Genomic DNA, 144,179 nt, shown 5'->3' with positions numbered 1-144,179 from the left:
AATACATTGCACTCAGTCTGAAGGCTTCCATCACTTCAGTGAAAAATGGTAGAGATCCTTTAATGGTAGAGATAGAGAAAAAATAGTGACTAGCAAGAGTGTAAATGTATTTTGTATATACAAAGTATACTACATACTACAGAAGTAGATGCTCAGACTAATTAATATTGTTGGCCAATAAATTATCTTTTGAATCACTTGGGCAGTATGAAACGTATGCTTTTTGTCTGTTTTCAGTGTATTTTATCACAATTTATAACAGCCTCATCAAAGTGATGTTAAATGCATGCATGTTTTCCATCACATAACTGTGAATTTTAAAGATGTTTGTTATTTACACATAATTAGTAATATTACATAATTTTAATTTTATAGTGCTTACTAATGACTGAATTATTCTGTTGACAATATTTTACTTTTTTATTTATATTTTGGTAACTGTCCTAGGCAAGTTCCCTTTTTATTAATTTGAATTTCATTAGCATATGCACTCTAAAATGATTGCCAGATAAAACTATGCAGGTTTTTTTGGTAAATCTTAGCCCATGGATAAATATTGATAAATCAATGTATTTCTTTTTTTGGGATACTTACCAGGAGAAAAAGAAACCAAAGCAAACAAAGAAACACTGAAACCTGCATAGAAGTGGCTAGATGATTAAAGAATTTTGAAGATATTTTTGAAATTTTCGAAGGATAAATAACCTAGAATTTACAGTACCTATATTCTAATAGTTTTGTGCTATAACGTTCACTTCCTTACTGTAAGCATCTATATTATATGCTACAATAAACTTTCCTTGGATAAGATGATGTGTCACATGTAAGTTGCCACTAAAGTAAAATTGCAGATCACTCTTAAGGGAAGGAACAACCACACTGATGTTTCTGAAATTTAGAAGGATGCAGAAATTAATTTATAAATGCAGAATAACCATGTGGAAAACATAACAGTATGGACAACAATTTAGAGTGTGATTGCTCTTCACCATGAACTAGGACTTTGCTAACATTGAGGAAAGATGAGGTGTAAAATAAGATTTTTAAAATATATTATGGATTCCAAAATAAAACAGTTGACAGTGAGTATTATCTGAAAGTAAAGCCACAGTCAGTAGCATGACACAGATCAGAATAAGATGGATTATAGAGTGGCTGGTTGATATGGATATGACATAATTCTGCAAAGACTAGAGCTGTTAGCTTGTAGCAGTCTAAAAGAAAAATTATCTTTAAATAATATTAATCTTTCAATCTTTTTTTTTTTTTTTCATCATAAGGAAGAAGTTTGCCAAAATAAACATGAAACAAATTCCAGACAGAGTTTAAGGTATTTTAAGTTAGCAATGTTTTCAAAACCAAAACCACTTGAAAACTGTTAAAAAGGTGGCCTGCTTTTATAACAGGCTTTCCTCTCATATTTGATTTCATATTAGTGGAATCTCTATTAATGTTTGTCACTAGGTTTCAAAGATATTTCTGAAATATTTTCTTCTTTATGAACACAGTGTTTACACAGCTATGTGGTTACCTAACTTGTTATGGTTACCAAACTAAGACCTTACTTCAACATTCAGCATACAAAGATATTTTCTAAATTTACTGCTGGTACAGGCAGTTGAGTTTCCACATAATTAAAATTTAATGTTTATTGATCTGACGGTGTAATCTTTTTTTGTAATGCAAACACACAAAATGCTTATTTGAATAGCTGATTTACATGCACAGGATAGCTGTGTGCAGAAATATTCTCTGTAATATAGGGAGCATATCTGAACTTCATCACACATTGGAGTCTTTTCTTGTACAGAGGTAATGCAATGTGCCTAGCAAAACGTCTCTCTATTTGTAAGTTGGTTGTCTAGGGTTTAGAAGTGGTTGGAAGGGATGAAGTTAGCATCCAAACTGCTAATATAAACCTGAAGTCCTGTCTCTGATATCTGGTATTTGACTCATACCAGCACATGTAATACTTCTGTACATTCATGGAAGCCTTTCCTCTGGTTAGAAAATTAACTGAGCACAATTCACTCTTTGCAAAATGTGGTACAAAATACATATGAAGGTGCATATTGTGCCTACATTTTTTATGTTATTTGCTTGTTTGTTTAGAGATTTTACCTCAGAAATGGGAAACCTGGACTTATTGCTGATTTCATGTTACTGGAATTGAAGACCGTATCATAGTCTGAACAGGAAAGCTGTCCGTTTTGCTATACATGGATTACTGCATAAGAAATGGAAAAACTGATAGAGTCACATGGAGATTAATCATGAAGAAACATTACTCTAGAGCATGCAAGTCTGTGAAAAAAAACCCCAACAGGTTTCTAGTCACTACTCCCAAAACCTGCAGTCTTGTCTTTACCTATGATGTATTAGTCACTGGATTAAATAACAACTTAGAGAAGAGGAAAGAGCGATGAAGCCTGCTGCTTGCTAAGCATCATGGTTTATGTGTTTCAATGAAAATGATGCCTGTTTTTTTCTGATTTCAATTTTTGTTTCACAGCTAACAAACAAGACAACTCCTACAGGCCAATCTAGAATTCAATAGACTAGGTGCAGTATTGACACATATGGTTTTATGAGTCTAAATAAACAGGACACATTATAAAAAGCAAGCACTTTTTAGACTAGATAGCTACTGAAATGAGAACTTTTGCATCATTTCTTTGGACCTACACACCTAAATGTATTAATTTCCAAATCAGGGATCTAAAATACTAATTTTGTTATCAGGCAAGTTCAGTTCACCTTTGTGTCTAATAGCTCTGCTGTAGCCATAAGGCCTGATTTGTAATACATTATGCATAGTTTCTTGGGATTCATAGACGTTCTATGGTTTTCTCGCAATGATAATAACAACAGTGAAACTTTCAAAGCCTCCTCCAAGAACTGAGCACAACTTAAAGAGCCTGGAATTGTATTCAACCACACAAATGCCTTCAGCAAACAAGACAATTGTATCTGTGGCTCTATTTTTCCTATATAATAAGGCACTTTAATACATGTGTTGTGAAATAAAATCATTTCACATTGTTCAAAATGAAACTGATGAAAGTGTTTACCTTTCTGCTCCAGGGGAAAGTTAACATTTTAATTCTTCGGTGTTATAAGTGAGAGAAAGCATGCATATTTTAAAGATGCATAAGTTCCCTGTAGCCAGATTGTTTTGTTAGTCTGATCCTATAGATATCCTAAATATATTTCTCACTGATCTCACTGGGAGAGCCACACGCAGAGCAAAGGCAGAACAGATCCTTATTATTTACCAGGTCCTTCACTTGTCTTAAGATGTTTTATCAAGATGTGGCTACTATGCTATATCTAGCTGTGTATAGCTAAATGTTATTTATTTGCATATCTTTCTAGAGTTAGAGAAGTTTCTTTTGGTTCCTTCCTAAATTCATAACCAAATGCTGTTTGCCAATGCGTGAATTTAGTACAATCTGCATTACCACAAGGGATTTTTTTTCTGATAGAATAGAAGTGATATCTCAAACCTTCCTCTTAACTCATTCATCTTTTCTCTGTTTCTGTTTCTCAATTTCACTATTTATTTTGCCTATTTCTTCATTGTTTTTCTTTTGCATTATGTGGAGATACTGTTTTTTGTTGTCTTGATACATTGCAAGGTCCATTTTAGCTATATAATGCTTTCCTATTTCTGAATTGCATGTGTGATTTATTAGAATTTTTATCTACAAGGCACATTTATTTCCATTCATTTTTAAATATAAGTATATAAATGTGTTCACATACTTATGTACCTGTATATGTAAAACCTTAGGACAACTTTCGTGGTAGTTGTTGAAATATCTCTAGTTATTCAACAATCTTTTCTTGAAACTAACACAGTAGGTTCTAGAAAAGTTTTATACCCAAGTTTCTCAGCTCTTTCAGATTTCCTTGAGCATTTATATAACTTAGAATATGTTGCCATTAACAGCAAAAGACTTACCAGGGGGCTTTACTTTTCCCTTGCTGTTAGTACCTTGGAATGGCAATTGTGAGATTCCCAGACGTCATCCAGGTTTCCTGACATCCTAGCATCCCACACAAATGAATAAATATGCCATGCATTCACCTGCATTTCTGTTTGGAATTCCCACACAGTAATATGGGATTCATGTTCAACTGTGATGGCTATACAAGTTAAATATGCATTGTATATATATTAATGCAGATGTATTCAATTAGCTTTTTTATAAACTAAGTTTGCAATTTTAAAAATTCTTGCTTTGCAGAATTATATATTTTTTTCACTCTACAGCCTTCCAGAATGCATCATGTCTCTTCTCATCATAAGGAAATTTTTTTTTTTTTAAACCTGCTAGCCTAAGAGTAGGCACCATCAAACCATATTTAGGTATTCAAGGCAATGGCCTGATTTTCTGAGATGGTAATACTAATAGCCACTGTAAATGCATCTTGGACAGTAATGACGGGATTTTTATGTATTCTTTTATTGTTGTGACATAGAATTATTTCTATATTAAATTTAGTTCTATGATTTTAAGATCAGACCCACCATTCTGAAAAGAGTAAATGCTTTTCCTGTTATGTGTGGAAGCAGAGACAGTAATTTTAGAAAGGAAAATGTCTGTTTGAAAGCTGCCTTCTTCCTTCTTTTTCAACCTCCTCTTTCCTTCTTTCACCATTTGCAAACTATTAAATTTTTCATTGTGCAGCTTGCGCATCTTCTGTCTGATCACTTGGCCTTTTCTGGTGTCAGTTCAGCAGTTTCAAAAGCAGGGTCAGCTAAACAGCTTGTACATGTACCAGTTCTGTTTCACAACAGAACAAAGCCACTCAAAACTCATTTTTGCAGGTAACTTAGCAGAAGTGTTGACAGATCTTCAGGCACCTCTTGAGGCCAAAAAGTACCAATACCAGTGTTATTCTTTTCATGATGTAGAAATATGGTGGATCACAGTTGTTTTAAATGATCCCAGAGAAGTATTGTTTCAGTGCAGCAACCTATGGCTGTTTATCATGCTCACAGCACATGGGTCTAGTCAATGCTTAAAAAAGATGAAAGAGTACTGTTATGCTGTTGTTGTTTTTTGTATATATTTTCCTTAGTAATGTTGACTTGGTTGTTGAAAACATTCCAAAAAAACACAGCTAGCTGTCAGACAGACAGACTGCATGCTTATATACATACACCCACAGAAATACCTACCTTGGATAGGTTGCATAATATTCTCTGCTCCAAGACTTCTTCCAACACTTCTTTTTTTTTCCTGCATCTGTGACAACATTTCAAAAAAATTTTATGTAATAGTCATCACAAATAGCAGACAGCCCCTCAGGTCAACTTCTGCTGCTTCTACAGGGCTCCATACCAGGAGTATCATCAAGCTGAATGAACCCTATATTCATTAAAGTATATAATTGTCATAAAAATATAAAACCAGTGACATATGTGACAAACATTGATCTGAATCACAGAATCACAGAATCTGTTTAGTCAGTCTTGTTAATTTACAAAATGGACAGATATCAAGAGAGGCATACAGATCTTTAAAGCCAGAACAACTTTGTGAATATCTAACATGACTTATTGCACATCAACAAAGAACTTCACTCTTTCATTTACGTATTGCATCCCTAATGAGGTGATTCTATTAGACCAGAAAGTTTAGTACAGCATCAGGAATTCATAACATGAAGAACTTTATAGTTCCACACAGTGTGATATATTTTATTCCTATATGATACAGCCATAGTGGATGGCTGAAGAAAAGCTCTACAGTACTTAAGACAACATTTTATTACTTTTCCTTAATTAACAAAATTTAAAGTATCACTAAAATTTTGAAACGTAAAATCTTTACTTTTTAAATCAGTCACAAATGGTAAACACTTCAATGGGCCTGAATCATGCCAAATCCACTGTGGGCCTGTATATCCCTGCTGACTGTACAGGGAACTCTAAATTTACAGGAGACATTTGCAGATAAGATGAAGTCTTCCCTGCAATACCTCAACTAAAGAAAATCAATAAAGAACTTTAGAAATTCATCACTATCTATCTGTTATGAAGGTAATTCTGCATTATCGAGGCTTCTTTATCAGCTAATATAAATGAAAAACTAGTCACCTGAAATTACATTCAGCAGCGATTTAAGCTAACCTTGTGACTATGTACTGAAACAGATTTGGAGTAATCCCATGGTTCATTTTGGGGTCACAGATGTCAGGACAGTAGTTTCCAGCTGAGAATCCAGGAGTGCAGCACAGTCTGGGATCCACCTGGCTGGAGAGCAGCTCTGTGGAAAGGGACCTGGGGGTCCTGGTGGGCAGGAAGCTAAACATGAGCGAACAGTGTGCTGCTGCGGCCAAGAAGGCCAACAGGGTGCTGGGTTGCATCAAAAAGGGCATCACCAGCAGAGAGAAAGAAGTCATCATCCCACTCTACTCAGCGCTTGTCAGGCCACACCTGGAGTCCTGTGTACAGTTCTGGTCCCCGCTCTACAAAAGGGATGTGGACAGGCTGGAAGGGGTCCAGAGAAGGGCCACCAAGATGATCAGAGGACTGGGAAGCCTGCCATACGAGGATAGGCTGGGAGAGCTGGGTTTGTTCAGCCTTGAGAAAAGGAGGCTCAGAGGGGACCTCATCACTGTGTACCAGTACTTAAGGGGTAGCTACAGAGAAGATGGAGACTCCCTTTTTACACAGAGTTCCATGGAGAGGACAAGGGGGAATGGAGAGAGGTTGCTCTTGGGGAGATTCCGATTGGACACCAGAGTGAAATTTTTCACAGTGAGGACAGTCACCCATTGGAATAATCTCCCCAGGGAAGTGGTTGACTCGACCACGTTGGACGCTTTCAAGAGTCGTCTGGACAGGGTGCTGGGCCACCTTGTCTAGACTGTGCTCTTCCCAGAAAGGTTGGACTAGATGATCCCTGAGGTCCCTTCCAACCTGTGATTCTGGGATTCTGTGAAGTGTAGTGGCATCTTCTGAAGCTGTTCCAGCTAAATTGCTACAGTTATATTATTATTCACTCCATCAGATGCCTCCTGCTGCATTTATTATGAAGATTGGCAGCCAAAAAAAATCACACAAAATAGCTAAGTACTTTCTGACTCTATCCTTTTTTCAAGGTACATGCAGCTTTTTCAGATTGTGTTGTCCCAGGAAATTTTTACCCATAAACTGGAGAACTCTCTGGTCTAGTTTTGTATTTTCTCAGAAGTTCCCTAGGACATTATTTAAAAAGCTGTTGCTTTTTAGAGAAGCCCCAGATAAATGGAAATTAACTTTCCTTGCCTATGCTAAGTAAAGATAGCAGAGGAACAAAAAGTCATGCATGGCTGACACTGAAGTGGAGCACAGATCTATTTTATACATAATACATTGATGACATTTTTCAGAAGCTGTTCATTCTGTTACTCCTGTAGTGCTGCTGAGGTCCATGGGTCTTTGTATCTTCCTGCATATGTTCCAGTCAAATTAACAAGTATTACCCAGGTGCAGTTTCACCTTATGCAGTCAGGTGCTACATGATTATGTCATTTTTTCATGGTTTTCAGAGATTGCTGTAAAATGCTTGTGTAGATTTTCTTTTCTTTTCCTAGCCTTGAATGGCTTTTATATCCTACCATACAATTGTGACAAAAAATCCCTACTGATGATGAGAGATTCAGATGGGTAAATTAGAGTTCCTCCTTGCCATTTTCACATTAAATGACCTCTAATTGTACTTGTGGAACTGAAGAGGCTACTGTATATACACGTATGTGTATAGGTATGTAGGTAGATAGATAGACTCCCTGTTCACGCGTGTGTGTGCATATAAACAACAACAACAAAAAAAAAAACAAACAGAGAAAAAGAGTAGTTTAAAGTTTAGCAATGGAAAAAGGGTTTTGGAAGTTTTAAGACTTCAGAAGTTTTAGATCAGAGAAAACTTGTGCTTTGGTAGTTTAATTTTCAACACTTACAATGAAAATGCTGGTCTTGAAAACATGCATCTTCATACACTTTTATGTGCAACTATTTTCTGTCTGGCTTCTGTAGAGTTTGGGATTTAGAGCTGACATCTCAGCAAGGCTCCATAGCAGCCTGGGTAGTTGTTTAAAGAGTGAGCCTCACAATAAGGAAGAACAGAATTTGTTTGTTTATTTTAATAATATACAAGATAGGAAGAAAAGTAATAGCCATGAAGAGTGAAGCTTTCTATAAATATAAATATATATTCCCTCTTATATAGTATATGAATACTAGTAAAAGGTAACCTCTAAGTGGTCACCACATTTCTACAGCTAAATTTGCATTTGACCTAATTTGTATCAGCACAATAATTGTTTTGGGTTTCGGTTTTGGTTTGGTTTGTTTTTTTAACTTTAAAGAATATTTCTTTATGAAAGCTCATAAAACATTGGCTTATAAGCAATTTATGAAAGTGGAAATGTTATGAACATAATAGCAAAACTGTGGTGAATTGCTGCAAGTGACACAGCAACAGACTTCTACCCATACCTGCCAGGTGGAAAATGGATGCACCAGAACTCAAATAGCCAGGTGCCAGAAGTACAGTGTTTCTAGTGATAACACTGACATTGGCATACAACAGTGAATTATATCTGGTGTTTTTAATGATGTGCAAAACAGGTGCAAAATACTTTTTACATGTGTAATGCTGTCTACAAGGTAGCCACCAGACACAGTAACAGATAATACCCTTTCTGACACTTTCCTTCCTCAGAAATCAGTTAGTGTCCCAAAGCTGTAAATAATGGAAAGTCTGATAAAAAGAGACAAGACTTGGAGGCAAGAGTTCCTGAGAATATGCGTTATTCCCTGCTTGTATGTTGTGGATGACAAATTACTGCAAATGTGTGAGGAGGTTCAGGGAAGGTTCAGGAATTATTTTCTCTTTCCAGCAATTTCTTTGTAGATGCTGGCTGAGTTGACTGGTTGTGGAGGGAATTAATACATTCTGCTAAGGGACAACATGTGAGTGACTTAATTGGTTGCAATTTAACATCTGAAAGTTAGACATCTAAAATCTGAGCCAGGCATTTTAGGATCCCTTTATAGTTAATGGAGAAAAATAGGCTCCTCCAGGGATATTCATCTGTTCTCTCTTATGATGAGATTAATGACTCTCTAGAGGTGCCTGTTCCTTTCCATTAGCTATAAAGGGAACAACCACAGTGATAGTACTCCCTAGGATATGGTGGGGATATTTTACTTTAACCAGGCATTCTCCTTGGAGAGCAAAACTTGCTATCATTTTTTCTCAAGGCTTGGTATACTCAAGCTCATGTTCCAATTTGTTGAGACAACACCCACTAAATCAGCTTGTGTGAGTGGAACTGAGAACTGAGAAACTGATAAGTTTAATTGTTTCAAAGCATCTCTGCAGAGTAACAACAACAGTTGTATTCCAGAACTCGTCATAACCAGAACACACAGAAAATAGTTTTGTTTTGAATTAAAGTTCAACCTCTACAAATATAGAGGAGGGAAGTTCAAGAAATGGAAATTAGGACACCATGTATGCTTAAGGCATAACAGGTTAGCTGCTTATTGTACTGAGACTTCACACAGTTCAAATGGGCAGGTTTTTTGTTGGGCCCGGTATCTGTGCCCAGTAATGGAGCATTAATATACTTACATGATTTGGCATTAGCAAATGTAAACATACCCTACACATACTTTTAATTACTCTGTACTCCAGGTTTGTTTGAGAGGTTGCATGTCTGTGCTATTCTGACACTTTGTGCCAGCACACCTAACATGCCTTCCTTTTCAGAGGGCTCCTGCAGAACTGTGCAATAGCTCAGGCAGAGTGATGTGCCGATGCACCTACCTGGCTTCAGGGTTCCTTAGGCTGATTCACAGGCCAGGGAAACCTGTAGCTGCCTATAGCCAGTTGTAACTACATCCCTCAGCTACTGCTGAGTTAGTCAGCTGCTGCTCCTAAATATGAAACTGAATTCCTGAATACAGCTCACTGTAGCCTGAGAACACAGTACATAGCCATTCTTTAGACCTTATAGTTTAGTTTCAAATTTTCCCCAGCAACCTCAGTTTGTGCCTTGATAACACTGCAGAGGATCTTCCTTCTTGGCAAGACTGAGAAACCCAAACCTGTCCAAAAGCACTCAGCATCTGGTGCAACCTCCACCTTCTTCTAAAATAGAGACTGTCCCTCCTCTTAATAGAGTAAGTAGCCTGATGCATAGAATTAAGAACTCAGGAAGAGAAAACCAAAATGAAACAAACCAAACCCATATATTTCCTTCACCAGTCTGAGGAATTCAAACTTTTACAACTTACCTGCAGGGTTTTCTGGACACAACCCTACTAACTCATGAGTCTGAGGGGTAAATGGGCTGTGATGCACACACCAAGGACAAAAAATGGCTTATAATGCAGTCTGTAACCTACTTCCTGATGTCCTTCTTTCTGAGGACACCCAAATCTCATCAAGGAGTGGACTGTGCTGGGGGAATTGTTTTGATAGCTCACAGCCAGCTCCCCAGGGCTCTTTATGCTCAGGGCTCCCTCCTTGTCACACAGTACAAGTCCAGGGCTAAAGTGGAGACACGTTTTGTCACTCGACTGGCAACTTCCAGCTTTGTGATGGGAATGAGTGTGGCTCCCTTGGCCTCCAAGGCTCTTCTAGCTGAAATAGTAGAAATATCTAAGAAATATCTAGAGTAGTCAATGTAAAATTCTCCTCATACATTGAATAAAAAGCTTTATGCATGATATAGGTATGATTGCAAGGTGTTGCATCAAAATACAGATGCTTCTGCAGGTACCTTGTATTTGCCTTAGTTTTTAATAGTTTTCATATAGATGGATTTTTATAGCTTCTCATAAATATTCCTCCTATTACAACATGAAACGTACACCTTTGCAAAGGACATGTAGGATATTGCAAAAGGAAATGAGTATTTCACAATTTTAGATCTGTCCCTCCACGACAGGATAATAATATATATTCCAAAATCCTGATGAATAGTGCAAGTTTCTTAAACACAGTGGTGTAATTAGGGTAGGTCCTTTGCCTAAAAAATATTTGAATATGTGCTTTGATTGCTATGTATTAAGTTTTATTAAAGTGCAGGTCATTGAAGTCCTGCTGATCTGTGCCTGGAGGAAGGATGATTTGACAGGATCCATTAAGGTGAAATAAAATATGCATTCTAATCTAATATACAGCATAGAAATGATTAAACATTCTCTGCAAGATCAATGGTAAAATTAACTAAATTAAGAATTTCTTATTCTTACCAGTGATTTTTTTTTTTTTTTCCAAAAGCAGACCACTAGATGTGCTCGAATGATAAACTGGGGCCTTGTTGTCTGGATTTAACAATGCTGGAAAATCCTTTAAAATATTTTGCTTTACCAAGGTTTTGAAATATAATTTCAATTGAATCAATTGTCTTTGCATTACAGAAAGACAAAATTTTACTGATGAAAGGGCCAAAAGTGACCTGCAGTGAAGAGATACACTGATCCAGACAATCCTTTTATCGTGCTGCCGCTATTGGCAGCAGCATATTGAGAGTGTGCTTTTATTTTGAGTTTATTTGAATTAGCAAGGGTCTGGATTGCTCCAATTCATTTAGAAGAAGCTTAGTTCCATTCTTCTGGTTTATCACTCATGCAGCAGGGTCTGTAGATGTCTAATCTAGTAATTATCACACTATCTTCCTTGGCCTCTATTAAGAAAACCAGAGCCAGCTTTCAAAAGGGGATGAAGCAAGAAACGTTCTTTTTAATCTGCCTGATCTGAATTTTCCACTCTGTAGGGCAAAGGGGAGGGGCGGGAAGGGGGATGGGAGAGAGAGAGGAGAGGCAGGAAAAACAGAAAAAAAGGGAGAAAATCTTGGTTCATTTCTTTATGGAGTGATTATTCGAGAGTCTTTTAACCTACTTTACTGTATTAAACAGTTTATTTTATAGCATATAATAGCTTTTTAAGAGTAATTCAGTATTCCTACTATTGTGGCAGTGAATAGTCACAAAACATTTTGCAGCTTTCTGGCACCTGCGTGAAGCTGTGACTTATGAATATGCTAATGAGACTGCAACCAGAACTGGCTCGGGTTCAACACTTGCACACAATTAGCACTCAGGCTACCAGCACTGCTGGGAGGCCGGCTACAGAAAGTAATATTTAGATTGATCAATTCAACATAATTCACTTTCTTCAAAACAGGAATTTTAAAAATAACGGCTTAAAGTTATCCTGTGCAAACATAGGGAAACTTTTAATTTTAAGACCTTTTTGCTAAAATTCTGGAAGGTAACTATTCAGTTTAAATACTTGGCATTGCAAAAGTTGATCCTTGAAGCACGTTACGTATTTTAATGGCAGAAAAATGAAGCACGCACTAATAATGACTGCTCCATTTATTAATGCCTAGACTGCATCTTCTCTATAATATCCATGTGCCTGTTAACCTTGAATGCTGGAAAACAGCGCCTTGAAGTGCATAGAGAAATGTCTTTTATATAACATCTGGAATTTATGTCTTTAATATTAGGAGAACCAACGCTGTCTACAGTTCTGATATACGAACTTGGCATCAAGATTATGAGCAACTGTTCCCACTTACTCCACATTTCTAGAGTTAAAACATTAAAAACATGGCCTTAGACTTAGAAATATGAATATCAATTTCAAAAGTCTAAGTTGCCATGATTTACTGTGCCAATATATATTTAGATAACAAAATGAAGGATTGTCAGAGAAGAACACCACTAGATTCTACTTATGTTATTAAATGAAAGGTGAAAATATTCAGTGCCTATTATTTTTAATAACTCACTGATATTAGATACAGACATTTGAAATTAACTCAGCTTACACATCTGGGCAGACCTTGAGATGCAGGGTATTTATAAATTAATTAATATATATTTTTAAACTTGTGGGCTAGCTTCAGATAAAAAACCATACCTATTTTTAAGAGTGTCACAAATAATTACTTGTATTATTTGATTTTGATAATGTTACTTTGATAATGCCAGTTTAAAAATGAATGTGGCTTTAACTGGACAATGAAAACTGATATAAAAATATCCTCTAGGTGTTATTTGCTTCTGGCAGGCAACCCAAATAGAAAACACACAGACACAAAGATTTTCTAACAATTCTTATAGTTTTGAGTTCTGCATGTCTTTTGCTGCCAAGCAAACATTTTACCAGAACTGTATGATATGCCACACTCAAAGGGCACCCATATGAGCTTTCTGTTTCACTGAAAATTTATCAGAAAACAGAATTGTTGTACAGAACAGTGTATTATTAGACATGGTGAGAGGCCATGTTAGTGCTTCCACTCTGATATTTTTCTCCAAATTACACACACAGCAATTTTCAGGCTTACATTTCTTACACTCAAATCCCTTATGATGCATGTTCTTTCCAAAACTTGATTTGCTCTCCTCAGTTCTATGTATCATATTCCATGGCAGATGGTTTATTTCAGTGTCTACCAACAGAAAAAAAAGAAAGTAACTTCTAACAAATCTTTTGAGACAAATATTACTCTGGATTTGCACATGGTCATTACAAACAAAATATTTCTACTAGAGAAACACAGTTTTACACCTTTCCCAAAACAATAAGCATTTGTTCACCAGTCTCATCTCCCAGTTTTAAACCTGAAAATATCAGTATGTCTAGAAGGACAGCACATTTGGCTTATTTCTTTCAGAAGCTAGAATGCATTGAGCCCTACCATAAAACACTCTCCAAAACCCCTTTCAAGCTGCTGGGTTCCCAGCTCAAATGGGTTTGCACAACATAGCTCCTACTTTGTGGCAATGGAAGTAAATCTTAGTACTTTGGAATAGGAAAAGCATTTTCATTCCTGGTCAGTCTGCCTTGAGAATGTGTTGTTTCAGTAGTCATTATTTTACCATGAAGTGTATGTATAATCCTGACATCTGCAGGTATTCAAATCATAAGGCTGTGAAATGCTGTGCCCTTGCTAACTGCTTTTTAAGCATGACATGTAGCTTTAATAGTTTCCACTTACACATAATAACACATGAAATATAAGTTCTGGACAATATAGTGAAAAGCTAATAGTCACAAGGAATGATATCCTACTCTTTTGCAAAACTTTAAATAATTTTTCCCAAAGGAAAAAAAAACAAACAAAAATTCCTCATGTTTTCCATCAGTGTGATGACTGGTAAGCTCAAGAATAGTCCCTCTTCTTTGTCTCTCTATATACAAGAGCAGAAATATGTTTTTTAGGAACTGTCTTTAGAAGAAGTACTGTTGTGGGTTTTTCTCTTGAATAGAGAAGCTTGGTAACTTGGTTTGTCAGAGTGGTGTGTTTTCTCTCAGATCTCTGAAGTCACCAGAAGAATAAGGTTGAAAAGGGTTTTGCACCTCATTTATAGTTAACAGTAGTAGTACACAAACCAATATAACTTAGTCCCATGAGTTAATGCAAATATCCTCATACAAAGAGGTGGAGATGATAAACATGCCATAAAAATTACTGTCTCAGAACTGATACCTGTACAGAAGGAGAAAGATGCCTTTCGTGGTAGTTCCATGGACCTCTATTTTTTTTTCCCTGTACTTTATTATTCATTACTGCAATGGTGTGGAGAGCTCAAAGATAACTTACACACCTACAAATATAACTACAAAGGAGATGAATCAAAGACAGCAGCAATATGCCTTTCAGCCTCAAATACATTCCTTAGAACACGTATAACCTTGAGCTCAGACAAAAATCTAAGCATTCATCCAGTTTAGCTCTCTCAGATGTATTTCGTTTAGCTGTTGTTGCCTTTTGCTCTTTTACTTTTAAACCCAAGTGGTTTCCCCCACCCCCCACATATACCACTGATGAAAAGATGGAAATAAATGACATTAAATAAGGGGGATCCAGTTCTCATGGTAGATCCGTGTGTGCTCCCATGTATCAAATATATATGGTAAGGCTCAGTCAAGACAACATTTCAAGTCTGTCACAAAAGACAAAAAGTCTGGTTGAGAAAGCTGGTGAAATCTTTGTTTTCAAGTTGTCTCACAAACAAGCAGAAAGAAAGGCTTGTCTTCTATTTAGAGATGAGAAAAAGAAAAAAAAAAACCAACAACAAACCAACCTGAGAAGCAATGGTACACCTGCATTCTACAGCCAAATGAAGGGAAAACTGAATGTGTCCTGCTCTACGAAAAAGAAAGATTAATATCAATGTTTTATATAACTCTCGGGTTAAGTTTACAGTCTAAGGACATAGATCATTGAAGCCTCTCTACTTATCTTTCAAATTCTAGCTTGTAAAGAATTCTAAAATTCTGTCGTCATCTTTCATGCCAGAATTATAATTTTCAAAACTGATTACAAATAAAGCTCACAAATTAGATGAGAATCTCCACCTCAGTAAATTTAAGCCTACTTAGAAGATATTTATTTTATGTGAAACTATTCACTCCAAGCTGTTCGGACTGTTAATATTCAGTTTATCTGAATTAAAAAAATGATCATGTAGTAAATAACACAAAAAAAATTATTGGTGATCTGGTTCTAGGATCCTTCTTTGCCTCTATTAAAAAACAAAACAAAACAAAAAAAGGAACAAACTACATTGCATAAAATTGTGTCCATTTATAAGTGTAAATATATAGGCATAATCCCTACCCCCTGACCCCTTCACCCTCCCATTTAAATATGCTTTTATAGATGTTTTCCTGTCTGGATATTTGCAAGGAGGGTGAAAATTTAGTTAGCTACACTGGTATTAAAACTGGCTAGTAAGCTGTAAATTCTGCCTTACCATCAGGCTGATATAGTCTCTGATCTGTAAAACTTCTACTGGTTGTGTTTACTTGCACTTTTAGATTCTTCTTCTGTTGTTCTATTCCTTGTGCACTATGCCTGAAGACATGAAGCTAAGCAGGCATATTTTCATCTGTGAATCTATCCCTGAACACCTAGCTGTCAAAAAGGGTCCCAAAGGTTGTGTGAAATTAAAGAAATAGCTTAGCCTCCGACAGGCTGAACAGGTTGTTATGAGAGAAGAAAGTTCCCCTCCCATCAGGCTCTCTGCCATTTTGCTGTAGGCAGTGGCATTAACTATATGGTTATAATGTCTTCTTACAACGCTTACAACAGTATCTTTAAAAACTACAGTTACAGATAATTTAAAATACACAGATATCAGAAAATTAATTTTCCTTTTAATTTGATCCAGAGTTCTTCCAGTTTTGAATTCTATGACTCTGAAATTATTTTGATATGTCATAGAAAGTTCCCCTGGAAAGACTGAGAGCAAAATACATTCTCATGCACCTGGCTTTAAATGCACATATATCCAGAGATGATTCCGACAATGAAGATATTCTAGTTTATTTAAGTAATAAGGTAGAAATGTTGTTTAATATTGTTCATACTTTGTGTTAGTGTTTTTAGCAGTAATTGAAACTAGGGATTTCAATATTATACTGCCTAGATATTTAATATTAATTTTTGTTGTATAAAAGACAGGGACACTTTTATCCAGAACTATCCTAATTAAAAAAAAAAAAAAATCTAGATTGCAAATGATCCCTAATCACCTTAGTTTCATGTAGTTCAGCTGCTAAAACTGCTCAGCAATAAGAACTGTTGGAGAACTGGATAACATCAGAAGTCTACACTGAAGGACTGGTGGGCACTAGAGTCTACAGTGAAGACCAAAGAGGAACTGTTAAAAATGCCTGAAGACAGGCCACCACACTACCCTATCACTGCAAGTCCCTGCAGTCAGTATGGGAAGAGGTATGAATATTTGGAAATAGAAGGTAGGAAAGTACAATTCTTGTTCACTAGTGCTTACTTTTCTTGTTGATGGCATCTTAGTTTAATGAAGCAGACTTGCTAGTGATTAGTAAGCAATATAGTTGCCCCCAGCTTGCAAAATCCTCTAATACTCTCCCAGAACCATCTGAATCCTTCCACAATCAGAGTACAGCCCAAGGTATGCAATGTATACACTCCATTTCATGCTGTAAAAACATCACAGTCTTCATGTTATTATTCACACTATGAACCAAAAAGCCCCATGTATTACACCATACAATCACAGGGCTCGGAGGAAACCCAGGGCAGAACAGTGTGGACAGAGGAACGTACCCTGCCTGCCCAGAGGAGTCCTATCCTGGGCAACGTATGTGATCCATTCTTCTTCTCATGGCCTACAAGACTTAGCCCTTAAATCTGTGTTGAGTGCTAGCAATGTAGCCAGTTTGACTGCTGTTTCTACCTTGCCTAAATCACAGGTTGCCCATCTAATGAACACCTGTGAACGTTTCTTGGCTCTATAATGATTATCACTGCTAAAATCATCCCATTTCCTTTTGCTTTCACAGCTTTTCTACATGCTGCCAATCTGAGACATCACTAATTAAAAGTGATAATTCTTACATAGCAGTTTCATTCTCTCAAGATCCAAAAGGGAAAAGAAGCATCTCCAAATTGATGTTCTTAACGATGTAAGCAACTGTGTGACTGTAGTCACTGTGAATGAGAAATGCTATGGGCTAGGTGATGCAGTAAAAGGAAGGAGATAAACACAGAAGGAACACAGAAGGATCAGGATGGGGTAAGGTCTGAAAAAAACCAGTGCATACTTGGATATTAGTTTTCTTGCAATATTTTCCTTGCCACTCAATTTTCAACAGCAGATCTAATTTTAGATCTAATTCTGGCATTATATGCCTGATTTTCTACCTATTTAGACCAATGTTTTCATGAAATTATGAAGACTAAAATATTAAAATAAAAAAGGAAAGAAGACAGTATTCAGTTAAAACCGGTCATATTTCATACAGTAATCCTGGAAATACTGATTCTGCAATCAAAATTTAGGGGATATTTATTACAAGAGTTAATGAGGCCAGATGTTCTCTGGAGGGCCTTAACTTTGCACAAAGAGCTGTGCCTTTTTTGCTAGCAAAGTAGGCAGGTATAAGTTGAAAGCACATAGGTATGTCAGCTAAAGAAATGTTTATCTTGCGTAGAGATTTTCTTGACTTTGACCACACTTCAGACACATGATGTTCTGTTTAATAGGAAAAATATTCAATTTTCTTGATGACTCACCATTTCTAATAGAAATACTATTGCTTACTATTAAACAAAGACCTGGATTCTTCCAAGCATTTATCTTTTTGCTGTCATGTTGATAGTCTCTAGCTTTAAAAGTGGGCAAATCTGTGATACTGTATTGGCTTAAAGTATGTGATGTATTATCTTTATGTGGTCAACAGCACAAACTTTACATTTCTCAATGCACTTTGCTATGGTTTAAGCTTTTTCTATGATACCCATTTAAAAGAAAGATCTGCTATCTTTATATTTTTCAGTTGCTTTGGTTTTGGACAAAGGGTTTCTTTTTTATTTGTTTGTTTGTTTTTAATCTAATTACCATATAGCTGCAATAAATGCATGAAGCCATTGATATTCAACAGGAACATTCAAGAATTCATGACCATTGAACTTCTAGCTGGAGTAAACCTAAGATTTGTGTAGCCTGAATTTATAATTGATAATATAATAATTATACAAATAAGAAATAATGATTGCATGACTGTTTTATGATCACACCATTTCATTGCAAAATGAATATAACTTTCTTGAGTTTATAAATGTGTAGATAGGATTAATGAAAATTACAGGAAAAAAGCGCACTATAGTATAATGCATTTCTATCATTGATGGGAAAACAGAATTTGAAGAAGGCCACTGACACCAGCCTTGTGCAGAGTCAGAATGAATTATTCCAAGAGCAGAAGGTAAGAACAGCGTTGCCAGACCCAGCAGCAGGTCAGTCAGGTCAGATCCGCCAGAAGTTTCACGTATGCAGTTGTGTTAGCACACGAAAAAGTGGAAGAACAGGTACAAGCAGGCAGTGATACATTTCAGAATAGTATTTTACCACCAATTATTCTGTGCGTGCTTTGCAAATTGGATTGTATCTGTATTTAAATCTTCAAAACATCTTTCTTCTGTAATTTGTTTTATAATAATTTTGTAGAACCGCGTAAACTTCTCGCATCTACAAAAATCTTGAAGTATGACGGTCCAGAACTTAACTATGCATTAAACAGCCTACAGTGATGTTTCCTCTTTTTTCTGAATATGCAACCTGCTAGTTTTAATTGATGTCTGCTAGTACTTGTATGAGAAGGAACTGTAAACAATTGCCCACTCACAGCCTCTCCATGCTATATGTGTTGAAGACCATTATCATAATTCCCCATCTTAGTCAGCCTTTTTACAGGTTGAGGAGTTCCAGCCCATTTATTTGTTCCTTATGCTAAAGGTTTAGTGATCCTAATGATAGAATAGTCTGTAAGCATCAGCTTTAGGCTTTTTTGAGGGACCTTAGCAGCTGCTGTACAGTCTGGGTACCTATTGGCAACCCCACATTATTAAGGCACTCAAATCATAGTTAGTTAGGTATGATTTAGAGACCCCTGGTGTAATAACAATATTAGGCTCTAGAAAGCAGTGTTGTGGAAAATTTGTCTGCATGTACAGCATACACATGAATAGCTTTCAAATACTGGGTTCTTGATGTGTGAAACAGCATGATATGGATGAACAACTGTTATGAGCCTATGTATGTGGGGAGTAGTTTCAATGAACATGTATGAGATGCAGGTAATGCACCAGAAGACTGTGAGGTGAGAAGCTTTTTAAAAGATAGCATCTTGTAGAGGGGGCTGTCTAAGTCCAATGGCTAATAGCACAGGACACTGATTTCCGGGAAGCAGATTGTAGCAGCTGCCAGGGATATTCTAGAAGAGCAAGAATTGTGTTGGATGCTGCAGAGCCTCCATGCCAAGAAATGTTTTTTCTTCCTTACTTTACTCAGTAGTGTCTGTTGAACTGTTTTGAGTCAAATCTCAGATGCATAGTGTAGGAAAGACAAGACTTCAGCCCACAGCTATAAACAATAAAAATGAGAGAGAGTTTGAAGCAAGAGCTTGATTTTGACTTAGTTTACTGCCTGTTTAATACCAAACAAAGCACAGTATTTGCATCAGCAGGGGACATCGTAGCACAGTCTGCTAGTAAAATAGCATAGATGGACAGACACCTAGATAGAAATCCATCCTAGGTTTGAAAGATAACAATAATTATGTTCCAAACAGTCAGATTTAAAGGTCTTTGAAAGGAAATCTGTCTCAAATACCTCAGCAACTTCTACTGAAATCACTGAAGTCTCTGAGCTTCCAGTTTTGTAGTTCATATTCAGCAAACATGTTGATTACTCTGTGGAAATCAATGAGACTTATACTAAGTAAGTGTGGTGCCATGTGAGTGAAGTAGCCAAACAGGATCTCTCAAGCAAGCAAATATTTTTTCTACTACCAAGATTTCACAAGAGGTGCTTTGCTGGATTGAGTCATGCTACTAGAATACTGCACTAGGGACAAAGCTTTTCAGCTTCAAAATGAACTCAGCCTCTGTGGTAGTGTCCAGAAACTGCTGCATCATTGTTTGTGCTGAGAGAAAGTAGTGAGTCTCCTTTGGCAGAAATACAATGAATTTTACACACAACCTGGGGAGGGGGAAAGGAGGAAGACTCGAGGATAGAAAAGAAAAAAATCTGCTTAACTCCATACTTAAAAAAGAATACATACGCATATATATGTGTATACATATATGTAGGTATATATAGATATATGAATGTGTTTATGAACAAGTCCATTTACTTATGTGTACATCTACTATAAAAAGTCTATATATAAAAAACACACACACATACAAACACATATATGTATATACTGGCTCTCTCTGTATGCAGTCATATATAAATATAAAGAAGAAAAGAGATGTCTGCAAACACAGGTTGTTTAAGCTAGTTATTTGTCTATTTCAAAAAGACCATCATGTTACAAACAGGCAGTCTGTTCCAAGAAGGCCACATTATTTTTATTATTAATATTGTTAATATTATTAATAATATTATTATTCATCATTAACATGATGATTAAATTCATAGGTAGGACATACTTTCCAGTTCAGACACGAGTATGTGTTTAGTAAGATTATGCCTGAATTGTAGTATTTAAAAAGCTTCCAGTCTGATGAATCCAAATGTAGAGTCTGGCAGCATCTTACCTCCATGTCAGAGTAAAGCTTACACAAGCAGCTCCTGCTATGCTCAGAAAAGAAACACAGGCATGTTACCTGGAAGCTGATGGTATATATTTTTTCTATATAGCTGACCTGAATGTCTGCATTTTTCCTATATATCTGACCAGAATGTAGTCATATAGTTTATATGTATCCAGACTGTCTGTGACTTCATTTTAGTTGTCTAAGGATCTCCAGTAGTAAACTAAACAAGATGAAGGTTACTATATAAAGGAAATATATGGACATCTACACAATTCACAAGCACTAAACCTAATATGTCCTAGACCAACTACCAAAAAGTTGATTTAGAACCTGACCAAATAAAAGTCCTTTTGGAGGCTAATGTGGTCCAGGGACAATTCACAATAGCCAGTTGGATGTAACTTCTCTGTTCTGGAGAGTAAGAGATTTCAGCCATATGGCAGTGAGCTGCGACATGCTTCTTGCCCTCACAGCTCAAAACTGAGGCCAGTCTTATTTATTTTTCTAGTACAGACTTTCCACAGACCTAACAAGACAAAAATATATTGGGGGAAAAAAAATCTAAGGCTTTTTAAAATCAAGTTACTTCAAGAGATAGTTCTAGAGTCAAGAGAATGTCAGCTGTATGTTTCTAACACTTTCTCTGTGATTTGTTATTCTTCAGTCTTCCCTGCCCCCTTTTTTTTTTTCCTGTTCAGCTGGTCCCATTGCCTCCAGACACCTAGTTTTAGGGTCATGGAGTTTACTTTTACTTATACTGTAAAAGCACCATGCTCATGAATGGTGTTTTTAAACTAATAATTATAATTATAATAAATAGTCATTGCTCCTCTTGGTGCTTAGTGTAATATGATAACATGACTCACTAATTATGAATAATTATTTTGCCATTCATGCAGATGTACAAGCTTTGGCTGGGATACCTAGTTTCAGGGCATTTTTAGCACTATTTTAATGCTTTGTAGTTAATTTAACATTATTGAACAAAACTGAAGCAACCATTGGGAGCAGCTAGAAAAAAAGGAGTGAATTTAGTTTAAATAAATATTTATTGGCACATTTTGTCTTCATCTTCTTAGGGTTCCTCCTCCCCCAAATTTAGCACAGTTTATGGAATCAGACTCAACAGATGAATTCACAGATAGTTCTGGATACTAAGGCAACACAGAGTAAGACACTATAAATAGAGATTGCTTAAGTCCAACATTTTAAAGATATGTTAAAAAGAAACATTTAAGTAAGGGTCCATTTTCCATAGGTGATCAACCCCAATTATCTTGACTTATTGGAGGAAGACATTTCCAGGATAATCTGGGCCTCTTTATTTAAATATGGAGTTGCAGAGAAAATGGTAGATGAAGAGCACCTAATTAATAATTGTCCCAAATGAAGAAAACAGCTGTAGAGCTGGGAGCACAAGCAGCTCTTTTGACTCCTAGTTGTCTGGTTTAACCATCAAAATTTTGTTAATACTTGTGTATTAACTGGCATAAAATTTAAGTTATATTCAGCAGCATAAGAAGTTCAGTAAGTGTTCAGATATATTGGCAGCTAAATAACTACTGGGATATTGGATACTACATGTTTTCTGTTGCTGCTCTTGGAAGTTCATTGAAATATGAGGGTGACTTATGCTCTCATGCATGTCAGTTAGATTTGCCCAACATATAAAATGAAAAGTTTTATTTACAAGTAATATTGTAAGTAGATCTGAGGAGACAACTTGCATAGCTGAAAAAAGTCTGCAGGTTTCACCTCACCCCCACATTTTATCCTTTTTGCTCCAGTCTTCCAAGCAGACATCCATTTACTTTGTAAGACTTTCCTTTTTTAATACACTGGTATCCAAATGTAACAGTTAATTTGGTCTTTCAGTCAAGCACACAGACTATTGCTGTCATGCACAATATGATACAAATTCCACTGGTCACTCTAAATGCTCTTTAAAGTATACAGATAATTAGTTTTCAAGTTTGCAGTCCTGTCTTTAAGAAATCAATTTTTATAATATTTTTCTTGCTTTTACAAATTTGTTTTTGTGCTGTAACCAGAAGCGCTTTAAGGCCAGAGTGTTGAGGTCCTTATTTTTTCCTTTACTGTATCTATACACCAAATGTCACTTTGAATGTCTTCACTTGCAAGGCATTTGGAAGTGCTTTCATCTTGCCATGTGTGCAATAAACTTTTCTTTCTCCTTTAGCTCTTGACTGAACTCAGTTAACCATGAACTTGGCAAAGTGAAACATGAAAAGTTCACCAACATATTTGTTTATTGATCATACAGTTATCTCAACCTCTGCAAAAAAGAGATCAATATATTTTCTTAGAATATTAATTTCGCTCGGACATCTCACATCATTTTGCAAAAGTCTGCCTTTGAAGAATGTCTATGGCATATTGCATGACCTGTAATATTAAAGGCCTTTGACCTGAATGGAGTTAACTTTTTTTTTAAAAATCACTGCTCCCTTACCATGTGTCAAGCCTTTCACTTTTCCTCTGAGTGCTTGTTGATGATGATGAGCCATGAAACCTTGGATCCAAACATAGCTGGTGTTCCATCTGTTGTTATAGAAACCAATTTCATCATCATTATTTTGCGTTTAATAACGTACTTGAACTCAACATAATTATCTTCCTCTCTTGATTCTTCTTCATTATTTGTGTCCTCAAAATATCTTTGTTTACATGGCTCACTTGAGCTATCTCACATTCAAATACTCCCGTTTAAGCCAATGATACACACATCATTAAATATTTTTTAATCATTAGCAAGTATAAACTTTGTTTTTTCTCTAAAAATATATGTACTCTCTAGCTTGTTATTTACATAATTCCTTGTTTCTTTGGGGTATTTTTGAGGGAGATGATTCCATCATTCTTTTGAAGAAAACTGTTATTATAAAACATCAGCAGTCTTGAAAGATGCTCCAGCAGTGATTTTCAGATTTTCTTAAGGTATTTTTAGAGAGAAAGGTCTTATTTTTCTTCTGGAGATCACATAGTCTTTATTGGAGGAGTATTACTTTTGAAAAAAGTATCATCTGATTTTCCACACATTATGATGACATTAGGCTTTATCCTATCATTTTCTTTTCTTTCTTTGTCTTGCCTTTCCTCATTAGTAAGACATAGTAGGTGTTCATATTTTCAGCAGTAGCTTTCAAACTCCCCTGCTTTCCTTCAAAACAGCACACTTACATTTACTGCTTGAGTGCAGAGGTCCATGTATCACAACAGTATGTCCTTTGATTAAATTGAAAGTAATATCCTTCCTATCTCAGATTTTTGTACATTTTATTTACTTTTTTTTCTGTATCTCTTTTTTCCTTCCTTACTGGTTGTTCTCATCCCATTCCTCTGCTGACTACTGGGCTGCCTCCAACCAGGATTGCTTTTCGAAGCCATATATAAGAACTTCCTTACGTTTCTTATCTGCTGAATGGATTCCCAGGGAGAGTGCGAGGAAAGGAAGGATGCCATGAGTTTTAATCTCTCCTCTGCTCTTTGTTATTCCTTACACTGAGTGGATAACCATTCAAACTTTTCAAACTGCGCAGTGACGGCTAGAGAGTTACACTCTTCAAATTCATGTAGGTTTAAAATTAACTGTTGTCATGGAGACTTGACAAGCTGGTGGCTTTTTTGGGGGGAGTGAGTTATAAATTAAAGAAGGGGTTAAGTCTGAGTTAATCTATATAACAATAAAAATTTTAATATCACAGAAAGGATTCATGTCTCACTATTTTTTAGTGATCTAACTGCACTTTATTCCTCTCGTGTCTGAGAATAGATCAAACTTTAATTTGGCACCTATACTGTGTTCTTGTCTAGAGTGGGATTCACCTCATCCAGCTTCAGCTTTTTAAAGCTGAAGTCATTCTACCCTCAAAAAATAAGGAGTTAAGTTCAGAAGAAAAGAATTACCTGCTATTGGATTCTGACTATTGTATTTAAAACCAGCTTTGGGTTTTTACCACACTCTTCCTTCCTTCCTTCCTTTTCCATCCTTGGACAATTAATTTTGACCTAAAGACTGGAGAAAAATAATTAAAAATCCCCAAACATTTTTGATTAAGTCCACAAAATCTATGGATAATTTTGAGTGATTATTATATTGTCAAAGGCTCTGTTTTACTATATGTTCTATCTGAAGTAACATCTGGGTTGGAAAATCTGGGTTGAGAATATTGAGATTTCATAAAAGCGTATCAATAACATCAGCAACAGCACGTGAGCTAGATCCAGAGTTGGGGTTCCCAGTGCCGCAACAGAAGCCACAAAGCTCACTCTGCTATTTCTGCCACATATCAGTCCAAAGCACTTGGAGTGCTGCTTCTCTTGGTTAAGTCTGGCTGAGGTGCATGGCAGCTGCTCTCACCCAATGCAAGGAACGGGTGGCATGGCATAGCAGGACACCATCAGCTGGCAGGATCTCTCTTTTGCTCCATGGAAGGGAGAGCTTAAGCAGCATTTGGCTACTGAAGCTTCATTTTCTACCTGAACAACTAGTTCCGGCCTTCTCCAGGGAAAGAAAAAGATCCAAATGGGAACAGTCTGTAAGCTGGATCTGCACAGAGGACACACATGGTTAGCTAAGACAGAACATTTGAGGAGCTCTACTGTGTTTAAGTCCAGTAACCCCAATTGCTGGAGGCAGCCTTTCTGTATTTAGAGCTACTCACCACTGTCAAGGACAGAGCTTTTTATTATTATGTTGACAATCAAACCTTTGTGCACCCGAAAACTTCAAAAATATGTATATTAACACCCTTTTTTCAGATTTTAGATATGTATTTCAACACCTGTAAATGTGAATTACATAGGACTTGGGGGACTACTTTTTCTGTTGGCTCTGAATCATAATGGAATTGATCTAGAAGAGAAGAGAATCATTCAGTCTCAGACAGTTCTACCATGGTACAAATAAAGTATAGATGACTGTACACAACTTCCTTATTCAAATGGTCAAAAGAGTTTAATTTTGCTGGCAAAAATCCTGTTCCCAATTACATAAATGGAACCCAAATCAATTTTAATAAGTTGAAATTTAAAGACCTGATCCATCTCAGAAATAAACGTTAGTCATGTCACTGGCTCAAAAACTTCATTTTAGCAACCAAAGCAAAGGTTGGGAAGGGGAAGGCACAACAGCTTTACAAAATATATATTCATTTCAGAGTTTTATTTTGCTGTGCTCTCTTACAGTAAGAGATGAGGGATTCTGAAACTTTTTGGATTTTCTTTGTAAAGGTGTACTTAGACTATTAGACAGCTCACATGATTTTTATTCACTTCACAAGAAAAGTATACACATATTTTTACAAGTAGGTAGAGCACAGTTAGGCTGGCCTACTCATTTAAACATGAAGATCTCTGCATTCTATTTTTCTTAAACAAGTATATCTATGCTCTTTGAAAAGAAAACCCAATTTTCCATTAATATTTATGTTTCCTTTGATATTTAATAGGAATCTCAGAGGTAATAAAATAACAATTTGCCTTTTTTTTAAAAAAAATTGTATTCTTTTCTGGAACATTCATTTATACATCCAAAATCATTGGAACTTGCTTTTAGAGAACAAATTAATATATTTTGGTAGCATATAAGTATGTGTATGTCTGTGTGTATGCAGAAAAACTAGAGGAATGGTACACTAATTTCACTCACTGTGACACACTGCTATCCAAGAATCTTTATTTCCTGAGAATGAATGTCAGGCATATAAACATAAATGACTTTGGATTACTAGCAGTTATAAAAAACAAGAGCAGCTTGTGCCGAGGCAATTCATACTAAGATTTTATGTTCACTAAGCACAGTTTAAAATGCATATTGCACAACAAGGACTTTGTCACAATGACGAATATGTGTGCACTCTTTGTGAAGCTGGAAAGGAATTTAAAATGAAAGCATCTTAAATCAGATATCTGAACATACCATGGCTTGCCAGTTCATCAGTTCAATCATGTTTATCCATTCCCTAGCTCCTTGAACTGCTCTCCCACTAGATGAAAAATGGTAAGTTTACTGCACCTTCAAGGGAACAAGTTCTTCCACACAGCATGAAACCAAACTACTGGCTTCAGTAATGGCACAAAGTAAATTTTATCTCTAGCTACTGTTTATTCAAAGTCAAGACCAATCACTGGCCTTCCTGAAATAATCTTCTTTTGATGCAGTGGTGCGAAAGGACCCTAGTCTTTCTATAAATAGGCAATGAAGGAGTGAGATTTAAATTGGAACTGCAGGGTTTTGAACTCTCAAAATAGGGCCACATATTTAGATGTCTAATTAGGAGTTCAAGATTCTAATTTCAAGCATTTGTAATTCAATCTCTTGTGTCACGATGACCTTCAGAACAATGGAGTACCATAGGTACTGTGTTTTACATGAAATATATAAAGGTAAAAATAAATTCCAGAAGTAATTTCAGGTTTCTAGTTGTCTCAACATGTTTATCAATTTTCCATTCCTTAATTAACCATCATTAAGATGCAAATAAGTATTTAAGAGTTGTCTGGCAAGCTATTCAGCTACCATTAATGCATTCCTGTCTTTAAATCTAACGTATTGCTGGAGTTCCTTTTACTTCTTAATTGGTCCCCAAACTGCAGCTGAGTTGCTCCCATACGTCTGCTGCTGGGATGAGCACTGACTTAAAAAGCTGGCTGGACAGGTAGAAGTCTTTATTTTCCTGAGTACCTTTGGGATAATTTACCACCTGACAATACCTAAAAAAAGGAGGCAGCACTTACAAGTCTCCAAGTGGATACACTCTCACGTTTTTCTTAAATATGGAAATGAACTAATAAAAAAGTGCAGTAGCCTTGAAATAAGTGTGCATTTTCTAAATAACTAGCACGCCTTTAATGTGAGATATTTAAGTATATAGGCTCTGTCCATTAATGTTTGCACATAATCATGAAGGTGAAAGACATAACTAAAATTTAGTTAAGGTATATTTTAGGTTCAGTTATTTAGCTTTATAAAAGAAAGAGCGTGGGAAAGCAGATGATGAACATTCACCGATACAGTTCTGGGATCAGCTCGTTCTTACATCCAGATTTTGATGTTATAATATAAAATTAAAAACATAGAATAAATAGCATTTAGGAAAAACACTTGTTTGTTGCTATAAGTTAGAAATTGAAAGATCAAACCAGTAGATTAGATACTTTAACACACTGAAATTGTGTTACAATGCTTGTTTATTCTGAATAGTTGAAATTCAACAAAGGCACCCCAGGTACTGCTTTTGTTATATATTTCTAAATTCTAAACTCTGTACAGTTAAACAAAATTTCACTCTCTGATTTGCAAAAACATATTTATCTTTAGAAAAGGTTTGCTTTTTCAATACAGATATGCTTTATGCTGAAGACAGCTTCTACATCTTGAATTTCAGCTATGATGTAGCTCATTACATTAGCACAAAGAACTCAGGAAATATATTACTAAAGTGTATTCAGCCATGGCTACAGATTTGATAGTGCCTACCCTGGAAAAGATCCATCATTCAAAAATGGTCTTCTGTGCTGAAAGGACAAACTTCAATGAAATTAAATTCCTAAAATAGAGGCACACTCTTCTGCATCCCAATATTGGATGCAAAGATGCAAAGGAATACTGAATTGAGCAGTCTTCAGCAATCAGTATTTTTAGTCCATGCCTCATAGATGTAACAAGCAGGCTTAAGAAAAGAGTATTTAATGCTTTAGGGCTCATGGGGCTGCTTCATATAGCATCTAAGCCTGTTCACTTTATTCGCAAGATTAAGAAAAAAAAACTGTAGGGGTACATTTCAATGGAAAATATTCAGGTAAATTTAGGATTGAAAAATCATAAATGTGTGTAAATCTTAAATGTATGGAAGACGTGACAAATTTATCCCTTTTTGAACATCCTCAATTCAGGTTAATACACAGTGTTACTTATCAGAAACAAACTTTTCTACAGAAACAAGAGAAATGCTGAAGATTATTGACTGAGCTAGTGTATCAATATTTTTTTTTCCATAATCAAGTAAATTTTTCCACTATAAAACCTGCCTTTTATGACGTCAAAGAAAGATTGTTTCATTTGCAACTGCAAAATAACATTTTAAAATACATGTACAAAGAAGTTGTATTCAGCCTTGGAATGCACCATCCTTTAGCAAAGTGTTAGAAGACAGAATTTGATTGCACACACTAATTACCCTGTTCAAGAAATTGATTAACTATGGGCTATGATATTGCATTACAGAGAGCTCGATTTGGTACAGCTGTCCTGAACATACATAGCTAAACTATTTCACTTAATAGAAGTTGTTGTTATATCGGTTAAGCTATGTATTTTTTGATACTATAGAAAAATGGGGTTGATTCTTTTTATATTCTCTTCCTTTTGTACAGCTAAAGGGATGCAGTGTTAGATGGACACTGAGCAGAAATCCTTATCTCAAAATCATTAAATGGAAGTCTAGGAGATGCAGAGCCTTGTCTATTTCTCTGTGATACTATCAGGTCCCGAATCCTGTACTGTTCACAAGAAGGAAGGCAAAGAATTAAAAATGCTTTTGCAGTTAACCTTAAATCAGGTCCTCAGGCCACTGCAGTCTATTGTGATAGCTTAGAGAAACACAAGGTGTAGATAAAGGTTGGTACAAAAAGGGTGAATAGAAGCTTTCTCTCACTAATTAAAAAGAAAATTTCCTCTTTTTCCTTTTTTCTTTTTCTGTCATACATTCATATATATGCATACAGGCACACTCTCCCCTTTGTGAAACAGATAAAACATATGCAATACACTGGCAGTCATTATGCCATTATTATAGAGTGAGATTTGAAATAAAAGTTATTTACATATTTGAGATACATTTGTTATATGATATATAAAACTGTTCTCATAAATCATGTCAGCAGAAGCTAACTTCGATGGCCAATCTGTGCATCAGGTGATATATGCTTATGCATTTTGCTGTTGCTCTGCATGCACATCTACAAAATCTGTCAAAATCTCTACTTCTGGAGATAAAAATGATGAACTTGTCTTCCTCTACTCTTCACTTTTTTCCCCCACACACACACTTTTCCTGATTTAACTTTGGTTTCTTTTCTTGGGAAGAAATGTCACCATACTATATCACAATCTGTGGTTTCCAAATTAGGATGAATATATTCTCATCTAGGGGCTTTGTTATACATGTCCAGAAAACTTGTCTTTTCACAATCTCTCACAAAACATGTTTAACATGCATCCTCTGAGAAAAAAAAAGGGTTTATAACACTGATCAGATTAATTGCAAGTACAGTGCTTGATTCATTGGACCCTTTAATGTTAAATAACTCTTTATGGAGGTCCTGTGGTTATATGCTATTTTTACAGGCTACTGTCACCAAAGATGAGGGGAAATAAGGTGAAGTTGGATGCTATAGGAAATGGCTAAATAGCTGTGGCAAAAATTGGGGAAAAAAAACCCATTTGCAAACTAAAATTAGCACACTGATACTGAGTATTTTTGAAGTAATTTTGAAGCTGTAGATGACACCATTGGAATGACAGAAACACAGGGGATCTAGAAAAATGGCTGAGTATTTAAAAAACAGGTTAGAATTTTTACAGAAGTGAGTGCTAAAACAAAGCAGGAGAACTGGATGACAAGATATTTGGAGAATAATATTGATGATGAAGGAAAAGATGCTGAAAATATCTAGGCTGACTCAGCATAGCTGTTTTAGAAAGAAGCTGAGGACAATGAAAAGAAATCAGGTAATTTCTGGATAGCGCTAGAGAGCTGCAGGCTGTTAGAGGAAGTAAATTGGAAAATGTTTTTACAGCTATGCGAAGCTAGTAAGCAGGTTAGAATTTTAATATGAAAGGATACTTTCTGGAACAAATGCACAAAAAAACCCTGAAGTGACAGATTTACATGAATAGTAAAGAGAAGGCTACTGTTTCAGTACTAAATTATTTTCTTTCTTCAAAATATTATTTTTCCTTGAGAAATAAATACAAAATTGAGCAACATGCTCCAGATGTAAGAGCATAAGGGGTTTTTCACCCTGCAAAATACTATACAATCCACTTACTTGACCATATTTTCTATATGCAACAAGACCTTTCAGCACTTTTGACAGACTGACCTCATGACTTATTCCTTGGTGGAAATTGTCTGGATCTAACCCAAAATGTTAATCATAATTTTTTAACTCTTCTGCACTTTTGATATGCTGATCTATGGAGCAGTCTGGATCCAGTGACTTAAATCGTGACTTAATGTAATGAGTAGGAAAAACACATAAAGAAGAAAAAAAATGTTTTTAATGAACAATTAATTTGCCATGCAGAGTTAAGTGGAAGAAATTTATTTACTTCTGTCTTGTGAAGGGGCTTTTGCAGTGATGAGAAATGGAGACTGGAAAACCAGAGTGATGGATCACACAGCCAACCATACATTCACACAATGGTCTGTGTAATATCAGAATCTCTGATTCTCAAAATCATTCCTAGGTGTTTGAGAGAAAATTGAATTAAAAGGATCAAATATCACTTTTCTTTCTTCCCTTCCTCCCTCCCTATCTTCATTCCTTCCTTCTTTCCTCAAAAATAATAACCCATTGGAACCTCAGCAAATACGGGTTACTGAAATGATAAAATAGCAGGTAGCAAGGAGATATACTCTGGTCAAGCAAAGTGTGAATTATTTTACAATAGCATACTTGCTACCTGGGAAGATTATAAATTTCTTGCATTATAGATTTTTTTCCACTGCATGAATGCATGCCTGCGCACAAATGTGCATGTGTGTGTGTTTACTTTTAATGAGCAAGTTAAGTACATTTTCCTTTACCAAGAAAAGTCTAGATTATCACATTTTTTCTGCTTCTTTCTCTTTCAAAGTTTAACAAAATTAATCTTTTTCAAAGATTGTGAGTTGTTATCCAGAAGCTCAGTCTTCTTTTTTCAAACAAATAAACTTCCAGATTCACTCATTTATTTAGAGTATCTAGTTTTGAAGGATACAAAGCAAAAAGACAAAGCATTACACTAAACATATATGTTTATGTATAATAACGAGTATAATGAGAGAAAGAATAAGACTCAGGACAATAAAAATAATCAGGATTTGGGATTTTGAAAAAACTAAGCCAATAGATACTGCAGAGTATAAACCAATTAGATGAGTGGAAAAGAAATAATAAAAATTATTGTATGCATTACATAAAAGAGTCATGCATCATACCATTCCCTCCAAAATTAAGGAGTTACTGTAAAAAATTTATTAAAATCATTTATCTGGTTTGTAGCTGTATTTGAAAAGGTAAACAGGATCATAGGATGAATAAACAAAACCATATAATACAAATTTTAAAAACCGTTACATATATACAAGGAGTTGGTTATGTCTAACACTTATTTAGACTCGTATGCTCTGTTCCTTCCATTCACCTTTTTACAAGGACATTATTGCTCTAGACAGAGAATAATATAAGATGATAATAGTATAGTTCAGCAGTCTATTCAGTAGTGAAAATTGTGGATTTATTTTCTTTAAAGGACCTAAATAGTGGCATTCAGAGTAAAGAAGTTTATATATAGTGAAATATCAAACTGTTCAGACTGAAGAAATAGCAAAAAATAAACAGAACAGTCAAAAAGAGGAAATTTAATCAGAAACTAATTTACTTAGGTAGATAAAATTATGAAGTAGACCAGTACACCAAGTAGACCAGTGAAGCAAAAAATATAAATAAGGGGATGAAGCAGCCAGAGATTTATATTTTTTGATGTGAAGGAATATATTAAAGGACACAGAGGACAAGCTGGAATGTGAGATTTAGATAAACTTAAAGGAATTTATTTTTCTACCTTTTATGTATGTGTTGTATGTTTACAGCTTTATGTAGAGTACCTAGACTGTCTTCATTGTCTGCCTTTAAAATACGAATAGTCAATAACTGTTTTATAAAAGCCAGTTGTCCAAGAGAAAAACAAATGCACAGTTAAAGGCTCACTTGATGCACATGTAAGTTTTACTTAGGATACACATTTACCATTGGAATGGGAAGCCTGACTATGATGTTACCAGAGGAAAGGAGGACTGCAGGAAAATTGGGTCAAATCAGTATTATGTCATACCACATGGGAATTAAAGAGGAAGAAGCAATGGCAGTAGGATTCATCTGACCAAGCAAAGATTTAAAGTGTATGCACATAAAGTTAGATAGGATGAATTCTACTGCAGTGACTTAAAATAGACCTTTTTAAAAGCTGGATCTTTTCATGGACTTAGACATCTGGATCATGCCTGAGATGCACTTCAGGACTTTATGTCCTTCTTAATTTTGACTAAAGTTTATTTCCTAAACTTACAGATGACCAGAAGTATCTTTAAGATAGATTCAGTAGCATGTTTCCATTAAAAGAGAAGGAAATTTGCAGAACAATTAAGATGATGTCATAAACAAGAATGTCTGTTAAAGCAGGGTGAAAAGAAAGGATCTGAAAAGCATTTGGGATGTTGGAGGGATTAATACAAAACAAGGGAAAGGTTTGCTATGTTTAAAAAATCCAAGGCCATTGTTATGGAAAAGAAAAATCCTAGGAATTTTTGAGATGATTTGTTAAAAAAAGGTAAATACAGTTGTTGCACTTTATTTGTATAAGAGCTCAAACAAAACTAAAGAAATAAGATAGATTGCCCAGCATTTGCAACTGCTTACAAACACTCGAGGGAAAGCTCAATGCAGTAAGTGACTACTGCCACTTAATTAATATCTGTGCCAGTAATTCCTTCTATTAGGTGTTGAAATTTATTTCTGCCATCAAACTCCAAAAGAAGAGTCCTCTGCTTTTTCCTTGGATTCAAAAGCTTCAGATGTAATGAAAGAAAAATGAAGGATTTATTTTCCTCAGGCTCTAAGAATGGTAGCATTAGAACAGTAAGTATAGTTTGTCCTTAGGCAGAGCTTGTATCTTATTATATGAAGCTAAGTATTCACTTTTTACAGTAAAATGATAGCAATTGCCTTCTTACTTCTGAGTCTGAACTTTGGACTTCATTAAGATGGATAGAAGTACATTGTACAAATTAAACAGAGGAATGCGTAGACCTTTGAATTTTTTGTTAACCAGATCTCACACAGGCTCTTATAAGAGGGAAGATTCATTTTTTATTCTCTGCAATATAGTTAATTTATTCTCTTATTGTCTAATTCAAAGACAGGGAGTATTTTCATTGACTCCAGGCGGGTTCTTAGTGCACAGAAAAGTGGGTGATATATATGAGAAAATCTGTTATAGGGGAATGAAGTCCCTGCATATTTTACCATTTTTATACCTTAGCATATGTACTTACAGGTGTAAGGATTTCTCAATCAGACAGAGAGTAAAATAGGAAACTGCCTTGAAAAATAATACTGTGAATCATCTAAAATCAAGCAGAAGACAAGAATGTGGGCCCTGTGATCTCAGAAGTCACAACAAGGCATAAGGTTTTTCTAACAAGAGAAGAGTCTAATAATAAAAAAACCCTGAATACTTTAAGTCAATAAATTGTTCATTACAAAAGAATTAGACTAGGATGAATATCTTTTTTTTTCCTGATTTTAAGAGGATAAATTGATTATATTTTTTCTATTCTTTATCTCTTAGTCAGCTCTGTAGACACACCTACTCATCATATGGTGCACACTTCAGTAAACCATGATTTTTTCCCCTAATTCTAACATAATTTTCTATCTTTGAATTTCAGTAATGTGGAATAGGCAGAATTACTTGTCTGACCTATGTAAATTAGAACTTTGAAATAGATATCTGAATATGTATGCTTTCTTTTCATTGGCCATTCAGAATTATTTTATAGTTATTTGTCTGTTAACCTTCCGATTATTTAATTTAAAAGATTTTTAATGTGTGTGTGTGTATGTGTATATATACATATCGAAAATATTTTTATATATGTATTGGCAAAAATCCAGTCTCTCCTCTGGAAAAAAAATTATACATTCAATCCTTATAGTCTAACTAACTGGAAAGTATTAGTTCTTAGTTATGTATTCCAACTTATAGAATTTGGAGAATTCTTTATTCTCATGTCATCTACCTCTTTGTTCACAGCATGGAAGTGGCATATTAAGTATTATGCCATGCTATGAATACTATCTGTCACCTCTAAGCAGAAAGCAGGCAAATGCAGATGAATTGTACTCAGTCTTCAAAAATAACTACTTTCAGTCTGAGAAACTAGTCTCTAGAACCAATGAGACAGACTTTCCAAAGAGCACTCAGTAGCTTCTGGTTAGGCACTTAATTGGAGTGGCTAACTTTTTCAAAGATAGCTCCTGCATACTGAAGACTCCTGTAAACCCAACCACTGAATTTTGATTCCTTAGTTAGAGCTGCTCTTTTGCGAAAAGCTGCAATGCTGAAGGGGAGAGAACAGAATGACTGAGGGAGAAGAAATATTGGGAATCATGATGCTGAATTTATAAAAATCCTGTACATATAGCACAACAGTTATCTGAATGGGATTCAGAAGTAGACTAGATTGTCCTTCAAACAGGACATATTTCTGTTCATATTACTTATTTCCCACTTTCTCTCCTCTCAAAATGTGCCTTTTCTGTTCCACTGTGTTGCAGATGTGAAAAATACTTCAGTATGATTACTTAAATGTTCAGATTATAGAGGTGAAATTGAATCTGATATTCTGACCAGATTATGTCAGTATGACATGTCACTGTAATAAAACTAACTTGGCAAGAGCTTAATTAGGGTTTTCATTGTGGATACAGTGAAGGGTCTGTCTTAACTGGGAAAGAAAAGACAACCTGGCTAGTTTTTAAGCTGCTAGGAAGGACACCTAGTAGGATGCCATATATCAGCTGTGACCTTTAAATATAGAAGTTTATAAACATGTCAATGAATGTGCTATCCATTAAGCAGGCTACACTCTGAAAGCCAAATTTCAAAGGGTAGCTAATCTTGGGTCATCCCTTCCACTGCTCATCTTGTATCCCTTTCCCTCCTTTATCAGAGTTTTAAATAGACATCAAAATCCTTCTGAATGATACAGTTCTACAATTTCAATCAGTAATCAGCCTAGACAGTTCAAGCATCACTAAATGAAAAACAGACACACATTTTTTAACACATTTTTTACTGTGAAACTGCTCTTTTTTTCATTCTAATTTAGAAATAGACATGTCCTAATTTTTTTTAAATAAATATGGAAAAAACAGTATTGCAGTATAGGAGATAAATGTAGCAGTATACCACACTCAGAGAGTTCAAATTACTGGCAACAACAGAACAGAAATAGCCCATCGTCTATCTGATAAGATTACTTCTACCTCCATTTTTCTGTGCTGTCATAAACCATAACACTGTTATGAGCAGTGTTAGCTGGCAGAGTTTCTTCAAGGGATTAACCACACTACCCATTTTAACAAGTTTTGATCAGTTACAATCCATAGAAGTTTTTTCAGTATCCTGAAAATGCTACCCTGCAAAAAGTTTTGCGGATGCATTTCTACAGACACCGATTCCCTCTGAATACAGGAAAATGCAAGGGTGCTGAGAATAGGCAATTTTCTAATTAAACTTTTAAACATATCTTTTTTTTTTTTTCATTTTGGTATATCAGATTAACTCCTGATTCATCTTTACTGAAGCCAAAACAAATTTCTTCTTTCTCCATACTTTCCTTTAACAAACTGATCCTTTTTTTCCTCTCAGAGAAATAGGACCTTCAATCACAGATTAATTCTTAAATCTTTCTTGTTTTAGCTTTTGCTGCTGTTCGCTGAAAGATGTCCACAGCAGTTAAAGCATAAGAAAAGAAACTGCGCACAATGTCATTTCAATCCTCTGCAGTCTTCTGTTTTATTCATAACTATCTAGACGTTTCATTAGTTTGCATTCTGATGGTTTGACAATCTCTGTTTCCACACCATCCTTTAAAAGTGAATGCTTTTCTCACAGACTTAAGGTAGAGAAGTTCACATCCCCTAGGACCCCAGGACTTTTCAGCAATTAGCTGAACTACCTACAGTACTGACCCATGTAGTAACTACTATTGAAAACAACTAACTTTCAAATAACAACTTAAGTTTTGCAGGTTGGGTTTCCATTTTATCTTTTTTTGGTTTAGGAAGTCCTTCTAATCTCACAGATCTTCTAAAAGTTAAAAGATAGAAAACAGAGAAAAAAGAATCACTAAAGATTTTTAGTAAAGGAATATTATTTTCTAAATAAACAAATGTATGCACATTACCATTGCAATTAATTCTTCAGACCTTTGTGTGTCTGTTTTTGGGGGTGGTTGTTTTTTAGGTTTTCTTCACAGTGCAGAAAAAAAAAGCCATCGTCAGATGATTTTTGAAAGAACTCACATGGGCAGCACCATTTTTTCAACAAATGATCTGATATTCTGAGGTTCATACTGACAACCAAACACCACATTATGACCCTCTTAGTGCATGTTATTGTGGATTCACTGTCTATCCTGTATCACTGATGAAAAAAACTCCAAAACCCTAGTTAGTGCATCCTATCACATGGACCTATACTCTGTTTACCAAGGTCAGTACAAAGGGGATTATCGCGAAATTTAGACAAGGTCTTACTCAGTGTGTAGGCTTTTAACCTGAACTTCAATGTTTTAAACTGTAACACTGCTTCTTGAAAAATATTAAACTATTTAATTGCTTTAACTATTATAAGAAATATTAGCAGTGAAAGAAACCAACCTATAGATTCTTAGAATCATATTAACCCCTGGAACTTCAGTAAATGATGTAAAACACAAAGGTTAACAAAGAGAAAACCCAAGAAACAGCAATACTTAAACAAGAAAATTCTGAGGCATCAGCAATTCTTTTTCACGTAGAGTTCAGCAAACTATTTGTGGTTTGTTGTTTTCATTTTTTAATAACACTTTTTTAAAAATTTGGGGTTTACTATTATTCTTATTCTTACTATTGTTGTTGTTGTTATCTACTGTCACTCACTACATTTGGTTTGTGATTTTGTAAAGGAAAATGTAGGGACTTTTATTGTGTTACCTGCATATATAGGTTTAGTTCATCCTTCTTCAGTTTGTTCAAGACAGCAGCAGGGCTCTGAAATCTGTCTGTCCTTTATGTTTCTGTTACTGCTCAAAAGTCTGCTAATGAAATGCATTGGTTCCAAAGAAAAAAAAATGTTTTAATTGGCATTATGTGTAGATACCTGTTGTTCCGTATTCTTTACAGGTATACCTACCTTGTAATTAATAACTGGGCCAAACTAGAATTTTCAGGTTATTCGTTACACAGATCAAAACCTAAATATTATTTTTGGACTTGAGATATTTTTAATTAGATATCAATGGACTATATAAATAAATTTTTGTTTAGTGTAAAAAAAAATATGTGCAATAACATGGATTTTTCAGCTGTAATATATTGGGAAGTGGTTGTTCAGACAGGTGACCAGACAAAGATCATACGCTGGAGATCTTCTGTTCCTAGTGCTATCAAGACAAGTTATGTTGAAGAACACTGAATAAAGCTCTGGCTTCTATAATTTTTAAACAAAGTGAAAATGCAACTTTAAAGTTTGAGTTGTTATTCATGTTAATTCTCTTGAAATAGTACACTGGTCTTGTCAGATTCTATTTTCAATATTTTTTGTTTCACATTTATGGATAATTTGGAATAAAAAGCTAAAGAAGAAAAAATAATTGTGTACTGTTGGTAGTATAGCAACTTCAGCTTCATTGGTAAGAAATAACATAATGGTTTATGAGGATCCTTTGATGAACAATGGGATTTGTTATTTAACTTTACATCTTTATTTTCTTTTATCTTTAGTTTGAGTTATTAATCATATAAATTAAATCAAATATCATCTTCGTCTTTAAAGAGCAAAGGAAAATTATAGCTGAAAAGCAGTATTTTCTGACTTTTCAAATTATCAAATCAAATTATAGAATGATAGAATCATAAATTATCTCAAGTTGGAAGGGACCCAGAAGGATCATCAAGTCTAACTCCCTGCTTCTCGTAGGACTACCTAAAACTAAACCATATAACTAAGAGCATCCTCCAGATGCTCCTTGAACTCTGACAGGCTTGGTGCTGTGAACACTTCCCTGGGGAGCCTGTTCCAGTGACTGACCACCCTCTCAGTGACAAACTTTTTTCCTAATGTCCAGTCTGAACATCCCCTGATGCACCTTCATTCCATTTCCTTGTGTCTTATTCCTGGTCACTCCTTTTGCCATGCCACCTTGAGCAAGATGTAGACTGCAATGAAGTCACCCTTCAGCATTCTCCAAGTTCAACAAGCCAAGTGGCCTCAGCCACTCCTTGCAAGTCTTGCCCTCAAGAACTTTCACCATCTTGGTTGCCCTCCTCTGGACACACTCTAATAGTTTGATGGCCTTCTTATATTGAGGCGCATAAAACTGCACACAGTACTCAAGGTGGGGCTGCACCAGTGAGGTACAGAGCAGGACAATCACCTCCCTCGACTGGCTAACTATGCTGTGCTTGATGTACCCCAGGACTTGGTTGGCCCTTTGGGCTGTCAGGGAGCACTGCTGACTCATACGCAACTTGCCATCAACCCAAACCCCCACATCTCTTCCTGTGGGGCTGCTCTCCAGCCTCTTGTCTCCCAGTTTGTATGTAGAACCAGGATTACCCCACCCCAGGTGGATAACCTGGCACTTACTCTTGTTAAATTTCATATGGTTGGGAGTTGTCCAACTTTCTTGTCTGTCCAGATCTCCCTGTAATGACTCTCTACCCTCAAGAGAGTCCACAGCTCCTCCTAGTTTAGGGTCATCAGCAAAGTTACTTAGTGTACATTCAGTTCCTGCATCCACATAATTTATAAAAACATTACAGCATTGGCCCTAAAACTGAGCTCTGGGGAACCCAGCTGGTGACTGGCTGCCTGCCTGATGTAACCCCATTTCCAGTAACCCTTTGAGTCAGACCTGTCAGCCAATTTCTCACCTGACATATTGTGGACTCATCTAGCTGTGTGCTGGACATTTTGTCCAGAAAGACACTGTGAGTGACAGCATCAAAAGTTCACTAAAATCCAAAAAACCCACATCTACTGGCTTCCCTTGGTCAGCTAGATGGGCAACCTGTCATAAAAGGAAATATACATATATAAAAGGAAATACACATGCTTCAATGTCTGAAGTCACCTAGACACAGTTTATTCTTAGTGTGTGATCATATGATGTGTGTCACAAAATAATGGCATGTAAAAGTAAAGATTTTATTTAAGAGCCTTTTTTTCAGTTCAGGCTTCAGCATATAAGATTACAGGTATCTGGTAGAGTTCTTTATACTGGATTCCAGGTATCATTTGGTGTTTTCTGTTATGATAATCTATATTTTAAGACATACTGGATGGGTTAAAAAAATATCACTTGTGGTGTCTTCAGTATAGCTTAAGAATTTTAAACCCCAAAAATGTGCAGTACACTTCATGTTATGTAAAATTGATTGTTTAATATGTTTAGGAAGATTGCAGGTGCATCTAAGAGTCTCAATTACATAGAGATTGCATTGAGAACTATATACCGATCTAACCATGAAACCTCCACTGGTTCAAAAGACAGAGGAATTAGGCCAGCACTGACTCTTAGAAATATAACCATCAGTGTATTGTGTTTATTTCCAATGCCTGAAGTAATTGTGGGAAAGTTTTGCTTTTTACAGATGTTTTTCTTGTAGTTCCAGAGATACCTTATGGGGTCTAACAGAAGCTTTATTCTCTCTTCTTCATTCTTCTTTTGAAAGCTCAGAACATCTTTTTTGGTTTTGCTTATATGTTTGGGGGTGTTTGGGGCTTTTCTTTGGTTTGGTTTGGTTTTTTGTTTCTTTTTTTTCTCATTGAAGGGATAACAGAAACTTAGGGAAATAGCACAGAAGTAAAGTCAAATTGTTAACACCTCTTTCATTAAGCACATACCTGTTTGGTGATTTTTCAAGAAAGTGCACATTCATGATTAGAATTACCTGAATGAATTTTTCTGGATATGAAAGGGGGACTGTTGGAACTGCTGAAAAATGTGTTAATAATAATGATGATAAGAAGAAAATACATCTATGTCAAACCAAAGTTTTTAATAAGGAAAGGTCAGCTTTGATTAGTTTTTCCATTGAAAATTACCTCAAAAAAGGGACATAATAGGTACAGAAACGGAACACTTTAATCGTCAAAAGCCAATTTTTATTTTTCACAAACTTTTCAACTTTTGAATGGAGAAAGTTGGTGTTTTTTTTTATATTCAGCATTTTATTTGGATTAAACATCTGTTCCCCTTCTACCTGTATTCATTAATAACTTTATGAAAAACCTTTTTCCAGTAGTGTATTTAAAAAAACAAAACTTCATAAAGTTATTGGAATTTGAAGTGCTTCTGAAACTCTCACCCAACACCAAAGGAAAGGAAAAAAAAAAACCAACCCAAAACCATGCAGAATTAAATCAAGCAAAATGGCAAATGTTTACATAAATAGTGTATGTATTTGTAATATAAAAAAAACCACAGCCATAAGGAACTATGAAGGAACATTAGCTGCAAATTTTAATTTTAATATGAGACTATCCCCTATAATCAGGACAAAAATGTGTTGATTGTGGTTTAGCACCTCTAATCAACTGGGATAAAGAGACTCCTCCTGCTCTTAGTTACAAAATTAGTTACAAAATGCAATTGTCTCTTAATATTTTTTCCCTTATTGTTCTTTTTTACACAAGAAGAATGTCAGATATCTTTACACCAGCTAGAACTACCATTCAGTGCCTGAGACAAAGAAAAGCTAAGAAAATGTGAGGACTGAAGACTCTGGACTGGCGCCAGCTCTGCACACCAACAAGTAGCTCATTTTTAGCACGCTGGACAAAGTACTTCTTTCATGAAGAAGCAGTCTGTTACAGCCTCCCCCGCTTTCCTAGCTGAAAATTCCCTAACACATCATTTTCACTGACTGTTCAACACAGTGCTATGTCATGATGGATACTGAGAAACCATAATCAACTTCTTTCATTATAATTGGTTTTCCTGCAATGCGAAGCACCATAACTTTAAAGATTATTTCGACAAATGGCTGGGGTAAATGGTTAACTGGTGCCTCAGCGTTCCTCTAAATGGTAAATAGAATATAAAGGCAGTGCAAAACTCTGAAACCTCACAACTTACTCACAAATCTCAAACTAATTATGAAGTTGTGGGATTCATTGTCCCATGAGAATTTAAAAGGCTGTGGCTAGAAAACTGATGAAATCAAACAGTATTTTCTTTCTCTCTTTGAGTTCTGGTCATTCTTATAAATTGAACAGGAACTGCAAGAAAACCTGAGAATATAATCAAACAACAACAATTTTATAGTAATAATGTTGATGTTTTTCCCAAGAGTACAGCAAATATTGTGGATCTATTTTATTTGTTGCTGAACAAACATAAAAAGTACAGACTTTTCTCTCAGGGGCTTACAAATGAATTTGTATTTCTTTTTATTCCTGTATACTGTTACAGGTATTTTTTGCACTGAGTTGCTTATCTTTCTTACTTATACATCCAAAGAGAAGGCATTAGCCATGCAAATACGCACACTGATAGTAAGGATACTATTTAGCACAAACTTTACTTGCTGGAACTGAGCCCAAAATAAGGAGGTTTCTTTCTTGAATAACATTTACAAAAGTCATTCTTCCTCTTCATCACTGTAAAATCTTCACTCTATGTAGTTATTAGGGCTAGATAAACCCTATGTTTCCCTTCCTGTTAGGGTTGCAGAGAGCACAAATGGCTTGTCTGCATTTTCTGAGCACCTGGTATATCAAGTGAACTAAAAAAGATTCATGCCTTCTGCTCCATGGGGGACCGCATTGCATAATAATGTGATCAGCTAATGTCAGTGATGCCCTCTCCCAGATTTGGTCAAGCAAATGTACATCTTGCATGTAAGAAGTATAAATATAACAGAGAAACTTAATATTTTACTGTGTGTAGATGGGAGAATGGGGCTGAAAACAGACCTCTAACAACAGTATAAAGCCAAATACTTAAAATCCAAGCAATATCAGGTTAGAATTTCCTGTACAAATTTAATTCCAGCTGACATATGCGTTATCATACAGACTGTAATTATATAACAATTTAATTTTTCTTTCTTTCTTTAGACAATTCTGGCCAAAGGACAAAGAACAAAGAATATGCACAAAATAGTTAGCCACCCAATTATTTCAATTATTTTCTACCTTCATCATTCAGTACGTAATCCGTATCTTATGTACAGGACATCATTTCAACCATACACTGAATTCAGAATTGTTGTCTTCCTCTGGGGCATTTTTGTGGTATAAACATCACTGCGATATCTGAGCGGCCCACAAACACTATTTTGCATACACAACATCACTTTGAGGAAGGATAATACTGTTATACCCATCTGAGATACGAGGAGCTTAATACCAGAATATTCAAATGCCCATTAACTCTGGATGATCCCACTTGATATGCCTACAGGCCAAATTTTCAGCATATTTAGCAGATCACAGCATTTTATCTGTTCAAAGAGGAGCTCGAGCAGACCTCCTCTGTGGTTCACTTTTCTGTTCTGCCCTTTCTGCCCTTCTGCTCCTTTTACTCCTATTTTAATAGTCAGCATCTCTGCTTCTTGGCCCCTTGCATTTGAGTTTGTCCTTTCCTCCTTCCCACCACAATTTGCAGCTTGCTTAGGAGTAAGAAGATGGTGAACACGCTATCAAAATGATTTTTGGCTCGAGAAAAAGCAACAGTGAAGTTTTGCTGAGCGCCATGACAGCTGCCCAGCCTATGTCTATTACAGAGACACAACAGACACTACAGTCTGGCTCTGAGGACGAGTAAACACTGACTACTTTAACACTGTACAGGAGGTGGCCAGGGACAGCACCTAAGCCCCATCTGGTACTCAAGTGGCCCTTGCAGTCTTTGCCATTTTCTGTTCAAAGTATTGAAAAATTATGAGGGGTGTGTTGCAGCCCAACAAATGATGTTTATAAGGAGTGAGACTGAGTTATCTGGTGCATGATCTGGGTGAATTAGAGGATATGCAAGAGTTTTTGAAAATAAAACTTCCTGAAATAATGTTACATGATTGAGCATGGTGAAATGGACCAAATGTATGGACTCAACCATATTGCCCGATGGCAGTGGTCTTGGATGCTTTTGACCACTTGAGATGTGCCTAGGCACAATCACAGAGATCACTGGTTGATATGAACCAAAACCATGCCAGGGAACATGCTAAAAATGAATGAAAATTGAATGAAAGAATAAGATCCACCTACATGGGTTTGGTTGTTTTTTCTTTAAAAACTGTATGGTTACACTTTTACAGTTTGATCAAAACATATCAGAAGAGAGCACAGAAAGCACTCAGACAATCAAATGACAGTTTCAAATAAATATATTCCACTGCTTTACCAGAAAAGAAGTATTGGGTGCCTTTCTCCCCATATTCACCCTGCTTCACTGTATCAAAACCATTCATCAATCATTTGAGATTTTTGATTAATTGCATATGAGATTTTCTTAGCAAGAACACAAAGGCATTCTGAGAAGTAACTGAATTGTTTCTATTCAAACAGTAAGAAAAACAAGCAGCAGAAATAAAGCCCAACAACTCTGATCAATTTTAAAAAGGACTTGTAGCACAAAATGTCTGGCAGCCATATTTATTCATGAAAACTCAAACTTCATGTTAGATTTTGTTTAGATTTTCTGTTCTAGATTATGCTTAAGTCTAGTTGTTTTGTGATTTGAAATTTTGTGGAAATCAGAATAATGAAAAGTTGTACCTGTTTTGAACTGGTGTCAATAGTTAAATCTTTCTCAGGGTATCATTCCTGATTTAACAGTACTAGAGAAGAATCTAGGTATTTTTATGCATAAAAATAACAATTTGATTTATTATTAATAATAAGTAATGTGTAAAGTATAAATTAATTATTTCAGATCGGGGCTAAGAAAGTAAAATTTAAAAATTGTTTCTGTATTTAACCGAAAAGACAACCATCTACAAGCATCTTCTGTTTTATGTGTAGCTTAATTAGGACATTATTTCCTTCTATGCGTATTTCAACCTGAAAAGAAGAGGTAGATTGACTAATGTGTGAAAATAAGGAGATTTAGCAAAAAAAAATATCAGGAGCTCAGAGGTTTATTAAAAAAAAAAAAGAAAGAAAAAGATACAATAGAGACTCTTGTACGAATAGGATGTAGTATCACAGTCTATTAGAATGTTAAAGGCAGCCAATGTATTGATATACTGTTTTGTTTTAAAATAGATTTTAGATGGGTTTTTTAGCTATACTCAGATTTCTCTTTTTCAAGAGAGACAGAAAAACAAAGAAAACCGAACCTTTCTAGAATAATAGAGACAGCTATATGAGAAAGGATGAGCTGTAAAGCTATGGACACAGTCAAATCAATCAATCAATCAAGTCTTTAGTTCTTAATGTAGTCTATTGAGTAACTTATTCATTAATGAAGTAAGTGCAAATGTTGACTCAGGTTTATTCTCATGTCATGATTTGCTGGGTGAAAAGGGGTGAAAGAAAGGGGCAGAAGAGAGTTGTTTAAAGCTGTTTCTACAATCTCTGCATGGTTTTGGCCATGTTCCAGATACATTACAGAAATCTCAGATCTGTTCCTTATTCTTTTTTCTTTTCTTCTTTTTTTCCTTTTGCCCTTCTTTTTTCCTGTCGGCCTTTTTCTATTTTTCCCTTTTTTATCTATTTTCCTTTCTCCTTTTCTTTTTTCCCCCTTTTCCTTTGTTTCCCTTTCCCTTTGTTTCCCTTCATTTCCCTTCAGTTCCCTCCCCTGTCCTGCCTTGCCCTTTCACCTCTTCTTCTTCTCCTTCCTCTTCCTCTTCCCATCACTCTTGTGTTTTACCAAGAGAACATATGTCCAGATCCATATGGAATACAGTTTCATGATGCACAAACCCTCTCACCCCTGCAAACATCACACCGAACCCACACCAGCACTAAGGAACAACCCTCAAAGGCTCCAGGTATACCACCTTTTACTGCTTAGACATCTGTCACGGTGGAGAAATTTTAATTGAGAAAAGTTGTTATGAAGATGAATTCCATTTTGTTGGTATCAGGAGTCCCTAGATTAATGAATTAATGAAAATTAAGATAGGCCAATGCATTCATAAATTACTTATCTCGCTGTGGACTTTATGAATATTTAGGATTTCTAACAGCTACAAATATTAATTATGGATTATTTGTCACCTTCCAATTTTTCTAATATATATCACTAATTGTGTAGTGGGTAAACAGAGATGTTTTCAACAGCGTTGTGTAAGCGGAGATTATTTGAAAAGGAGACATATGGATAAAACTACATAATTACAATGATGAGTATGTAAATGCAGAAGTCATGGATTTCACTTTGGAATTAAAGATGTTTAAAATTTGGTGTTAGAAAATTAATCTTATTAATTTTAGATCTTTCCTGAACTTCCTAATTCTTGATGAAATTTCAGGGTTGTTTGGAGACAGATATGGGACATGTCTGAAATTGTTGTGATATTGTGTATATTGAAATTAGCTACATAGCCTTGTTTTCAATGAGTCAGGTACCATTCAACCTTTCTAAATAAATTTCAAAAGGAAGAGAGGAAACCCACTGGAAAAAAAAAAACCTTCATCAAATATGCAGAGAAGAAAATTGATATAAAAGGCTGATGGAAGCACAGTCATTCTCTTCAGAAGACTGGAAATGTAAATAAAGGCATCATTCTTCCCAACACAATTTATACTCATGAAATATGGATGTTAGCAATATTACACAGTGGAACATATTATCATGAAGATCAGTATACATTCCTCCTGTGATTTTCAAAGGTCATTAAAATGAAAGAAATATCAGTATATCTGCACTTCATCACGTGATACATCCATGTTTATGCTGTTTGCTGTATATTTGTTAGTAAGTATAAATTACAAGACTGACAAAGTAAAAAACAAAGAATACCAACAAGCTAAAACTGGGTATGCATTACATATTATTTCAGTAACTTTGGCAATAAGAACATTTTCAATCTTTCTCTGTAGATTTCAAAAGATTTTTTTTTCCCTTTTAGGGTGGCAAAATTTATGGAAATATGTCTAGGTGTCATTGCTGGTACATTTTGGTAATAGTTCTGACTCAGCGAATAGGGCATTTATTCTTATGTGCAAAGGGACTAAGTATTTCCTGCATATGCATATTTGCATTTGAATTTAATAATATCAGCCCTTCATATATTAACCCCTTTGCACAGATCTACTAATTATGCAGATTATTTTAAAGCTATGTTGGCAGGAAAATAGAGGACTTCTCATTAACGCATTTTCAGAACTATGTATAAATACTATCAAATAGGAAAAAAGGACTATAGGACCACAAAAAGTATTTAACTATTGGGGGGGAGGAAAAAGTGTTTCAAAAGAGTTACAATACAAAATAATTTTAAAAAAGAAAACAAGAGAGCAAATGTTTCTATATTTTGATTGCTGGCCAGACTTAGTATATTTCACTTTATTTGTCATATTTACCATTTGACATGCTTATTTATTTATCATATTTTAAGATACTTAATTTCAGAATCACTGCTATAAATATTTACTTTCTGTGAGAATTTATGGATAATTTGTAATTCCTGAAAGTAATTTTTTAAATGAAATTAGAGTCTAATTTTGATTTTGGAAGAATAATTTTCTTTGACACGATGTGAACAGGCATTGCTCTTCATGTCAATCAGAAAACCTCATTTTATTTTAGTAAGAGAGAAAAAAAACCACCCCAAAGACTGATGGATTTTATTTGTGTTATACATGGTTTCTACCTGGGTGAGAGGCTTATTGGCCCAGATAACAAAGACAAATTTGTGACCTGGAAAACAGCTAATAATATTAGCAAATAGAAGGTAAAAGAGATGGTAAAGGTTTGCAGGCCAAAGAATAGTCTTCATCTTCTTCCACTGTATTTCACTGAATCTGCAGGTACGGATGTTAATTTGCTTGTTTCCTTTTGTCATTGAACACATTGCATTGCATTAAACACATATAAATCGATGTCCATTACTTGAGAAGGCTAGATACATTTTTTAATTCTAATCTTAATTAAATAGATGCTATTGGAGTTCATGCTGTCCAATTCAACTATTCTGTGTTTTGTTCCATCTTGTCCTGATCAATAAACCTTTCCACTTAATATGTTATATAAATTGCGTATTCTTTTTGACCATTCTTCAAAGTGTATATTAATATTTCCTAAACTCTCCATATTAAAACTGTGACATAATCTCCATCTTTTTAATTCATTTTTGCATGTCTTAGAAGTTCGCGTTTTTCACATCTGATTTTGTATAATATGCCTGGTAGAGCCCTGTAAGCCTATACTGAAAGGCTGGTTCATTTTATGTTTCTGGGAATGAACAAAAACATAATCAACAGCAAACACAGATTTGACAGTAATTTGGTTACAACCTTGGCAGAATTAAATTGCAAGCCATTTTTCTGAAACATATTTTGTATTCTATGTACTGGAAAATTTCACAGGCTACCCACAGCCTTTGAAGCTAACCAAAAGCATTTTTTTTTTTCCTGATAGGATTATCTTAAAAGTGGCATCAACTGTTGAAACTAACAGAATAGCAAAAACACCATTTTCAGTTTTTTGGTGTTCATATCACTTTTGTGTATGATTTACACCCCTGTTATTAGGAAACTCGGGATGAGCAGGTTAAAAAGTGTTGGAATCTGTTCAGGAAAAGTAATAGAGGCCCTAATCCAAGCTGTGAGGACCACAAAGGCTGCTTTCAAGTTCATGCTAGCAATTACCTCTTGACTTGAGTGAAGGTTCACATTGACACAGAAGCACACTCTACATTGTATACTGAGAGCCTTAGAGGACATAAATGTGAGTATATTTCACTGAAAGAGAATCGTAAGAGTTATGTTTCTAATTCACAGAACAACAGGGACTATGTAAGCTATTTGCCCAGACATAATTACATGACACAGCTCTGTGTCAAGAACTTAAGAATTGTAAATTAAAACAAGACAATTATTTTTAACATATAACTAACATTTTTAATAAAAGATCTTTTTCCAGGATTTGAGAAGGAGTAACATACAGAAAACCATATATTTTCAAAGATTGTTCCTGTTGTCTAGGCTGACTTCAATATCTTGCTTGAATATGCAGATATTAAAGTGATTGCAGTGATAGTCTAAGGAAACAGCTTTGAGTTCTTTCATTCTTTCTTCGTGTGTGGCATCCTCATGTGACACGTATGCTGCCTTTAGCTCCCAAGAGTAGAATCTGGACATTCACTCACCCACCCAAATTATACCTGCTTGAGAAGCAGCTGTGACTCTGTGGGAGTCCAATCCTTCTCTCTTCTAATACTTTGCTTTGGATCTTGTGAACAGAGAGAAAATTAAGTGAAAAAAAAAAAACCCACCTCTTAAAAACAGAATATTGCTCCATAACTGCAGAAGAAACCAAACATAACAAAAGATGTTTTAGCAGAACATCAAAGGTATCTAGATTCCTGCAGACGTTATACTTCAGAGTTCAATGATCTCATATCCAGAACGAGCCTCTCAGTCACTTTTCCCATTGTGGTGATTCACTTCAAGGCTGAGGACTCAAAGGCCCCCCAAATCCAAAAGTTCTCATCTTAGTCCTTAGTCCTGCTTGACTTCTCATCTCTCTTCTACTGCTCCATGGAAGCAGAAGTAAGCATGATTATTAGGCTGACATTGTTATTATTCTTCTGAGCATGTGTAAAAGATTCCTTATTTTCTTCCTTCTTGTGTACATACAAGGCATACTTACATCGTCTTCAAATAATTTCAGTTTGGAGTGCACCCAGAAGCTCTAACTGACCTGACCAGTCTATAACCATCTTTCTCTATGTCTTTGCTCCTTTTGGACATTTGTCTACCTGTACTGAAGGCCAGCTCTGGTAGGGTACAACTGTGTCACCTTGTCTCAAACTTCTATAAATATAGCTAAGTTGCAATAAAGATCAGTGAGTAATAGAAACTGATCTATTGTGGAAGAGCTGTCAGATACCTTCACTGGGCCTCCATCCATGCACACTGCTTCTGTTGGTCTTGGAGCCATGTTTAAGCTCACTGCTTGCTGAGCTATGTCACAGGTATGCTGCGCTGTGCTCCATTTCTTGCTAACCCTCAACTTGCCTTGTTGACTTGACTTACTGGCTTGTCCTGTATTAAATTTTGGAGTATGATGAAATGTTTGTCTCACCAAATGTCCCCACAAGATATATACATCCTCGATAATCCTCACCACAAGAACGCACGTGACACATCCAATGCATCCCAAATCCCATGAAGCTTGAGCATGAAGCTTGGGTGACCATAGTCACAGGGTGGATTATGTGGAATAATAGCTGGAGGAGACTCAGAAATTAAACTCATGTTTTTAGAAAAGGTACAGCATTGAAGAGGCTGTCAGGGTGAAGTGCAGATGCCATCTGAGGAATCTATTCCACGGAAGTTCCCAAGTAACCTTAGATGTCAGCAATGCCAGGAGAACTTGGTGCACTGACTCTAAGAGGAATTGTCTGGAGGGTGGAGTGGTGTGGAGGCATCGTGGCCAGGCTCTGTGGTAAATGGGAACTTGAGGTACCATGGAGCCAGTACGCTGCATATTTGCTACCCTGGGCCAACAGTCCCTCATGCTTTTGACAAAATGCTGACCTTTTGGTAAACTTTGCTCGTTATAATATCATTATAATACCAAAACACACCTCCAACCCAAAAGTTACCCTCCTCTAAGGTGCGACCACCCCTCACTGGGCCTGCGCTTTGAATTTCTTCTAGTCTATGCTTTTAAAAGTAAAGTGAGGAAATTCTACACCAATCATAATAAAGGTATGTATGACTAGAGTCACTCCAGCTCCACCTGAAAGGTAAGAAATAGTATAAAATGTGTGAAGAGAAAGAGGGTGTTACGAAAGATACCATCGCGTACCACTCTGACTTCTGGGAGCAGTTGATGGACTGAGCCTCTCTTCCCCCCCATTGGGGTGCCTTTGCATAAGATTGGAAACCTTTGTAGAGTCACTTTAAATACCTAACATATTAAAGTTTCTTTGCTTCATATTAGAGTTGCTTCGCTTCATATTAGGGTTGCTTCGTATTTGCTTTGCATACTTGTAGCCGAGCAGTGTACTCATATCTTTGGCATATATGTTTGTCTCATAACCAGCAATCTTATCACCAGTAGTCCAAAGAACCTGTGTATCTGTTGCTTTAATAAATTGCACTATTCATTAACATATCCATGATCGTTCTCATTGAACACGACCGGCCTGGGCATCTGGCAGGTTAGTTCCTAACTAATACTCTGATGGGTGGTTACATCTACAACCCTTAGAAAATAAACTGTTGACCAAGTCTGAGACTAAGACTGGACTTAGCCACACCTAGACTCCTCTCAGAGGAGAAGTTTAGAAAGCCAGGGGGTCCTGTCTAAACCTCGTGACTCAACAGTAGGGTCTCTCCCTAGCCACTCCTCAGACTCCTACCATTAATGCAACAGCCTGTCTTGTCAGTGAAGACTTGCCTAGTAATTGCCAGGTACTGACCTGACCTCAGTCATTGTCCCCAGCTCAGCCCTCCTCTCCTAGTGCAATACCATGGGACTGCGCCTCTCAGTGAGCTGGTGCTTCTCAACCTTTGCTCCCCTGTCTTTATGGGCAGCCCAGCCTCACTACTCCCTGGCTGACAATACCAAAAAAACTTCTCCAAGGTTTCCTCAAAGAGCTAAAACTGCTAACATGCAATATCTATGAATAATAAACTGGAATTCAATCAAAATATATTGTCTAACTAGCTAAAGTTCAAACATATTTAATTATCTTTTTGGAAACACTTGATGACCACTGATACAATGAGGTTTGATGAAAACCACACTATGTTTCCTTAGTTTGGTCATACAGACATCTTTTTGCTACCAGATAACTTAATTCTGTATTGCTAAGCTTGATAAGCCTGAAACTTTCATCCAGAAGAGTTGACTATTTATGACTTTTTTGGTAAGCACTACAGTCATTATCTGCTGACAAAACAGAAGTCTGTTTGTGCAGTTAAGACATCAAGGACTTTTATATCCATAGAGGAATGCACCTTTTCAGAGTGAAAATAATCTAGAATGCTACATATATGCTTATATATTCTTCCTACTTGTTGTGCAGTGTTTTCTGATAAATACTTTTCAGTTCATGAGAGCAGAGAATCCTATCCACTTGCATATGTTTTCTGATTAGTCAGGTTGTGATAACTGTATAGGTAAAAATCTCTGTTTTCTTTAGAATCATGGATTCACAGAATAATTCAGGTAGGGAGGTACCTCAGGAGGTCTTTAGTCCCTTTAGCCAACCCACTTCACTGCTCAGCTCAACTCATGGGGAAAAAGGTTCTTGTTATATCCAGTTTGAATTACAGCTCTTTCAAGGCTGCCATGTACTGCTGTGAAAAGCCTGGCTCTACCTCCCTGTGGACACCATGCAGCTGCTGTTAGGTCAGTCTGCAGCCTTCTCCTCCCCATGCTGAACAAGTCCCAGTCCTTCAGTCTCTGTTCACAGGCAAGTGCTCCAGCCCCAGCCATCATGGGGCTGAATTGACCCCAGTTTAATGATGTCTTTTTTCCTGTTGCACAACCCCAGCTGTGATGTAGTATGCAGCTGTGGTCTAATGGGTGCTGAGAAGAGGGTAAATACCCCTTCCCTTAACCAATTGCCTCTATTTTTCCCTTTTTTACTATCTGATTGTATGTCTGTATTTGGGTTGTTATTTAGAAGAACTATTCAGAAGTGGGTGAAAGAGTTATTGGATTGAATTTTAGCCACTGTTTTTTTCTTTCTTTTGAATTTTTTAAAAAATAATTTCCAGAGCTGATATGTGATCTGTAGGACTTGTCTAAGTGTTGTTCTGTAAGTCACATGCAGCATTGAGAACACATAATTACAAATTCAAGGTCAAAGTCAAATTAAATTTTTATATTGATGGACTCCAGGACCAAAGTAACTTTACAGACTCACTTATATGTACAATATCTTCAGTAATACAGAAGCAAAGAATAGCTGAAGATGCTGTTGATGAAGGGGAAGATGGCATGAGCAAATTATCTTTATATTTTGGTGGTCAGTATATCTTAACTTAAAAATATCTTCTGGCTATTCAAAGTTATTTTGAACGACTAGCCTAAAAAAAAAAAAAAAAAAAAGCCAAAGTAGATGCATTATATTAATACAAAGGTTACTGTTACACTTTTCTTCCTATGAGAATGAAGGAAATGTACATATGTTTATGCACATTTTTGCATTACATGAGTATTAGACTTCTTAAAAATTGCAAGAAGCAGAATCCATATCTTCGACTTCTTATATGAGTGCCTTGCCAATTAGAAAGAAGGACAACTTTCATTTTTCTTCTGTCTTTCTGTTGTTTTCCATGTGCTACCAGTATCTACTTCCAGTGGTAAATGCTATTTCTTAAATGTCCTCTAGGCATGTCATGCAAAAATATGACAGCTATTGTCTTTGCTTTCTTGTATCCAAAGTTCTATCTTCAAACCTTTGTAAAAACAACTTTAGTGTATATATTAGATTTATTTTAATTTCTTGTGCTTGCCTGTAGGAGGAAAAATGGAATCTTGATGAGCGGTTTGGTTAAGCCTGGGGAGGAAAGTCATCTTCATTTGATTTTCCACATAGATAGAATGTATTACTTTGAAAAAAAAACCCCACTACACAGTTTGCCTATTTTGTAGCCTGACTTCCTATTTTACTTCTCTGTATCTAAGACTGCATTATTCTGTTAGTGAAAAATACATTGTATTCAATAGTAAAATCTGAGGAAAGAAAACAGTAATTTTCTAATATTAGGAAAAACTAATAGTCTTTAGAAAAGTTATTCAATACTCCATAAGTTAAAGAACACTTTCTCATCTTTATGCAAATTGTTTTGTATCTGTATGATTCAGCAAATTATCTCCTTTGTTGCTAAAGTTAAAGGCCGATTATGGTTAATCAACTGTGATTGCAAGATCATAGCAAAAGTTTTGGCAGTTTGGCTGTAGGCATTTTCATGTAAAATTATTATTCCAGATCTAAACTCTTAATTTAATAAGCAATACTAACAAATGGAAGATCTGTAGCTTGTTAGGAGCTGTTTTACTTGCTACAGAAAAAGTGCACTGCACCAAACTGAAGAGATAAATTTCTTCAAAGTGTAAGCAGAACTTAACTTCAAGGACACCTTTTATCTTCTTTTTTCATTGTGTTTTTTTTTTTTTAAAAATTTTTATTTTAATTTTAATTTTTAATTTTTATTTTTAATTTGCCTAAGGATGCAGTCATCACTAATAAAATGATCTCAAAATCATTTGATCTGTAAAGTTGCACCAGACAGATTGTTCTTATTTCTACTCTCTTATTTCTTGTCTTGGAACATTTGGCATGGCTAAACAGAGTGATTGACTGATTGATTGATATACGGTTGAAAGGATTACAGAGAAGAAGGGAGCTGAAATTAATGCCTGCATGTCAATATTTTCTTAAGATGACTTATATCCAGTCTCTTAGGACACCCACAGACACAAGATCAATGTTTTAATAATAACGATTAATAATACATTACGATGTAACGCATGACGGGAAGAAACCGTTTCCTGATACCTAATGGCTGGCTGCAATATTTCAGGGCCTGAGACAGACTCATAAATACAGCAGCCCCCTACAGACAATTATTGTGCTTCTGTAGCATTAAGAATACACTTCAGAGAACAAAAAATGGATTTTAATATATAGTTTAAAAAAAAAAGTTTAATTGAACATTCTCAGTTTTATTGTGTTCTTCTTAAAACAGCTTTTTACCCCTTACTTTGCAAAGAACCATACAATCAGCACTTAATTTACAAAGTTCTATTAAATTTATAATAAGAAATGTATAGTAATAATAGTTCTACTCTGAAGCTAGATTTAACTGACTTTTTTTCTTCAATAGAAGAATCTTTCATGCAAGTAAAGGAAGAGGTATCACATTGAATGAGTGGGTGTTCACCATGTGGAACTTGGATTCTTACTAGACAGAACCCCAAATGAGAGAAATCTCCAAGGTTTCTACTGGCATGTTTATATACCTGCAGTGCTTTCCCTTTTTGGCTTGTGTTGACAGCTTCACAGATCTGTTTTCTCTGGAGTGTCTTTTTTTTTCTTTTTTTTTACACGCTTTTAACTCTAACTTTTAGAATTTCATTTTTAAATCTTAAGATTTAGCTATCTGAAAGTAATTTGACTATTATTAAATAGGCCATATGACAATTCTACACATATTCCCCTGCCTTCTACAGCTTTGGTTACTCTGATTTCCAGCCCGTCGATCTTCTCCTTATCTCATTCCATAGCTATTACCTAATAAAGTGAAAAATTAGAAAAGAATACTGAAGAACAAAGAATAGAAAAAGCAGAAACAGGATTAAACTTATGTAGTTATAGCTACTCAAATACTGTGAGTATGATTACACCAATCAAACTTTAGATCACTACAAAATATCTGAAGATGGCAGTCACAGTAGGCTAACTCCCTTTATAGGCAAGAAAAAAGAAACAGGCACTTTCAGGTTATGGTTCATTTAGCTTGGTTTAGATATTTACTTTAGAATAAGAAGAATCATGGCCTTGACTCCACTAACTATATTGATCACTATATAGGTAGCCAAGTATGAAGAACTCAAACATAGACTTAGATATCGAAACTCAGACAGTGAAATTTATATTATCATTTTTAACCTGCAGGAAAGATGAAAAAAGAAAATACTAAAATATATTCCCATCTGCCCTGTCCTATTAAAAATATTTCTCTAAATAAGAGAATTATCTTCTCTTTATATGTAAAAATATATATGCAATAATATAATAATGGTCATCCAAAAAATTCCTTTGCAACAAGAAATTTAAAGTTATGGGTCTTTCCGTGTTAATTTTCCAATTGCACAACCTGGCTGTTGATGTAAGAGAATTGAGATAATGACATGATAAGTCAGAAATAACAAAGAGCTGTCTAATAGAGCACTGAACATGTATTTAATCTTACACCTCTGTTTTGTTAGCACTCTGTGGTTCTTGTTCCCACTGGCAATTCATAGCTTGGCAGCCTCACCTTCAGATGCAAACGAACTCTGAACACCTGCATGATACCATAAGGGTGGTATTATGTCATGATGTTTATGTAATCATAGAATGTCCTGAGTTGGAAGGGACCCACAAGGATCATCAAGTTCAAATCCTGTCCCTGCATAGGACAACCCCATGTAACTGAGGGCATTGCCCAAGTTCTTCTTGAATATTGTGAGGCTTGACGCCATGACTACTTCCCTGGGGAGCCTGTTCCAGTGCTCCACCACCCTCTGAGTGAAGAACTTTCTCTTAATGCCCAACCTAAACCTGCCCTGGCACATCTCCCTGCCATTTCTGGTCCTATTAAAGTGCTCATCACTCCATTCCCTCGGGTCCATTAAAGTGCTCATCAACAAGATGGGGTATAATTTTTTCTAATCTTATTTTCACAGTTGTTTCTGTGGAGAAGAGTTGAGTGGCAGTGGCAGCATAGAAGTGTGGGGAAGAAGAGGCAGATTAGGAGAAGAGAATGAACACACATATATGTCCATGTGTGTTTGACCTAGAAGCCTCATGTTGAAGAGTTCAGCTAAAGGGTTAGGATGAATTCCCTGTTTCTAGAATTATTACACTGTTTCCTCATTAAATATAAAAACATTCCTTTGATCAGGACCTGTAACTTCATCTCCCAGTGACAGGTCTAACTAAAATGTTGTAGAGTCATGCTGCTTCCTTACTGCTGATTTAAAATCAAGACATCAGCTCAAGATCTAAATGATCTCAAGACAGATTAATTGTACCCTAAGCCAACATACTGCTTCACAGGATATGGACAACATTTAGTGCAGTTTCTTGACTCCAGCTGAACTGAAGCCAGAATTATGTCCCTGATATTTTTAGTACTACAACAGTAGGCACTAACACTGCATCCAAATTGTATCAAGGTGTAGCAGGGGGAGCTCTGAAAGCTTGATTCTCCAATCCTCATACTAAGACACTTAATGGACCCTGCTGACACTCATTTCCTGACTCTATTGGGCACCTAAATCAGATTCTCAATCTGCACCTTCAGTGCAGCTGATCATTAAGGGCCACAACACAGCTATATTTTTAAGTAGCTCGTAATTGTTCATTTGAAATGATGATTCAAGTATTTGAAAGGTAGCCACATGAACTGAAGCCTCTAAGACAAAAATTTTTCCAATGCATTTTCAGTGTTTGAAGCAATGGTTTCACAGTATCATGGGCTTTTTTGCCTATTTATGCCTTCAGAGAAAAGAGGAATTTTCTGAATGTTTCATCAAAATTTGAATGAATAAAGAAAAGATCTAATATGGTATGATCTCTTCATATTTACGTGGTAACAGAATTCCTGTAATAATTGTTACAATAGTTACTAACAGTTACTATAATAATTACTATAATAACAGGAAGAATATTTTGATTTTAATTTAGCGTTAAAGACCTCCCTCTTCCATAAAAACTCTTTTTGTTTAGTTTCAGAAGAAAATATGCACAAGTTTTAAAAAATAAGACAGGATAATGTGCTATATTGTCTCATACATAGGCATGCAGGGTATTTTATAGAAATTGTGCAGTTCTTTGCAAATGGAGAGAGACCACCTGTTCAAGAAAGACAAGTTGGAAGATCTAGGCTGAATTTTAGCTGTCTGTCGGAGGAATATATAGCAGACCATCATACACACTCTTGTTCTTCACTGTTTCACCACACAATGCCTATTTACATTTACAGCACTTGTTTTTCAGTCTGAATCTAATGTTACTGTTAAGGAGGAAGAGGGAAAGGAAGGAAGCAGTACAAAATGGAGCACATTACCAATAACTTGACAGAATATGGCTGGATGCCCTGTAAGTCACATCATTATGATCGCAAGGATGTGTGCAGAATATGCACAGCTCTTAAAGGACTGAGAGGGGATCTAATGTAAAGCTTGTACTACCACGGTTGAAGAAGATTCTGCAGGTTCTGTGAGTGGAGTTTCATAGTGTCTTTTCTATCCAGACATCTAACATTAAAGTAATGGTCCTATGTCTTTTAAAGAACCACCTTTCCAGGCAAAAAAAGCTAATCCCTCTTTGTAGATTTGGTATTAACAGTCCCTAAGGAAAATAAAAAGAAAACAACCAAACATAAAATCCCCCCTTCTACTGCATTATGACTCAGATTCTCCAGCAGGTAGTGCAGGAGCAGTCTGTCATACCTTCTTACAGTCTGATGAACAAAGCAAAGGTACAGGAACCTAAGAACACAATTCATGCTGTAGAGTTATATAGGTATTGTGATGCTCTGTTACATAAAAAGTGCAAGTCAGTTAAAGAACATTGACAACACACATAAAAAAATGAAGATTAAAAGAAAATTAACAGCATTTTTAAAGTTGGAAAGTTTTAGTCTTACAGTGGTTAATGTATCAATCATTAACTTGTCTTCAGCCAGCTTTATGAAATACTCACAGAACAGAACATTATGGCTCACTTTAAGTTAACTTTATAACCAGCTAGGAACAAATACTTCAAACCTGCCCATAAAATCTTAATGGAAATCAGCCACTTTGTAAAAAAAAGAATAATTAAAAATGGGTAAGATATATGAAAAACGTCAAAGGCAGAATTACACATAAAAAGAAACTGGATGCAGAGGCGCTTTCATAAGGGAAGAGTGTGAAGCAAATACTTTTGGGAACTTGGGTAGTAATGCATTTTGTCACCTTTAATGAAATACAAAAACTTCCCAAGGCACATACTGGAAAACAGTATTATCTCTTCTACCATTTGCCACAACTGAACTATTAAACAAAGCCAAGACAGTACAACAGTAACCAAATATCAGTTTATATCCATCATTCATGAACATTTAATTGATCTACATCAAATTTGCTGGTGAAGGACTTTGAGTCCAAGATTGATTTATGATTTTCTTTGTGGTCGGAAGAAAACCCCCATGGTATCAGTCTTTCTGGAACTTACTCAAATTCATACTCATATAAATATTCATATAATATAGATGGCTAGAATGAATGAGTTAACCCAGTAATTTGAAAACTTGTGCTTCTGATAAATCATCACAAACTGGAATATTAGAATGGAAAAGACTAAAAAAGATGTAACAATGCAGTTGTTCTCAGCACTCAGGAGAAAGATAAGTAATTTATTTTAATTTACTGAGAATAGAGTATAATCTAGAAAGCAATTTTTAGTGAGTCTCTTGGCTCACATTAAATGTGGAACAAATGTTATTTTAAACATAATCTGTAACGTTTAATTGCAAGTCCCTGTTCTGCCAGATATTTAACCTTTTTTATAATTATTAGTATTGCTCCTGAGAGGTCTATACAACCTGCAATCTCTTCATTGTTCCATTACCTGAAAGGAAATGAGTGAAATAATTTCTGATTATTTCCTGTTAAAAGTTATGAAATATTTTACAAGAATATAATGAAGCAAAGGGGGAATAATACCTAATAATTCTGATACATTTGAAAAAAGGATTTGTTCAAGAAAATGAACCTGTAAGAAATTCTGTTTTGATAGTGTGTCATAATAACATTAGTTAAATCTCTTTCTTTCTTTTTCTTTCTCTCTCTCTTTCTCAATAGTATTTTATTTTCTATTAATTTAAAAGGAGAAATTGTATTAGAATATTAATATCAATTTTAATTATTTGTAATCTGGTAATGTCTTCAGGCAGATTCATCTGTAGGTCCTATTATCTTCCATTTAAATCATGTATCTTGAAAAATACTGATGCAACATGTAATTTAAACATGTAAAAAGAATTAATTGAGTCAAGAAGTATCCTAGCAAGTCTCAGCTGTGTGAGTGTGGGACCAAAGAATATTTTATTGAGTTCTACTTGAAGGAATCAATCATATCTTCAAGAGATTCCATAGCATTCATGTTGCGATGAGTAGCTAAATATTCAGGGATCCTGACTGTTAAATTCAGTTGTAGATATCAATACTTTTTCTTTAAAATAATGATACTAAAAATATTGAAAGGGCTCTGAACTGGTGACGTTACATTTTATTGGAAGATAGACTACAACATTATGACTTCTGAGGAACAGAAGCTCAGGTCAGCTGGGTCAGATCAAATCAAAATAAAAGCAGTATTAGAAGTCCTTGTTGCTCGCTATTTTACATCAGGGGTAGGTCTTTTGCTTCACTTTTGCTTTCAGTACAGCAACCTTTAGTGGCTTGCTGAGTCATGAATAATTCTATACAGTGCCCTGGAAACCCCTGGAAACTCTCTGTGTATTACCTCTGCATCTTTATAATGGGTCTCCTTCCTGTTCTTGGGAATACACACTTGTATACAGACTTGGGGGTTCTCCTGTCTTCCTTTCTCAGAAGAGGACTGCTGCTCCCTTCACTCCAAAGGACTGTGCATCAATCCAATTTGTGACAGCCAGCAGTGAGTCAGTAGGTGGCCTTTCTCCCTCCTGCTGAGCTGCACATTCCAACAAAATAAAACATATGGTAAAAGAGGAAACACAACAAACAAAAGATATGTTATTTGTCACCTTTAATATGAGATAATTTTTATGTATATCAAGCTGTTTCAGAGGTTGCACTGAATTTGCCACCAATGGAAATGTCCTCTGCCTCCTGATAACACCGTGTCTCTCCTCAAACCTGAAACCGAGCATTATAAATGCCATTCACAGAGAACTGATTAATGTACTTGCTTTACAGCTATTCTTAATGAAACATAAAATCCCATCATAACAGGATATGAAGTTAGAATAGACGATTATTTTAACCTTTGTAGCTTGGAAAAACAAATATTCTTAACATTGACTTTTAAAAAGCTCCAGCTTTTTTAAATATAAAAAAGGCACTTGTTGTTTTTCCTCCAGGAAATGAAAGCCTGATCAGAGATTTCAGTAAATTACAAATAAACTTGAATTGCACTTTTACTTAAATGAGATGTTACACTTGCAAGTCTATTTTACCAAGGTATTGTCAGGCCCCTGGAGGCACCGCCAGGCCTGGCTGTCCCTACCTAACTGCCTGGGTCTCCCATCTCCCTGCCCACAACCCAGGACCTCATTTCAGCCCCAGCGATGTCACAGCAGGGCCGGTCCCCAGCACCCCACAGCCCTGCCTTGCCCAGCCATGGGCCCTGCTGAGCCAGGCCCACATGAAGGTGCACATCCCAGCCCAACTTCAGCCAACCCCTGACCCCAGGGAGGTGCCCAATGCCCAGGGCTGGGAATGCCCTGGTGCCCCCTGGCTGCCCTGCCCCTGGCTGGGGCGGTGGGACAGGACATGGCTGCCCGAGCCTGCCCTGATGGACCCAGAGGAGGCCCTGAGACCTCTAGTGCCCCAACGCCAGGGAGCCACTGGCCCGCACAGTGCCTTGACACTGGTAATGTGCTTGGGACACAATTCAGACAACACAAAAGAAGTCACAAGTCCTTTTGAGCCAAACAAGTTATAGTAACTTAGAATCATAGAATCATTTAGGTTGGAAAAGACCCTTAAGATCATTAAGTCCAATGGTCAACCTAACACTGCCAAGTCCACCACTATACTATGCGCTGAAGCACCACATCCATGCATCTTTCAAATACCTCGAGGGATGGTGACTCCACCACTTCCCTGGGCAGCTGGTTCCAATGCTAAACAACCCTTTCAGTGAAGAAATTTTCCCTTATATCCAACCTAAACCTTTCTTGGAACAACTTGAGGCCATTTCCTCTATCCTATCACTTGCTGCTTGGGAAAAAAGACGAACACCCACCTCGCTACAGTCTCCTTTCAGGTAGTTGCAGAGAGTGATAAGGTCTCCCCTCAGCCTCCTCTTCTCCAGGCTAAACAACCCCACCTCCTCGGCTGCTCCTCATAAGACTTGTTCTCCAGATCCTTCACTAGCTTCGTTGTCCTTCTTTGGACACTTTCCAGCAACTCAATGTCCTTCTTGTAGTGAGGGTTCCAAAACTGAATACAGTGTTCAAGGTTGTTCTCTTTATTGTGGCCCATTCTTGTGGACATTGTGCCACTTGAAAACTTCATCTTTAAAAACTTTACTGGTAGTGACTGCCACTCTTCCATGTATACTGATTAGTGCCAAGTCAAGAATACATTTTTGTCACCCCACCAGAAACTTCCGCAGTTTGCTGCAGTATTTCAGCAACAATTACTTTCTGAGATACATTAGATACTCAGACTTTTTGATGAAATATATATTGTACTGCAAGGTTAGGTTGAGGATCACCATTTCTGACTGTGTGGTTGCAAGGTGCCATAACCTATTATGCTTATCTTCTTCAGGAAATGTAAATAAATACACTAAACATGCCTGTAATAATAATTCCCCCCAAGTAATATTTTAGGATTAGGCATCAGTACTGGCAGAATAGAAATTTATGAGACAACGAGAATAACCTTCCACACTTAGGATAAGACTGTATTTTCAATTAGCTTCTAGACTGAAGTTGGCAATACTTTCTTCACTTAAGAATGCATGCATTAAATGTGTCTAAAAATAGAATAACATAAAAATGAGATTAGAGCAATAAAAAGTAATAAAATTTTACATTTGTTCTTCTATGAGGGGAGGACTGTAGTCCTCATGAACTACAATATGGTTTATTATTTGTCACTAGTACTTGGAGAATATGAGATGATTCAACCATACATTTGAAAACTGCAAAGGAATTGAAACACCGTATAGATGTTTGTTCAGTAGATACTAAAATCGTTAAACCAGCTTTCTAGCCTGTCTTTTCTGAAATCACTGCTAGATAGAACCCAGGTTTGGAAAACATACTTCTGGGGGTACAACTATTATCACATGCATTTGGTGATCAGGGTTTTGGTACTCAAAAATTCCTCCAGACTAGTCAGAAAAAACATTTTTCACACCAGATCAGAATTGCTGTGACTGCAAATCTCTCTCAGGTGCAATAACAATCTCTTTTTTACAGAACTATCATCTTCAGAATGTTTCTTTTCTATGAAAAATAAAAATTTCCCCAGAATTCATGGTGGTAACATTTCCTAAAGATCCAGAGTTCCAGTAGTTCCTTCAGTAACGTGGAACAATTACATTCTTGCCCCCTAAAGACACAAATAAGTCACTATTTGCACAAATTAACAATTTTTTAAATAAGAAGCACATGGTCCTCTCTAAACATTCCAGACAATGATTGTGATCAATAACTAGATTTTGCTGCTTACTTGAAAACAAACAGATATTTGTGACAATTTTAAACACTTAATAAATCTGGTTCACAAATATGGGGCTGACACCTCTCATTATAGTCTGTAGCCTGACAGTGAGGTGCCTGCCTGGGCATTGGTTGCAAAATATCTTTCTGAGAAAGAATACATCTTGAGCAAGTACCTTTATGACTGGATTGTTGCAGGAAAAAAACCCTGCGTTTTTCTTTGCTATGTATTTGCAATTAAAAACAGAAAAAAAAAAAAGAGCTGGTCCTAAGGAGATAAAGGCATATAATTTTAATCCTGGTTCCAATACTTACTTTAGAAATGGGAAAAGTTTAAACATAGTCCTAACAGCTCTGCTAGGAGCTGTTCATCATGGAGCATTTCTGGCTGACTTTTCTCAAGTGTTCACCAACCATATAAAGAATTAGTTCAGGTGGTCAGGATCAACCAAAGTGAAACTAGTGGCTTAATTGTGAGATATTAGCAGACTGTGCTTTTCACAGAATCACAGAATGGTTGTTGGAAAGGACCTTTAGAGGTCATCTGGTCCAACCCCCTTGTTCAAGCTGGGTCTCCTAAAGCAGGTTGTTCAGGAACATGTTTAGATGGTTTTTGAATATCTCCAAGGATGAAAGACTTCACAACCTCTCTGGGCAACCTGTGTTTGGTCACCCTCACAGTGAAAAAGTGTTCCCTGATGTTCAGATGCAACCTCCCGTGTTTCCGTTTGTGCCCACTGCCTCTGGTCCTGTCACTGGGCACCACTGAAAAAAGCCTGGCTCCATCTTCTCATCTGAGGTCCCCCTGGATGGCAGCACAACCCTCTGGTGTATCAGCTGGTCCTCCCAGTTTTCTGTCATTAACAAACTTGCTGAGTGCCCATCTCCAGATAATTAATGAGGATGTTGAACAGGCTTTGAGCCAATACTGATCATCATTGCATAGAACCATTCCTTCCGTTGCTCCACTGTTTGTTGAAGTACTCACATCACTTTAAATAGAAGTCGAAAAAAAGCTGCTCAGTTTTCTGGGCAACTTTATGTAGCATATCTAGGGTGATACCCAGAAAGTGAAAGTAAAATACACACACACACATATACATATATATGTAAAATAAGTATATATCTTTAAATACACTGAGATTTATAATACAGTGTTTAACATTCTGTGTCGGCCACAGTAGTACGCAGACCTGTAGGCATTCCTTTGTTCTGTGTTGTCTCTGTTTAGCCGCCAATCTGTGGCAACTCCCTTCTCCCATCCACTGTGCAAAATATGTTGTTGCCTAAGGGAGTCCAGAATCTGTCAGAAGAGTCAAAGGTATAAAAATGAGGAACTGAGGATTCTTAAGGTATCAGACTGAAAAGAGTCTTGATTATGAGGGAAGAGTCAAATTCTCTTACATTATTTGTTCTATTCCCAGTGACTGTACAGTAAATAGTAATATGGTGTTGTGCCCTATGATCTCCATAAATTGCAAATGACAATGCTGAGCATAGATTTTGTGAAAATTAATATACAGACTGTGTTGGCAGCATAATGTCAGTTAAAAATTGTTATTTTATAAATCTGAGTTATAGGGTTCAGGTTATAAGTAATTTGAGTTAAAAATATAAACCAGTATTAAGTAATGATGAAAAAATATTTTCTAGTTGCTAAAATTTGATCCTGTTTCTTTCATGTTGCCTCATTTTCCTCTTAGTATATATACTCTTTTCTTGTTTTCTTCTCTGAAGTGAAGTAAAATTTGAAGTTTCTGTACTTTTCTTCTGAAGCAGTTAATGAATTCCTAATACTCACTACAGTGGATACTGCGAAATGTGCATGGTATAATGTTTCTAGAAGGTTTGGTGCATAGATTATATCTAGATACATGTGCTCTTTCTATAAGCCTCATTCACTGTGCTCACATTCATCAAATCAGTGAAGTAATGTGTAATATAACAATTATTAATACTAAGGCAATTCAAGCCTTGTGCTCTGTCATCCTGCCATCTCATAAAATCAGTTCACGCTTCCATGTGGCACACAGGTTCCCATGCACGCTGAGAAGCCTGCTAGTTTAGCACTACACATGAGCTTGGCTGCAATTCAGAGAGGTACTGAGTGATCTCTCTTTCCACTGGAGATAAATCTGTTAGTCTTGCCAGTCTCTGCTCAATTCACTGCTGCTACATGGGGTTCAACTGAAAAATACTGGAATCTTTCAGATGCTAAACTTATAGCCAGTGAGTTGTTTAAGTATCTTTTTTTTCTAAATAGATTACAATCACCAGTCCCACGTTGCTGGAAAATGGCTAAATTAATAGGCTACAAAAAAATTGGTGTTAGGTTATTTGACGTCTTTCCTCTGAAGTATGAATTACTGGAAGGAATGGAATGCAAAAGCCGTGCAAAAACAGGGAAAATAACCAGAAATATCTTGGTGACCTGTCTCTGACACAGGGTTATCTGCGTTTCTATTTAAGAGTCACCAGGCAAAAAAAGAAGTTTGAGAGCATGGTTTTGTCCACCACCATACTAGTGGTGATCATACTAGTTTGATACATATACATATACATATACATATACATATACATATACATATACATATACATATACATATACATATACATATACATATACGTATACGTATACGTATACGTATACGTATACGTATACGTATACGTATACATCCAATGCATTGTCAACAGTTAATTTTTAAATTGTTTTGCTTTTTTATTCATTTCTGCATACATTTCATCACCTTCTGATGAATCACCATTGCACCTCCCTTCTTTTCACCATTTTCTCTACATATATTACTGACCATACTCTCACATTTCTCAAAAGAAATTATGCTAGACATGATGTCTGGTGGGGAAATAAAAGATTATTCTGACAGTGGGTTTTTCTTCATTAGAACATGGTAATTGCTGTTACATCGTCTAACTTCTGCATTTTCATCCATCATATTTTATTTGAGACTTAGATTTCTTTTTCCCCTTCTTAATACATTTTTGTCTTAATACTACATCTATTATTTGAGCAAACTAATTTAGAACTCTGTACATTTTATAAATCTAAGTGTACAGATTTTAGCCTAACCAAGTCTACAATTCTTTATGGAGATTTTATGTTTTATGAACAAAACATTAATTTTCAAGGGGAATAAATTAAAAACTTCTCAAAAGAAGCTGCTGGAAAATTTTACGGCTAAAATATTTCCATCTGCAAGCCAAATGGTCAAATTTCGACTTGTAACTGCTTTTAATGGATCCATGTTATTGAATGTCCTACTCTCTTGAATATTCACCTTTAATTTTGAGAAACATTTTAACATGAGTAGGAAAAACACCTCTCTCTGCAATGTATTTTTGCCATGTAGTGGAATGCTGTGTTTGAACATAGTATTTTAATTTTATGTAACTATTCTGAAATGCAAATATGAAAATAATTAGTTACGTAGCTATTTCTGAAGGAATACACCTTATTTACTAGTATTCATTATTTTAAATAGAAAACATACTGAGTAACATTAATAATAAAGCTCTAATAAGAAAAATTTTAGATGTTAGTTTTGTTAAGATTGAAGACCTGGGAATCCTGATAGAAGACAAGGAGTTAAGCAAAGTGCAAAAAACATAGCTCTGTAACACAAAACAGCAGAATTTGAAAATACAGCATTTAATGGCTGAAAATTTGGGCTCAATTTCTGAAAGGAAGTGACAGAACAAATGATTTGCCATGTAAGTAAACATTTCTGATGTGAAAAAGTAGTACAAAGTCTGAATTTAACATGGGAGATCTAATTCACTGTAAGCAAGTGGAACAACGTGTATATGAAGGTTTCATTTAACTGTTAAATAATGTCTGTTTGGGATAGTGGTGGTGATAGGGGAAAGAAGAAAAAAAAAGTGGTTGGAAGGGGTGTAAAGAAAGAGTTTATTGACAAAAAAAAAAAACAGGCTAATGTAAAAAGAGGAATAAAACAAAATTTTACTGTTCAATGAGGTCTCTGTTCAGCAAAATATTTGGTCTGCTGCATCTTTTAGAAATAGAAGCGATGTAGTATTCTGCAACTATTCTCAAACATAATCTTTAAAGCTTAAATTCAGTAGCACAGGTATATTCACAAACATCTTTGATCCCCTTATGGATGTGTGTGAGCTACTCTGTGCTAATATTAAAAGTTCTATTTCTGACTAGTTACCCATTTTCAACCTGGAGGGAAGGTGTGACAATGTCCCCTTCAGACCAGTTCTTTGACCCTGTAACAGAAAGTGGCAAGGCTCTAGTCAAGCAAAGCACCAAAAACTTTTACCACATGGAAAATATTATCAGTTCATATTATGTAGCTGAATTACTTTCAGTTCACAGTTAAGCAAATTATAGTGGTCATCAGTATGTCAATTCCTTTGGTTGAATTCTGCATTACATAACATATGTAAAAAAGGGGTAATGAAATAAAATGTGAATCCTAAATTAACTATGTTAATTTTGATGAATCTTTCACTGCAAAAGGATCCTATTGAGCTGGATGGTACTAAAAATTCTTTTACATGTAAATACCCTGAATAGCTTTGGAAACCTAATTTTGATTGCTCCCCTTCTCTTGTGTATTTGGCTGATATGTTGATTGCTTGGTTTAATTTTTCTGATTACACAGCCAATTGCACATAAGTGTGTTTTGCAAATCAGCATTTGGTCAATAAGGAATTTCACAGAATATTCCTTTCTTTTTTTTTTTCCTTGTTGTGAATAAAAAATGCCCACCTACGTAATATTGTTTTCAAGTTGCTGGGTGATGCCTATATTGTCTTAATTTTCTTACAAAGCAGTGTAATTAAAATGACCTTTAATTAAGCATGGCATTGACACATACATACTCTTTAGTTTTTCTAGAAAAAAAGTTCAATCATCACATAAATATGTAAAGTTTTATGAAGGAATTATATTTTAAAACCCTTAGATTATAGATGCCTGTTACATATTTAAATACAGAATGAAAATGCTTTCTTGTTGTGTGTGTGATTAAGTTATTTTGATCCTATTAATTTGGTGAAGGATGATATGAAGAAAGAAACATTTATATAAAAAAGCTTCCGGACTGAATTTTTTAAACAATGTTTTTGGTGCACAAAAGTGTGTTTTGCATTACCAGAGAGCTGCTAAAAAATATTACTCTATATGTTTCAGCAGAAAAATCTAAAAAACCTACAATAACTTGTTGATTTTTTGTAAAAGAGTAAGCAGCAGTCATTTGTCCTCTGAGACATGAGGAAGCATAAGAATTATGAGAAAGTCTCAGATAAATCCATTGGATGTACTTGGCTGGAAAGCAGAACCATATTTAATGGACTCAGAGAAGATATGGAGTTTGTCTTAGTGATAAAGAACAATGATGTAAACAGAAATATCTTCAGAGGTCCGATAGATAGTAACAGTTAACTCTTTTGTAGTCTAAAAGTATCTTTATTATGTTATGAGATGTTATACAGGCAATAAACTCAAAACTTGTGGAATATATCTGATGCCCCTCAATATGATGTGATATGTCCTCATATGCTTTCCAGCAAGGTATTCCTTCTCCCTTGCTCCAATTCCTTCATTTAGTTTTATGAATATTTAAACTATAATGGTGCAAATAAGAGATTATGCTTATAATTTTTAAATCTGTCTAATGGTTATCCTTGTAGCTTACTTGGCAGTAATATATTCTTACATTATTTTTCAATGATAATGATGTGCTCCCATTTTGAACAGCCTGCTGTATAATCCATTTTGCCTGTGGACCCTATTATATCTTGAACCTGAACGTTGATGGATTTAGCTTCTGGAAGTCTCTTGTTAAAATTTCAATAGTAAGTTAAGGGAGATAATCTGCGTCCATTTACTTGCTTATAATGATTTTAGTTTCCTGTTGAAGTAAACGTTTCTAGTAGGAGAGGCCAAGGAACTTGTATAACCATGTCTGAAGACAGACGCTTTGCCCTCAGTGCACCACCCTTCAAGGATCAGTTGTGTGGTAGTTAAATCCATATCCTTCAGAAGGATCCACATGCTTCAAACTCCCCTTCACATAATAGCAAATACAAGTTGTATGGTGCAGAGTGACACACCGCTAGGACGCATGCTGTCCCTGCACCTTCCTTGTCCGCTCACTAGTTGCACGAACTGCACTGGTGCATTCTTCCATCATTCTGTTGGAAAATTCATACCAGTGCTTCCAGTAATTTTCTTCTGTATACTTTTGCTTACTGACTTTCAATAAATATGTTTGAACCAAAGTGCCTTATAAACTGTGAGTTCGTTATTATTCATAAACATAGTAGGGATTTTAGTTTGTTGGTGCAATAGACTTCACTGACAATATTGACTAGGTCTCCACTAAACATGATGGTCATTTAGGTATCTAGCTCACAAAAAGATACCAGCATTTAGCCATTTTGAGGCATCCATGATAGGGAGCCAAAACTTGCTGGAGTCACAGTTTCAATTCTGTTACCTAGTGCAGACATTTACTGGCATTTGAGGGATTATAGCAGATGCATGTCACACAAGGAAATAGCATTTTTGCCAGCAGAGCTACGGGTGGCCCCTGTTTTCTGGACCAGCACCCTAAAGTCATGCACAAAACCTTTTGTTATCTCAAACATTATAGAATTCCATGATTTGGCAAATGAATTAAGCTGCATATTTAGGCGTGCAGAAACCCAAGTAAGTTTTTTTATTTCTTTTTCTTCTCTGCAAGAATCTTTGAACATAATATAGCTATGAATGTGTGCCAGAATGTCTTTTCAGCATAAGAGCATGAGGAGGTGACTTTGGAAGATACATATGTAGTGGTAGATGAATGAAGGCCAGAGAATAAGATCAAAACTTGGGGTCCTGACAGATCACATTGCTTAGATGGTAGCTTACTCCTTGGATCTGCTTTGAACAGCTCCAAAGCATTATATCCAAGACAAATTTGCTTATAAAGCAGCAGTCTTAAAACCTGTGGATGTCACAGTAATCAGTTTCTTGCTCTGTTTTATGTAAGACAGTAGACACAGATAAAAGATCTAAAATAAAGGTGTAAATAGGTCTGTAATTAAGCCACTACCTATTCAGAAGAAAAAAGAATAATTTTTATCTAAGCTAATTATTTCCCTTTCTTCTTATTTTTGTGTGAAAGAAAACATTCTATGCAGGCATGCTAACATTTTTAAAGGTATTTGTCAAAATATCCTTCAGACTCCTCTCTATTTTCTTTCCCATGATGATTTCAGCAGTTGATGTGAAAATATATTTCTGGCAAGACTAGTAGTATTTATCAAATAATTAACACTTTATTTTTAAGTAACATGAGATGTTTAAAACTACCAAATTTTAGCCATTCTGTGTGAGAAGTTCCATGTCAGACCTTTCTTTGGAAAACAGCAACCTACATGAGTCTAGCAATGAAAGCACAGAAAGAACTTCCCTATTGATACTGATTTTGCTCTTTCTGACCCAGAATGGATTCAGGTACCACAGTGTTTAGCACTTAGCACTTTCTTGATATTTCACTAACTTTTCTATAGTTTCTCTACGGGGGGAATAAGAAATAACACAATGCTGAAGGTACAAAATGCTAAAGACAAAAACTATGTGCCTCAATCTTCAAGAAGATCCAGAAGATAGAAAGGAAGAGAGAATAAGGTACAGGAATCTGATGATGAACCAGGGCCAAAGAGAAGAATGGAGTATCCTGAGGCAAAAAGCTTGAAACAAAAAGAACAACTAAGTGAAAAAAGAAGTAGATGGACAAAGAAAAAAGATATGCTATGAGTAGGTCAGTGTGCTGTTAAGTAGATTTTACTGGAGTGTGCACAAGAATAAGAAGCTGGAAGAGTGCATCATTGTGTATGTAGAATAGAATTAAAATGGGGACCTGAAATCAGAAAGCAATTTGACTGAGAGAGAATTATGGACTAAACAAAGCAATATTGGTCACCTCAGGCGAAAACGAAAAAAAAAAAGCTCCTCCATCTTTAAATGTCAACAACATACGCTTCGGGTATAAATTCAAATGGTGTATGCTTGCTGTCCATCTCAAGATGAACTCAGTCATTCTCTAGGGGACTCAACTCAGCTATCTATATATAGGTATCTGTGAAATTTTAAAATCTGAAGAGTATTTGACACTCTTACATGTGGCTGGCATATATTTCAAATGACCTATAGGGGCTATGTGTTCTCCTGGAACAGCAACTGCAGACCAAATAAGATTCCTCACCATCACTCATCCATCACTTGACACCTACTTTTTGAGTCAGCTGGATCCTGCTGAAGAGATTCCCTATTTGATTTTTACCATCAACCAACAGCTCTCCAGCTTCCCTCAAACACAATGAGTGGGGGTGGGATTCAGCTTTGAATTTAATGCAATTGAGATGCCCTTGCAAATCTAACCTGGATTCCAGATGCCAATGCAGACAGGCATAAGCCTTCCATGAATGTGTGTCATAAACTCAGGTCACATATAGCCTAAGATATTTCAAATGGCACCTAAGACTTATGTTCAGGAAAGAGAGTCAGACCCCAGAACTCCACTGATGACAGTGGGAACTCAGGCACTTACCTCTCATGTATCTTAATTTGGACATTTAAAATTAGGTCGAGACTGTGGGTCAGAACCCCACCCTTATATATGGATGAGATTAATTCTGTCCCAAATTCTTGATGCTAGTCATCCTTTACAACCCTGTTTGCCAAAACTTACAGTCAGATCTGTAGTGAAATCAATTTTTTTCTGTACTCTGAACAGTCAAATTACAGTTTAGGGCTTGGGTTTTTTATATGAAATATCAGATGATCAAATTAAATTCTGAAACAGAGGATAATATCTCTGTGCCTTTGTTCCTCATATGTAGAGTGAAGAGATCACAAGGATGTCATTAACATGCATTCACTGGTGTTTAATGTAATGTTGTATATTATAGTAAAGGGGGGCATTCTGCATCTGCTTTGAATATTGAGCAATAAATAAGGTATATGTTTATCAGGGAAAAGAAAGGAAATTATTGAGTTGTTGCTCGCCAAGTAAGCATGACCTGTTCCATATACTCCATCACGCTGGCAACCTCTGGAAAAATCATATGAGACTAATTAAAGACTATACATACATAGAAAGATCAAATTAAGGTCACAGACAGAATATTGACTGTAGCTTTTCTAACTTTTTTGAGCGGTTGACTCTGTAACCCATACAAAGAATCTATTAACCTAAATTTTATAAGTCTGTAATATTATTTAACTTAAACCGGGCAGCTAAAGCAACCTATGAAAGAGTGATTGAATGAAGTGTGCTTTAGAAATCCACAGCTATATAGAGTAACCCTGGTTGTGTCACAACCCGCTCTCCCATATTATTTTAAATAGTTTCATGCACAAAAGTTGCTGAAATTGGTCTCTTCAGATTTTCTTTTGGCACTAATGGACTGAAAGACATCTACCAAAGGTCGTATATAGAGCAAACTTATCTGCTCTTAGTTGTACAGTTCTAAAACCCTGTTAGAAATCTGAAGTTCTTCCTACTTTCTTCAACTGAGCAGACAAGTCCCTTTTATGCACTGAACTTCTTAATGTTGCAAAGCACCTTCTAACAGTAACGTTTTTTTCTATAGCTGCCCTTGTCTTCCTCTTCCCATTTACAATGACTCTAAAAATATTTCAGCCATGCAGGCACGTTTTAAAAGTTGAATAAAAAGTCAATGTGTATGTCTTTCAGTCAACTATAAATGCAATGACCTAAAGGCTCTCAAGTTCATTAAAAATTGTTGTCTGGGTCACCTTTTTTTTTTATTAATACTGATGTAAAAGTGATGTCCAGAGCAAGACTGTCATGGGTGCCTGCCAGCTTCTCTTATGAACTGTGTAAAAGTCACACTGGAAGCATGTGATGTTTTTTATTATGAGGAGGAAGTATGACGGTAAAGATGTATTCACTCTCAGGTAATTAATTGCCTTTGACTAAGAACACCACCTACAAACCCCAGGAGAAACAGAAAATAGATCCAAATGTAAATCTAATGCTTTTAAGAAGCACAATGATTAAATGCTTTTACCTCTTCTTAAAGCTAAAATAACAGACAAATCAGTCTGAGAATGATATGAAAAAGACGTAGTATTCCTGGGATAATTCACACAGTTTGAGAGCAAGCATTTGTGGTACCATAGCAGCATGATGATAAATGGAAGGATGTGGTAAAAAACACTAGTCACAGGCTGGTTTTAGAAATAGTATGATTAGCATTCATATAAAATATTTGTTAAAGCCATTATAACATTATCTGTGAGGACCAAGAAACATTTTAAAAAAGACAGAATGTAGGCAAGTCAAAATCTTGTTATGACAACAATCATTATCAAAAATGTTAGTTTTCAGAAGTCACTACTTATCATAGTAAACTAAAAATATTTTGGTCCCTAAATCAGAAGTCTTAAATGTTTCTTACTAGAGAGGCATACCTTACAGTCCTGTTCTTTCATCTCTGTAAATAAACAGATGAGTGAAGAACAGGGCATGAATTTTAATATTGATAGATATAAATCCTTTTCTCTAACTGTGTACATTCCTCAGATACGTGTGTGTATATATTCCATTATTCTGTCTGAGATAATATAACTGTAAATATTTACACTACCTTTGCATTCATAAGCCTCATTTGGGACTGAGATACTAGCTGTTCGAATGTTGTACACACATATATAAATGCAATAATGTCTTTAAAGATATTATGCCCAAAAAATTTCAGAGAGAAGAAAGATTTAAATTTTGGGACACAACCCACGCTAATTGGTGTAATAAAACAAACGGAACTGATTTATCAATTAAATTTGATAATGAAGAAAGTGTTTGTTCTGAGTGTTTTCCATTGGCAATGAGAACTAAAATAAAGGAGTTTGAAAATGAAAAAGAAAAGAAGAGGCATAGATCAGCATAGATTTAATCTGAAGCCTACTAAATAAACAAAAAGAATACCACTGACTTGTGTTTTGGAACATGCACCAGCTAGTATAGGCATTAATTGGATTAGAATGAACATGACTATTATAGATACCTGATAATACACCATTGATTAAATTTACTGAAAAAGGTTAAAATAGGGCCAATGCAGACTTTTTAATGGGCATAATCATACTATACATTTTAATCAGTCCAAAATTGTTTTGGAAGAAATCTAGTTTTAGGAGGAAAGATGATTATTAAATAAATGGATAAATAAAAGTAATGCTATTATTTGTTTTAATGGCATCCAAAATGAAAATGTTTTCCATTGTAAATTCTTGCTGTTAATGAAAACTTTGGATATGTTTCAGTTTTCTTTAAAAAAGGCTATCTTCTGGTTCAAGTTCCCTTGTTTCATGTTATAATTCACTTCAGCCTTAATGAAGAAAATTTTCATTTAGTGGCTGCTTCTCATTGCTAGTAAGGAGCGTATGTTAGTGAAAAACTACTGTAGACTGGGAGACTAGTTTATTTATGTCCTTCACTGTCAATGATAAAAGAAATCACTGAAAACAATTCAAGCAGAAGCCTAATTTAGTTGTTCTATATCCCTATCTTTTGCATGTTCCTTCTCTTAACTAACAGTAGCTCCTCAGTGAATATGACGGAGTCTGGAGAGTTTGGGCTGAAGTTAGCATTTCTTCATATCTTCTATGAATTTAATCAGCGCATCATAGCAATTGAAGTAGAGTGGGATGGGGAGAAGAATGGGGAGAGGAAGAATTCTCCTTTTGTACTCACGATAGAATATTTGACACCTATGGTATAAACTTGAGAGGCTTAATATCTTTCACATAAGTCTTTCTTAGCTTATAATTTTTGTATTGTATATCTTCTCAATGTTCTGAATGCATACTATTAAAAGCCAATGCCAATAAATTAGTAAGGAGACAAAGCCGCTACATAGCTGCGTATGCTGTGGTGGAACAATTCAGGTGACACATCAAATACAGCTTACTTTGAAACTGTCTCTTTCTTATATGACAAACAAATGAAACAGTTGTGTGAATTTTTCAGAAACTTCTTTCTCCATACTTTATTAATGCATTTTTTATTTGGAATGTTGCAGTAAGTTCCTTTCCCAACAGGCAAAAAACTATTTAACTGGGAGATGATTGCTTCTTTCTTTGAGACTTTAAGTCTACACTTCAGGCAATAAAAACATTTGACCAACATGATGAGATGAAACCACTCCGAAATTAAAGACCTTTGTGCAAAGAAATTATGCCCTAATTTTCATTCTAAACAGTTAAAGCAATTTTTGTAGGGCTACATCTAAACAGCTAGATAAGTACACTCTGTGCTATGACCCATAGTCCTGGTCTCATGATTATCCAGATAAAAATCCCTCTTGTTCTGCACCCTTTCTCTCCTTCCTTGGTCTAGTTTTTCTTCTGATGCCTTTTATGCATAAGAAACTGCACATGGCTTTATGACTATCATGAAATTCGTAACAATCAAGATGAGCACCTGGACTTGCAAGATAGGAAATGCTTCTCTGTGTCAAAGTTCAAAGGTAAGTGAAGCCTTGTGTCTATCCAGCAAATACTTTGCCTATATCAAACTTCTGTTTATTAAAAATATTCTGGTAACCTAAAAACAAAAGATGTCACTAAAGTGAAATATAAGGGAGAGACACTGTTCAGAATCTTAAAGGAGAAAATATAGTTTGAATTCACCGGTAGATTGGTTATACTGAAAATTCACCTGTTTCTAGGAGGAACCAGCAAATAGCAAGCAAAACTAATAGTAAAGACAGTCTATATTTAAACAGTGAAAGAATATCCCTGATACAGCTTAAATGCAAGTCAAAGGACGTCTTGATGAGGATTTCAATAGAATCTAAAATAGTTTTATAGCTTTATTTTTGAAAATTATTTTTTTATCAGAGATAATTGACTTAGAGTTTTAGTTACTTTTTAATGTAACTTTGCAGTAAAAGTCTTGTCATCACAATATGCTAAACCTACTTGTTTTTTTTATTTATTTACTGTATTATTCTCAAATACTTTCAGGTTTATAGTCAAGCTGGTCAGGTTTCAGCTGACTGTGAGTAAACCAATTTTTTAAAGCAGATTTTGAAGTGTCCATTAAAATAATTGTAAAAAAAAATTATTGTGACATTATGATCTAAAGATGAGACATTCTATGTTACAGCATCAGTAACTTTTAAATGGGCCAAATGACACATTCTTGTCTTAATGATTCATTCACCTAATCATCTTACAGAAACCTTCATGTTCCTCTTTAGCTTGAGAATTAAATGAATCACAGGTTTGGCCACATAAGATTTTTGATTTTATATAATACAATAATATATAAATATGTATGTCTGGAAAAAGAAAAAAAGAAAATCCTTTTCTGAATATGGCTCAAAGGGGCACTATTTTAGGGAAGCAAGGCCTTGTTCTTTTCTTACCAAGATTAAATAGAGAAAATCAGAGAAGTTATCTTGTCATCTTTCTTCTGTAATTTATCCCAGTGTTGATCAGACTTGAGTCTTCAGTAGTCATCTTACCTGTGTAAAGTACAATACAGTCAAAAGGAAAACCTTCTGAGGAGATGCTATTACTACAAAATCTTTGCAAACAGATGTAAAGTCAGGCATTATGACAAAACCATGATTACTGTTTGTAAGAAGTAGTAAATGACAGAAATAACAGGAAAAAGATTTAAGAAGGAAGGCTGATACTGAGCAACAATGTTGAAAGCTACAAGTACTTCCTAGAACAGTGGGAAGAAGTTAACCTTTGAGTAATTCTGCATTGACAAATATCAACAAGCCTTGCTACAGATGTTCACTGGAAGGTCAAAATTTCAATAATGCATAATGCTGAACATTAGCAGAAGTGCAGGACTAAATCTTCTAAGGTATAAAGCAAGGCAATGCTGACCTTTAAGTGCTTACCTCCATTGTACACCACCACCTTCTGGAGTGCTCAAAGCTGGACTAGTGCCTTAAGAAATATTTCACGATAACATGCGGTATGGAACAATCAACAAATCAAAGCTGTGGGAATACTGAATAAATCAGGAGAGAGAGAAATAGTTAAGAAAGAGTGGGCTCATGCTTAAAAAGGATTACTTGGTCAGAAGTAGTACACCTTTTGGCCATGAAAAAAAGTGTAGCACAGAGACAGCAACAGGGCCTACTTTCATATTCCTAACGAAACCTACATCAAGAAGCTAATTTTGGTCACCAGGACAAGATTTTCAGAGTAGATTGTCCACATTGAGTATCATTTTATTTAGGTCTTATCTAAGGGATTTTCTTTTTCAGTGCAAAGAGCTTAAAATTCTCTAAGAATCATGTCTGAGCTTATCAGACTAGTGGTTTTACAGTGTGATGTCAAAGCTGTGTGTTGCATGCCACAGTGCTTGACATAGTGTGTCGGTGATGCTCAGTGGTCCAAAGTCTGAGTGTGCAGTTTTGGAGGGTTGTGAAAGGCAGAGTCAGCCAAGCCTGACTCATGAAGTGTACAGAGTGGTTGAAGGAACAAATAATGCCCAAAACTGCAACCAGATTCAGACTCAAAGGAAGTCAGTTGCTTCAGCCAAAGGGTAGACCTGGACTGAAGTAGTACACATAATTTTTCAGAATGGAATTTCACTTAAAGATTTATTTCTTTTCAAGATATTGGTACATTTCAAACACACAGTTTAGCTATGTTTTCTCAATGCTATTGTTATGTGTTTGCAACTTCTACTCCAGCTCACTTAGCTTGAAGATATTCCAGCTTCAGAAAGTATTTTTTTCCTCATTTCCCTTTTTTCTTCATTTTCACTTTGAAGAATAAATGTCTGGCTCATAATATCCAAGTTTTGCATTAAAATTCAGAATACTAGTATAAACGTTGTTCTGCATTTAGACTGAAAAAGCAATCTTGCTTCCAAATCAGTTAAAACTAGCGAGAATCAGTAACTTAGCAGTAACACAAACATGCCTAACCAATATTTTACAGCACGGAATGTGAGACAATAGAAACAACAGAAGCAACAGTCATACAATCCAGGTTTGAATTTTTGATTTATTCAGAGATTTGGGATTAGCTGAAACAATTATCTATTAACTTAAAGAATAACAAATATTAAACCTGTTAATAAATGCAGGGCTATGGAGTAAGTATAAGCAATAGAGGCCAATTACCAATAACATACTAGTTATGGTGAGACCCACCCACTTTGCTACATATAAGTAAGAACAAATTGCTGTGTTGTAAAAAGTGAACAAATTTTTTGTGCAGTTAATGTATAGCCTTCCCTTTGAAAGTACTGGATTTTTCTTGGGGTAGCTTTCCTTTCAATGTAAAAGCAATACTGTCTTAATGCGAGAACATGAATATTTAGTATAGGGTAACTGAAGTTAGTTTCTTTTACATTAACTTTTCCCATATATATCCTGTGAACTTAAATGTCAGATTACTTGTCTTGGATTGCATGAACACCCTCAGAAACCCACTATAGCCTCCTCAACTCAGAGCTGTTAACTTGAGAAGGTGGTAGAACTGAGAACTGTTCCAAGCTTGGTTGATGTGTTCAGGCTTATGCAGAAGTAAACTTGAACTCCTTTAAATGCTTAGGAATGACAAGGCCTACTTCCTAGATGTTCTTCCTAGGTGTTAACATGAAAGAAAGTTACTCCATCACAAGCTATTATTGAAGAAGAACTATCCAAAAAGGAGGAAACACAAACTCCCGAATCCCGGAAAGAGCCTTATGTAAGGATAATGCAAGAAACCTTTTTTTTCCCTGAAAATAAAGTTGAAAGATAAAGCTTTTTAAAAGTTGCAGAGGAAAAGAAGTAATGTCCTTTTGTAAAGTAACATTTTCCTAGCAGAGCTGAAGTGCTGGAAGACTAATCACTTCTCTCCTCTTCTCATCTGCAATGTCCCGTGTTATCATCACTTGTATTCATTATACTCTGATGGCTAAGAATAAGCCATGATGGGCTTGAATGAAAGCAGAACAACAGTGATATTCAGCTACTCGTTCTATTTCCAAATGATAATTGCTACATTCAGCCAAGCCTACAGAGGCGGACAAAAGTTGGCTCAAGATAAGACCAAGACAAGATCAAAATGTTGATCACTGGAAAAAAATCTGCTTCAGTAAGTTGGACAAAATAGCATCTCCACTTTTCATCAAAGACCTGTAGCCTATTCACCAGAGTGAGGTCTTTGAGTTTTCATTATCCTCTCTAAGCATAGTTGTTTATGTACCTTGTCTTCTTAGTCTGTATCAAAAACGACGCACAGCTAGCTGCCAGAAAGAACAAAAATTTGGCTAAAAGTTGTCACTTTGATTTCCAGTCAAGGAGTTTATCAAGCTTCATTTATATCTGAGACCAAACACAGAAAATCATAGTAGCTGTATTTATCTAGGAGGATCCAAACCACATACTGAAGATAAAAAGCACATGAGAGTTTTTGACAAGACGTACTGACTTGCACACTGACAGACTTTCAGAGAACTCCAGCTGAATTCAAAATAAAAAAAAAAATTTCTTTAACACAAATATTCATAGCACCAATATCCATCAAAAATTTCAATTCCAGGAAAAATTCTGACTCTGTATCAAAACATGTATATTCTAAAGTCTGAAAAGGCCTTCAGATTTGTAGTTGTTTTTATATGGACATTGCTAAATATCACAATGATAATTAAATAGTCTGAAACCTGAAAGCATGTTTTAGATAAGTGATAAATCTGCATTGAATTAGACTGGAAAATAATAATAATAAATAAATAAATTAAAAACCACAACCAAACCAAGCACTTGTTGCAGTTTATAAGTGTTTTATAATCCTTTTAACATCTTAACAAAATTCTGAAATACATCAAAGCTAGCATAATTTTTATAAGTGAAGGTGTAGCTAATGACCATGTTTCCAAACATAGTCATAGTCATTTTTACAGTATATCTGGAGTCTAAAAAATGAGTTTCATTTGCGTACCTCAGCTTGTCACTACCAATGGGATACACAGTGCTTTATTCTGGACAAAATACAGGTACAATTAAGATGAACGTCTACATCAGTTTCTATGTGTTTGAAACAGGAAGATGGACAGAATATTTTTGTTTTGCCTTAAAATACAGTAGCAGTCCTGAGGATGCATCTGAAACTTCAGGAAAATAAAAGGGCTTTAACTGAAACCCTTTGTTTTGTTGCTAGAAAACATTCTGCATGAGAGGAAAATACAGCGTATGTTTTCTTAAAAAAGAAAAAATCTTTGCTCGAGAGAAACTTGGCAAATTGAAATTCCATGTAGCCATGGAGTTACAAATGTTTTCCTTGGGGTGACTGTGCAATTGAATTTGTTTTAACAAGGCCCACCAACTGTTACTTGTTCCTGAAACACTGGAGTGTGTATTGTGCACTATACCTACTATTACATGTATTCAGATCAATGTCCCATTTCTAGGAATCTTAGATGCTCCCAGTAGGTTCTAAAATTGTAAAATGGTAGCCCGCCTTTCTCTCTAATCTGTAAGGAAAGTATGAGGGGGTTTGTTTTTGTGTTTGTTTTATATTTGGAGAGTGCATAAGATTAGCCCTGTGCAGTTCTATTTGAAAAATTATAAGGGGAAAACAACTATATTAAAAATTACATGAGCTTATTACCATTGGTGTTTCTTCTAGAAAACAGGCTATATTCACACAGGTAAGTTTAAAGTCATAAAAATAAAATTATTAATTTTGGGAGTATAGCTAAGTAAGGACTGCACAAGTCTGCTCAGCACCCGTATTCTCTCTACAACACTTGAGACAAGTCCTCTGTAATATACTGAAGACAGTTTAAGATCACGTTTCAACAGATATGTGTCTTTGGGGAAACTGAATCCTGCTCCTAAATAGCAATATTAGGGTGAATTAAATTGATGTCTAGGCTCTAGTGCCAATACTGATTACATCTGCATTGATTACAATAGGAGGTTAAAACCTAGTTCACACATAATCTGCTTGTACCCACCTAAATTTAGGTATAATTTCAAACTGAATCTCTTTATATAGAAAGCCTGTGTATGTCTATGGGTCAGTTTGGTGGTTTAAACACACACGCCCTTAGTGTCATTTGAGATGTCCTAGACTATATGAAACCTCCACTTAAAGCTCTTCTAGAAGCACCCAGGTTCACACAGGTCGGTAAGAGACTAGAAACTTGTCTCAACATTGTCGGCAGAATGGCTTGACTACCAAGGCTTCACCACAACGGCAACTGAGGAAGTTCTACCCAACAGGAACATATATATATCTATATCTGGTTGCCTCAGAGCACATAGGCCAGGTCCTCTGCACATGCACCTGGCCCCAGGGTCATCTTACAATATATGGGGGGGGGGGGGGAGGGCTTGGACCCTCTGGAACACTCTGGCACTGTCAAGCACCCTCTAGTGACGATACTGTGCATGCGCCCCACTGCCGAGTGGGAGGTGTGGCCATGCAAACCAGCTCATTGACTATGCAACGGAACAATGCTATAAAAGGTGGAACCACCGGAGACCAGTGGGAACGTTCCCCCACCAAACTGAAGATACATTGGACAGACAGGACGCTGCAGATCTGTGGTGGTAGCTATTGCAACCCTCTCTTTTTCTTTTTTTGTTTTTTCTCTTTCTCTCCTTTTCTCTTGCGTACTTGTTGGCGGACAAATAAAGTGACTTGGCACTTGACTCCATTTTGAGTCTTAATTCTGTTCCCAAGAATACAACAAACCTGGTCACGATAACACATCCAACTGAACATCACTCAGAAGTTAAGCCCAGCCGCCCCCAGCCACCCAGAATTATCTGAGGTTGGTTAGAAAGCAAGGGGGCTCAACTTCGGCCAAATTGTGCAACCCAACAGTGGATCGTGACAAGGTCTCTCTGCTGTATCTATGTGATAACATAGATAAGTGGTTGCCTCCTTTCAGACACATATCAATAAACCTGCTTAACCTGTGTGGCACAGTTTCTACTCATTCTGTGTCAGGGTGAGGACATCACCTGTATTTTGAATATTCTTATTCTTTCCTCTCATCTTGAGGCATGTCTAATATCTGCTATTTCAGTGAAAGAGTGGTAGCATCTCCACCTCCTGAATAAAGCAAAATGACAAAAAATGGCAAAAATACCAGCCAACTACTAGAGGGATTTCCTCCATAACTTGCATAATGAAAAGTGAGTTTATTTGCCTTATTATATGAAGAAAATCCTAAATAAAGCGATCAAAAATGTCCTGATGACATCTAGGTTAGCTAACATTTCCTCAACATGAATATTGGACAGACTGAATGATTACAAGATTGATTTTTGGAACATGTTTGAAATGGTGAAAATTTTAGAAAACAGCACACTTTTTTGGGTCTTTGGTTGTTACTTTTCCTCCTTTGTTTTCCTTTAGTTCAACCGATGCAACTGTACACAAATGAAAACAAAAATAAATTGTTGGTTTTTCTCCACATAACATAATTTTAAATACCTCAAGTAAGTTTCATATAACTCTTTTCTCAGGGTCAGTCATCTCATTTCCTGCTGATTAGTTTCTGATTGTCTTCCTATAAATCTCCTATATATGCGTATGTAGTTGCATACATTACATTATTTAGGGTAATAGCTGGCAAATTGGCACTGATATTTATTAATAGTAAAATAGAGTAAAATAACTCAAACATTTTCATGTTTAAATGATAATGCTCAATATAAGCCTACACTTGAAATTGTCTCAAATTAGAAAAGGCAAAATCTTACCCAATGTTTGACTTACATTGTACTTCACAGCGGCTAAATTATTTTGACTTTGAGATTGCTTTTAAGCTTCTTCTCATGACATACTGTTGTGGTTTAGCCGGCAGCTCAGCCCTAAACAGCTGCTTGCTCACTCCCCAACCGGTGGGATGGGGGAGAGAATCAGAAGGGTAACGCTCATGAGTTGAGATAAGAACAGTTTAATAATTAAAATAAAACAAGAGCAACAAAAATGCAATGGAAAGGAAAACAATGAGAGGTGCAAAACCTGGGGTGGAGGAGAGGAGGGGGAATGAATCACAAAAAAAACCCACATGTGACGCAGCTGCTCACTGCCTGCTGACCTGACGTCGCCAGTCCCCGAGCTGCAACAACCACCCCCCCATGCACCCACTGCCCCGGTTAATGCACTGGCCGTGGCGTCACATGGTACGGAACGAACGCCCCATTGGCCAGTCGGGGTCAGCTGCCCTGGCTGTGGCCCCGCCCCTCCCGGCCTCCTGCCCACGCGGCAGAGCGCGGGGAGCTGGAAAGGTCCCTCACTGCTACAGGTGCTACAGTGAAGAGAATTAACCCTTTCTCAGCCAAAACCAGAACATATACCCAGTGTTTTCTCTTGCATAGGTATTGTGTCCTCTTTCACTTTTTTTTTTTGCATAACTTCACTGTTATGTTTTTTAGAAACTCTGTTCTCACTGATTAATGTGAATAATAAAAATAGAGTTGGTAATAATGAGAAAAATCACTGGTTTAGTTTACCTTCATAGAATAACAGAGTCACAAAATAGTTACAATCAGAAGGGACCTCTGAAAATCATCAAGTCCAACCCCCTGCTCAGAACAGGGTCAACTACAGCAGGTTTCTCATGGCTGTGTCCGGTCAGGTTTTAATATCTCCAGGAACTTTTCTGGGCAACTTGTTCTAGAATTCAGTCACTTACACAGTAAAAAATATTTTTTTCTGATGTTGAAACATAATTTCTTCTAGGTCAATTTGTGCCCATTGCCTCTTGTCCTGTCACTGGTCTCCACCTTCTTTACACCCTCCTATTAAGTATTTATACACACTAATAAGATCCGCTCTGAGCCTTCTTTTCTTCTAGCTAAACAATCCCAGCTCTTTCAGCCTCTCCTTGTATGACAGATGGTCCGGTCCCTCAACCATCTTCATGGATTTTCTCTGTACTCGCTTTAGCATGTCCATGTCTTTCTTGTACTGCAGAGCCAAGACCTGGACACATCACTCCAGATATGTCACTACCAGTGCTGAGTAGAGGAAGGATCACCTATGGTAGCCTGGTGACTTTGTTCTTCCTAATGCAACCCAGGAGGCTATTGGCCACCTTTGCCACAAGAGTGCTTTGCTGGCTCATTGCTCATCCACCAGGACCTCCAATCCTCCTCTGCCAAGCTGCTTTCCAGCCTGTTGTTCCCCAGACTTTACTGATGCACAGGGTAATTCTTCCCCAGGTGCAAGATTTTGCATTTCCGTTTGCTGAAAGTAATAAGATTCCTCTTGGCCCAGTTCTTCAACTCATCAAGGTTCCTCTGAGTGGCAGTACAACCATCTTTTTAAGGCATGTCAGAAGCAGCCACCACCTCCAGCAGCTCCAGGCCCAGGACCTCCTCCTGGAGGAAGGAAGCTGGAGCCCTGTCTTGTGCAGCTGGGGACCCAGGCCTTGACTACAACCACTCCTTCCTCTTTGCAGGTTCAACCTGTAGCGAAGCTGAACATTTATCCCAGACGCACACACACACACAGAGGATGCTAACATGGGTGGCTACATATTGGGCTCCCATAAAGCAAGAGTATGGACAGCCAAGTCCCCTTCCTCCTCTTGCCTCGTCAGGATTGAAGGTCATTAGTGCAGGCACTCACAGGGCATCCTCAAGGTTCACAAGCTCATGCACATTCACAGATCCCTCAAGCATCAGCACAACCCTCTGTCTGCCCAGCACCACTGCCTGGATACTAGGGCCTCTTCACCACCACACAGGTCCTCTACCTGGCAACTGGTCCAGCTTGGTGCTCTCTGCAAACACATAGCACTCACACACTTCTCCCACATGCACTCTACATTTGCAAGTCCCCCTAGGCATATCAGCATGGAACCTTGCCCATCTGATATCTCATGCTGGACCCAGACAGTCCCCGGCTACTTGCCATCTGGTCCGGCTTGAAGTTTGCTGGCAGATACACGCACACCCCATGCACACCAGGTGTGAAGACACAAATGCTTGCCTCCCATCAGCCAGCACCAGGCACACAGGATGCGACCCATGGCCCTGCTCCAGCCACCAGCATTGAGCCCCTCACTTGTCTCACTCACCCTGGTCCCTCCCAGTAGCTGAACCTAAGGACCCCCCCCTCACTCCAGTAGATGACATTACAGTCCAGGGGCACCTATGTACCTGGTCTCCATAAGCTGGCACACAATGCACTCACACTGTCCCCCACAATAGCTGGCATTCTGGGCACAAAATCTGTAGGATAAGACTCAGTGGGCTGGAGCATCTACCGTATAAGGACGTCTCTTCTGGGGAGACCTTGTTGTAACCTTCTAGTACTTAAATGGGACCTACAGGAAAGATGGGGAGGGACTTTTTATCAGGGAGTGTAGTGACAGGTTGAGGGGTAATGGTTTTAAACTAAAAGGAGGTAGATTTAGATTAGATATTAGGAAGAAATTCTTTACTGTGAGGGTGGTGAGTCACTGGAACAGGTTGCCCACAGATGTGGATGGCCCCTCCCTGGAAGTGTTCAAGGGTAAATTGGATGGGGCTTTGAGCAACCTGGCCTAGTGCAAGGTGTCCTTGCCCATGGCAGGGGGATTGGAGCCAGATGATCTTCAAGGTCCCTTCCAACCCAAACTATTCTATGATTCTGTGATTCTATGATCCTATGACATGCTCAGGAGACCTATGACATCTCCAACTACTGATGCTGAGAATCTGCTTACTCTAGTTACTGGTGCCACAGGCCTGGGGACACCTACATCCCCTGTCTAACTCCTGTAGGTGGTCCATATCCACTCATGCTGGTCCCCAGGTAGCTAGCACTTAGTCCTAGCATTCTCATACTGGGTAGAGGGTGATTACACAGACAGATAGTTAGGAAAGGATTTAATAAGAAGATAGGGAAGACTGCAGTGATCAGGTGGAAGACTAACAAAGTGCATTGACTGGCACCTTTTATACCCCTTTTTGTCTATTCCCTACTTTGCTTCTCTGAGTCCCATTCCTCTAAACATTCCTTCTTAAGTTTTGCACAGTCCCACAGTTTCTTCGTCAAATATCTTCACATTCTTCTTTTTTCCCTCATTTTTATCAGTAACAAAGTCACCTTTTCCGTTTCCAAAGTTGTGCCTGCAGTTTCTTAATGGCCCATCAATTAGTGACCAGAATCTTTTGGCCATTTGTATTCTTTACATTATGCCTTATCTTTCAGCTTTGTGTCTCTGTGTGTTTTTGCTTCCCCCTTTACTTATTATGCCCTTGAAAAGGTCCTTGATTGGATAATCTTAGTGAAGCAGACAGTCTCATCTTCCACATACCCTTACAGGGCATGACCAATGACGTTGGCCAGCTCCCTCAGCACCTATAGCAGGTCTCATGGACTTCTGTACATCCCTGTCTGTTGAAATGTACCCTATCCTGATCCTCTTCCACCAAGGTTGTTTTCATTGCTCCAGACTTTCCTACAGAAAAGATGAATCTTACCAGTGAAGACGAAGGCAAAGAAGGCATTGAGCACCTCAGCATTTTCCATTTGCTTTGTCACCATTTTCCTTGTCCCATTCAGCAGCAGGCCCATATTTTCCCTAGTCTTCCTTTCACAACTGATATATCTGTCAAAGCCCTTCTTGCTGCCTTTCATATCCCTTGCCAGATTCAATTCCACATGGGTTTTGCTTTTCCCAACTCCATCCTGTGTGCACGGAGATTGTCTCTGTATTCTCCCAAGTGACTTGGCCCTGCTTCTAGCTTTTGCATTCTTTATTTTTACTAGTCTATATATGCTCACCTTCACCATGCTGGGCATCCCCAATTTCTAAGAAGGAATCTGTAGGTCGAAGCCAGCTCAAGCCCTTTTCTTTTTTTCAAAGTTTATTTTGGTTTTGCTGTTTTGATACTATTTGTTGGGCTGAGCCACAAATACATTTCCCCCATTCCAGTACAGCTAGCTCAGAAAGACATTCACACCTTTTTGATTAAGTCAGGGAAGGACATTTACACAACCAGTTGATCCACTCAAATGATACAGCTATTATCTAAAATAAAAACCAACTTCTGGTCCCCTTTGTGTTGAGATAAAATCAGCTTTCTTTGCAACAGTCAGTCACTCTCTATTTCTTCCCTGAGCTTCATGAGTACATCTATTGTGCCCATCTCCTCTGTGCCTTCTGATTGTTTGCATTCACATGACGAGTCTTCTCCACATCATCATTAGAAAGGCTTCTGAAAGGAAAAAGGTTTTTTTCTTTATTAGATGTTTCCATAGCCTTTCATAAAAAAGGTAAAATTTATTTGAGAAGTCTGAGAAATACTTCCTTGGGCAGGGGAGGGCACATGACACAACTGTTCCAATAGCCTGCTGAGTCTAAGATGCCCCCCTCATGAAGAGAGTAAACATTAGTTTTGTAATTAATTTTCCACCTCTCGATTTTGTGAAGTAAATTACATACTTCAGCCAAGCTTGCCTGTGCTGTGAAAGCAGTTCTGTCAGATGGTGAAGTATGATGCATGGAAGACACATTGTAATGCTGCTCTTGTAGCAGTGGACTCTTGCTGTTATGGGATAAACACTACTTATAAAAATTAAGGGAAGAACTTTGTGATAATATTGCTTTTAACAGAAAAGCAACCTGCTAAATAATTTTTTATATCCTTTCCCATCACTGCAAAAGTAATTGTAATGAACCTGGTACTACTGACAAAAAATGTAGGGAAAAAGCAAGTCCAAACTGTTTCCTTATTTTCTGAGTAGGTTTATCTTCCATAAAGAAGAGGAAGGTAGGAGAAGAACACGGAACTCAACAATTTACTTGCTTTGTAAAGGGAAGAACACTTCTGCACAGGCTGTATTTTTCTTGGCTATTTTTTCCAAATATTTTAAATTAAGAATGTTATAGACTTGTTGCGTCTTATTTGTCTGCTTTTTCCCCCCAATCATGATAAATGAAAACAAAATTAATAATTGCTTTAAAGTCTGTTTCAAATGAAACTCCACAGTATATATCTGACCATTTACTTACTATTTTTGTATGAACATGCATTGAACTGTCCCTAGCACTTAGAAAAGTGAAAGAAAAATTTATACAATTGAAAAATTGATTGAAAATGGCACTAAGCAAAAAAATTTTAATTAATTTCAGCACTAATTACTGTAGCACAATACTTAGTGCCTTTTTTACCATGATGTGCAGTCACATATTTGAATGTATTGATGTATTGACACAGAAAACTGAATTAATTAATATGTATTATATTATTTCTTTTTAATTTTATAAATTCTAAGGATAGGGCTTTGTCGTGTCTTAACCCCAGATGGCAAATAAGCACCACACAGCCTCTTGCTCACATCCCATCCAGCAGGATAGCAGGAAAAGAATTGGAACGATAAAAGTGAGAAAACTCATGAGCCGAGATAAGAATAGTTTATTAATTGAAATAAAATAAAATAACATCAACAACAAAAATAGCAACAACAACAACAATAATATAATAATTCGTAATGAAAAGGAAAATAGCAAAAAGAGAGAGTTAAATCCAAGACAGTCAAGTGATGCAAATGAAAACTATTGCTCACCACCAACTGACCAATGTCTAGCCAGTCCCTGAGCAGCAGCCCCCTGGCCAACCTTCCCCTTAGTTTATTGATAAGTATGATGCCATATGCTATGAAATATCCCTTTGGTCAGTTGGGGTCAGCTGTCCCAGCTGTGTTCCCTCCCCACTTCTTGTGCACCTCCAGCCTAATCACTGCTGTGAGAAGCAGAAAAGACCTTGACCCTATGTAAACACTGTTCAGCAGTAACCAAAACATCCCTGTATTTATCAACACTGTTTTCAGCATAAATCCAAAACATAGGCTTATACTAGCTACTATGAAGAAAATTAATTCTATCCCAGTCAAAACCAGCACAGGCTTACACAGAGTTTTTCATTTTTTGCAGAAAAGATTTTACATAAGTACAAAATGTGATATGTATCCATGGGTATCAGACAAAACCATGTTACTGAGATTTAATCTTTCTCTGATTTAGTCTTGTGCTAGTCTAATTTCAAACAGCAGCATTTCTATATAGCCTGAAGTCTTAGAAGGATTGATAAAAAAGTCTCATTGACAAAGGATTACAATAGTAAATACTTTATGTGATGAAGCTCTGAACCAAAGATTCTGTATCTTCTAGGGAAAATAATAAGGCTGAATGAAGCCTTATTACAGATGCCCAAGGAACCCTAAAAAGAAGAAGAAGAAAAAAAAACCAAAACAACAATACAGCAGTATTTTTCTTTAAATGTTGGCAGTGAACTATTAAAAACATTGAGAAGTGCATGAATGTATATATACTTCTGCCTTTGACATTAAATGACAAAATAAAACTATAATGATGCTCAATGGAACCTAGTATGAGAGAAGGAAAAGAGTTAATAGTTGTTGGTCAAATCAGATACAAAATAAGGCTAGGTTGCTTTTATTTAACTTTGCAAATAGTGCCATTTATGTGGAGAAGAAATATCTGATAACATGTGCAATGCCAATTATATGTAGCATTTATCATGCCCTACTGCTTACCAAAATAATATAATTGAGAATAGTTAAGGTAGATGGAAAGAGAACAAGAGCAAGATCATGGGTAGATCTAACTTAGATGTTTAAGATCCAAAGGGAAGAGTTATCTCACTGAATTGTCAGGGTGCCAAGGACAGCACTCAACCTCACTTTTACTGATGAGCCTCATGTGGGGCACCCATCCTGCGCAAAGCCAGGATCCCATTTCAGCTCAGTAGAGCCCCAACCTGGCCCCAGTGATGATGTGGTGGTACCTGTGCCCATACTGTCTCTGGCCCTGCCTCTGGTTGTCCTTGGCCAGCACTGTGATGAGTTCATCTCCTGGATGAGGTCGTCAGGCCCAGCTCTGCCCTTGGCAAAAGCACTGGGGGGTCCTACTACCAGCTGCAGCTCTGCTCACTGCCCTGAGCTGTGGGGGAAAAGGCTTTAAAACTGAGGGAGTTCTTTCACGGTTGTAGAAAGGTATTTACTGTTTTCTTAGATTTAACTGCATTTGTTTGATTCATAAAAGCATAGCTGGCTTTAGTTCTAATACAAATATTCACAAAACTGAATTTCTTACTTATGTACTTGATAGATTATTGCATTGTTCTTAATGGGCCAATGAAAATCTTTAGCATATATTACCAGCTAGATTAAGCTGGTGATTTTCAGCTAACTATGGAGTAAACAATAGCATGTTAATTTAAAATTGCATCAGTGTATCAAGTGAGATACAATCATTTAGTCAAGTAATCTGCTAACTCGAACATCAAATTGATTTTATAAATCCCATAATAAAATATCCAACTGAGAGGATTTGTAACAGATTTACAAATTCAGGGATTCTAAGATACAGAGAGCAAAATTACCCAGGCCTTCCATGTCCTGAGAGAGTGTTCTACAGACCAGGTATAGCATGAAGAGACCATAATGCTTTCTTTCCTTGCTCAGACTCACAAATATAATCTATAAGGTAATGCAGGGAAAGCTGTGCCTGGCTCTGAAGTTTCAGGGAGCATATGATTTCTTAGAGGACACAGCAACACACTGATATACTTGCCCCTAGCTGTTTGTTCCCTAGCTTAGACACTTAACTCTCCTCCAATAACTATCTGAAGACCTTAGGGCTCCTACCTCCACAGCATGATTGATCTTGGAGCTAGTTCCTGTAGCACTGAGCATGGTGGTAGGTAGTCCTTATATCAGTACCCAGCATAGATTTTAAAATCTGGCTTAAGAAGTTAACTGAAAATCCACAAGATTTAAGCAATTTTGAAAATGTAATCTATTAAAATTGAAACATTGCCAATGTATTTGCATGCAAATGAGTTTTCTAGTGTTACCAATAAAAAGGATGGCATTGGTACACCAGAAAATGGAACAGAAGGGGGAAAGAAGTATGGAGGACAACTGGGGTCTTAGAAGTTTACAGCAAAGAGAATGTTGTAAAGGTGCAGCTCTAGATTCATGGTAATGCTATTTTTTCCCCTCATGACCTCAAATATTTGACTTTTGCCTAAAGCCAAAGTTGGAAAAATCTTCTGCTCCCAGTACCGGGCTAGCAAGTCATCAGACCAGCAATTTCAAGACAACCATATAGTGTTATTTTAGACAGAATTCCACAGTGCCTACCTGACCCTGACCCTCACCCTGACCCTGAACGAAGTATGCAGGCTAATTGCTCTTGGAGTTCCTATCCATGGAGTACACTGCTGGTTGCATCTCATAAGATTTTCTATGTCTCCAAACCAGTCAGTTTTATGTCCAAGGATAGCCTGATGGAATTACACTGGCTGTGCTCTTGACAATAGTGGAATTCCAAGACAACTGCTTATGGTACTTTTCCTGTTGCTTTTCACTGTGAGGGCAGGGTAGCATTTGCAGTTATTTGTCATGACTACAAAGTTTTTGCTGTAATATATTAGCTTTAGCCCTTAATTTTCCCAGAAACTTTAAAAAAAGAAAAGATTAAAATCAGTTTTACGGGAATTTTCGTCAGGTTTCTTTGTCACTATGCTTGCCTCTCTTTTGGCCACTGAACTGCACCAGGATGAATAACCTATAATTTCAGGATTGTTTTCTTTAACAGTTAGTTTCCTTCTTTTTGATTCCTTCCTTACCTAGGTTTTCATAACATCCTCACTCAGAAAATAGAACGGAATAGGCAATAAAAAAAAAAAGAATGTACAAAGACATGTTCCCCATTTTTTTTATGACACTCATTAACTGCAACAACAAGAAAGTTTCTAAAAATATCTGATACACAAGCAATAAAATAATAAAGCCACTGCTCTGTTATCATAAGAAAAATAAAGATCTGCACTGATTGCTAACAGTATCTCTGTAAGATTAACGAGCATAATTTTCTTACTAAAAATACAGGCAAAGTCAGACTATCTTCAGAATCTTTGACATCATTTTGTGTAACAGGAACCAGCAAAAAATTTTCAAAGGTATTAACAGATGTGGGTAGTATTTGTTTATTTATAAAATTTTTACATACTTTTTAATGAAGAGATAAACTGATTTACAGACATAGCTGATTCTAGGTTACTTTTTCTTTTTTTTTTTTCCTTTTTCTTTAAAGAGTTGATTCCAGCCATGCTTGCCTTACGTTAGAATGACCTTGACATTGTTTCTGTTTATGTTTTACTTTTGAGCTTGTTCTATTCGTGAGATATGTTAGAAATAAATTTCATTAAAAAAAAAAAATCTGGTTACCTCACTCCTTGTTTTCATAAGCATCCTTAATAATCTTCCAGAGAATACTTTTTCCCAGTAGGCCATGTTGCAGTATTGTTTTGATATGTTGTCAGTAATGTTATGTTCTGATTCTCTTCTGTTATGTGACGGAAGCTTCTGAGCATACACAAAATCTTCTTTGATACTGCCCTAAGCAACTGGAGGCTTTTAAAGGAGCTCAATAGCTGAAAAAAGAAATTAAGGGACAATTCAGCAGCAATTCTGTTTTGTATAAAAGAAAGAAGCATATAGGTAGTAAAACAATAATGGGAGAACAGTTCCAACAAACACTTGTGGGATTCAAAACCACGGAAGCATAGAGATTCTTACTGTAATTTGAGCATAATAATGTGACTACCATGTTAGTGAAGAAGGGGAGAAATAAGGAAATAAAAAGGAAAAAAAAATCTATAGAAAAAGAATGATCAGATGTCCACAGAAAGGTTTGAAAAAGGCACCAGAGAGCACTGCAAAGACTTGGCACAGATATAACCAAGAGAAAGAAAGAGGAAGAGGGAAATGGTATTGTGACTACAACAAATGTAGCAGTTTGCCGGTTGCTAAGGGTTAGTGAGAAACCTCATGTTTCTTTACTTTTAAAGTCATCTTCTTAAAATAATTAAAATAATTATTCAGAGAATTTGAACTGAATACTGAAAGTTGATTCAGAATGATGAAGCTGTTTTGAAAGTGAGAGTTGCAAACTTAGTGAAGGAATTAAAATATCCATTTTTAGGTATCTGGGAAGATATCTGTAAAATGAGTCTAATTAATGAATATGTAAAAACTGAGACAAGACTTAATATGCTTTGCACAGGAGCAAACTCTCCCATGCCTTCTGAAGTTCAGCAAGAATAGACACTGGTTAACATCTCCCCATAAATATAAATGTCTTTGTGCATATATAATTAAAAATATACATATACATGTTTGTTCAGATCTGGTTATTGAAAAGGCTACTTCAATTGGAAGGGTCAATCCAGTTTTAACCACTATTTTAATAGGGACAATATTGGACTCTTGATAACCAGTTACCGCTGAGCAACCAAAGTTTTAGCACATAGTAAGCATATGAAATTGCATATCTGACCTCCAGCTTTTTGTATACAGTAGCAGAGTTCTTGTGTGTTATCAGGCAGGCCTGCACATTTTGTAAGGTGCTTTCAAAAATCTCTCCCTGAAGATAAATGATGAAATCCTCTTTAAGAGAAAAAGATATAAACTTTCATTTAACACAAAAGTGGAGAAAATTCAAAACATAAATACTAAGCAATGATAACTTGAATGATTTTCCTGTTGATGGCTAAATACCATTATGCAACTTCACAAACTTCAACTGATCCTGCAGTGGAACACCTATAATCAAAAAGCAGAAATCCCTTTATTATCATCCGAAGGAAAGAGGACATGACATGCATTGTATTAATAATAAGAATGAGAAAATTAATCCTGAAATGATTCACATAAAGTAGTGCAGTATGAATGTATTTTACAGCATGTACTCTGTCCAAAGTATTTGATAAGGGAAAGATAACATACACTAGAAGAAAAATTTTAACATTCATATGAAAAATTCTGAACAAGAATTTTGTGATTAAGATAAAAGTGTAATAACATACAATTTTAAAGAAACACATTTATTATATTAATGCATTACCTACCAATTAGAAATGATGTATAGTCTTTCCCCCATTTAATGATGAACTAATAATTGAAGACAAATGGTCTTTGTGGAGCACTGGTGATTACACAGAAAAAAACATATGCATTCTTTTTCACATTAAAAAAGAAAAAAAAAGAAAAAAAAAAACCAAGGGAAGACATTAACATGCTCCTTATCCTGAAGCAAAGGAGATGAGTAAGTGTTGAAAAGATAGCAGAAACACCATATCATTAAAGCACAGCAATAATAATTCTCAGAAATGGTTTAGTTTGGTAAGAACAAACAAAGTCATTCACATCGTGTAATGCACTAAGAGATCCCTGAGGATAGTTTAACGGGCGGCTACATCACACAGCAGACATGCATGAACTGGAAGGGTACAGAACCTGAGGCCCTTCTGCTTTTGGATGACAGCTTCCTTTCCCTGCCCCCCCCCCCAACTTGCTAACTGCAATTCTGTCATCTTAATTAAAAGGGGAATGGTCAGGTTTACAAACATACGCTTCCATGTTTACTGCATCTTTGTTACACAGGAATTTGACCATGAAATATAAAACAATAGCCACAACATTTGAAATTAAAATGTTTTTCTTTTAAACAACTTTGAGTGGTATTGTGACACAAATAATTATTCCTTTAACAATCAATATCTTCAAAACTTGATTAATGAAAGACTATTGTCTCCCATGTTCTTTTTTCCAAAGTATTCCATGTTGTAAAGCAAAAAAAAAAATCCCATTTGTTTTCTTCTATAGATTTAACATAAAGTGTATTACTCATTAAAATAAAAATAAAACTTATTTTATTCAGATAAAAATATTTTCTTATCTTTTCATAAAAATAAATACAGCAACAACCTCATAATATTAAGCTTAGTTTGAGACACACATAGGTGCAATGGAAGAGTTCATTAGTTAGACTATTAGAAACATTGAAAAATAACATAATTCAACGATCATGAAAAAATATTTCCATTTGTTTATCCTTGGGTAAAGCACACTCAAGCACCTCTCAAACCTCCATCTTCTAAGTATCTTCTGCAGTGAATGAGAAATTGCAAAATACCTGTAATTGCGAATCAGCTAGGAATGGAGAGACATGGTGAACCGCTGACTCCTTACAGTGGATTCCCCACCCATTTGTTTGTTTACTCATTTATTTTTCCCTGAGGGAGTTCTAATAAAAAACAACTCTCTCCCTGAAAATCAGGCATGAGTTAAGACCTTGACTTCATATTTTGTCATCTAAGGAGAGGTTTAACATCAGTGAACTTCACTTTAATCACAAACCTATGTTGACTTTCTCATTTAGATACAAATCTTCCTGTTCAACTCTTCATTATTTCTGGTAACTGGTTTTTCTTTCCTGTCAACTTAGTTATCTGACAAATATTTTACTTCTATTCAGCTCCTCAAACCTTCACTTCAGCTGCTCAGAAATTTTCGGTCTTCATCACTGACAAAGTTGTACAATACACATGGTGTCCTGCTTTCTGTCTGATCACTCTATCCACATATCTATTCCTCCTTCATATTTCTGTTGGAGTCATCCATTTTTCCTTTTCCCAGGCTCACTCTGTCCATTTTCAGAGCTGCAAAGGAACAATAAAGAGAATTACAAAATAATAGAAACTTCTGAAAACAGAATATGGACATTGAAAAAAGGCAAAAGATTGACATTTGTGAGCTAATTGCTTGGTTTAGATGATTAAAAAGGACAGAGTTTGGCAACTGACAAAAAATCTATGTATTTTCAGGGGCTGAAGAAAAGAGCATTCATTACATCTATTTAATATCATCGTTTTGTGTACTGGTCTCTTTTCATTGCCTCCCTTCTGTTACATACAGTCCATTAAACTGCCTCCATTAGAGGAATACATTGCTTTTTCAGCAGCAAATTGAAAATTTTCTAAATTATTTTTTCTCTTGGCTTGTTTCCTGTGCAGTCAGATTTAATAACCAGTGCTCCAGGGGGTGGACCAGGTCATCCCATTCAACCTATGTGGGCTACAGAAACGCTTCCTATACATGAAACCAAAAATCTTTTAACAGGCTAACTATATCTTAACAGTCTAGTCAAAGAATTATTATTATCACAGGTCCAATCATTATAGAAAAGGAAGAGAATGAAAAAAAATGGCACAATACAGAAAATATCAATGACAATAATAGCTGAAATTGTTATCCATACACTTCCTAGTGTCTTCCTCTTTGGTAACATGCTCGCCCTTACACTGTCACTCTGGGTCCTAAGGAACATTTTGTTCTAGAAGGAGAACAACGGTGAGTTGTGTGGAATCCTTTGTAGGGAGGACTATAGTGTTGGTTGTGCGAGTTTCTTCTTCTTACCGTTGAAGAGTCTGGTGATGATGCTAAGTTCTGTCTTCTTGTGCTGACTCTGCTTAGGTAATTTTTGTGTTTATTTATATATTCTAATCACAAATGGTCAATTACTTGTCACTAGAAAATGTAACCTTGTAAACAAAATAAAAGCAGATTAGGGATTAGCTATGAAGAAAAGGTAACTAAGCATACATGGCTCACCTGTAAAACTAGGTTTGCTCAGTTTGCAAGGTTTCATTTACTAGTGACAAGTAAAATGACCATCAGCGATTAGTGCTTACATCCCTTGGGGCCTATCAGCATTCTGTGCAAGCACTTTCAGGGCTTCTGCTATGACATTGTTCTTGCATTTTTAGAGGGTCCTATTAGACATCTCCCGCTTCTATTTATCAGCCTTCATACTAGTATACCCTAGTGTCATGATCCACCGTTGGGCTGAACAATTTGGCAGAGGTTAAAGCCCTTTGTTCTCCAACCAGCCTCCGGTAGTTCTGGAAGGCTGGGGGCAGCTGGGCTTAACTTCTGATTAACTCCAATGTTTTATCATGACTAGGTTTCTTCTACATTCTCGGAAACAGAAATAAGACTCAAAGTGGAATCAAGTGCCAAGTCACTTTATTTGGCCAACATCAAGTACGCAAGAGAAAAGGAGAGAAAAAGGAAAAAAGATCAGAAAGGGAGAAAGTTGTGATAGCTACCACCATGGATCTATAGCACCCTGTTGGTCTCATGTATCTTTGAATCTGGTGGGAGAATATTCTTCTTTCTTTTTTCTTCCCTTCCCCCTGGTCTCTGCTGGTTTTGCCTTTTATAGCATTGTTCTCTGTTGCGTTAATGGTAGGAGTCTGAGGAGTGGCTAGGGAGAGACCCTACCGTTGAGTCACGAAGTTCAGACAGGACTCCCTGGCTTTCTAAACTCCTTCTCCGAGAGGAGTCTAGGTGTGGCTAAGTCCAGTCTTAGTCTCAGACTTGGTCAACGGTTTATTTTCTAAGGGTTGTAGAAGTAACCACCCATCAGAGTATTTGTTGTAAGTAACTAATCTGCCAGATGGCCCGGCCGATTATGTTCAATGAGAATGATCATGGATATGTTAATGAATAATACAATTTATTAAAGCAACAGATACACAGGTTCTTTGGATTACCAGTGATAAGATTGCTGGTTATGAGACACACACAAATACTAAGAAGATGAATAACACTGCTAGGCTACAAGAGCATTAAAGGAATATGAGGCATTGGAGATTTAAAGTGAAGCTATAGAGAGGTTTCTAAGTTTTTCTGGGGAAACACTTGGTATAACCAAATGTTTTAATCTTACCCAAGGGCACCCCAATGGGGGGAAGAGAGGCTCAGCCCATCAACTGCTCCCAGAAGTCAGAATGGTACACAATGGTATCTTTTGTAACACCCTCTTTCTCTTCACACATTTTATACTATTTCTTACCTTTCAGGTGGAGCTGGAGTGACTCTAGTCATACATACCTTTATTATGATTGGTGTAGAATTTCCTCACTTTACTTTTAAAAGCATAGACTAGAAGAAATTCAAAGCGCAGGCCCAGTGAGGGGTGGTCGCACCTTAGAGGAGGGTAACTTTTGGGCTGGAGGTGTGTTTTGGTATTATAATGATATTATAACGAGCAAAGTTTACCAAAAGGTCAGCATTTTGTCAAAAGCATGATGGACTGTTGGCCCAGGGTAGCAAATATGCAGTGTACTGGCTCCATGGTACCTCGAGTTCTCATTTACCACAAAGCCTGGCTGCGATGCCTCCACACCACTCCACCCTCCAGACAATTCCTCTTAGAGTCAGTGCACCAAGTTCTCCTGGCATTGCTGACATCTAAGGTTACTTGGGAACTTCCGTGGAATAGATTCCTCAGATGGCATCTGCACTTCACCCTGACAGCCTCTTCAATGCTGTACCTTTTCTAAAAACATGAGTTTAATTTCTGAGTCTCCTCCAGCTATTATTCCACATAATCCACCCTGTGACTATGGTCACCCAAGCTTCATGCTCAAGCTTCATGGGATTTGGGATGCATAGGATGTGTCACGTGCATTCTTGTGGTGAGGATTATCGAGGATGTATATATCTTGTGGGGACATTTGGTGAGACAAATGTTTCATCATAATCCAAAGTTTATCATACAAGGTTAACTGTTAAAATACAACACAATATGGTAAGTATTAGTAAAACCACAACATGGTGCAGTATCTTGTTCAAAATTCCTGCTGCAGTCGGTGACCAACCAAATGAAGTGTCCCACCAGTGGTGTTCTCTATCCTTCTTCACTCTCTCTAAGATGTGGTGTATCTCCTCTGCATCATGATGGACAGTAATTAGAGTTCCTTTTCTGTTGTTCTGAATTCTTTCCAGCAACTGGTCCAGATCATCATGTTTCAATGTTTTTTTCACCAATGTGAGATTCACTCCAATAGGGGTAGGTAACAAGTCTTGATATGATATGTAGTCAGATTGTAGTAATCGGTAGGATGTGATGGGAGCTGAGTAATTAAAGTCACATCCCATCATGTTAGGAAAATTACAAACACAAATATTAGAGTGATTATAATTATCTACAGTGGTGCTGTCTACAACTACAGAATCACAAAGGGTTCTCATACAAGCACATCCTTTCCCAATATATACAAGTACAGTTTCAGGGGTTTCATCAGGATGTATTTCAAAATGGCAAAATTTTTGTTCAGTGTTGAGACAAATGTCTTGGGCTTTGATGGTGTTGCTCTCACAGATAAACCCTTGTTGCTCCCCCACAACACATGCAGCAACATCAAGGCTTTCTTATTTGTCTGCTCTTCGTTCGGCCCATGCTCAATGTTCTAATGGGTAGAGTACAGCCCCATTGCGATTTAATCCCAGCACAATGATTGGGTATATAGTATATATTGAAGCATTGCATATTGTCAACACAAAATCTGTGGCTTTGCCATCAGTAGGGTTAATTTCACTGGATATTTAAAATTAACTGGATACCACCAGGACTGGAATTGTTTCTCAAATTTAGTTGCATTATCCCAAATTATCTTTCGAATTTCAGTGGGCAGGGTGCCTCCCTCATCTTTTCGTAAAACTGCAGCAACTATAGATTGTATCCACAGTTGAGCTTGGATACAACTAAGAGCTAGAGAAGCATTATTTTGGATGGCACCAAGTGCATCTGTAATCAACTGGTGGTCTTTCTCATTTACCTTTCCCCACTGAGGCAATATATATCCGATAAAAGCCATTGGTTGTTTCCCAGAGCTGAAAGAGAAGATTTTAAAGGGTGTTTTAATGCATTTAGGTCACTCGTTACTGTTGCTAATCTATCAGCAAGTACTTCGCCATCTGTGCTGTTTAAGACTCCCAATCTAGTTCCCAAAATGCCGGTCACATCTCTCTCTGATCATTTTCGAGAGGTGAGGGTTCATCCATGCAACCATGCTAACCATCCTGCATAGGATGTATCCAGGAATGGCGAGCAGGTAGGTTTAATTGCAGGGATGTTAGTTTGCATTGCTAATTCCGCCCGTTTGAAGGAGTATGACAGACTAAACAGCACTTGTTGCTGACCTGTATTTTTAATTATGTAAAGGCCTGTGTGGAAGATAAAAGGAGTTAGGCTAACGGGAGGCCGAGTAGATACACTTTTCGGCATTTGTGGGGGCAGAGGTTCCTTGAATTTTGCAACTGGTGCAGATGTTGCTGTATCAATCATATATTCAAAGAGCAATTAAGTGCCTCTGTGACCCCAAAGACAGTACATAATTATAGGTTTGGTAAAGGTAAGATTGTACCAGCAATCTAAATTTGATTCGGTTATTTTGTAACATTCAGTATCATAATTTTTCAGTTTGGTAAAGTCAATGTACACTGTTTTAATTTCAGTCAGCCTATGATAAGTGGACCCATTAGTTACTTGACAGCTAATTTGTATGGCTTGTCCTGGAATGGCCTGAAGCCTAGCCATCCAGAGAGAGTCATTCCAACTCCATTCATCCCTTGAATACCCTTCATTCCCATGCATAACTACAGTGGAGAGATTTAAATTTCTTCTGGTTTGTAATGTTCCAACTCTCGCAGTATATCGTGATCCCAAAGGTCATTGGGAGGTACCGTAGTGAATGTGTGTGTATTCCTCACCCCATACAGCAGGATGTCAAATGGAGTGAATGGGCCTAAGCCAGGTGATGTGGTTGGATCAGGTTCAATCATATCTATTTTGAACTGGAATGACAGGCCTATACTGTGTTGCTTTGAAAATGTTAGCCTTGAGCAGTATTGTTGCCATACACAAGCCACAGTCGTGGGTTTCACCAAAGTAAAGTTATACCAACAATCCCACTCATCAGTAACACAGTCCTTCATTGCTATTGGGTTTCTGGAAATATCAGATATGGTTATAGACGTGGCCTTTTCATGGGCTGATCTGTTAATCTTTCTATACCCTACTCTGATTTGTTCTCCTGTTTTCCCCTTTAAGAGTGGATACCATCTGTTATCCCAGTTCCACTCACGTTGTGAGAACACCTCAGCTCCATGCATAAATACAGTAGCTCAATTTAGTTTTTTTCTGATGGTTCCTATGATTCCATTATATTTAATATGGGCTTGGGACCATGGTCATTCTGAGTCCTCCTCGCTGCACACCAAAGGGGATTGTATTAGAACGAATGTACAAATCAAAATGTACACTAGATGTAGAAGCATTTTGAAGACACCTACTTCAAGTGAAGTCCTGTTCACTCAGAGTTCCTGTGAACACATAAAATGAAACAAACATTCTCAGTCATTATTCAACCAGCAGGGTTAAAAAGAAGGTGAAATCCAATGGGTGCTAATCTGGTGTACCTTTCCTGAGCAATCTTTGGCTTCCCATGCATGGGGATTTTTGGGGGTAGTTAGTACCATTGGTACTACTCCAATCTGAGGCATTCTCACCAGCACATGTTGTCCAGTGTAGAAACCTGTAGGATATTCCCCTGGATTAGTATGAACTCTTGGAGTAATTGTGTTAGCAGATGCACAATAGGATTTCATTCTGGGGCAGCTGTCTCCGCTCCATCAGTTATTTAATTGATAGATGGCATCATACGATCTCATATGCCACCCAGATTCATGAGTATTTGCGAAACGCTTAATCAACCCATTGGTGCATTAGATGATGCTGTTCGCCTGAGGGTAGTAGAGGGTGTGAAATACCCACCCAATCCCTTCCTCTTTAGCTCAGTCTTGTACCACTGCAGCTGTGAAGTGTGAGCCATTATCACTTTGAATCTCTTCTGGCAAAGTAAGTGTGCTGAACCACCCCTTAAGGCCTTTTGCTGCGTTTTTACCAGTGGCTGACGTAAAATCAGCAGACATGGTGAGACCAGATATAACCTCTATTCCCATGAGGATGTACCTTTTCCCACCTGAGGATCGCAGTGGGCCGATATAATCAATCTGCCAAGAGTGCCACAATATTTTCTTGTCCCGAATATGCAGGGGGGGCACCTTACTCAGGTGGTCTTTGTTAAGCCATCACCTCCAGAGATTATTCCACATTCTCAGAACCGTTTTGCATACTCACGCCTCCCATTTGGCGATGGAGACACATGTCTAGTACTGTTACTAGAGGGTCTAGAGGGTCCCATACACCTAGTCAGACATACATCTTTGTTTTAGGTCATTGAATAGTTTGCTGTTTAAAATAATGGTCTATTAAAAGACATATATGTATGTGTATACATATAAACATATATAAAGATAAAAATAATTGATAACTGCTTGTTATTGTCATCTGCTACTTATAACAATATACATTATAAAATTACTTATAAAATTGCTTTGGGTCAAGTGTACTCTAGGATATATGCAAAGTCATAGTCCTCAAAGAGACCCACTAGCAACATCACAACTGTACTTCATGACAAGATCCAAGTATGCACTATCTTCATACACATGAAGAGAGAGCTAAAGTGCATTTTGGTAGGGTCAGGATATCAGGATGATCATTCATAGAATCATTATTCTTAAGGTTGGAAAATACCTCTAGGATGATCAAGTCCAACCATCAACCCAACACTACCGTGTCTCCTAAACCCTGCCTTGAAGTGCCACATCTACAAGTTTTTGGAACACATGGTGACACCACCACCTCTCTGGGCAGCCTGTTCCAGTGCCTGACCACACTTTCAGTAAATAAATTTCTCCTAATATCTAATCTAAACCTCCCCTGAGGCAACTTAAGGCCCTTTCCTCTTGTCTTCTCCCTAGTAACTTGGGAGAAGAGATCAAAACCCACCTCACTACAACCTCCTTTCAGGTGGTTACAGAGAGCGATATGTCTCCCCTCAGCCTCATCTTCTCCAGACCAATCAACCCCAGTTCCCTCAACTTCTCATTATAGGACCTGCTTTCTGGACCCTTCACCAGCTTTGTTGCTTTTCTCTGGACACACTGCAGCAACTCAATGTCTTTCTTGTACTGAGGGGCCCAAAACTGAACACAGTATTTGAGGTGCGGCCTCATCGGTGCAGAGAACAGGGCCATGATCACTTCCCTACTCCTGCTGGCCACACTATTCCTGATACAAGCAAGGATGCTGTTAGCCTTCTTGGCCACCTGGGCACACTGCTGGCTCATGTTCAGCCAGCTGTCAACCAACACCCCCAGGTCCTTCTCCTCTGAACAGATTTCCAGCCACTTCTTCCCAAGCCTGTAGTGTTGCAAAGGGCTGTTGTGGACCCTGTGCAGGACCTGGGACTCAGCCTTGTTAAACTTCATACAATTGACATGGCCCCATTAATCCAGCCTGTCCAGATCCCTCTGCAGAACCTTCCTACCCTCAAACAGATCAACACTCCCACACAGTTTGGTGTCATCTGCAAACTTGCTGAGGGTGCACTTAATCGTCTCATCCAGCTCATTGATAAAGAGGTTAAACCAGACTTGCCCCAAAACTGAGCCCTGGGGAACCCCACTTGTGACCGGCCACCAGCTGGATTTAGCTCCGTTCACCACAACTTTCTGAGCTCCTCCGTCCAGCCATTTTTTATCCAGCAAAGAATACACCAGTCCAAGCCATGAGCTGCCAACTTCTCTAGGAGGATGCTGGGGAGACAGTGTCAAAGACTTTGCTGAAGTCCAGGCAGACAACATCCACAGCCTTTCCCTCACCCACTAGGCAGGTCACCCTGTCACAGAAAGAGATCAGGTTGGTCAGGCATGACCTGCCTTTCATGAAGCCATGCTGGCTGGGCCTGATCCACTGGTTGTCCTGTATGTGCTTGGTGAGCTCACTCAAGATGAGCTGCTCTGTAATCTCCCCAAGTACCGAGGTCAGGCTGACTGGATCCTCCTTCCGGCCCTCTTTGTAGATGAGTGTCACATGGGCAAGCCTCCAGTCATCTGGGATCTCCCCTGTTAACCAGGACTGCTGGTAAATGATGGAGAGTGGCTTGGCAAGCTCCTCTGACCGCTCCCTCAGTACTTTCAGGTGGATCCCATCCAGCCCCACAGACTTATGAGTGCCCAGGTGGCTCAGCAGGTCATAAATTACTTTCTCCAGGATTACAGGGGTGGGGTTATTCTGTTCTCTGTCCCTGCCTTCCAGCTCAGGGGGGCTGAATACTCCCGGGATAACAGGTCTGATGGTTAAAGACTGAGGCAAAGAAGGCATTAAGTACTTCAGCCTTTTCCTCAGTTTTGGTCGCCATGTTCTTCTCAGCATCCAATAAAGGATGGAGATTCTCCTTGTCTCTCTTTTTGTTGTTAATGTATTTGTAAAAATATTTTTTGTTATCCCTTACAACAGTGGCCAAGTTGAATTCTAGATGGGTCTTTCTAATTTTGTCTCTGCAACACCTAGTGAGGTCTCTATATTCTTCTTTTGTTACCTGCCCCTTCTTCCAAAAGCGGTAGACTCCTTTTTTTTCCTGAGTGCCAGCAAAATCTCCCTGTTCAGCCAGGCCGGTCATTTTCCCTGCCAGTTCTTCTTGCAGCACTCAGGGACAGTCTGCTCGTGTGCCTTCAAGACTTCCTTCTTGAAGGAAGCCCAGCCCTCCTGGACTCCTTTGCCCTTCAGGACTTCCTCCCAACAGACTCTCCCAACCAGTGCCCTGAATAGGCCAAAGTCTGTCCTCCAGAAGTCCACGGTAGTGGTTTTTCTGACTCTCCTCCTTACTTCGCCAAGAATAGCAAACTTGATCTTTTCACCGCTGCTAAGCCCAAGATGGCCTCCAACAACCACATCTCCAACAAAGATGCCATAACCTGGTAACTACATTACCTTGGGTTTCTATAGTTGTCCATACACAATAGCCTCCAAATTACTAATGTTTCTAGTTGTTACTCCCCTTTCTGAAAGAACTGGTGGAATATTTTAGCATGAGCAATGAAATTTCTCAACCAGTTATTATGTAGTTTTCTTTTTAAGCAGCTGCATAGCTAGCTAAATAAACAATTTATCTTTTTTTTTTCATACAGCAAATTACTTCTTCATTAATATGGTTTTCCATCATTCAGCCAAGTCCAGATTATTCAAGATTTATTTGTAAATATGAACAGAGACAGAAACTTATTCACCAGGCTTTCTACAGAAGCAGAAAGATTAGAATAATATTAACTTCTAGCTGAAATATACAATCCCCAAGATAAACTTAATTCCACAGAAGATCCACTTATATAAATCCCTGAGAAGAAAATAATCATTGTTTGGATTGTAATTTTTCCGGTGGAATGAAACAGGAAAATCTTTGAGTTTGTTTGGGTTGGTTTTTTTTTGTTTGTTTTTGTTTTATTTTTTTTTTTGTGGGGTTCCTTTGGTGGTGGTGTTTTGTTTTGGGTATCTTTCTGGTGGCTTTTTATGTTATTGTTTTCTTTTTTTTTTTCAATTTGCTCTTGCCTACCTCTTTAAGCACAGGTTGCATTATCCTCTTTCTGGCTGGTAATTAGCCAGGCTTCATTCAGACCACAACATATGGCTGACAAGACTATGGACATCTGAACAGATATAACTTCTGAGTTGTTTGAAGCATGAATTACTTAGGCTAGTCCTATGCCTTTGGTTTAAATGACCCCTAGGCATTTCAATGATTGTGTAGGATGCTCCACCATAACAAGTCTTTCAAGCTGAAATAGCTACTGTTCAGTTTGTAATTTTAGACCCACAATGTGACTTAAAATATTACTTCTGAAAATGCTGTTTTATATCAACTGTCTTAGTAATGTGGACCAATGACTCATTTTGAGGACTAGTAAAATATTATGCAGGCATTCACATGAATCTTTAGATTATATTTACTATAGGTCCTTAACTATGGTATTCTTCAGTGCTAAAACATGACATATGTAACATGAATCTTGTCAGGAAAAAACACAAGTTTAATTTTTTCTTCTTAATGAGTGTTTGTTTATCAAAGGGCACTTACTTATTTGTGGAAAGCCATGGGGAATATTTGTAATTTGTTTAAATAAAGATCTAAAATATTTTATCTGTGTTAGAAAAGCTGATGATCCGGTAATGTTGAAATGTTCAACAAATTATTCACATACCTTGTTACATTAAAAATCTTGTTACGGAAGAAAGGGAACACACCTATGCAGAACTAAGAATTTGTTGTTAATTACAGTTTCAGTAGTACAATCAAAGTACATATATAATAATTTTATGCTGGTTATGCTGTTATTGACACTAATAGTATAAGCATGTTATTATTACAGAAAAGCATCATAAATAATACATTCTGTGTTTTTACACATGCATTTTCTAGTACATATTTGGGGTTTTTTTAGAGTTATGCATGTGATTCAAATGCTGTTCTCGGTTCTGAGGTCAATAGGTACAGCTTTCCCCAAGAATAAGAGTGCTGGGGAGGTTCAGCATGTCACCATCATCCTGAGCTCTTCACCAGAGGAATATGATTTTGATGTTGGAGTATTTTTTTCCTTAATCCAGTCTATGCTTACCTGGGGTTATTTTTATGTATTTTTTCTAAAAAAATTCACTTTTTTAAAATATTGATTTCCTGCTAAAGTCTGATTAATTTCACCCATAACATTAGTTTAAAATTACATGATATATATTCTCCAGCCAATTAATATAAAAGAATAATACATTTTCATTACTGATTGAATATGTTTATATGACTTATATTCACACAGTTAAGCTTAAACTGATCACCTGGATAACAGTCACCTGACCACTAGACAATTGCTATAAATGTTAAAACAGAATAAACCAGCTCAGGCCAAGACAAACCCAGGCAAGTCCTGAGACCCTGCACTGTCAGGTCAAGACAAAGCCTGTGGACTTTTCCAAGTAGTGGCAAAATCATATTTTCTGGTCCACAGTATAAACTGGACTAAAAGCTGGGGGAAGAATTTTGAGGTATGGGGTGTTTTGATTTTTAGTATTTTAAGGTAAGAAGTATTAGTTAATTTCAGCAATAAAATGATGAAAGTAAATAAGTCCTAGATGGAACTGTTGGACTTAAGTTTAATACTGAAATCCAAGAAAATAACTCACACAGGATGGTACTTAACCATGGGGCACTTGAGTTCACTTGATTTACCCTACCTGAGTATAGCAATGAGACCTCTTTCCAATCACATCCTCTCTTCCCAACTGCTTCCATAAAGTATCTGAGTAGTTCAGCACTCACTCCCATGCAGATTTGTTATGAATTGTCTGCCTAAGTTCCCTGAGCAATCTGATTCTTGGATTATATTAAGCACATCACAGAAGTATCAGGTAACACACTAAAAGCAGTGGTGTTCATTTTCCCACCTTTGTCATAATAGACTGAGAATCCATGATTAAATAGGAGTGAAATGACACTGTAAGACTGAGCATTATCCATATGTCCCTTGCCAACCTATTAAATATGCGCCCTGTTGTTAAATACAATGCATAAAACGTCTGGGCTTCAACACAAAGAAAATAAATACATTAGGAGATAGAGAGAAATAACTAAGAAATATTTGAGCATCCCTGTGGAGAAGGACTTGGGGGTACCTGTGGATGAAAAGCTGGACATGAGCCAACAATGTGTGATTGCAGTCCAGAAGGCCAAACGTATCCTGGGCTGCATCAAAAGAAGCATGGCCAGCAGGTCAAGGGAGGTTATTCTGCCCCTCTGCTCTGCTCTGGTGACACTCCACTTGGAGTGCTGTGTCCAGCTCTGGAGCCCTCAGCATAAGAAGGCCATGTAGCAGTTGGAGTGGGTCCAGAGGAGGGCCACAAAAATGATCCGAGGACTGGAGCACCTCTCCTGTGAAGAAAGGCTGAGAGAATTGGGTTGTTCAGCCTGGAAAAGAGAAGGTTGCAGGGAGACATTATTGCTGCCTTTCAGTTCCTAAAGGGGGATGGTATTAAAGATGGGGGCAATCTCTTTGGCAAGGACTGTTGTGACAAGACAATGGGCAATGGTTTTAAACTAAAGGAGGGTAGATTTAGATTGGATATAAGGATGAAATTTCTTACAATGAAGTTGGTGAAACACTGGCACGGGTTGCCTATAGAGATGGTAGATGCCCCGTTCCTGGCAACATTCAAGGTCATGTTGGACAAGGCTCTGAACAACCTGATCTAGTTGAAGACAAGATGATTTCCAAAGGCCCCTTCCAACCCCTAACATTTTGTGATTCTGTGATTCTGTGGATGTTTTCAGATAATTAGTCTCTGGAAAATAAAAAGGAAATTAAAAGCAATTGCCTTTTTTTTTTTGATTATCTGAAAAACAGATGTACCTGCTCACTGCAAAGGGTTGGACTAGATGACCTCTAAAGGTCCCTTCCAACCTAAACCACTCTATGTTTCTATGGTTGTATTCTAATTTACTTAATTTCCTAGAGAAAGGAGATGTCACACTTCAAACATTCTGTATTCTACCTATGTACTGGCAGTACTGGGGTTTGTATTTTACTCAATACCTCTTTTACATAAAAAGAAAGCCAGGTTATACAGTAGGAGCTAGAGAACCACCTGAATACAAACCAATATCCAAATATCATCTTCTTAAACCAGAGGACCTTGAATTTTTTTTGGTTTTGCATGCTGAATGTGAATTCAGCAAAGAGGAAAAAGGGTGCTCCTCCTTCCTGTGGCCTATAATCTTGAGATTAGGGTGCTGCCTTGTTAGAAGGAAATTGTGGGCATGAGAAGAACAAGAAACCAGGTGACGTATTTTCTGTCTTTGCTTTGAGATGCTTAAAATATATAATACTGTTTAAAAGGGAGAATAAATTTTGTGTAAATTTTAATACAGTTCTTAGAGGTAATCTAATAATTTTTATGTAACTGATAAATAGTTAACACACAAAATATGGTCATAATTTTGTTCAGAAATGTTTTATATTGTGACATTTATTACTGAGCTAAAGTAAATGGTGGACAGGTTTATGTAGCCAATCTAATTAGAGTTTCTGATGACATAATTTATACGTTGCAAGTTTAAGTTTCTTTTTCATATTATTTTGAGGATTTCCTACCTTTAAGGTGCAACCTTCCACTATATCCATGCCTCTTTTGCACTTTTTCACATCCATGCTAAGAATTTTTATTGTCTTATAAATTACTGTTCAGATATGATGCAAAGACAACCAACAGACATCCAAGAAAATCAGACATTTTGCCAAATAAACTAAAATTTCATAGCCACAAAGTTATTCTGCAGGAAGATCTATATACTTCTCGGATTGTATTTAATACATTATTTCTTCAGCTAATATCAAAGAATACCAGATTAGGTATTTATGTAGGAGAAAGAAAGAAGTATCAGGACACTTTTATTTAACATTAACAATATTTATACATACGGACAATTTTCATCATATTAACAATATTTTAACGAAGTTTTATTGCAGCCTTTAGTCACATAAATTTATTATCTAATCTGATCTATGTTATTGCTAATGTGTATGGTCTACAGAAGAAAATGTTCATACAAGTCTAGTAAAATATTGACTTCATTTTGCAGAAGACTTCGCAAAATACATCATTGCTGTGTTTCTGGGAAAACTTGAAAGCATTCAGTAAAAGAAAGATCTTTAAGACAAATACTGCCTTTGTCTCTCTTTTGTTTTTTTTTTTCCTCTCCTTCTCTCCTCCCCTCACACCCATCCCCCCAATTTGGCTACTTAGCTTTAAGTGCCTTAACTGGTGCTCTTTTATAATGTAAAGTGAACAGATGGATTGGATCTTGTCAAACAGAGATAAGACCAAGGAAGGTAGAAATGGAAACAAAGTGAAGGGACATTTCCTTCTACAGATGAGAAAACTCAAAGTTACACAGAAACAACACAACTGATGAATTTACGATACGCAGCTTTCTTGTTCAATTGATATCTCTTGTTCTTAAATTATTTCTGATAATGGTATATGATGATTTATCTTGTATTCCATTATCCAATTAAAATTAAATTTTCTTCATTGTACACATGCAGTTTTAAGGGTATGGACATACATGAAGTTAATGTTTTTATTGCCTTGATACATGACTCTTCATGAACACTTAATGCACACGATGAAATCATTACTGAGCTATTAATCAGTTATTTATAAAATAATAAATTATTTCTAATGAGTTAGATCATTGAAATAAGCAAAATCATGATCTCCACAGATAGTCTGCTCAGGTATTGCAAAAATCATCTTTCTGGCAGCCACACTGCCACACATTTGTAGTTAGACATTCACCTGCTTTGACTTCCAGAAAAGTACATATAAGATATTATTGAGCTTACTCACATAGCAACCTAGTCTAAAAAAGCAGCCAGCTCACCTATTAGTCCTGCTTTCTTCACAGCATTTTCAATACCAGAGGAAGACTGGTGAGCTCTCCCTTCCATTAAAGAAAAGCTCAAGGTTTCTTTAAATCTATTACAGATTAGGTTTTATAGTCATTTAGCTAATTACCTGCTAAAACTGAACACAAAAGCATTTTTTCTCACTAGGCTTACATTATATAAATTAGTGTAAGAGAAATATAGTCTTTTTCTTTTTCCCCTCATGCATTTTGTTGAGCTATTCTGGACACTGGGCTGCTAAAAATGTTCAACTGTGGCCCCTAGATATAGTTTTTAATCCCTTAATATATCTCTTCTGAAAGCTGATACTATATATATATACAAAAAAACCTCAACCCCCCCAAATCTTCTCATATACTCATATAAGCCTTCTATCAGAATCAGGATAAGCTATGGAAGTAGTTAAAAATTTCTAGAGAATCTGGCTGATAAATAGCTAAGTAGTACCTGAATACCTTACTCCTTAACATTTTGTTTTGAAGGAATCTAACTTTTATGGATTTATTTACTTTGATTATATATGTGTCCACTTTTCCCTCATGTTTGATAACCTAAATTCCTCTTATCTTTGTGCTTAAGAGAGAGGAACAGCAATGAAATTGATAGAAGAGTCCTCCAGCGCACGTACAGACACACATGCACACTGGTGATTACATACTTCTATAAGCTACAGAACACCCAAAAATAGTACACCAGAGGTGGGATTCACCTCACTGAACTCTACTATCCTACAGTATAGAAATCCCCATCTGAGTTGGCAGTTTAGCCTTCCATTTAATTTGGCCTATTTTAGCTATCTATTTTAAGATGAGATGAACTGAGCCCTAGTACATCCACCTGAAAGGCAGTTACCTTGAAGAATGTATTAGAGGTAGACAGGAAAGCAGACATTCAACTGAGACAACACGACTGAAAAATAAGTAGGAAAAAATTAGGAGTAAGCACATGAATTACTTTCACAGAGCTAGGATGTTAGTTTGTTAGGATGCCTAAGGTAATATCTTGTTTAGTTTTACATAAAAATTGAATTAAACATTCCATCCCCCCTTAAATCTGTATTGTAATGCATACTTAGGCAGGTTCATGTAAATTTGATTAGAACAGCTGAGTTTTCAGTCTTTATTTTGTACACGTTTGTTTTTCAGAGTATTTTTAAAAGTACACATACTAGGGCCAAGTTACAATGTTTGTTTGTCCAGGGTAACTGGGGAGTACAAGAGATATCCCAGTTATTGTTTTTTCCAGGGTAATTGGAGAATAGAGGAGGTGTTCTGGTATCCCAGAGAAAAATCTTCAAGGAGCTTTTCTGTCCTGAATTTTTCATCTCAGGAAGATGTTTTATGTCTATACTTTCCATATGTACACCCAGCCCTGGCTCCAGCTCCAACCTTTTATTTTGCCTTTGATTTATTGCAAGAACCAAAACCATTTAATGTCATCTGCATCATGCTAAGAGGTGTAACATAATCCTCGTTACTCAGTCCTATGCAGTGCACCTCTGACCCCTAACACAGTGGAACATATGCTTACTACAAGTCTGTTTAAAAGAGATCTATTTATGATGATGGACTATTTAAATAACAAATATGTATCATCACTTTTGTATGTCTCCTCTCTTTTTGTTAACTGAAGATGTATTTTACAGCATTTATATCAAGATCCTACCCAAAAGAATATGAATTTAGCAGAATAATTATTATGAAATATTACTGTTGATGTTCATGTAGTGCTTATCTTTGTAAAAATCTCATTTAGGGGGTTGGGAGAGTTAGTCTCAGCTGACTTTAGCTGCCAAAAGAAGGATCTCTTATACAAGTCATTTAGAGTAGGTTGAATTACCTTTCAAAGGTGCTTATTTTTCTCTACCAACTATATAGAGACCTAAAGTAACTTGCATAACACAGGTTCCTACTTTTTAGTGCATTAAAATTTGTTTCAAATGAGTTTAACTGAAATACTACTCTTAAGAGGGCAGAAATTGTTCCTACCTACGTTTGTGAAGTGCCAAGCATGTTTTTAATGTAGCTGTTGAATGAATTAAATGATGTAATATTTCATGGTTAAATTTATTATTATTAAAAAAAAAGTAAAGATATAATTGGAAAAGTTTCAGTAGTGCAGAAAATGTATATTTAAATAATGTCTTAAATAATAGGGAAATTTGGTGCAAATAAAGCAAGTTTAGTTATTAATTGTGTATTGGTTAATGTACAGGGATTTCACAGCTGACATATAATTTTATACACAAGAAAACAAAGACATTTTAACTGTTTGTGGTTGGCTGGCTTTGGCTAACAGCCAAATTCCTACCCAACCACTCCTTCCCTCCCTCTCCTTAGCCTGGCAGGGGAGAAAATAGGATGGGAAAAGTCATGTGTTGTCATGAAGACTGGGAGAATGCTTACTAATTACCATCATTGGCAAAATGGACTTGACTTGAAGAAAATAAATTTAATTTATTTTCAATTACAATATATTTAGCTAGGGAGAAACAAAGGGAAATACAACAATAACACCTTTCCTCTCCTCCCTTCCCAGGCTCAACTTCACTTATCTCCCAACACATCTTCCAACAACGGCCACTCCTGCAGCCCTTCGCTGCCAACACCTTGACATCTGCACCCAACATGCTGTTATTTCACTCCCTATTTGATTTGTTTTCCTATTTTTATTCTTCTCAGTCTAAGAATGGATAAAGAAGGCCTTCTGGAAAATAGGTCCTGATGCTTCTATTTTAACAGGTACAATATAAAGAACTGTAAATAAGATCTGAAAATGAAAGAAGTAGAAAATGATTTTGCTCTTATTCAACATTTTCTGTTCAGCACTTTAAATTTTGCAAAGATTAACGCTAGCTCCTAATACTGGCTCTGATGTGCATGTGCAGCTTTAGGAGATCCTTTTGTGCCTTCAAGGAAAGATTTACCATCCTAAGGAGGAATAAAAAGGTAAACGTGACATTCCTGTATTTATGTTTAAGCGTGAGCAGTATATGGCAAGTTCACAAATGATAGCCAGGGCTCTGGATACTATTCCCAGAAGAAATGGGAATGTCTTCTTACACTCTGTGCATGGAAAGCAGTATCAGACTGAAACTATTTTCTCACTTCGCTTACCTTATTATTTGTGAGTTGCTGACATTATTTTCCATTAGCCTCATGTATTTTATTTATTTACTGCTCTGATATATGTCATCAAAAATCTTTATTATTCCCAGAATGCTGATGCAAGTGAAGATCACATAAAGGCTCTAAGTTTTTATTCCAAAGTTTAGGCTGATCCAGTAATATAACTTTTATTTCTAGAGCTTAATCTTTTACTGTAATTTTCATAAGTATGTTGAGGTTACTTATTTCTGTCAAAAAGTCATGAGGCCTGCCACTCAGATATCACATTTAATTTCCCAGCATGGGTTTAAAGAAACAGAATGCAACAATGGTCATTACTACCTTAATTTTGGAAGTGATAAGTTTCAGCCACAGTTCTTATCAATAGTATTTTCAAATTGAAACACACCAGTAAATGCATTTTCCCATGCTTTACTTCCAGAAAGTCTTAGTAATTGAGTTATTTAATTATGAATTCACAGAATCTGAAGTAGTTTAACACAGCAGTTTACATATAATTTATCACTATTCTCGATTATTCTCTGTAAGAATAAGATTTTCCTCCATTTCTGGCTTATTCTATGCTTTAAGATTTGTCATGTTCTTGTGTAGGCTGATGTCACCACGTAATTTCTGGGATTGCAACAGGAAGATGTTATAGGAATTTTCTATAGGTTGGAACAAGATGCAAACACAGTAACTTGGCAAAACATTTAAGTTGTGTCATTTGAAAACATTAAATCTAAATTCAAGGTTTGTGTTACTTCAGCACAAAATACATCATGCTTAAGTCACAAAGCTATTTCAGTAACGACTTCGTGATTTCTTCTCATGAAAGTTGTAATGTGCCTGATTCTAATCTCACTTATCCCATATTTGCATCTTTTCATTATCTTTAATGGTTTTTCTTTTATAATTGTTCAACATGTGTAAGCTTTATAATACTGCAATGTCATACTTCTAATACTTCTTAACAGAATACTTATTATGTATAGAAAAATATTTTTTTCTGCCTAAAATTACACAAAAATATTTACTGGTTAATGATGTATCAGAATAATACTGAAAGCAAGTAAAATATGCAAGTAAATGCAGTTCCATTTGAAAGGAGATTGCAAAGAGGCTACCTAGCAGAAATGTCATACGGTCAGCCATTTATAAAAATATACAGCTTAAATATGCAATTCAGTTGTGAAAAAGCTGATTTAGATGTTGAACTGATATGATGTAGGCTTTCAAATTTTAACTAAATTTCAATAGATTGTTTCAAAATCAAAATTAGTAATAAAAATAAATAAAGCACTTCAATATCTTTATAAATTAACTTTTTTTTTAAAACTCCAAACCTAAAAGGAAAATATTTTGTACAAAAGATATTTCTGGAATATTGGATCAGCTAGGGATTAAAGGTAATCCTCTTCATTATATACCACAGTTATTTAGCCTGATTTAAAATTCCCTTTGAAACCAAACTCCCATTAGAGTTAATCAAAATGATGCTTGAATAAGTTTTTCAGGACTGGGATGATCACAGTTTGCTGCCAGTGGCTTTAAATTGTGCAAGTAATAAAAGGATAAAATATAATCTGTGTCAGAGTAGAAATATGAGTATTCACAAAGAAAGGCTCCTTCCTTTTACCTGTCTCCAAGATAAACCTTCAAATGCAAGGAAAAAGGCACAGCTCCCGGGGCGCTGCAGTGAGTTATAAGTAGCAAGAGTGAAAGAGAAACCAATCAGTTTGAAATACAGAAATTGAAAGATGTTATTATGTCACCCTTTAAGTTGAGAACAAAATTTGCACATGAAAACAGGAACATATCTGAAACTAAGTGTGATGAAATTCACTCAAGTGAATCACAGAATCACAGAATGGTAGGGGTTGGAAGGGACCTCTGGAGATCATCTTGTCCAACCCCTCTGCTTGAGCACGAACACCTAAAGCAGGGGACGCAGGAACGCATCCAGGTGGGTTTTGAATGTCTCCAGGGAAGGAGACTCCACAACCTCACTGGGCAGCCTGTGCCACTGCTCTGGCACCCTCAAAGGAAAAAAGTTTTTCCTCATGTTTAGGTGGAACTTTCTATGTTCCAACTTGTGCCCATTGCCCTTTGTCCTTTCCTTGGGCACTACTGAGAAGAACCTGGCCTCATCATCTTGACACCAACCCTTTAGATATTTATAAGCATTGAGAAGATTCCCCCTCAGTCTTCTCTTGTCCAGGCCGAACAAACCCAGGTCTCTCAGCCTTTCCTCATAAGGGAGATGCTCCAGTCCCCTGATCATCATCGTAGCTCTCCGCTGGAATCTTTCCAATAGTTCCTTGTTTTTCTTGAACTGGGGAGCCCAGAACTGGATAGAGTACTCCAAATGTGGTCTCACCAGGGCAGAGTAGAGGGGGAGGATAACCTCTCTCGATCTGCTGGCCACACTCCTTTTAATGCACCCCAGGATACCGTTGGCCTTCTTGGCCACAAGGGCACAGTGCTGGCTCAGGGTCAGCTTGCTGTCCACCAGCACTCCCAGGTCTTTCTCAACAGAGCCTCTTCCAGTAGTTCAGCTGCCAGCCTGTACTGGTGCATGGGGTTGTTCCTCCCCAGGTGCAGGACCTTACACATGCTTTTGTTGAATTTCATGAAGTTCCTCTCGGCCCAGCTCTCCAGCCTGAACAAGCAGATAAAACAGCAGGGAGAAACCTTTAGAACCTTTTGCTGGTTGTGATGCAGAAAGATAAAAATATATTTTTTTTTAAATAGAATGATGGATTATTTCTATATTTCACATGAAAATCATCTCAAGGCCCCAGGGTTAGCTTCCTGAACAGTTTCATTTTGCATTCTCACAGCTTGGCTTTAAACACTCAAGCATACTACCTAGAGTATTTTAAAGTTCTCTTACGCAAATATGCTTCACAGTTTAACATACCCTTGAACATACCCAGATGGACTATCCCTGAGCAACCCACATGTAGTATAGTATTGAGAACCAGTCATCAAGATAGAATGCAATCACAAGGCAGGTGGAAATGTTTTAAATGCTTACTGCTGTTGGTTTGAAAAATACTATTCAGCTGAGCACAACTGTGTACCTGCTCCTGAGTTTGTCATAATGGGACATAAACTAATTACATTTGCCATTCTTTGACTTTGACTTTAACTCAAAAGGAGCTAGGAGATTTTTTTCGTTCCTTTAGAAAAGGCAGAATTTGGTTTTAAATTTATACACAATTAATCTACTGTATAACAGCATATCATAGGGGTGCAATGCATCAATGCATAGCGGCTAGCTGATAATTGTATTTGGTACTGTGAAATACATAGCTCACATAACCTGAAGAGTAATTAGCTGGTGCCTAACTGGCTTAATCACTTTGCCTTCTAAAGAATCTACACTGATTTCTGAAGACACTTTTAAATCCCACTTTAAGACATATTGTGTTGGTGTTGTTTATGCCCTTTGTCAGTTTATGTTATTCCCTGACTCCTTGCTATCATTGCTGTAATTTTGGTTGACAGCATTGTGTGTTTCTCAAGGAATACACAGGTGGTCCAGGAAGCTGCACCTTAGGTCGAGACCCCAGTGCTCTTACTGCGCTCTATTTTGGAAGTAATCTGAGAAAAAAATGGTCTCAGTCAAGATTTACAGAAATATTGATCAGTATCTTTTAGTTTATGGTAATCAGTATTTCAGCAACGATGACATTTTCATAAAAGCACTGGAAAATTGACAATATTTTAAAACTAAGTATAGATGAGATTCATCTCACATGTTCCTTTAAAACTAAAACTTTTATGGAATAATGATGTCTATTCAGTATAAAACTCCCATTAAAATTTTGCAATTAATAGACAGCAGAGTCCAGCTTCCCTAACGAAAATGGAAGTATCTTCTATACTGTTTGTCTTTATGAGATATATTATATATCTCAACACTGTACTTTCAAGAAAAATATTTTATAATAATAAAAAATTGTTTAAAAAGCAGTCAGTGCTATCCTTCTCAGTTTCTCCCTGTTTTTTTTTTTGTTTTGTTTTGTTTTTTTTTCTTCACTAGTGTACCGGTTTTGGCTGGAATAGAGTTAATTTTCTTCATAGTACCTCCTACGGTGCTGGTTTGGATTCATGACCAAAACTCTATTGATAACACAGAGATGTTTTAGGTATTGCTGAGCAGTCCTTACACAGCGTCAAGGCCTTTTCCGTTTCTTATACTGGCTGGGGGTGCACAGAAAGCTGGGAAGGGACGCAGCTGGGACAGCTAAGCCCAGCTGACCAAAGGGATATTCCACACCATATAAGCAATAAAAGCTCAGGGGAAAAGGAGGGATGTTTGGAGTTATGGGATTTGCCTACCCAGATGATATTCATGTGTAATGGAGCCCTGCTTTCCTGGAGATGGCTGAACACCTGCCTGCTGATAGGAAATAGTGAAAGAATTCCTTGTTTTGCTTTGCTTGCTTGTGTAGCTTTTACTTTACTGGTTAAACTGTCTTTATCTCAACCTGCTTTTACCCTTCTGATTCTCTCCCCTACTCTGCTGAGGGGCAGGGACCGAGTGGCTGTGTGGGGCTTCTCTGGCTACCAGGTTTAACCACAACAACTAGATAAGGTTTTGTACAGTTGCCATAAAGGTTCTTGAACACTGACATGGCCTAATGAGGCCAAGGACATAATCTTAGATTCTCTATAATAATATAATGGAGATATTGATTATTCCCATAAGGATATATACTCACTTTAACGGAAATGTCATTGCCCTCTACAAGATGTATTCCTTTAAGTAACTTGTCAGACTGCCTGACATGAAAATGTTATTTATGTATTCAAATAGAAACAGAGACTCTTTTAGTCTATAATCTGCTCAAAGGGTTCTGTCAAAATAAGCATATGGACAAACGTCCAGTGACCAAAAGTAAACCACTCAGACTGTTTCAGCTTTTGCTACAGATATAATAACATCATGGAGTAGTTTACACAGCTATCTCTTGGCACCACAAACTTGCCAGATGCAAATTTGGGTACAATAATCGTTATCATTAACATCTGAAAGTGGAGCTAAGAAAGTGACCAAGTTACCAATGTTTTTCTGGAGGTGTGTGAATGTGTTTTTGCTATGTATTTTCACTGACAAATTTGGTGGCCTTCAACAACGGGGTTACAGAACTGGTGGATGAAGGAGGAGTGACTGACATCATCTACCTGGATTTCTACAAAGCATTTGAAACTATCCCACACAATATCCTTGTCCCTATATAAGAAAGACATGGATCTGAAGGGTCGACAACTCAGTGGATAAGGAATTGGCTGCACGGTCGCATGCAAAGTGTTGGGGTCAACAGCTCAATGTCCAGGTAGAGACCAGTGACAACTGGTGCTCCTCAGGGTTCTGTATTGGGACCTGTGATACTTAACATCCTTGTCAGGGACATGGACAGTGGGATTGAGTGCACCCTCAGCAAGTTTGCTGTGTGGTGCTGTTGACATGCTGGAGTGAAAGCATGCCATCCAGGAGGACCTTGACTGGCTTGAGAGGTGGGCCCGTGAGAACCTCATGAAGTTCAACAAGGCCAAGTGCAAGATCCTGCACCTGGGTCAGGGCAATCCCAGACATGGATAGGGGTTGGGCAGAAAATGGACTGAGAGCAGGCTTGAGGAGAAGGGCTTGTGAGTATTGGTGGATGTAAAACTGAGTAAAGGCCATCAGTGTGGACTCACAGCCCAGAAAGTCAGTCATATCCTGGGCTGCCTCAAAAGAATTGTGGCTGGCAGGTTGAGGGAGGTGTTTTTTCCCTCTCCACTCTCATGAGAGCTCAACTGAAATACTGGAAGTTCAGGTCTGGGGCCCCCAGCATAAGAAAGACATGGACCTGCTTGAGCAGGTCCAGAGGAGGACCGTGAAGATGATCCAAGGGCTGGAACACCTCTCCTATGAAGAAAAGCTGGGAGAGCTGGGGTTGCTTACAGTAGAGAAGAGAAGTATCCAGGGAGACCTATAGCGACCTTCCAGTACTAAAAAGGCCCCTGCAAGAAAGATGGGGAAGGACTCAGGAACTCTATCAGGGAGCGCAGCGATAGGATGAGGGGCAATGGTTTTAAATTGAAAGAGGGTAGAATTAGATTGGATATAAGGAAGAAATCGTTTACTCTGAGGGTGGTGAGACACTGAAACAGGTTGCCCAGAAAAGTTGTGGATGCCCCCTCCCTGGAAGTATTCAAGGGCAAGTTGGATGGGGCTTTGAGTAACCTGGCCTGGTGGAAGGTATCCTTGCTCATGGCAGGGGGATTAGAACTAGGTGATCTTTAAGGCCCATTCCAACCCAAACCATCCTATGATTCTGTGGTTCTCCTTTAGTTTTTGCTATTTATTTTAGTTATTATGTTTAATTAATATTTTAATCAATCCAGGGCTCATCTACGTCCCTAGTATAACACCACAGACACTAATCTAATAACTGTCACAGCCCCTATGTGACACACAGTGTATGGGTAGCAGGCATTGAAAATATTGATAGCCAGCACCACAGCTATCATGTGACAAACATGGAAACCAGGATGTCAGAGAAACTGACAGCTGTATATATGAACAGTCACTATAAACAAATATATTATTTAAGTAGAAGGAGACTAAGAATGAGGATGTGCTGATTCATTAGAGCAGTCTACTGCTTAATCTTAAACAAGCTTGAGTTAAAAACTGAAAGGTAATAGTGTGAAATTTTTTTCCAGATCCACTCATGGTCCAAAAGCTGGATTTTTTTCTCCTTGAAGGAAGAATTTGCTGTTTACTAATGAGTCATGAATGCCAACAAGATATTACAGATTTGTCTTTTTTTTAAGTTCTCTCCATCTTCATCACCTACTCCACCTATTAAGTGGCAAGATAGAGTCAGCAATAAACACAATTTTCAGATAAATACAGAAATTTGCATTGTAAATTTTGGTCCAGTTTTAGTGGCTTTCTTGGCATGGACGGGAAGGAAAAACAGTAAGTTATAAAACAAATAGGTTATGAATCAAGGATAGCTGCTATGCAACTGACAGTCATATAGTTGCTAAAACCTTCTTTAGGTGTAAGACGACAAATCTCATCACTGACATAGTAAGGCAGAGCCAGTATTAATGAAAAGGCAGCACAACATAACCTGGGAATCTTTAAAAGGATTGCAAGCTTTCAAATTTCTATTGGTATTTTATTTATTTCATTTAGATAGCTGAATTTTAAACTAAACTTTTAATTTCAACACACAATGCAATCACTCTGAAAAACCTTCTTTTCCATAAAGTGAAGTCAAATTTCATTATTTATATTAATACTCTATAATTCTTTAGCAAATAAATCACACATCATCATTTTCATAGTTTTGTCTACAAACTGGCACCAGCCTATCCAACTGTTAGCTCGACTGGATCACTGGAATTTTTGATTAGTAGGACATTATTGGTAACATATAGGCCCAGACGTGTGATGTAGGAATGTTGTTTCTGTTGGCAAGGTTATACACATGCACTTGGCAAGGTTATACACATGTTTTGGATCACAGAGCAAGCCCAAGGTCTACTTATGTTTGTAACTAGAGAAAGACACAAGGTCTTCTTTTGCTGAACAGTTCTTTAGCTTTTCTCTAGTTCCATGAATCTGCTTCACGGGGCAGAGATAGAAGCCAGTTCTCAGAACACACTGGGGAGAAGATATAAATTGCCAGTGTCACTGAAGGGGAGTGGTAAACAGGTCTACCAGCAGAGGGATCTGTGCAAGTTCTGTTCTCTGTACCTATGGTCAACAATTTTAAGCAATTTGAGTCTTTCTAATTCAAACTACATTTACATTTGTCAGGAATTCCTACAATCCTTAATGAAAAGCATATTGTACTTAAGAAGTGTGAGTTTTACCTTAAGAAAATATGGGCATCTGTAATTAAATGCATACCTCTGTGCTTGGACATCTTAGACACCATTTGTCTCCCTTTTTAAAGGAACTGGATACTCATGAAGCTTTAGTATATTTTCTATGAAAATTATTAATTTATTTCGGTTTTAGAAACCTAGCACTAAGCAAAACTGCTTAAAAAACCATATAAACAGAACATTCGCAGTGAGGAACGTTTAACCTTGAAATTACTTCTGTATCAGCATATTGTCACAATTTGCTGCATGTTTTCTGGTGCTGGGAAACTTACTTTTCTTTTCCATTTGGCTGTGGCATTTTTCTCTCATGTGAGTAATGCAAGTGAGAAAGTGATGAGCCATCTATTTTGGCTCAATACCAAGTCTTGAGAATTTGTGCTTCATGTCTGACAGCTTTTAATAGAATCTGGATTTAATCCAATTTTATACACAGAAAAGAAAAATAGAAAACCTTTTTTTTGCTAGATTTAGCACTCACAAAAGCACTGTGTGCGCACTATGGTTAACATTACTGGCCAGTGACTTCTTAATTTTAGTCATAGATTTAGAAGCAGCAGCCATTCCAGTTTTGCCATTTGGCCCAGACTCTCTATTCTGGGGAGAAAAAAAAAAATCTCATAAAACTCAGAGATGCTGAGCTATCTCAGTGGTATTCAGCACATGGTCTCTTTTATGAAATTGTTAATAGGAATGCTAATTAAAAGAGTGACTCTGTATCAACAAGTCAAATAAATTCCAGGTTATATAACTCCATCAATAACAGCGTTTTGCCAACTCCCAAATATTTTAATCTAAAAATTAACTGTGTTGGCTCATCTTTCTCATGGCAGCTTACTCTGTGGCAGGTGGTTTGTAAGAAAGAAATCTGATGCAAGCTCCAGAGAGCAGAAGTTAAGTATTCCTGCATGTGATACAGCAAAGTAATAGAATGATGACATTGTTTCAAGTTTCTGTGCAACCTTTAAAGATTACATAATATTAAGGCAATTGAGAGGCAAGAAGTGCTTGGAAAATAATGATGGAAGAATGGAAAATCCTCAGAAATAAGTTTGCATTACTTATACAAATATAGGTTACAGATATATTCAAAAACCTAGAAGCTGTACCTGTCTTTGACCCTTCACATCAATAGAAAATGATTGTTTCAAATACAGACACCAGTTCACCTTCTTCTCCTCCCTCCTGGTATGTGTTTAACTTGCCTAAGCTGAGTATCAACTAATTTAGTCTTTTCAGTTTCCAGACTCAATTAGAAAGTAAGGACAAGGTATTTATAGACATGTGAATGGGAGTTAGCCATCACAATATATTTTATAATCTGGCCTAAATACTAGAACAAATAAAAGGTGATTCTGGCAGACCAATGGTCACAGTTAGATTTCTTAGCTGAAAGTGCCATTGAAACATAAAGTCATGGACCTTCTTTCATCAGAAAAGGTAAGTAGGTACTTTAGTGCCAAATAACGTGAGTTCATGACAGCCCATTCTATAGGCAGAAGGATGTCTCTGTTACTTAGTAAGGAATAGATGGAGACCAGTGATGAGTGGTGCCCCTCAGGGGTCCATACTGGCACAAGTACTATTCAATATCTTCATCAATGAGTGGGATCGAGTGCACCCTCAGTAAGTTTGCAGATGGCACCAAGCTGAGCAGTGCAGTTGACACTCCAGAAGGACAGGATGTCATCCAGAGAGAGTTAGACAAGCTGGAGAGGTAGGCCTGTGAGAACCTCATGATGTTCAACAAGGCTAAGTGCAAGGTCCTGCACCTGGGTCAGGGCAGTCCCCAATATCAGTGCAGGCTGGGGGATGAAAAGATTGAGAGCAGCCCTGCAGAGAAGGACTTGGGGGTACTTGTGGATGAAAAGCTGGACATGAGCCAACAATGTGTGATTGCAGTCCAGAAGGCCAAACGTATCCTGGGCTGCATCAAAAGAAGCATGGCCAGCAGGTCAAGGGAGGTTATTCTGCCCCTCTGCTCTGCTCTGGTGACACTCCACTTGGAGTGCTGTGTCCAGCTCTGGAGCCCTCAGCATAAGAAGGCCATGTAGCAGTTGGAGTGGGTCCAGAGGAGGGCCACAAAAATGATCCAAGGACTGGAGCACCTCTCCTGTGAAGAAAGGCTGAGAGAATTGGGTTGTTCAGCCTGGAAAAGAGAAGGTTGCAGGGAGACATTATTGCTGCCTTTCAGTTCCTAAAGGGGGATGGTATTAAAGATGGGGGCAATCTCTTTGGCAAGGACTGTTGTGACAAGACAATGGGCAATGGTTTTAAACTAAAGGAGGGTAGATTTAGATTGGATATAAGGATGAAATTTCTTACTATGAGGGTGGTGAAACACTGGCACGGGTTTCCCAGAAAGGTGCCCAGATGCCCCATCCCTAGAAACGTTCCAGGTCAGGTTGGACGGGGCTCTGAGCAACCTGACGTAGCTGAAGATGTCCCTGCTCACTGCAGGGGGGTTGGACTAGATGACCTCTAAAGGTCCCTTCCAACCTAAACCATTATATGATTCTATCATTCTATGAATTGTGAAGAAAGCTGTGTGAAAATGTAGATACCTAACTGTAGTGCTTTTTTGTACATGGAAGGCTGTGTCTTTATAAATAAATATAAGTAGAAAGAGGGTCAAGGCTGAATCTTGGGATCTAAAGCCAAGTGTCACTACCTAATTGATGTTCGTACTTAGCTTAGCTCTGGTCAGCTTTGTCTTGGACACATCTGTAGGACAAGCAGGGAATAACTAAAAATTGAAATGTTTTGTGATTGACAATACTCAGCCAGTGTGCAAGAAGTGTCTGTTGTTCAAAAAATATTTCAATACAAGAAATGCAAGGTGAAAATCAAAAGCTATTAGGAAATCTGTTTAGAGTAGATGAAAGCAAGTATTTTTTAAAAAGTGGGTACTGAATTTTGAGAAACTTGTCGCAGGAAGCATGGGAGGCGGATATCAGCTAATTCAAAAAAGAATTAGATAAATGCATAGACTAAAGATTTGTAAACGGGTACTAAAAGGACTAGGCAAGATTATACCTTCTAGTATTCCTAGTACTATTCTGGACGCTGGAGGAGTATGAAAGAAGATTACATGAAGCAGACAAGCTCACATGCTTTACTTTATAACATCTTCGATTGCCACAGTTGGAGACAGAACAGTGTGCTAGCTGGACCACTCATTTGACTTCCTAGAGCATATCTTAATCTCTTTCTAACAGTCTTGTCTATACTTTTTTTCCTGAATGACTTGGCAATATTACCTTCATTCAAGTGCTTTTTGTTTAACTTCCTGTTATGAAACTTTACAAAAATAATCCATCCAGCTATTACAGTGCTAAGGGTTTCTTCCCCACAATTTTTTTCTATAAGACTTGGCTAAGATGTAACAGCAATAAGAACAAAGGTTTGTTCTACTAGTATCAGGCCTGGACATATTTCAGGCCCCTTATCTTCAGAGCACAGTGAAGTTCACACTTTTTTTTATATACACAGTAAGTATGGATATAAATATAAACTCTCATATAGCATATACCAATATAGCACATGAAAGTCTTTAATTCAGTAACAGTAGACAAGAAATCTCTTACCATCATCCATCACTTTTTCTGTTATAGCTTTAATTTCCAATGTCCATTATTCTGTCCTTTCTCATTATACTGCTTTCTTTTAACTTTCTACACTTTCCATTTTCCTTCTTTCTACTCCTATGAAGTCATACCACAAGGTGCATTTAGAGGAAATTCAAATTATAACTACTCAACAATGGCAATTTATGACTGAGGAATAATTTGGCATGGAGGACAAGAAGGCCCAGCTGCAGAAGGGGTTAAACTGGCTGGCAGCAGGAATGCAGAGACAGAATGATTCTCTGTAAGGGGGGGAAGTTTCCCTCGGTGATTAGGTAAGGAACAGCCCCAGCACTGTCTTGTAGCCATCCTGGAATAGTGGTGCTCAGGGGCCGTCTTTGGGCAGCGGAGCTGGTGCTGGGTGTTGGACCCAACGCTGTCAAAGGCTCCTCATACAATGCTCACAGGATCCGTGCTGGTGTAAGTGTATATAAGGAGTTGGCTCGTGACACATGTTTGCAGAGTCCTTGTAGAAACTTGCAGGCCTCTGTCCAATGCATTGTTTGTGTTTTGTTTTCCAATAGGTATAAAAGAACAAATGTGTGCTTAATTTGCCTCAAGGGATACGATAAAAATTCCCCAACATGTTTCTTTCTCTCTCTATGTCCCTGATTCTTCCCATTTCCTCTTCTCAAGCTGACCTATTCTGAGCTGGGATGCTGGAAGCAAATAATAGCTTTCCCTACAATCTTTCTGAAAGTCTATGGATGTTCCAAAGTTAGCTCTAGCTTTGAAAAAATATAATATTAATCACATTCTTAATAAAAAATATTTTCTAGAGTGACATTTTAATTTTGACATAAAAATTAATCTAATTAATATAATTTTTATTGGTTTGAAAGCCATTTAAGTACAACACATTATCATTTAGCTCACATTGCTTGTGTTTTTGTTTCTTAATTTAGGATTATTTGGTTAAAAGTAATATGAAATTCTAAAAGGATTGTATTAAGAACAGCTGAAGAATTTGTCATGGATTATGGTCCAGAAATGCAAATGAATCCTAGAAACATACTGACTTGTGTTGACTATGTGCTATTTTTCTGCTTTTCTTCTCCTGTAGTTATAATTCTAGAGAATATTAATATAACTGAATCTGTAGGCTCTGTTCCTTATGTTTTAAAGATTCACTCTATATTACCTAGGTTTCCACCTGTGCTTTTTCTTTTAGTAATTTTCAAACCATAAAGAAAACTTTCCAAATGAAGATAAAACTTTACTCTTACTGCTGTTCAGTGGAATACTGGTACCAGTTTCCTCAGGAAGGCAAGTGTTACAGAATGAAACAGCAAGAGTGCTACGGGCTACATGTTCTATTGTCTGTTTCTTCCCTCCCCTCTTTTAATTTTTTTTTCTGTGTGTGTGTGTATGGAGTGTTTGTCTTCCATGGTTTTTTTTTGTTGAGATTATCTATGCGTGCTCGGTAATAATGACCTAATGAATCGGTCATTGTGGAAGTAAAATGAGCATGTTCTGAAGGCATCCTTATTGATATTTCTGTCATTCAGAATACAGACTTGGGTTTGGACTATTGCACTTACAAATAGACAAATTTAAATTAATAAAGGTTTCACTGGGTAAATACTGAGTTTAATCCTATTACTTCATAAGCAATTAAAAAATCCCTAGATATTGCTCATTGTTTGCACAGTGGATAGACCAGAAAGAGCCAACTTTCTAAAGTTATGCAAACAACTTAGTTATTTTTGCTGTAGCAATGTTGTATAAATGCTAGCAGTAGTTTTGTTGCTAACTGCATGCATTTATGCAACTGAATTCCACTACCTTTTCTGCTGGATCTGATTGTCTTAGGCTTTATCATATTTATTATGTCTGCTGCCCAGTCATGTGTAGACATTTGTTCAGGCCTTCTGAACACTCAAAAACTCCAAATCCATGTGCCATACCAGGAATCATGAACTGTGGGGACTAAGCACTCCAGTTTTTGCTTCTGTTCCCAGCCGTCTACCCCAAAATAAGCTCATACACAAAGGTTCAGAACATGGACACTTTAATTTTCTTTATTTTAATCACTTCTCAGTTTTATATTTTCATCTGAGCTTTAAGGTATTACAGACAACAGTGTGTTTTCCTTTGGTTTTATAACATTGAATTGGATGTTTTCTTTGAGTGCCATCTTGATATGTATGACAACAGCACCAACAACACTGATTCTATCTCTGTTTCTGCTGTCACTCATAAACACAATGGGAAAATAATAGTTACATATCTGTTTTACCTTTGGTTACATAAGATAATAATGGCTGGAAGATCATAGATTTATACTTAATGAAGTTGGATTGATGAATAATAGTCAATTATGTGGTACTGGTCTTCCTTAAAATCTTAAGGACATTTAATTCCTTGCAGTTATGCAGATGAAGACTTCTGAAAGTGTATGTCTTAATTATCACATTATGTGTAGTTTATTATAATTTACTTATGAGGTTGCAGTCCTTGTAGATAACAGAAAGGTAAGGCTTGGCCAATAAACACTTCTGCTGCTCAAGTAGTGGGTTAGAAACAGTAACTTCTGGCTTACTAGTTTTCAGATTCTCCAGCAAATATGATAGATAAGAGAAAGTCATACTTAGCAGATTTAGCTTGTAGTTTTGATTTAGCACTTTAAAAGCTCTGTGAATGGCTACACCATAGTTGCTGAAAAATTCTCTAATTTCTTCCAAATTATCACAGTTAAGGAAAGGACTTTATAGCTTACAACATTATCTGAAAGCTGCATTTGGATTCATAGTAATCTGCCTTGCCATTTTCAAATTTAATAGCTGTAGAGAATTTCTTTTGTGTTGAAGTAGTAAAATTGTACAGTAATTGGTCATTGTTTATACTGCTGTACTCTTAGAAACATTTCACTGCTCCCATTACAATCCTAGCATTTCTAGGGCTGTATAATTTATCCATGAAATTTTGCTGTGGGCTAAAACTTGACATGCAAATTGTGTGTCCATTTTTAGATTATATGAGCCTCAAAAAAAAATTACTGCCATTATACACTTTTTTTTGCCCTTATACTTGGTAACTAAAAATAAGCTAATGCTTGACATTCAGCAAACTGAAATGCAGTTATGGCTCAGGGAGCAAATCCTGTGAAGGGATGCAAACAGAAACTCTATATTTGCAAGAGGGCATGCATAAAAACACGCACTCTTTATTATGTACCACTCCCACTGTGTGAAAAATAGACTTTGTGCATGCATGATGCTGCATGCAAATGTGACTGGTAAGCATATAAACAGTACTCTGGTTGTGTGAAGATTTGAGTCTTCATTTGCAGTAGTCTGTAATACTACCTAGTGATTTTTAGTACCAGTGCTCTTAAAATGCACAGTAACAAAATATATCAGCAGGGTACTGATGTTAAAAGTCAATTATGGCAGAGAGTTTCAACAGCAGAAAACTTATCTTTTTATCATAGTGGTGTTGAATCAATGACTCCCTAACACAACATAGATTCTAAGGGTCTGTTACAGCAAAATATTCGAGTTTTCTAGAAGAGGTCACAATATCGGCTAAATTAATGTCACAGTGAAGAAAGTGAAAAACAAAAAAATGTTTTTAATTGCAAAAGAAATTAAATTGCTGAATTGCTGAACTGCTAAACTAACACAAAGACTTCTGTGCTTAATTGTCCTCTAAACACCTCTGATGTCAATGCAGGACTACTCTGTGGCAAAGCCTCCAGGTATTTCTTGTGCCAAAAGCTTTAAAATGCATAAATATATTCACCACTGATTAATATGATACATATATATATATATCACATTAAAGGCCAACTACAGACTAAAGATAGTAAATATCAGTATAAGGGAAAAAAAGAAAGAGCCATGAATGTGAGAACCATTGCTTTTAGGAGTTTATTGGAAAGGGGTTTTTTTTTGTGATTTTGAGTTTTACATTTTCTCTTTAGAAAAATATGTTATAAATGAAATACACTGTTTTTTTCGTTAGCCTTTGGTGGTTGGCATATTTCTCTCAAAATGAAAGATAAATCAGCAGCTGCAAAACTCAGTTTCCTTGTATCACAATAGCTGTTATCAAAGTGATTTTTTTAATATACTCTTAAAAAATAATTTCTAACATGGGAAAAAAAAGCAAAAGATCAGATTTTCCTGTTTAGACAATATCCTCCAAGTTGGCATTGTGTCTAAAAGAATAACCAAACACAGGTGGCTAAGGAAGAACCATGACGAGGCAAGCATCTATCTTAGTGAGTATTCTTCTTGCCTCATGTTGTTTTCACCTCAGGGGGAGTCCTGAGGTTGATTAGCTGTATCTATTGAGAAATTGTCATCAGAGCTCTCTTTAAGTACTTATTCAACACCTCCTTGAACCCATGTAAATTTTTTGTAACAACATTTTTTGAAAAGTTTCTCTTTTGCATGAGTAATGACTTCCTGTATTTGCTGTGCACCTAACTCTTCCTAACTTCTTTCATCCCCTAAGAAGAGATAATAGATTTCCCTCTCCACTACCTTTATTTTATAAACCTCGTCTATATTCACCCTTATTGTTTTTTCAGGCAGAATAATCCCACTACACTCACATTCAGATTCTATTGCATCGTTTTGGACATCCTTTCTGTTCTTTGAATGTTTGCCAGTTCAAATTGTTCTTTTGGAGATGAAGAGACAAAAACTGCATCTAGTATTCTAGATGCGAGCAAACCAAGGCAAGATATTAAACTACATTCAAAATTTTATATTGCTGAACTTCTGTAAGGAAATTGCTTTGAAGAAATCCTAAAACATTTCATTTGATGAGAAGGGTTGGTGCCAGTAGTAGGTGAGAATATTTTATTTCTTTTATTCTTTTCACATTCATATATCATTGTTTCCTGCAATAATTTCTGGAAAACACTAACAAGCACAAAATGTGCAAAGCATTTGAAACTATCCCACACAATATCCTTGTCCCTATATAAGAAAGACATGGATCTGAAGGGTCGACAACTTGGTGGATAAGGAATTGGCTGCACGGTCGCATGCAAAGTGTTGGGGTCAACAGCTCAATGTCCAGGTAGAGACCAGTGACAACTGGTGCTCCTCAGGGTTCTGTACTGGGACCTGTGATACTTAACATCCTTGTCAGGGACATGGACAGTGGGATTGAGTGCACCCTCAGCAAGTTTGCTGTGTGGTGCTGTTGACATGCTGGAGTGAAAGCATGCCATCCAGGAGGACCTTGACTGGCTTGAGAGGTGGGCCCGTGAGAACCTCATGAAGTTCAACAAGGCCAAGTGCAAGATCCTGCACCTGGGTCAGGGCAATCCCAGACATGGATAGGGGTTGGGCAGAAAATGGACTGAGAGCAGGCTTGAGGAGAAGGGCTTGTGAGTATTGGTGGATGTAAAACTGAGTAAAGGCCATCAGTGTGGACTCACAGCCCAGAAAGTCAGTCATATCCTGGGCTGCCTCAAAAGAATTGTGGCTGGCAGGTTGAGGGAGGTGTTTTTTCCCTCTCCACTCTCATGAGAGCTCAACTGAAATACTGGAAGTTCAGGTCTGGGGCCCCCAGCATAAGAAAGACATGGACCTGCTTGAGCAGGTCCAGAGGAGGGCCATTGCTGTGGTTTAGCCCCAGTCAGCAGCTAAGCACCACACAGCCACTCGCTGACTCCCCCCACTCTAATGAGGTGGGGGAGAAAATTGGAAGAGCCACAGTAAGAAAACTCATGGGTTGAGATAAGAACACTTTAATAATTTAAATAAAACAGTAATAATAATAATAGTAATAGTAATAATATAATTCAAAGGAAAATAATGAGAGAGAGAGAGAGAGAGACGTTCTCTGTGAAGATCTTGTGGGAGATAGTGTTAAAGACCTTACTGAAGTCCAGGTAAACAGTGTTCACTGTTCTCACCTCATCTAACAGGCCAGTCATTCCATCACAGAGGTTTATGAAGCTGGTCAAGCATGACTTCCCCTTGGTGAAGCCAAGGTGACTATTCCTGATGACTTTCTTGTCCTTAATGTGCCTGGTAATGGTTTCTAGCATTAGCTGCTCTACCACCTTCCTAGGGATGGGGGTAAGGCTGACTGGCCTGTAGTTCCCTGGGTCCTCCTTCTTGCACTTCTTGAAGATAGGTGTTGCAATTGTTTTCTTCCAGTGTTTGGGCACTTCTCCCAGTCACCATGATCAATCAAAGGTTATCAAAAGTGGCCTCACAGTGACATATGCCAGCTCCCTCAACACTTGTGAGTGCATCAGTATTAAGTTTGTGTGGCCCATGAAGGCCCATGGACTTATGTATGCCCAGGTTGTGTAAGTGTTCCCTGACCAGTTCCTCTTCCACCAAGGGCACATCTTTCTTGCTCCAGCATTTCCCCCTGGTCTCTGGGACCTGTGATTCCTGAAGACTGGTCTTGCTAGTAAAGCAGGCAAAGAAGGCAATTAGTATCTTAGCCTTTTCCAAGTTCTGTATAGCGAGATCCCCCATTTTGTTGAGCAATGGACCCACATTTTCCCCAGTCTTCCTTTTCTCTCCCATCCCTGTTCAAAAGGAATTACTGTGTTTAACTACTGGTAAGAGGAAAATAATAAAATGTAGAGAAGAAATCACTTGGAATTTAGCAATAATTGCAATTGTACAGTCACAATAACATCTGGAACTGCAGTAAGAGATTTGAAGTAGATGGTATTGCTCATACATGAATAAGCTGTCCACCTATGAATGTAAGGGATATATTTTAAATGTTGCTTACATTTTAACTTCTTTTGTTGTGGGGTAAAAACAGTACAGAAGATTAAATTAATAGCTCATCCTTTACTCTGAATGATCCATGGCATGATTATGGTGGTGGTCAGAGGGTTATCTTGTAAAATTTTTATTAACTTAGAAATACCCAGTATATTATTTCACTGTCACTGTCAAAAAAACAGAACAAACCAAAACAACAACAAAGAAATCCCGCAAAAACCCAAATGAACAAAACCCACCAACAAAAAATCCCCTAGATTTCAACTTTTTAAATTTATTTTTACTTGTTGGAAGAGAAGATTGATTTGTTTTTTCTGTTTCAATGTTTTTAATGTTTCTTTTAAATCACAAGTGTTAGGAATAGACAGTGAAATGTGAGTTGAACTCTCAACATTCATAACTACATAAACTTATACTCTACATGACAACATATTGTAGCTGTAATAATTTTTATTTTAATGTCTCTTCAATGCAACAGATATTTAAAGACCATTAAGTCAAGGATTTGCCCAACAACCCATGTTGATCCATTATTAACAAAATATATGTAATTAGGATGCTTTTATAATACAACACAGATTGGGCAAACATATAATTAGGAAGCTAATAGCTATATAATTTTAGCAAGATAGAACCAGTGAAGATATCTATGTTTAGGCTTTTGTCGCTAGGATTTACTAACAAATGACCAGATACACTTCAACAATTGTTCCCATATGTTATGCACTAGGTTTTGCTAAAAGTATCCTGATAGGGGACTCAAAATGTTTGCTATTTTCTTTTGCTCATAACTGCATATTCTATGTAGTTCATCCAAAAATGGAGAAAAAATAATTTGTGCCTCATTCAGTTTTCCACTACGTGCCCTAACTTCAGGACTTGAATATGAAAATTTCAGTCTACTGAAGGCTCTGCATGTAGATTCCTATAAAACAGACGGGCCGCTTTACATTCAAGGAACGATGAGTGATAGTACCTGAAGGACAGTCTGATCATCTATCTGAACTCTCACTTGTTTATTTTAAGCCCACTGCAAATCTCCTGGAAGTCACAGGTCATGCTGGATCCATACACAGAAAAATTTCTTGAGTGTAGCCTTAATTCACAAGTCCCAGACCACATAACTCATCAAAGGAGGTGATAGATTTATGTACATTATAAAAAATAGTAAGTATTTTTAAATTGTTTTATTCTACTTCACTATTTTTTCTGTTATTTCCACTCTTTATGTTATGCCTACTATAATATTAATCTAAATTACCTGAGAGAGGTGTATCTTATTAACTGTTTCACAGAAGTAAAGATATTGAGCTGGTTGTATAGTAGCTTAATCACAGAGCTATAGAAATACAGCTGTACCATTTTCTGGTTACACTAGGCCTTGGAAGCCCTTTTAGTTATTTTGAATTGGATGGGGGCCAGGTTATTAAATCCTGCTGGACCAAAATAATCTCCATGCAACATTACCTGAAGGCTGAAAAGCACAGTAAAAGTTCCTGCATTGTGGTCCTCTGTACATACAGTGATTATTTTGAGAGCAGCACAGTATTAATGCATAGAGCTAGACTGGGTTCACCCTCAGCCCAGCATAATGATCCCTTCTTGAAGGATATAGTATGGACACATCAGAGCAATTCTGCTTCATCCAGGTTGTGTTTAAGAAGGATTAGAAATGTCAACTCAAATACAGCTATGCTAGACCTATAACTGCAGTCTGTTCACCAGTTTCAGTATTAGCAGGCTGATTTTGTTCTGTGGCTGTACTTCATACAATAGAGAATTGACCATAACAAATTGACTTTAAACATAGTTTGTATCTTGTTAATGAAAATGCAGTCATTCTGGGCTCTTTCAATGCTGCACAATGGTTATGATTTGTGGTGGTATTTAACATTGTGTTAAATATATATGGTAAACTGAATGTAAATAATATCCTCATATTGGAATTGCTATCACAATTCTTTGCTCATAGTAAAATTAGAAGACAGTAATATTAAAAGTGAATAGCAACACAGTAAGTAAAACTTTATTCAGTATTTCAATGTATCTCCACATTCTTGCAGGAATTAGATCCTGTTAACACATAAAGTGGCTAATGAAAAGAAGATATTTTTACTCTTTTATAGTACAGTTCAAAGATAAATCATCCTTCAGTATATCTCTGTTGAACTACAAAGTGAATAAGCGAATTGTAAAGCTTAAGTTTTGCAATTCTAGAAAAGCCTGTTCCACAGCTAAAATCAGTTCTGTTTGACTCCCTATATATCACAGATTCCCATGAAACTATCTAACAAACCTATACCAAATAGCCAGTTAAGTAGCTCCTCTCAGCTTCAGTAAGATTTGAGTTAGTTCTAAAGTGGAAGTTATGGTTTTTTTTTTAGTCATGAGAGATGAGCAGTACTTAAAGGAACACGTCATTAGAATTGCAGAAAAAAAATAGAGAAAAGACAAACAAAAGTAGAAACTTAATCTTCTAGAAAGTTGAAAAAATACAAAAGGTAAGTTAGTGAGAAAATACTTTAGAGCAGAAACAGAAACTGTTTCATAGAATCATAGAAGCATTTAAGTTGGAAAAGACCTTCAAGATCATCAAGTCCAATGTAACACTGCAAAGTCCACCAATAAACCATGGTCCTTAGCACCACATCCACACATCTTAGCCTGTTCCGGTGCTTGACAACTCTTTCAGTAAAGAAGTTTTCCCTCACATCCAAACTAAACTTCCCCTGGCACAACCTGAGGCCATTTCCTCTCGTTCTATCACTTGTTCTTCGGGAGAAGAGACCAACACCCACCTCACTACAATCTCCTTTCAGGTAGCTGTAGAGAGAGATGAGGACTGCCCTCAGCCCCCTTTTCTCCAGACTAAACACTCCCAGTTCTCTCAGATGCTCCTCATAAGTCTTGTGCTCTAGACCCTTCACCAACTTTGTTGAATTCTCTGGACATGCTCCAGAACCTCAGTGTCCTTCTTGTAGTGAGGGGCCCAAAACTGCACACAGGATTAGAGGTGCAGCCTCACCAGTGCTGAGTACAGGGGCACGATTACTTCCCTACTCCTGCTGGCCACACTATTCCTGATACAAGCCAGGATGCCATTGGCCTTCTTGGCTGCCTGAGCACACTGCCAGTTCATGTTCATGTGGCTGTCAGTCAGCACCCCCAGGTCCTTTTTCTCCAGGCAGCTCTCCAGCCACTCGTCCCCAGGCCTGTAGCGTTGCATGGGGTTGTTGTGACCAAAGTGCAGGACCCAGTACTTGGCCTTGTTAAACCTCATACATTTGACCTTGAACTATCCAACCGCCTGTCAAGATCCCTTTGTAGAGCCTTTCTACCCTCAAGCAGACCAACACTCCTACCCAACTTGGTGCCATCTGCAAACTTAGTGGAAGTGCACTCAATCCCCTCATCCAGATCATTGGTAAAGATAGAAATTTATGCAGAAATAGACAAGATAGAAATTTTATATTTAAAAGAAAGTAGCTGGCATGTCATAGACTACTGCTGTTGGTCTAAGATATCTACTATGAAGGAAAAATTGAGGAAAGAAATCACATTACAAAAACATAGGATGGTTTGGGTTGGAATGGGCCTTAAAGATCACCTAGTTCCAATCCCCCTGCCATGAGCAAGGATACCTTCCACCAGGCCAGGTTACTCAAAGCCCCATCCAACTTGCCCTTGAATACTTCCAGGGAGGGGGCATCCACAACTTTTCTGGGCAACCTGTTTCAGTGTCTCACCACCCTCAGAGTAAACGATTTCTTCCTTATATCCAATCTAATTCTACCCTCTTTCAATTTAAAACCATTGCCCCTCATCCTATCGCTGCGCTCCCTGATAGAGTCCCTGAGTCCTTCCCCATCTTTCTTGCAGGGGCCTTTTTAGTACTGGAAGGTCGCTATAGGTCTCCCTGGATACTTCTCTTCTCTACTGTAAGCAACCCCAGCTCTCCCAGCTTTTCTTCATAGGAGAGGTGTTCCAGCCCTTGGATCATCTTCACGGTCCTCCTCTGGACCTGCTCAAGCAGGTCCATGTCTTTCTTATGCTGGGGGCCCCAGACCTGAACTTCCAGTATTTCAGTTGAGCTCTCATGAGAGTGGAGAGGGAAAAAACACCTCCCTCAACCTGCCAGCCACAATTCTTTTGAGGCAGCCCAGGATATGACTGACTTTCTGGGCTGTGAGTCCACACTGATGGCCTTTACTCAGTTTTACATCCACCAATACTCACAAGCCCTTCTCCTCAAGCCTGCTCTCAGTCCATTTTCTGCCCAACCCCTATCCATGTCTGGGATTGCCCTGACCCAGGTGCAGGATCTTGCACTTGGCCTTGTTGAACTTCATGAGGTTCTCACGGGCCCACCTCTCAAGCCAGTCAAGGTCCTCCTGGATGGCATGCTTTCACTCCAGCATGTCAACAGCACCACACAGCAAACTTGCTGAGGGTGCACTCAATCCCACTGTCCATGTCCCTGACAAGGATGTTAAGTATCACAGGTCCCAGTACAGAACCCTGAGGAGCACCAGTTGTCACTGGTCTCTACCTGGACATTGAGCTGTTGACCCAACACTTTGCATGCGACCGTGCAGCCAATTCCTTATCCACCAAGTTGTCGACCCTTCAGATCCATGTCTTTCTTATATAGGGACAAGGATATTGTGTGGGATAGTTTCAAATGCTTTGTAGAAATCCAGGTAGATGATGTCAGTCACTCCTCCTTCATCCACCAGTTCTGTAACCCCATTGTTGAAGGCCACCACATTTTTCAGGCATGATTTGCCCTTAATCACCAATCACACCCTTATTGCCATGCGCCTTAGAATAGTTTCCAGGAGGATCTGTTCCATGATCTTGCCAAGCACAGAGGTGAGAGCCACTGGCCTGTTGTTTCCCAGGTGTTCTTATTTTCCTTTTTTGAAAATGTTTCCTCTTTGTTGGGATGCATCACTCCTGAGCTTGGAGGAGGTGATCCTTGAATATTAACCAGCTTTCTTGGGCCCTTCTTCCCTCCAGAGCTTTATCACATGGTACTCTATCAAGCAGAATCCTGAAGAGGCCAAAGTCTGCTTTCCTGAATTCCAGGATAGTGAGCTTGCTGTGTGGCCTCCTTGGTGCCTTAAGGGTCTTAAAGTCTACCATGTCATGGTCACTGCAGCCAAGGCTGCCCTTGAGCCCACCAGCCCCTCCCTCTTGGTGAGAACAAGGTCCAGCACAGCACCTCTGTTCCTTGGCTCCTCTGTCACTTGGAGAAGGAATTTATCACCAATGCATTCCAGGAACCTCCTGGTTTGCTTATGCCCTGCTGTTTTGTCCCTCCAACAGATTTCACGGTGATTGAAGTCCCCTACGAGGATGAGGGATTGTGAACGTGAGGCTGCTCCTATCTGTCTATAGAGGGCCTCATCCGCTCTGTCTTCCTGGTCAGGAATACATGGAAAATTATCAGGGCAAGGGAGCACTTATCACTTTGTATAGAACCAGGAACAGGACTTTAAGCTTTCAGTTCTGCTGCCAATATAGTTAAAAGAAAAAAAAAAAAAAAAAGGAAAAAAAAGAAAAAAAGAAGACAGCATGAAATAGATGAAAAAAAAAGATGGTGGATCAGAGCAAGACAGAATAAATTACCTAAATTTTTAAAGTATCACTATACAAAAAATTATGCATCTACTACACAGCCTCTTTACATGCACATCAGTAACTGGATGCCACAGCCCTGGACTCCAGAATGTTGAATCTTACAGTGTGTGCCTGGGATTCTCCTGCTTACTGTGTTCTGGGCCTCCTTGACAGCTGTAGACACAAGGTGAGATCTTCCTACAGTAATAACAGAAGCAAAAATTTTGTGAAGGGAAAGAGGAAAGGCTAGGCAACACTTTGGGTGCCACCCAAAGTGGTGGTACGGAAATGATGACTGGAGATATGATTGAGAGACTCAGTAGACATTGCTATTTTGAGAAAGGTTTGAAAGAAAGTCACAGCTCCCACTAGAAGCTCCTGAATGGGCTTCTGTGCAAATACAAGTTTGGTCGGAGCAATATAATCATATATGAGTCATGTTCCTGCATCTATGACTGTCTGAGGATAATAGCTACATCACACCTTGTCAAGAGGGGTAGTATGTTTATTATACTGGACAATATACCTGGAAAAAGCAGAGCTGCTTTTCAGTAGCAAGCCCTTCTACAGGTTTTATAAATGTATGATACAGATATGGCTATATACCTGAAGCAGGGCTTTTGTGCATGAGAACTTTCTCGTTTCTGCTGTTGGCTGACTTGGTCTAACAGACAACATCACCTCTCCCTATCAACCTGCCTAATAAAATTACTGACTTCATAACTGAATAAAATGATCTCCTTGTTTATTTTCTGTTGCCTGATGGCCAAAGACGTCTATCAAAATATCCCTATAATATTCTCTTTTTCCACATGTGTTCTACGAGCTACATATAGTCGTAAAATGGTTATAGAAACAAGCTCTTTGTATTTCTATAGTCCTTATTTTGATAAATGTCTTTAAGAAAACAGTAGCTAGATTTTACTCCTCCACAATTTTAGAAAAAGGAGGGCACATTTAAAGGACTATTCCTTCACCTATCATTATCAGTGACTCATATCGCCATCAAAAGCAGAGCCATATGGAAATTATATTGTACATACTGAAATAAAGACATTAGAAATAGAGTGCAGCATCGAAGCAACCAGGCAACAAAAAATTAAGAAGAAAAATAACTCTTGCCTCTGAGAGCAAAAGAAAGAAATGTACAGCATTGTTATACAGAGAGCAGTTGCAATGCTAAGAACTTCAGTGTGACAGCACAAACAGCGGCTCTCTGCTTTTTAAACATTTATATGATGTTTCAAAGTGGTTAACACCTAGTTATTAGAGTTTCAGAAAAAGAGATTTAAATGTTTCTTGTCTCTTCTATGCCCGTAAATGCCACAGAAATAGTCACTGATGAAAAATAGTGTGTTATTTACTCACTTTCATAAGTGAGCTTTAATGGGTGCTAGACATGAAAATCCATGCATGCCACAGACAGAATGTACTCCATGGAGTCACATTCAGCAAATGCAATCCTCCTGGCCACAACCTTTCAAATACTTGTGGATTTAAAGAAAAGAATTACATCCAGAGAAAACCAATTAGCTGTCTCAGTCTTACATATTTTCTGCCATATGGATGAGAATATTTTTTAGTGAATTGTTCTCTACCAAAAGGAAGATCTGGGAGTTTTAAAAAAGCAAACAAGCAAAAATGAAAAAAACACCCCAACTTCTGGCTAACCTCTGTTTTTCTCACTAGATCAAAGCTCCTCTAGTGCTTTTGCTTTTTAACAACACATTAAAGAAATGTGACTGATGCAATACCCAGCCAATGCCTTCTGATTAGTAAAGTAGGGTAGAAAGCTGAATTGTATTGGGATGGCAATGGAAGAAAAAAGAAGGGAAAGGAAATTCCACAGGTTTTCCCACAGTTTTGTGAAAGGGCATGTAGAAGGAGAGTATCTGCTTCTTCAAGTATATGGTGTTAAAGGAACCATAATCCAGAACATGCATACACAAACCTGACTAAGAAATGATAAGGGAGGTCATGATAAGAACAAACCTGATCAGCCAAACTAATTGGCAAGGATATGTGGAGTGTGAAAATGTGTACGCTTTGAGATGGTAGGATAAGGAAAGGGAAGGAGAAAAACTTCCCTTCTCCAACCTGACCAATTAGCATTAACAAAGACAGGAAACAGCAACAAACATGGTCAGTCCCACTAACTGATGGGCTATCAAGAAACTGTAGGCAGTCCAGGACTCTGCAACTGATAAGGGTGCAAACATGAGGGTCCAGGATGTTGGAGGGGCTTGGTGGAAGTGTGCTGACGGATGAGGCAGTGTGCAGGGGAAGGGGGAGCAGGGAGGAACAAGAGGGACAGACAGAAAAGGGTACAAACTGAAGCTGGTCAGTACGCTTGTCTGGCTGAGCCCTGTACCTAATCACTGCAGTCTGTCTTGACTTTTTATAGCTTCTTATTAATTCTTAACAATGTTTCTGTGTAATTTCTCCCCTAATGTGTGTGCAAGTGTGTGTGCATGCACACACATTTGTGTGTACGTGCATGCTGCAAGGACTCAGTGCCAGCTGCTGGTGAGACCTCTGTGTGTGTACTTGAAAACTGGTGCCAGCCCCTGGAGAACAGGGGTGTGGGTGCCCCTGAACTATGGTGTCAGCTGCTGAAGCAAGTGGGAGCCTTTAACCCCCAACCACTGGGGTGGGAAACATGCGTGTTCCCAAAACCAGCTACTGGGAGAACTGGGGTGAGTGAGGCAAGTGAAAAAAACCCAGGGCCAGCCGGTGGAGCAGGACTGTGTGTCACAGTCCATGTGCCTGGTGCTGGCTGATGGAGGCACGTCTGAACCTTCCCAAAACCGGGTGTGCACGGATATGCATGCATATTCACTGGCAAACTCCAAGCTGGACCAGCCAGCGAGTAGGGGACCTGAGTTTGAGAGTGGGTGTCAGGCAGGCAGAGGGTCCATGCTGGTATTTGGGCGGGACCTATGAGTGTGGGGTGCTTGTGGGATGAGTGTGTGAGTGCTGCATGTTTGCAGTGGGTTGGACCAGCTGGCAAGTCAGGGACCCATGGGGCAGGTAAGAAGGGCCAGGATCCAGGCAGGGGTGCCAAGTGGGCAGAGGGCCCATGCTGGTGCCTGGGGGCTCTGCAAATGTACACTTGCGTGTGAACCTGGGAGTGTCATGTGTGTGCTACATTAATGACCTTCTGCCTCTGCCAGCCCAAGAGGAGGAGACATGGGTGGTGTGAGACATGTGTGGTTGAACCTGCAAATGGGAAAGTGTCAGCCATGTCCCTCAACCTGGGAAAAGACCAGGGTCCCTGGGCACTAGGTTGGGATCCAGCAGCTGGTCTGGGCCAGAGCATCTGGAGGAGGTGGTCCCATTCTTAACATCTCTTAACATCTCTCTAGGAATGAAGGAAGAATTTTTTCTTGTTTTGGGAAAGCGTTTTACTATGATCCTTCATTATCTAATTCTGCTGATGCCACTGAAAAATAATTTACACCATGCTATGTCCTTTCCCCTCCCAGTTCCAATGCATGGAAGAATTTTGAGGGACATGAATTTTTTAGGTACCCTTTAGAGTTGAGTCACAGCTGAGGATCCAGAAAGGTCTTTTTCACTCTTATCTCTTTATGCAACTTATGGTTAATGGACATAATCTGCTGTTAATTTAGCTGAGTCTACCAGGGAGGGACAGCTCAGAACAGCCAATTAATACTTGCAAACACCAGAAGAGAAAGAACATGTTTGAATTAAATGTCCTACAGACTCAATTTTATGTCTTTTGTTACCACACACTTAAGGTTTCCGTCTCTCCCTTGCATCAAACTTTTTACTACCGACTGTTCAAAAAGTTGTAAATTCTCTCAAATATATATTTTTTTTATACCTAGCCATTCAAAAATATTTCAGGAAACTTCCAGAAACAGAATATAACCTCTTATTTATTAATAATCAGTATTTTTTTGTATAAACAGCATATTGGAAAGTGACTTGTTGATCTCCCAGTAGCAGTAACATGATTTTTGTTGAACATGCTTGTTCGTGAACACTTTCAGCACCTTCCAAGTACAGGTTTGATATTTTTCAAGCAAATTTCGGATTGGCTTACTTATCTAAAGGTCTTTGTTCAATCTTCTGGCATGCTGGAAAGAAATTCTACCCGAATGCCAATCAAACATTTAGTATCCAATATTACAAAAGACTTCCCGGATTTAACACTGTCACAAAGTAAATGCTTCACACCTCAGAATATTGTCTATCCACCATATTTAGTTTTTGCACAATTAGGAATGAGACACATTGTTTCTAGATAGCAGAAAAAAAATTAATCTCTCTATACGTCAGTGCTGACTTTCACCAGATTATTTTCAGATTTACTGTTAGCTATTTCTAAAACTGTGAAGTGACTTATATTTTTTGCATATTGTTGATTGTTTCCTGGGACATACAAATGAAAAGATGTCTAAAATCATCCCTAAGGAAATTCTTGTTACAATGACCAAAAAAAAAAAAAAGAAAACAGGGGGGGAAAAAAAGAGAAAAAAATTTGGCTGGAGAATTGTGAAAAAACATGCAAAAAGAGCAAGTCTGCTCTATGGCTGTGGATAAAAGGAAAATACTTTTTAATGCCCTCTAGGGTGTTTATGTTGGGTGTTTATGTTGCTGCAGCTGTGAAACTTTGTCACTATCAGAAAGTGAGTCTTTGATAACATCGTAAAAAAAGCTGTTATATCCAATCCAGTACTGAATATAGTGTTTTTTCAGGAAAAGAAGAATACCATGATCATAGAATCGTAGAATCATAGAATCATAGAATTGTTAAGGTTGGAAACGACCCTTAAGATCATCGAGTCCAACCACTAACCTATCACTGCCAAGTCTACCACTAAACCATATCCTCAAGCACCACATCTACCCTTCTTTTAAATCCCTCCATGGATGGAGACTCCACCACCTCCCTGGGCAGCCTGTTCCAATGCCTGGCAACTCTTTCAGTGAAGAAGTTTTTCCTAATATCCAACCTAAACCTCCCCTGGCACAGCTTGAGGCCATTTCCTCTCATCCTGGTGCTTGTTACTAGGGAGAAGAGTCCGACCCCCACCTCGCTACAACCTCCTTTCAGGTAGTTGTAGAGAGCGATAAGTCTCCCCTCAGCCTCCTCTTCTCCAGGCTAAGCAACCCCAGCTCCCTCAGCTGCTTCTCATAAGACTTGTCCTCTAGACCCTTCACCAACTTCATTGCCCTTCTCTGGACACGCTCCAGCACCTTGATGTCCTTCTTGTAGTGAGGGGCCCAAAACTGCACACAGGATTAGAGGTGCGGCCTCACCAGTGCTGAGTACAGGGGCACAATCACCTCCCTGCTCCTGCTGGCCACACTATTCCTGATACAAGCCAGGATGCTGTTGGCCTTCTTGGCTGCCTGAGCACACTGCCGGTTCATGTTCATTTGGCTGTCAATCAGCACCCCCAGGTCTTTTTCCTCCAGGCAGCTCTCCAGCCACTCCTCTCCAAGTCTGTAGCGTTGCATGGCGTTGTTGTGACCAAAGTGCAGGACCCAGCACTGAGTCTTGTTGAATCTCATACTGTTGGCTCCAGCCCAACGATCCAGCCTGTGCTGGTTCCTCTGTAGGGCCTTCCTGCCCTCCAGGAGATCGACACTTCCACCCAGCCTATTGTCATCTGCAAACTTGCTGAGGGTGCACTTAATCGTCTCATCCAGGTCATCAGTGAAGATATTGAACAGGACCAGCCCCAACACTGAGCCCTGGGGAGCACCACTCGTGACCGGCCGCCAACTGGATTTGACTCCATTCACCACCACTCTCTGGGCTCGGCCGTCCAGCCACTTTTTAACCCAGCACAGAGTGCACTTGTCCAAGCCATGAGCAGCCAGCTTCTCCAGAAGAATGCTGTGGGAGACAGTGTCAAAATGAAGCACAAGAAAGTAATGTGTCTACAGAAACTTGACCACACATACAAAGAATGTGTGTACGTATTTATAGATGTATTACATACATGCATTGCTCTAATTCCATCTAAAATTATAGTAGTCCAACTATATTGAGAAGTTGACCAATCAAAATGCCTCACAAGTAAGAGGTTTCTGTTCCATTTCATTTTGATTTCCTTTGTAATCTTACAATGATTATTGTTGTGATCAGACCCAGACTACATTCAAGCACTCTATTAGTTTTCAAGGATTTTAATATATTCTTAAAATAATCTCCTTGTAAAAGGATTTTCTCAGTTTCAAATAAAACTTTATTTTCTTGCAGTTTTCACTGAAAGAAAATGGTGGTCTTGTTAAAACAAGGCACTGCATTGTTGTATATAAATGACCTGTCAGATTATAAAATCAACCAATGTAGAATGTTTTGGGTATGCTTTTAACTGCTACATAATGACTGCTTTCTGAGTTTACTGAATAGAAATTAAATACCACCAGCTGCCTTCTCAGTGTAATATATTAAATGGAATGGTTTTTAGGCAATAAAAGGAATTTTTCCTGTAACCACCTTACCATTGGGTTTGTGAAGAAAGTATAGTTAGGAATTATTGTTGCTAAACTTTACAATCACAATTTTGCAAGCTCTGCTATCCACTAAACTGAGTAATCTACCCCACTGCTAAAATACCAGCACCAATCACCAAGCTGGAT

Source organism: Phalacrocorax aristotelis, chromosome 1, assembly GCF_949628215.1.
Source record: "Phalacrocorax aristotelis chromosome 1, bGulAri2.1, whole genome shotgun sequence".
In the NCBI taxonomy this organism is placed as follows: domain Eukaryota; kingdom Metazoa; phylum Chordata; class Aves; order Suliformes; family Phalacrocoracidae; genus Phalacrocorax; species Phalacrocorax aristotelis.
Note: the sequence above shows the minus strand (reverse complement) of the source record.